The 144,179-nt window shown below is 32.7% G+C and overlaps 2 protein-coding genes across 4 annotated transcripts; one reads left to right on the forward strand and one right to left on the reverse strand.

Moving 5' to 3' along the window:
• Positions 1-4,379: 4,379 nt before the first annotated feature.
• On the reverse strand, positions 4,380-51,824 carry LOC129222377 (RCC1 and BTB domain-containing protein 1-like). Its single transcript, XM_054856880.1, has 15 exons — positions 51,734-51,824; positions 51,414-51,641; positions 37,723-37,964; positions 37,111-37,201; positions 28,225-28,292; positions 26,709-26,816; positions 22,233-22,375; positions 21,953-22,143; positions 20,103-20,158; positions 19,916-19,986; positions 18,327-18,380; positions 12,509-12,606; positions 11,512-11,642; positions 6,464-6,638; positions 4,380-4,683 (listed from the first exon to the last, which is right to left on the reverse strand). Exons 2-14 carry the CDS (start codon positions 51,613-51,615, stop codon positions 6,498-6,500), a joined length of 1,596 nt encoding a protein of 531 aa, XP_054712855.1. The 5' UTR covers positions 51,616-51,641; positions 51,734-51,824; the 3' UTR covers positions 4,380-4,683; positions 6,464-6,497.
• A 223-nt stretch (positions 51,825-52,047) lies between these two features.
• LOC129222386 (aprataxin-like) lies at positions 52,048-87,934 on the forward strand. 3 transcript variants are annotated; one of them, XM_054856892.1, is made up of 8 exons: positions 52,048-52,115; positions 55,686-55,782; positions 68,155-68,286; positions 70,708-70,826; positions 75,473-75,526; positions 75,603-75,706; positions 87,607-87,691; positions 87,797-87,934. In XM_054856892.1, the coding sequence occupies exons 2-8, from the start codon at positions 55,750-55,752 to the stop codon at positions 87,882-87,884; spliced, it is 615 nt and encodes a 204-aa protein (XP_054712867.1). In that variant the 5' UTR covers positions 52,048-52,115; positions 55,686-55,749; the 3' UTR covers positions 87,885-87,934. The 3 variants fall into 3 exon arrangements, with proteins under 3 accessions (XP_054712867.1, XP_054712882.1, XP_054712874.1); XM_054856907.1 differs by having other exon boundaries at positions 52,057-52,115; positions 55,686-55,762; XM_054856899.1 differs by having other exon boundaries at positions 52,089-52,115; positions 55,686-55,795.
• Positions 87,935-144,179: the final 56,245 nt, after the last annotated feature.

A 144,179-nucleotide genomic window follows, 5' to 3' on the forward strand; every position in this document is an offset into this window, starting at 1 on the left:
TGTTACGATACACAAAATCAATGATCAATAGGAGAGAGTGACATTAAAAAAAAAAACAGTACGGTACAGTATGTAGTAATAATAAAGCACTGCATTGTAAGAGTAGCTACTATACAATCGATACAATAAGTTACATTTATAACTTAAAAAATGAAGATGATGATTTATCCTGCACCCTGATCGTTATTCAAATATATTTTTAAATACAGTAGCTTTGCACTTACTTTTATAACATAAACATCTATGGTAACACCCCTCTGGGACCCCCGGGACTTATACAGATTGTCTTCTCTTGACTTTTAACTATGAAAGATTCACCCATACCTTATTGTCGTTCTTCCTTTGACACACTTTCTAGATGTTCAAGCATATCAAAAATCTTTATCTTTTCTTAAACTGTCGCAAACTTTCGCTTTTTGTTTCCATCTTCAAACTTTAGATGAAACAGCGTGCGTAGGTGCCCCAATATTTCATCATCTTTCATATTTAGAATAAATAAATGAAAAATGGGGAGTGGTGATACATACACACTAACAATGCTATGTTTATAGTGCGGTATTGAGAACTTGCGCTGATGCTGAAAGGATGGAAGTACATTCACGAATTAATGTTTAGTAGTCAATAACAAAGCCAAAATTTAGCATCACGATTCCATTAAAAATATTTTCGTATTGAGAGCGAGAAATTCGCTTTAGCTCTGAAATTCGTTGCTCCTAAAAAACTCGCATTATAGCCATTTCATGTAAGTCGGATAGTGTTGTAGAGGGAATCGACTGTACAACAATTTTTTTTCAAGGACCTGTAGCATGAGAATCGTGAGTCGATTTCATGTGGAATGTGACTACAACAATTTCAGAAAATGCAAAAAATAACTACCAGTTTTTTCAAATGACTTTTATAAAAACTTATCCTTGCTATGGTTACTGGAATGTAAGCAAGTAAAATATTGCACACAGTATAGACATGCATTCTCTTTGTGGCAGTATTGATGAAGGGGGGGGGGGCGCTATCACTACTTTTGACTGGCCCTAAACCCTTACAGACCATTTCATATCAAGTGAGCTTTAAATCTTACGTAGTTCAGCAAATTCTCTCCAAAAAAATTGTTTAGTATTAATTTTGAATAATTACATTTGAACATATTGAAAAAAAGCTTTAAAAGCTGTGAATGACCATGTAAAAGCAGATTTAATTCCAAATATACATTTCTGAAAATTTGAGGAACTAAGATGACTGGAAAAAAAAATCACAGAATTTGAAACATTACACAATTTTGGTAGCACCTGTCACCGCACAACATATTTTGAGCTGCAACCAGTTTTGAATAAAGAAAATATTTTCTTTCATTTCATGTGCATTTTCTCATTTTAAACCATTGAAAAAACGATTGATGTATAAAGTATTGATATGGAAAGCAATACTTACGAAAAAAGTAAACGTGTCAAATAATATAAAAATTGACTGAACTGCAATAAAGGAGGTATGAACCTACCCCTTTCTTCTGAACACAAATGGCTAAAAACAATATCAAAAAGGCAGCAAAATTGCAATATTTTGAACATTAGTGACATTTTTTCTATCTAATGGAGGTTTCACAAAATTTATTTCTAACTATTTGCAACACATGAATACATAAAGTATTAGGTCTATACCGAAAATTTCTGTATGTTTTTAAGAGAGAGATACCAGTTTTTAAAATATTTAACAATATATCCTGAATGATTTAACTGACACCCTTTTTTGTGACATTTTGCTAGCCTGATGTGCCAGCAAATAAACACCAAGGGGGGAAAAAATAAATGCCTTGTATTTGAAAATGGCTTGCTAGCGTTTTCAAAACACGCCTTGCTTCTGAAGGGAACGAAGGTTGTTTTGACAACTTCTTTGGCATTCTTCCTGCCAAACATTTTTGCAAATAATAAAGAAAAATTAGACAGTGCAAGGTCTGAGAAGTGAGTTGGATGGGGAAGAATTTTCCAGTCTAACAATAAGATGTTTTGAAGTTTCCAAACTGCATATGAAAAATTAAAAAGAGCATTGCTTAAGTTCTCAGCTTCCAAAAGACAAGGCCTTCTTAAAAAATGGAATTTAAAATTTGCCATCAGGTTAGGAAGAAGTCACAAGCATTACACTATAAAGAAATTACATTATACAGAAAATATTGTAACATATTTTAAAAACTTATTTTCTTCCACTTCATATATATATATATATATATATATATATATATATATATATATATATATATATATGCTGAGAACTTTCTGGTAGAACAAATACAAAGACTCCAATTCCTTACCTCAAACAAAAGAAAAAGAATAATGCTACATTGTTTGCTTATGCAAAGAAAATCAACAAATGAAACAGCTACTTTACAAAGTGTTTAGATACACGAGGGGGGGGGGGGAGGGCATGAAATGAAGGTCTGTCATTGTATGGAGTGAGAAGGGTATAACTGTTTGTTTAGATAGTTCCTTTTTGGGACTTTTATTACTTATTTCTTTATTTTTCCTATAATACTATATGTTGAGTAGACAACTTTTGTCCCCCTCTTTCCCTAGAAACTTTGAAGTGATGAGTGAGCCTGATGCAATGGGAAACAAAAGACTCAAAGTAACCTGGATTGCATCAGGAAAAATATTCTTGAAAATTTTTTCAAGATTTTTAACTTTCAAGAGTCCTGATTTCACCAATTACATTTCATATGCATTTTAAAGAGTTATTAGTACAGTCGACGCTCATTATAACGACCACACATTATAAAGACCATTCCATTATAACGACCAGTGGTAAAAGCCCGAACTGTGTCCCTATGAACTTAATGTTAATTTGCTTTCGGTATAACGACCGTTCTGTATCTTCTAATCCAATACAACGACCGAATACAGCGGACACTATTTCCGGTGTTTTTTCCAATAAAGCAAATTTGTAACTTGAAATGACCTTGATTATTGCTTATAGACGCTGCATGTAGTCTTCAGTGTTCAATCCAACTTTGAGAGGGGGTGGGAGTGGAGGGGGATCATTACTCAAAACAGCACAGAAAAAATAAAGGGGGGGAATAAAGTGAAATTTCCGGATTCCGAAGTAAAAAGAGTTGACACATTTTATGTTAGTTTTGTGTTTGATCACGTGGTTTTTAAGATCTTTATAGTTTTGCATCTCTCTGCAGCAGCATGGAATGAAGCTTCAGAAAAGACCATCAAGAATTGCTTTCATCATGTTGATTTTGAAAGGCAAAAGGAAATGGAATCTACTGCTGAAGTGCAAAAGCAACTTGCTGAAGTCAGTCCAAGATGAAAATTTCGATGAAGAAGATGAAATGCTGTAAAATGTTTTTTTGAAAATAAAACTGGATGAAGCGTTAAACTTAAGCAATTATGCTAACATCGATTCTGATTTAGAATGTATCGAGCATCTGTCAGAAGATGAACTATTTCTCAATACTGTGCACAAAAATAAATTGATGCATCATGATCAAATGAAGAAATTGAGACCAAAGTTTTTAGTGTGAAAAGTTTCGAAAATTCAAGGAACTTTTAAATGTTCTTTCAAAGGCAAAAAAAAAAAAAAAAAAAAACACTTCTTATTATCTATAACTGAAGTGGAATATTGTGTTTTGCAAAAATCACGTGCGCTATAAAGCGAAACAAGTGTTTCTGATTTTATCTTTTGAAAATAAATGATTTTTAAGTATGTAATCAGTTTTTTCCCATATTTTCTACTTTAAAATCATATTTTTCACCCATTATTTTTTTTTCAATCTCATGATAAAAAATACTTAAGGCATTTAACTGGAATCTTTGAATAAGTACCAACTTTATGATGCATTTATATATGTTTTTTAACTTGTACCTCTTATAACGACCACTCATTATAAAGACCTTTTCCTCTGGGACGGAGATGGTCGTTATATCGAGCGTCGACTGTATTATTAAATGCAAAATATGGATCTCTAAATTTGCTTAAAAAGATATCCTTTCATATTTAAAGGAAAATATGCCTTATTACTCTAATATTTCAAGTAAACTAAACAAATATTCAGAGAACTAATATATAATATTACATTTTGAACTTACAGTTGGTTCTCTGTTTAACAAAGCTCGATTCAACGACTTTCTCCATTTAAGGATGGGTTTTCTCGGTCCCTGATGCCCCACTGTAGTTTTAGAAACATTCAATTTAAGGACGCATTCTACTTAAGGACGATTTTTTGTGGTCCCTTGAAAGTTTTTAAATAGAGAGCCAACTGTATATTATTTCTTCTGTAATAATAAAGTAAAATCTAACACTATTTCAACAATATTTCACGAACTTTTCAAGCTGTGTAGGGAAACAGCAGAATAATTACACTGCATGACTACAAGTGTCCATTTTTTTTCACTATTACTTATATGATCAACATATTTTCCTCTGGAACCAGGCTCTTAAAAGAACATTTTTTATTACACACGACAAATAGACTTATAAAAGATGAATTTCCTTCAAAATGAAGTCAGCAATAAGCTTTAAGTACCACACCATAATGTTTACTAAGTTTGTACTTTTGTCATTTATAGAGATGCAACTAATAGTTTCAAGGCTTGATTGAATGTATGTACCAGCATATCACAAGAAACTTAAAAACTTCATTCAAAAAGCATAAAATAAATCTTCTTTTCAACTTGTTTAAGGTTCTTTTTCCTATGAAAAAATGAATTACTATTAGTACTAAAATCATGAAGAGAACTTCATTATGAAATAAAGGAACTTAATACAGAGTAAATAAGATGAGAAAATAAAGATTTATTAAAATGACTCGATCAAGTTAAAGGGGAAAAAATTTCCTGCCTAAAAATTGAAAGTCAAGACCATTTTTGTGCCCATATATTTGAATTTCAAAGCAGTGTACAAGAAATTAACTTATGGACAAAACTATTCCCAAAATTGATTTTTAAAAAAAAAAAAAGAAAAGAAAAACTCTGTATGCATGATTTCACTAGTTACACTAAAAAAGAGAGACTAAATTTACAAAGCTAGAAACTTACTCTAGATGAAACTAAAAAGATTTTTTTCCTCGTAATTTTTGAAGGCATAGATAAGATTCAAACATGTGTAAAAAAACCTGAAGTTTAAACAAAACTGATTTTATTAATTAATTGACTTATAGGTTTTATTTCTTTTTGTCAAATTATATGCTTAGGGCTCATAACAGGTTATCGCTTGTCCCTAGAGAAAAAGTGGACCTCAAAAAAATTAAAAAAGATAAAGAAAAGGGTTTTCATCTGAAATTATTTAGATTAAAAATCTTACCAGATCGCAGGGTTGTTTGGTTTAAGGGGGTCCGGGACACATTTTGAAATTTTTTTTATTATGTACTTTAGAGTTTTGAAATTTTTTGAACTGATTCATCATTTATTTAATAAGCAAAATCATAACATAAATATGAAAAAAAATTATTTTTTTATTTAAATTTAATTAGTTTTTTCCAAAAAAATGGGGTTGCTTTAAATTGCTATAACTCAAAATATTGTTGGTCAATTTTCAATTTTTTTTCAAAAAAGTATGCACAAATATCTAGGCTTTAATTTTTATTCGGCGATTTTAAAAATATTGATTCAATAAAAAATAAAAAATATTTGAAGAAAAATTTCGAAAATTTCGAAGATACTTTTTTTTAAAAAAATCATAATTTTTGCAGTAAACATTTTTTTCAAATTCGCCGAATAAAAATTAAAGTAAATTGCTTGAAAAAGATATGCTCCAAGTTTCATTACTTTATCTCTATCGGTTCCTGACTTATAAGAGTTTGAATGCAAGAAATCGGGAAAAATTGCATCATAGAGAAAAACGCGTTTAAAGTTTTAAAGTTATGTACACAGTCGTTAGATGCATGCAACAAAAATAACTATAACTTTCGTTCTATTTAAGGTAGAAACAAGATTCAAACGTCCTCTTAAGCAGAAAAAAACGGAGCAATTTTTCAAATTATAAAAAAAAAATTGCAAAATTTGAGGATTTTTGTGTCCCGGACCCCCTTAAGCGGAGTGTTTTTTTTTTTTTTTGTTTCTTTTTACAATGTAGTTCTTTTTCTTTTTTTTTTTTTTGAAAAACTTGTTGTGTGTGTCTGTGTATGTTGTGAATCTTTTTCCCCCAATGGTTTTCATAAATTTAATATATCATAGGAAAATGCAAAACTCAATTAAAGCAAATTAACCAGCAAAGCTTTAGAGATAAATTACCAATTAATAAATTTTTAAACTTTTTTTAACCAAACCAAACTAACTAACCGATCAAAGAAAATCAATGATAAATGCAAATTAACTTTAAAAACATAATAGTAGAAGAATTAACAATGCATAACTTTTAGAGTCAAACTATTCATACCTTCATCATTTACTACATTGAATTCAAAAATTATCAAATAGCAAATAAGGAAAAAAATAGTTCTTTAAAATAATATAAAACTCTTATATTCACTCACAAATGTATTTTAAAAGCCTAGTTCCAACTCTTTGTCAGTACTTAAATGCTCCATGACGAGCAGCTTTAGATATGAAATTTTTCAAAGTAGGCTCATCAAGTTTATTAAATGCCTCAGTTTGTGCAACAGCAGTAAGATGATTTAAGGCAAATCCAAAACAAAAATCTTCCAATTCCTGAAACATGAAGAAATAATTAGAAGTTTTACAAGTTTGTGTCTAATTCACACTGAATAGTTTACTAATCAGACAAAATAGTGAATGAACAATCAGATTAATTCTTGAGTAGTAATTAATTGTTTACATTTTACATTTAAGTCTGTGATTTAGAACTTAATGTTACAGCTGTTTTCGATTGAAAAATTAAACACCAAGGATAGAAAACACAAGAGCCAAAACATACATAAGCGAGAAAATGTTACTTAATCCATAGTGTCATAGATGCAAGCATCAAAATGAGTTTTTGTAGTTATAGAAACCAAGCATTGAATCGATCACTTAATATTTTATTTGAAACTTACACACTTAATAACCTATAGTCAGTTATCAAAGCAATCTTAATGTAAATGACATGACTTAAATCAGTGGCGGATCCAGCCGATTGTTTTGGGAGGGGCCATCCAAAATTTTTGAACTAACTCGGAATTTCCCAGAAATTTTATTAAAATGAAGTTTTAAAAACTCAATTTTCGGTGTATCGAGACATTAGATGAGGTTATGGATTTAGGAATCTCCCTTGAAAATGCTTCAAAATTTAAATTGCCGAGTAAGTTTTGAAAATTAGGAAACTAAAAACCCATTTTGTCTATTTTTGATGATGTACCGAGAAAGGTCAGGTTTCAGATGCTGGCCCCAAAATAGTTTTTGAAAATAAAGCTTAGAAACCAAAATATTCTGTCATTATGAATGCTCTTATAGCTCTTCAGCTGTCCATCCCAAGAATGCACCTTTAGGTAATGTTTGCTTACATTTAAGGAAGAGTGAAGGTGCTTAGAATCCTTCCTTCCTGTAAATATTTTGCATTTGAGTCTCTAAAAATTCGATTTTTAACTATATTTATACATATTTTAGAAAGGGATGGAAAATTCGTGAGCTCCTCCAAAAACCTCCTTTTAAAGCTATCATCACGGTATAAACTAGGGAGGGAGGGGGTCCTATCAAAGATCGTTTGTAATTGAAGCTAAAAAAATTTCATTTAAGTTGCTTTTAAGCAAGTTAACTGATAAGGTCTGGATAAGCTAGTTTCCGTTCACATTTTTTCCAAATAAAAGACTTAAAATTCAATTTTTTGCTACACATCAAGGCATTTGTGAAAGGGCATGGGAAAAGCTGGTTCTCCCCCTAATTTCGAAATTAAAGCCATAAAAACGAAAATTTAGGCTCTCTTTCGTCTTATGAACAATAGGTATACTCTGAGAACAGCAGCATTTAGAGATCGTCCAAGTGTCTGTAGTTGGAATCAAGAAATAATGTAAAAGATGGCGAAAATTTTTGGAAATAAACGTTTTGTTTTGAGGGTAGGGATAAAATTTATCTCCCAATTAAGGCCTATGCTTCTTTTTCAGTAAAACACGTGTGTTAAATTTTGTTATCTTCTCGTAATTTCTTTTTCTTTTTTTTTCTTAAAAAAATTCCTACAATCACAAGGCTTTGGGAGGGGCCATGGCCCCCATGGCCCCCCTCTAGATCCGCCTCTGACTTAAATGCAGATTGATCATACATAGTTGCTAGTATCCCAATCACAAGAAATGGCAGTTTTCCAATTAGTATGTAGTTGCATTATGTTTCGCACAAATGCTCAAAAAAGACAAGAGACACAATCTACAGGTCCCTTCTCTTAGTTTACACTTTTGACTTATGAAGTAGTTGCTCTAGTTTCAACAATTAGCAGTATACATGCTGAAACACTTAAGCATTTTTGCTACAAGCAGCGTTGTATTATTTATCACTTACCTATAAAATATGGAAGAGATCAACTTGTCATTGAAATAAAATAAGGAGTACTACAAGATATACAGAAGGCTGAAAGGAAGGCATCTTAGGAAACTGAAGTGTTTCTTTGAGCATGAAGATATCAGCCCAGTTTCAAAGTTTTCTAATGAGATTGTCAAGGCCATGGAAGAATTGCATAATAGTTTGGGAATTATAGAAACCAGAAGACTAACTTGAATTCTATTGCTTATAATGTGTGTCATCTTTTGGGTTCGTGCTTTTTGCAGGGTATCTGCTACATTTAGTTTTGAAATCAATGACTTTAAATGATTTTTTATGACTTCTGCTTGTAATTTTCCATGACTCATAGAATGCAATTTCTCCAAAAAAAAAAAAAAACATTAATTTTTCTCACGAATCTCAAAATTAGTGTTTTGTGAAGATTAAATTGCAACCATCTGATCAGTGCTTTGTATATATATTTCTAAAAATTCAAATTAAAGTGAAATGTAACACTACTATTCTAACTAAAAAACAATTTATGCTACAACGACTAGCCAAAACATGAAAAAAATTCTAAAGTTTTCACTTTATAGTTTTTTGCTGCCAAGGACATACATTTATAAATCAAAAATTTTTGAAAATATTTTTTGGATTCCAGCAGATCGTACAAAATTTTTGAATAGGTAAGAATTTACATGTTTACAAAGTTATTGATTTTTCTCCAATCTATCTGACATGAAACTATTTTTTCAATCACTAAAAAACCTGAAAAAAAAATGTTTTAATTGCAGAATGATTTTTCAAAGTAAAAGAAGCTTTAAATAATTTGTAACAATGATGTAACACTACTGAAGAACAGCAAACAGTTCAGATTATTTTTACTTATTTTTTGCCTTTTTTTTTTTGAATTCTTTTAAAAATAAATATTTTATCTTATACATATAAAATCTGAGTATCTATCTATCTATCTATCTATCTATGTCCAAGCTTCTTCTCCCGAACGACAGTGAACTGACCATCGAACCAGGTATCGATGGATTTGTCATCTTCCCATCTTCATGTTTGGCTATTTAACATAATCCTCCGATAATAATTAGCGGAGATATCAATTAAAAACTATTAATTATGACCCTTAGATTTCAAAATAAAATCCCTATTTTTCGAAGGCTTTCCTCCATTCAAATTATTATTCAGTGGTTCATCTCAACTTTCCGTAATAATGCTTCTATTAAAATTTGTAGATGTATGTGAAGAAATTCGTTAAATGAAAGATTAGTTGCCATTTTTTTTCTCGAATATAAACAAAAAAAATTTTTGGTTTTTGTTTTGAGGCTTTTCCTGCAATCGGGGGTTTTAAAATGTTTACTTTTTGGTTATTTTCCCGCAATCTGCCGCAAAATTTTACTGATTTTTTTGGTTCAAGCCTGATTGTTGAACACGCGTCACTAGACATAACTATTATTTTCGAGGTGCACCGTGCAAAGCCGGGCAACGCAGCTAGGGGCCTTAATCAGGCAGCCTTAAATCAGGTTGTTTAAGTTGTTTACTTTTCGATTATTTTGCCGAAATCTGCAGCAAAATTTTGCTGTTTTTTTTTTTTTTTGTTCAAGCCTGATTGTTAAATACGCGTCACATGACATAACTTTCATTTTCGAGGAGGACCGTGCACGTCGTAAAGTAAATGAGTGATTTACAAGTTATTTGAGTTCTTTGAGGGTTTGTACCTGGAAAACGGATTGATGTAATTCTTGTACGACCATGTGGATAGAATCCATCCAAATATTTATCTGAGTGGTATGTTGCATTAATAAACACCCGGGCAACGCCGGGTAGTAGACTATTTTATGTAAAAAGCGGATTGTTATTGTGCATAAATATTTCCGATATAGTCTATCAGATGTAATTCAGTTTAACGTGAGTAAAGATTATAGTTGATAATGCATATATTTTCCCCTTTTGTGCTGACTGAAAATGTACTCATAACTTGTATCATTGATAACGATTATTAACGTTGATGAGGTGTTTTGGCAAAAATATGTTTTACTGGTGTTTTGCAAACCTTGCTTTACGCGCATTTATTTATTCCTTAACGCGTTAGAAACTAGTGTCAGTGTACTACAAAAGCATCAACTGGACTGCTCTTACATTTTTTAGGTAGCCCGTGCAACGCCGGGCACGCAGCTAGTTTTATATATAAATAAAGAATCAAAATTTAATTCTGTCAAAAGCTAGTAGTTTTCTAAAAAAAAAAAAATGTGACTAGCAGTAATTTAGTAAATACTAAAATAAGTTTACAAATGATAATATAAATAAATAATCATAAAAAAAATAAAAATATTAAATTACTTAATAATTAACTTACTGGACATTATCAGATATATTACTGCCAAAATCTTAGAATAGGTTATTTTATAGACTAATTTTATTTTCTAAAATCTTCATTCACTTGAGACACTGCTGGAAATTAATGACAATTTTTATAAGTCTCTTGAATTCGATGAAAATGGCTAAAAATTTTGAAATCTAATTTGTGCAACAAAATTAGAAGTTTACAAGTCCTCAACTAAACATTTCAACATATAAGAAGGGTTGAAAATAATGCTAAGTACAAAATTACACATGCCCAAACAGTAGAATCACATAATAAAGAAAAAGGAGCAAGAAAAGTGGATGCAATCAGATTTTGAAATGTGAAAAATCTGGACTGAAACATAATAGCGTAAGAAATGGCTAAGATGACTAAATTTTACACCTAACCTGTAGAATTCGATAAATATGTACGTTCTTGAAACCACAATCATTGGCTAATTCTCAGTTTAAATGATTTTTGAGCATTTGTTACTGCAAATCACGACTTTTAGCAAAATTCATGAGTTCAGTGTATAATTGTGATAAATCAACATCCAGCAATTAATCATATCTTGTTTTTGGATATGATACAGATTCTTGTGACTTTTTTATTTTTATTCTTTATTGAGGTTATAAAAGTTGTCTTTTGTTCTGTCAGACAACTTTTAAAACTTGAGACTTTCGACTTTTTTTTCTTTTTTTATGAAATCAACAAACACATTACAAAATAATATTCTTAATATTTTTCACAATGTTTTTGATTTACCTTTGCAGTATATTTTATTGCAGCAGCATAAAGCATTGCAACATTCTCTACAGTGATACCATGCTTGATAATGCATTCACAATGTCGTTTTAATTGCACCTCACAATATGAATTGGCAAGATCCAAAAGACCTAAACAAAAATTCAATGCGTTAAAATTTGTAAATTAAGTTCTAAAGCATAATAACAAAGGGAAAAACCAACACAAATATTTTAAATAAGGGAAGGCTGCCGTCAATGAACCACATAACTTCTTAATTTAAATTTGAATAAATAAAATTGCTTTTTTCTATACATCGACAGGAAATTTTACGCTATTTTTTTTTCTTTTATTGAAGCCTTATTGTTGAGACTACGCCACTTGACAAAACTTTTATTTTCGAGGTAGATTGTGCATTGGTTGGCAATGCAGCTAGTAAATACTTAAAGTGAAAGGATATATTCACAAAATAAAGAATGAAGATGAAATTAATTTTTGTTTGTATATGAATTAAATAGTAAGTATCAAGCTTATAAACTATCATGAACTGCTAACATTTACATATGTGGTTTAAATTACCATTGGGAATTTTTAGAATCATTTGTAGAATCTGTTTACTTGATTTTTCAAAAACCGGAAATTATCAAAAAAATATTAATGCAACCCAAAGGCTAATCGAACATCGTACTTTTGATTTTAATGTGTGCATATTATGAATACTTAGTTTAAATTGCTCTGTTTGTTTAAAATAAACAATTCATACTTTGTTCTATTTATTTATTTATTATTTTTTTACTATTATTTATTTTTTTAACACTCATTGAGTCTTGGTTTCAGTGCCAGCACACAATGTTTTTAGTTGAATTATGTAAAAAAAGTACTTTTTCCCCTTACATTCAAATATGAAGACCCAACTCGTAATAAAAACAATTCAGAAGCGTTATGTGTGTGGTGCTCCAACTCTTTCAAACACTTATTAATAACATAACTTTTATTTTAAAAAAATCATAATAATTACCAATAGCATCTTCAGGAGGTAAATCAACTTCATCAGTATATAAGTACTTCAAAAATGCCCGATACACAGGATATGAAAACTGAGTGATGTCAATAGTGCTGTGGAAAAAAGAAAGATCAGTAAAATCTCATGGCCCTCTAAATGAACAAAAAACAGTACATGTTCTTAAACAGTGCATGTATTCTAGGTTTCAACCAGTGGTTGGAAGTAGCGCGCTACAAGTAACAATGGTACTGTAGTAGATATTTTTTTGCATTTTTTAGTGTAGCATACTACTTTTTAAAAAAAGTAGCGTAGTGTGTAGTTAGATACAAAAAAATAGTAGTTTGTAGCAATTTCTTGAAACTGCTTTTAAATTTTAAAAAAAAAAAAAGAATTTTTTAAAAAATGTTAAGCATTTTTCATAATGCACTCAAAAGGACAAAAGAACTTTTCTGGGTAAATATTACAGTAATAACGATTTACTATAATATAATTACCTTTTATTATAATTATACTATAATTACTACAGTATTTGTAAAGTGGGTTGAATAAACAGTTCTTATGAGTTCAACTCAGGGTTCGAAAATATCATGATATTTTCTAAAGTATCGAAAATATCCGACATTTTGATGTATACCCGATATTTTTAATCAGCACAAACTTAAGTCTTCAAAATAGTAAGTGCATCCTCAAATCACACTCTATATTCTTATAATGTTATTACAATATGTAGACTTAAAATTATTTTTTTTTTATTATTTGCATCTAGTATTTCATTTAACATTTTTTTTCAATTTCAATGGTGTTAATTTAACATTAGCTGTTTTACTCATTTTTCTTGTTACCTAGTTTTACACAGTTATATGATTCAGAAATAAGATATGCATTAGTTAGTGCACAGTCATAAGACAGTTCCTTTTTCTGACCAATGTTTATTATTTAACTAGGCACTTTTAATATGGATTAAAACTGTTACATTACTAATAATTTTATGAATATAAAATAAAAAAGGAATATTATATTACTTTATTATACTAATGATGTAATAATACATCATTAAAATATAGTTCATAACTTTTTGATTATTTTTAATAATAAATGAACAATATTACTATAATTGATAATTTTTATATTAAAAATACCATAGTTGGAAAAATTAACATAAAAAAATAACAAAATATCATGATATTTTCAAAATAAATATCGGATATATATCGTGATATATATCAGTGAACCCTGGTTCAATTATGGCATAAACAGGGTTCATACACTAACAGGTTAAAAAAATCCATGAGTTTTCCAAGACTTCTTCATGACTTCATAAAAATTTTCATGCCCTTGTTATATAAAGAGAATAGTACTATTTAATATCAAATTTGCCAACTTTTTTTTAGAAAGGAGTAAAGCCACTCACTACCTCATTGACAAACTTAGTTGGGATTGAAAAAATATCAGTGTCCACCTAAAAAACTTGCCTATTCTTATTTGTCTACATAACATAAATTGAAGAAAAGTAAAAATGCAGTGAATGGAATATAATGATGCTTAAATGTCTAATAATTTGCTTTTAACTGGCAGAATGATAATGAATGGGACAAAGGTTAAAAGAGTCATTACTAAGTTCCAATAAATTTGCTTCAAAAGTTGCCTTTTAGTGTCAACAGTACATTTAATCATCCACATAACTTGACAGTATTTTGGTTCTTTAAAGTAAATTACTTCCTTTAGTAAATTCATGTTTTTAAACGAGATATTTATCTTTAAAAAAACATTCAGTAGTGAATAAATCTTCTGATTCAAATGTACTTTTTTTTATTTGCACATTTTCAAATGCATGTAAATTAATATATTCAGAAATTCCGGAACATAGTATTTGGGTCCTGACATTGAAACTAGAAGCAGGTAGCATGGATTAGTTTTGCAGGTTGTATGTCGAGCACTACTGTTTTCGAGTATTAGAATTCCCTATCTCTGTATTTTAATACCAAACAAAAGATCTTTATTTCCTAAAACCTTCAGGAAATTTAGACAAACTCCCATAAATTTAATAACATTCTTATGAGTGATGGAAATGAGCTCGGATGCAATTGAATTGAGGTTTTTGAGTGGGCATGGCAAAATTAAGAACGTGTTCGCTAATACAGAAAATAAAATATAAGAAGTGCTGAAAATAATGGTAAATTCAAATTGAGTGATGTCCAAGCAGTAAGTTTATATTGCAAAAAAAAAAAGACGAGCGGTTGCTGCTGAAGTGGATACCAATGAGATTTCAAAATTCAGATTTGTTTTTTAGGATCGTTCAATTTTCCCACTTTTAATGGGTTTTCATGTGCAATACGATTATATCACTCAAGATTTCTAATGCTGTTTTAGCTACTGTTGCTTTCCCTTTGCCCAGAACAATTTTTCATGACTTTAAATAAATTTCCATGACTTTGAATGAAATTTTCAATTTTCCATGACTTTTCCAGGTCTGAAGTTTGCTTATTTTTTTCCATGACTTTTCAGAATTTCCTTGACTCATACAAACCCTGCATAATGAAATAAATAAATAATGAATTAACACTTTGTTTTAATGTGTATTATATAAATTATTTTTTTTTATCTTAGATATAATCACTACTTAATAAACTTTAGTTTTGTTGAGCTCTTCAAACAGCCTCGCAAGGAACAGGGCTCCATACAAGGCCAATATTTTAAATCAGTCGTTCAACTTAAAACTACAGTTAGTTGTAGTAATCAAAATATCTACTTTTACTAAAACTAAAAAACAGCTCTTTCATTTCAGCAAAATATTAAGTGTTTAACATATTATAATCTACTTTTAAAAACTCAACAAATATTTCTTGAACAGCATTGTATAACTAATAACATATTAATGAAAATTATTTAAAAATTACTCTCATGAGTATTATATCGATAACAAATAAGTTTCCAATGCATATTAGAATGAAATTATTAATAAAAAAAATAATTCAAAATGACCTATTATGGGTCTGTTCTTTGAAAGGCCAAAATGTTCCTAAGAAGTCTAAACTAACAATTACCATCTATGACAAGCTTTTTTTTTTATATTTAAAAAATTACATTCACTACTTAATAAATGGTTTCTAACAGTGTCTTGGAATATTGAATTTTAACGCTGCAGCATTTGTATTAAGTTTTGTACTGATTTCATGGTACATCTTAAACTATCTTCAACCCATGTACTTCCACTTTTCCTAGGTTTTGATTCTGACATTCTTGAAATCTGAAATTATGAGTATAAAATTTAATCATCCATACTATTATCGACTTATTTTTAAAACCATTTCTACAGAAATAATCATTCCACAAAATAAATTTCAAGATATATTTGTAATGAAATATTTCAACAGAACTATCTATTCAGTCTAGGTTAAAAAGTTGAATAACCCTTATCTTAATAAGCAAATTTTTGATTGGCCTTACAAGGAAACACCGGCTTTCATAGGAACACTACCAATAATTAATTTTAAAAAATTTTTCTTTATTACGATAGCAAATCCTTATATGAGAATTTATAGTTAAAAAAAATAAGATAATAGGTTCGTTACATAAAAATTACCTTTTGCTGTGTGCGATTACAATTTTGATGTCAAGGACCAAAGTCAGCGAAACAAGGGCCCGCACTAACAAAAAATAGCGACATGAGCGACTCGCCGCCGCATCTGTGTTTTTCAGTTTGATGGAGCTAAGTGTGGGTGGAAGGAATTTGTCATTTACATGAAAATAACAATGACTTTTTTTTGTAGTTGACCTTCAAAGAAGCATCTTCCATGGTACACCGACGTTATATTAATAAGTCTCCCACATAGTACCCAAAGATATGGATTTTTTTCAAGGTTAAGTAAAATTTTAATTTTAAATACATTATATTTTTAATTAATTATTCATTTGCAAATGTTGATCTGAAAATGTGTTCGCTAATAGTTTTTGAACTTGATATTTTATTTAATTTTATAAGTAATGTTTTAAAAGATAAATAGAAAAAAAATCAATTTTTTGAAGAAAAATGTATGCTAAGTGTGTGTGTGGGATACCTAAATGTTTTTGAGTTTGAATAAATGCGTTTGTAGTACATGTGGGGTATAGGAACAATATTTTATCAACAGAAATTTCGAGTTTCTAAAAAAGGTTTTTTTTTTTTATTTGACTTTGCATACAAGTGCTGGTTTACACTTTTCAGACACCAGTCGGCATGGATTGTCATAGTTCAAATTCTATGAAACTTTTTTTTCACAGTTGTTCTGACATAAGAGGAAATACATAAAAAGGTATGCGACTTGAAAAATCGATTTTCATTTTTTGTGGGACATTCACTCTTCATTCACTTACTTCTTGAACAGTAGCGAAGTAGCAACTTCATTTCAAAAGTAGTTTGTAGTTGCTACATTTTCAAAAACAGTAGTTGTAGTTAACTACATTTGAACAAAATAGTTGTAGTTCCATACAAAAAAAAAATGTAGTTTTCCAACTACTTGTTTCAACTATAATAATGAATGATTGGATCGTGATTTCATTACAGGATTCACAGGCTATTAGGGTCAACTGTTGAAAATAAAATGAAATAAAAAACACAAAATAACATTCAAGACTGGTAACTGACAATAATCAAGACTGGTTCAACGTAACCATTGGTCCAATGAAACAACTCTCTACATAAAGTGTGATGTTTTGAACAAAAATGTACATGGTAGTTACAAACTAAGAACTTCAGTAAGAATAAATTTTGTTACTGGGCTCCATCAGTAAATATATGCAGCAACAGGGCTGGTCCTAGCGGTATACAACATAAACAGCCACTTGGGCTCTCAAGTAGAGTAGGGCTAAACTAGCCAATTAAAAAAAAAAAATAAATAAATAAATAAAAATAAATGAAAGCAAAAAAGGAATCATTTTCTTCACCTTCAAGTTTCAGTAACAATGTTCTGTTTTCAGAACGGAAGGGTTTAGCTTTTAATGAAGCATCGGATAGGAAGGGTCATTCAGTAACTGCTTTTAGTATTTTGCGTCTACGATACAAGGTTTCTTGTAATTTTTGATAAGTATTTTAATATAGTTAATTCACTCTTAATAATAAAACAACTGGTTTTTAAATGAATCACTTTATTGAGTTTTTGAATTTTATATTAAACAAAATGATATCTATTTTCATTTGAAATAAGTATGAAATTTTGGCAACTTTTAGTCAATCACTATCAGTAAGATGGCAATCTAGGATTGATGTTAAAAACAAAGAGAGTATAACTTGAAAAGTTCAGTAAGAATTAAGGAAAAGGGGAACTTCTTCCTTTTTGTTTTGTTCTAAACTATCTCGTAAATAAGAAAACCAATTTTTCAAATTCAGATTTTAGTTTTAAAAATATAAAACTGTACAGAATATTTTTCAGTCAGAATATGGAACTATTTTGTTGAATTATTTGCAAAACATGCTAATTAATGTAAAAAAAAAAATTCAATGCTTTTTCCTTTTTTTTTTGAATTTTTTTTTTTTTTTTTTTTTGAATGAACCTAAGCTTTCTACAGAAAGGCTTAGGTTTTCTGAGTTTCTTGGATTTCAATGGATGTTTTTTTCTACATGCTCATGAGTAGAAACAATTAGAGATCACATTCCAGACATTTTTTTTTACAACATAAATACAGATCCCACTAACTATGGGTTTCTAGGGGAGAAGGGACGCCAAATTATAATCCACTTGTGCAGAATTTTTTTTACGAGGAGGATCTATGCAGTTTGTTTATTTGAAACTACAACCTTCACATATGTCGTAAGTTCTGAAGTGTGCAACAATCAAAGATAGCAAAATAAACTTACTCTTTTTCATCTTCTCCCCAGTGCGACTGAAACATAGATCTAAAATGCTCACATCTAGGGGGAAAAGTAGAACCAAATTAAGCTGTAAAGACTTTTTTGGAAAAATTGTCAAAAATTAGATATAAAGTGTAAACAAATTGAAGGCATTCATATACATGTATTTCCAATATTATTTCTTTTAGGGATCTAAAATATTGCCCCCTTCCACAAAAACAAAAGGAATTGTTTAATACAATACATAAAGCGGAAAGAAAATTTAACTCAAAAAACGTATTTGTTTCTTTTATGAATTAAATTTTATGCTAAGAGAAAAATTTATCTTTCTTTCTGTAAAAGCTAAGGAAATAACTACAGACTTTTCAATGTTGACACTAAAAAATATTACTTATTTCGAAATTTCTAGATCAAACACAATAAAATACCTATGCACATGAGTATTTTCAAACTCAAAACACTGCTTATTAGACATTCAAACAAATATGTGGACTAATTTTTTTTAACTGAAAATCTCTCTTTAATTTCACTTCAAAGATTTAAGTGTAGTTTTGAGGCACTCTTTTCTAAGGGAAAGATTTATGGAACATTTGGATTATTCATTGCAATCAAATCAGAAGGTTCAAGGCTACAGACTAACTAATAAATGGAAAATTTCAATGTTCTATGACTAACCATTTTTGAGCTAAGCAAGATATACACAGACACAATTAGTTACAAAAGTCTGGTCGAATAGAAGAATGCAATCTTAGCGCACAGCTTGACAAAATGCAGGCCTTGAATAAAAATATTTCAACATTCTATGGCTACCTGCTTTGGAGTTGCACAATACATACGAGGCAGTGAGAAGCAAAGGGATTCAAGTGGCAAAATTTAAAATTTGGAGATAACCAGTACACAAGGTAAGTGAACCTTTCCTCTGTCTGGGGGCAAGAGATGGTACTAGTAGCCTTGGTTGTTGCTGCTATACAATATGATTTGGAAAAAAAAATCAATGAAAGCCTACCAAGTTTGTTATCTTTAAAAGCGTTTTACTCGAAATGTGAAAATGTCCACTTACATCCCTTTGCTTCTCACGGCCTCATATGTACAAACAGAGCTCGAGAGAAAACTTTGTTAAGAGGCTCAGGAACAGTCAAAATGGGTTTTTCAGATGTCCATAACTATATGTATGTAAAGACAACCCACATACAAAAAATCCAAGATTGATTTACAATGCCAATTTATGCTTAAAAGTTGAAATCTGAACAAGAAGTTCTTTTTGGGATTATTATACTAACACTACTATTATACTAATACACTAAAATCTCATTACAGAAAACACTAATGCAACAAAATATTTTTTTCAGCAGAATAAATTTTCAGTCCTGTTTCAGTTGCCATTACATGGTTTAAATTCAATTACAAAAAACTTTTTATTACGATGAGCAAAATTTGGGGCTATGTGAAGTTCATTGTAAGCCGATTTAACTGTACACTTCCTTTACTTCATGCAAAGAGGCAAAAACAAAATAAAATTTTTACATTAGTAAATGCAAGTTCATAAAAAATTTTAATAAACAAAAAATACAAATGAGGGAAAACTTACAACTCACCTAATTTTTAAGATAGATTTATGGACAAATATTAGTTTTCCATCAACGTTAAATTTCAAATCACTTGTTTCCTAAATATCCAGAAAACAGACAGATTAACAACTTGAGCTTATTTATTAGAGCTTATTATTACACATTGAGCTTATTATTACACATAAGAAATTTTATAAACAAGAAAAAGTCTTACTTCTTCATCAAAAGCTTGTCTTAAACTATCAGCCACTCTATTAGTTAAGACAACATCTGCAAAATACAAATTTTAAATAAATAAGCAAGAAACTTCAGCAAAACATTAATCTCAAACTATTTTACACATTAAATCTTTCATACATAAGAAAAAGAAACCATATTTTAAAAAACATTTCCTCCAGGCAGTTCATCTTTTAAAATAATACATTTTAGCTAGTTAATACTTATTTCTTTGGGCAGAATCAAATATGATATGAACTCAGCATTTTATTTAATAATCTACAGTTGGCTCTCTGTTTAATGACTTTCAAGGAACCACAAAAATTCATCCTTAAGTAGAATGCGTCCGTAAATTGAATGCTTCTAAAACTACAGTAGAACATTTGGGACCGTTAAAAGTCGTCTTTAAATAAAGAAAGTCGTTAAATAGAGCGTCATTAAACAGAGAGCCAATTGTACTTAATTTTAACCTCTTGAAGACCAATGTAAGTCCAACTTCATACTAAATGAGCAGCTCAATATAATTATACCACATTTTTAAGTTGTGTAAACAATGTACTACTAATGAAAAACTCTTTGATGTAGTCTCATTAGACCTGAACATCATTTTTGAAACATTATACTGCTACAAAAGGCCTACTTTTCATCACCAGTGATGATGATGAATGCTCCCCTTCATTGCGCTTGAGATGCTTTTAGCAAACATTTATTTGCTGTGTTGAAGGAATGTCTTTTGAACCAAGCAGATCTAGAAATTTCAACCTTCTTAAAAGTCTTAAAAGGTCAAGACATTATAAATTATTTTCAGTTTTTGTGTGTGATATCTGTCTTTTACAAATGCAGAAATTTTGAAAACACTTTGCTACTTCAGACAACATTTTTAAATCAAAAGATTATTTTTGATTTTTTTCAAACACTCAATTCTAAAGATACTTGCTATTAATCATCATCATCATCTTTTTTTTTCCGGCACTACAGCCTAGGGCAGGCCAAGACCATCTCAATCAGTTTCCTCCATCCCGCCCTATCAGAAACAGATTTCTTCCATCCACTGAGGCCAACAGTTTTTAAGTCTTTTTCGGCACAGTCGAGCCATCTGGTTGGTAGGCGGCACCTCTTGCGCGCACCATCTGGAATTGTGAAGGTGACTTTATGGGTTGGGTCCCTACTACCTAGTCTAAAGAGATGCCCCAGCCATCTGATGTGATTGGCTTTAATAAAGTGGATAATATCTGGCTGTTTATAGAATTTTTTATGTATCTCAAAATTATAGAGAGTGCACCATCTGTTGTTTTCCTGGACAGCACCAAAAATTCTTAAAATTTTCCTTTCAAAAACCATCAATTTCTCTTCTGCTTTAGTTAAAGCCCAACACTCACTTCCATAAGTTAGGACTGGTCTTAAAAGGGTCTTGTATATGTTTATTTTTGTACTTTGACGAAGAAGTTTACTTTTTAATTGGCTCGCTTAACTCCTCAACGGATTCAAATGAGTAGCCATTAACAAAGAATGGGGTAGAATCAAATGATTTATGGTTTATTTCCATTATTTGGTTTTGTCAGCATTAATGCTAAGGCCCATTTCTTTAGAAGCAGCCTCAATAGCAATGAAAGCATCCGCGTGACAGCTCTTTTGGACCTTCCAATTATGTCGATATCATCGGCATATGCAAGAATCTGTACTGTTCGTTGAAGAATAGTGCCTCGAGTATTGATACCAGAAGATGCTATTAATCATAGTCAGAACAATTTTATTTTCATTTGACATTAAAAAAAAATCTATTATAAAATCATCATGACTAATAAACAAGTTTTTTTTAAATCAAAAATAACAGTCAAACTCTCATACCTAAATCCATAGGTCTCCAAGTCACAGCAGGAGATGCAAAACATGTGAAGACATCATGTAAGGAATGAAAAGGTGTTTCAGCTGGTGATGTTACAGCTTGTCCACGACATTGGCCCCACATATAAACTTTTGATGTCTGTGTTAAAGCAGCAGATATGTGGTTGTAGTGTGAAGCAGCAATTTCAACAACTCTGGAAAACAATACCAGTCATTATTCTAGGTAAAAGTTTAGAAAAAATTCAGGAAATTATAAGTAATAAAAAAATGTAATAAAAATTACCTTCCTATCTCAAAAGCAATTTTAACAGGCAATACTTGATTTGCTTTGTTACCTGTGCCAAGTTGACCATAGGAATTAGCACCCCATGCATACAATATACCTTCATCGGACAAAGCCATTGTATGAGCATAGCCACAAACTATCTGTAAATAAAAGGAAAGGAAATTTTGAAATTTTTTTAATCTTCATTTTTTACTGCATATTTTACACTATTTCCTGACAGCAAATCACATGTAGTAGAAACATATTCAGGAGTTGAAAATCAAATACCAATTTTCGGAGTACCCTAGTAGCATAAAAAAATTTCAGGTCTGAGTCAGTATTAAACTTTGTAGTTGAATAAATCATATTTTTAAATCAACTTGCCATTTTTATAGCTAGAGATATTACAATTTTGCAATTATATTTACATTTTTGTAGCAAAAAATATTGCTATTTGTCAGGGCCGTGTCCAAAGGGGAAGGGTTTTAGAAGTTAAACCCCTCCCATTGGGAAAAAATAATATAAAACCAAATAAAAATAAAAAGTGCACATTTGACTTAAAACTAACTTGAATGTAGAAGTTTGTGCACAGCATTTTTTTAAAAAACACATCCCCTTTAAAGTCTCCCGGCAATTTAGAAATGTCCTTTCTTTTTGACTAAAATCATCTTTTGGAAAAAAAAGTGATGGAGGATCCATTGAATAGGCAATCAATCTAAAGCATTCACTGCATTTAAAATTGCATTGCATAAAGTGGCATTTCACCAAAAGAGACAAGTGTTGTCTCTATGAAGATGCATAGTGATTGTGTTTGGTATTGTAATTTGCATTTGCAACAAACCCCTTCCTATTTAGTTTGCCAAGCATTATCTCAGAAGATAAAACCAGAAAACAGTACTTGTTGCAATAAACTGCACAGTAAACACAATTAAGTTTGAATCTAAAATGAATAAATACTGAGGTTACTAGCGTAGCCAGAATTTACTTTCTGAGAAATGGGGTTCATAATGGTCCTTACATGTACAGCACTACCTCGTTTATCAAGCCTAGCTTGGACCAAAAAAAATCCGAATTAACGAAAATCTGGGAAAAAGCAAAAACACATGAGCAGACTTATCTTTTATTCAAGCAAAAAACAATGCTTTCTAACAAAAGTAGAAGTTACTTCAAGTTGTAACTCAGGGAACTCGAGAGGAGGCGATTTTGGATCTAGTTTTTTGTGACATAGGTAGTTTTGTTCAGGGGTTGACTGTAGGGAAGCATATTGGAGATAGTGATCATAACAGCATTAGGTTCCGGGTTAAATTTGAAGTGTGCAAAGATGATAATTTTAGGTTTGTGCCCAATTTCAGAAACACTGATTTTGTTGCACTTAGGCAGAGCTTGAAAGAGGTTTTTTTGTCAGGGTTGGAAAATAGCGACGTAGATCAGCAGTGGACGGAATTTAAGGATAAACTTGCTAAAACCGTTGGGGACTATGTTCCATTTAGGAGAAAAGGTGTTAGTACCAAAATTTGGCCCATGTGGTTCTCCAGGGAGACTAAAGAAGCTCTTAATTATAAGCAAGCCACTTTTCGTAAGTTTAAAGAAACTGGTCAGAGTGCGGAGAGGCTCCAGTATGGTAAGGCAAGGCGAAATTTTAAGTATTTGGTACGGATTCAGAAAAGGGAATTGGAGCAAAGGCTGGCAGATGACATTGATGGGAACCCTAAGAGGTTTTTTGCTTACGCTAATTCTGGGAAAGCTCGAAACAGTCAAATTGGGCCTTTGGTTGATGAGTATGGAAATTTAATCCAAAACGATAGGGATATTGCAAATGTTCTAAATAACTTTTTTTCCAGTGTGTTTAACGATAACTGTATCTCAACAGTTGACACTAACAAGACACAAGCTATATACAGCTTGAGGATTTGGTATTTTCCAGGGAGGAGGTTTTATTTCATTTGAAAAAGATTAAAGCAACTAAAGCTCCGGGACCAGATAATATTTATCCAAAAATTTTAGTTGAATGTGCAGAGGAATTAGTGGATGTTATTTTGAATATTTTCAATGCTTCTTATAACTCGGGGATGGTGCCAAAGGACTGGAAGCTGGCTAACATAACGCCACTCTTCAAGAAGGGGTCTAAAGGTGTTGCTGGGAATTATAGACCTGTAAGTTTGACTTCGGTGATTTGTAAGATTTTCGAAACTTTGATCAAAATTAAGATCATGATGTTCTTAGAGAATAATAGTCTGTTGACTAGTTTGCAGTATGGTTTCAGGAAAGGTAAATCCTGTACTACTAATTTATTGCATTTCTACGACAAGGTTACCTCAGCTTTAGATAACAAAAAATGTGTGGATGTTGTTTATATTGATTTTCAAAAAGCTTTTGACAAGGTACCGCATGTTGCTCTTCTCAGCAAGTTAGCTGACATTGGAATAGGAGGAAAAACTTTACTTTGGGTTAGAAATTGGCTTACTGGTAGGAAGCAAAGAGTAGTTGTGAGAGGAAATCATTCTAATTGGAGTGATGTTTTAAGTGGGGTTCCTCATGGATCAGTTTTAGGGCCTCTTTTGTTTATTATATTTATGAATGACATCAATGAAAATATTTCTGGAAGCATGAATTGTTTTGCTGACGATGTAAAAGTTATGGGGATTGTCGAAAATGAAGAACAAGTAAAACAGCTGCAAGAGGATTTAGATCATATTACTAAGTGGGCAGATAAATGGGGTATGGCAGTTAATGTAGGGAAATGTCAAGTGCTACACTTAGGTCATGGAAATAAGCGTATGAGATATCGTTTACAGGGTTCAGTCATAAATCAGGCAGAAAATGTTATGGATCTGGGTGTCTTTATAAATCAGGACTTCAAGTTTAGTCAACAGTGCAGTATTGCTAGTAACAAAGCCAACAAAATGCTTGGGTTCATCAATAGATCTATTTCAAACAAATCTAAGAAAGTTCTTCTGCCTTTATATAGGAGTTTAGTAAGACCTCATTTGGAGTATGCTGTTCAGTTTTGGTCGCCTTATCTGAAGAAAGATATTTTTGTATTGGAAAGGGTTCAAAGAAGGGTAACTAAATTAGTAAGGGGACTCTCAGATTTAGATTATGATACCAGACTTAATAGGCTTAACATGTACAGCCTGGAGCAAAGGAGAGTCAGAGGGGACATGATTCAGTTATTTAAATTTATCAAAATGAAAGATGTAAATGGATTAAATTTTTGCGGGAAAAGCAGAACAAGGGGTCATTGTTTTAAGCTATTTAAATCTCAGGCTAACTTGGAAATCAGGAAAAACTACTACTTTAGCAGGGTTGTGGGCACTTGGAATAGCTTACCGGAAGAGGCGGTAATGAGCAAGGGAGTGGATAGCTTTAAGAGGGCCATTGATCTTCATTGGGGACTAATTAATTGACTAGGACCAGCCTAGCTGGGCCCAGAGTCTGTTGCTGGTCGTCACATTTGTATTGATTTGTATTTGTAAAACTGCATAGTTCCATTTCTCGCAAATACTTATGCCATTTATTGTTCAGCTGCAGAGATGTGTGGACTTGACACTCCAAAATATGCCATATTGTTTGTGAAATTACATTAAAAAAAAGTACTTAAAGCCAAATCTTCAAGAAATTTGAACCCCCCCCCCCCCCAAACACATCTCTCATTGTTATCATCAAACAAAGATGAATAATGTGACACATTTTTGTTTCCTGGCAATGTAGATAAGAATGAACAAAAATTGAAACCAAAACCCCCTTTTTTAAAGAAATCCTGGACACGGGCCTGCTATTTGTAATTTATGAATTTACAATAGAGGAAATTGCTTCAAGTTTTAAATTATTTAATTAATTTCATACGTAGCTCATAGCATATATTATTTATAATTCAAATTCCAATTTAATCATCTATAATGCTTTTCATGAAAAACATAAATTTTCAAAGACTTTATTACATTTTCATAAAAATATTTTCAATTTTAATCTGGTTTCAGTTAACACTAAAACTAAATTTCTTATTTAGCAAGAATATGAATTTTGCACTTTTTGGTACACATTTTCTTGTGCAATGGATTTCAATGATTCATATGAAACATGGATTTATTTATATTAAGATAAATAAATACCTTTGTGCTGAACAGTAAAGTAAGAAAAACAACGGAGCTTTTGTCGGATGTCTTTTCATCCATAAGCTCATTACTTTTTGCATTGAAAAAGGCGTTCCCTGTAACGCCAAAACACGTGTCTGCTGTAACTGGCAAATTTGTGCTTTTTTTAACGTTGTTTTTCTTACTTTACTATGAATTTATATTCTTCGCATTTAATAATTTCACATCTACTCATTTTTATTGCTGATTTGAGTTAAATTGCAACTTGAAAGTAAATTATCTCAGATTACCATTTTAAGAAATTCAATTTGCACTATCACTCAAAAAGCATTTCACATCAGCATTTTTTAGTTCATCATCTTAACTTAAAAATAAATTTCAACTAAAAAGAAGTACTCACTTTTTGAATAACAGTTCCTTGAAGATTGGACACACGATATGGATTTGCTTGATTTGCATTATTTCCTATTCCAAGCTGTCCATTTCCATTATAACCCCAACCATACACCTAAAGCAATATTTTAACAAACTTGAAAACAGGTTTTGAATTCATAGAGGAAAGAGCAAACTGTTTGAACTTCAAAAATTTCTAAATAAAAACTGCAGAAAATTATTTTGATCAAATTAAATTTAAAATTTTAAAATAACTAAATTATTTTACTTGCTTAAAGAAACTCGTGTTTAAATGGGTTAAGCTAAATAAATTTTAAAGTAGCACAAATTTCAGACAGCAAAAAAAGAAAAATCTATTTGTTTTATATATTTACAAAAACAGTTACAATTTTTTTTTTTTTTTTTGCTCTGAAGATTCATTACAGCTAAAGCCACCTAATACACCAGTACCTCCTAGTATGGGGCACCTGTGTTTCTTTATACATGCACCTAACATCTACAGAGAATGTCTGAACCAGCTGTCTAACAGTAGATGCTTTATGATGTAACTAGAAACAATGGTCTGAACTAGATTTGTGAAAGTTAAAGTGTTAGCTTGTTCATATTTTAAAAGTGCTTCAGTAATCAGGTATATTGTTCTAATACCTTGAAAAACTAAAACTTTAGACATTATAATTCCTCTTGTCTCAACATTAAGTAAATGCTTTTTCAGAATTGATTCATTTTTAAGCATAATTATAGCATGAGATTAAGAATAAAAATCAGGTTATGAGGAAGCACACAATACCAAGCAAAATATGCAAAACTGGGTTGATTTAGGCTTTTTAACTCAAATGATCTAAATCCAAGAATGCTTAATTTCATTTTATGTTCAATATAATTTTATTCCTAAAATAATTATAATTTTTACTCCATCTTTGTCATCTTCAGTATTTACAGGTGAACTCAATAAATGGTATTCAATCTGTTCAACAACTGTGCATGTGTTGGACAATATTACATGAATTATAAATGCTCCTTTTTAACTAATCTAAGTCATTTCCAATTTTTTTTTCTATAATCATTTTTGCTGTAAGCCATAACACCCGACTCTGGGTTTAAAAAATTCTCCTTTAATGCACTTTCTTTGAAAGTGATTGTGGACTAACTGTGGTTAATCTGAGCTTAGTTAATCTTATTTTGGTACTTTTGTTCTGATACAACAAAGCAACCGACAAATCTTGTACACTATTTGACTAAATAAGTCAAACACACATGAAGTCTTTCAGTTAAAGTAAGCAAGCCCATTTATCAAGACACTTATTTCTAAAAGTAGATGATCATAAACTTCTGTTTTAAAGCCAATTATTATCTCCCTTACAAGTACTACTCTCTAAAACAATGACATATTTGATTTTTCATCTTTTTTTTTTTTTTTTTTTTTTTTTTTTTTTGTATACATTTAGTATTGTGTTTTAAAATACTCAGAGCAGAATCCTAAACAATGATTAATAAGCAACATTAAATAAATATATTTTTTTTACTTCTCCATTATCCAAAACTGCCATGGAAGAAGTTTGTCCACAAGCAATAGAAATGCACCTTCTAGATCCTAAAAAAAGGATTTAAAATGAAAAACAAAAACATAACCTGTAACTCAGACACAAACATTTCAAGCTATTCATCCTAATGTTTTCCCTCTTTATTCCAACAAAACACAGTTCGACTTAATATAGGGGAGACTGGGGATACTTGATCTCCACTTTAGTTTTCATTTTTTTTTTCACTGGTGCAAATTATCAGTTTAAAAAAAAAAATGCGTGAACAATCGTAATTGTTTTTTCCATCTGAAAGTATTTTTTTCAGTTAAAACTAAGCAGGTAGTTTTGGTAAAATATTTTTTTGCAATATTTTTATGAAGGGATCATGTATCCCCACATCAAGAGATACTTGATCCTTCATGTGGGATACTTGATCCCACTGAAAAAACATGCAGATTTTTCATTAGATCAGCAGTTTACCTACGGATTTTAGTTTTCTAGATAACGTTTCTAAAAAAAACAGTAATTTCTAATTTTCTTTCTTAGATGATAATGATGTGAACACAGAAATAACATTGTTTAAATTCAACTAGGAAATTTGTAGAAAAATGTACACCACTTTAATGAACTTGGATGTTTTTGATCAGTTACTTATTCTCCAATACAGTTGTGAACAATATATTTTAGAAATAAAACTAATAATAATTATTTTAAAAGTACCATAATGAAGCTAAAGTAACAATAACTAATTAAAAAATTATGGTGATGCAGAGGTTTGTTTGGGAACGCTTGCTTGGGGCTTTTGAAACTGCCCGCTCTCTAAGGGGTGTTGAATTACAGAGTTGGAAAAAAAAAATCACATTTTTTTTAAAGCAGATTTTTTAAAATTTAAATCGGCTTTTTTTAATATTTAAATCAATTTTTTCAATGAAATCAGGGTAAAATCAAATTTTAAATGCATCAATAATCAACTTTAAATTAATAAAATTATAACTGCCAATTCTAAGTAATAATTATTGTCATGAAGCTGTTCATTATGCTTCATTTACTTTATTTAATTAATGACTTTAAATTAATTTATAAACTCATTTTTATTTCCTAACATTATTCATAAGAATGTCAAACTTTAACAATAACAGACCTTTCTAAAATTTTAGATACTGCAAAATCTAACGTAATAATAATAATAATATACTGTTGTACAGTTAGTTATTTCTATTTAAAATTGATTTGAAATATGAAACAGGCAATTATATATGCAGTTAGAATGTAAATATAAAATTGTTTGTTTGTTCAACCAACCAATTTGTAAAAATTGGTAGTTACCGTTAGCAAATCTCATCTTTCACTTTTAAAAACATATTCTTACATTATAATAAAACAATATTTTCCCAACAGATTAAGAACTATTTTTTGTAATTTAAAGCAGTTTTTGAAATGAATTATCTTAGCATATTTGTTTCAAAAATAACTTAAAAGAATTTGAAAACATATTAAAAGATTTAAATGAAAAAAAAAGTTTTGAAGCCTTATCAACAATTTGCAATTTAAAATAAAATTAACTAAATAATAATAATAATAAAACAATCTGTTATAGTCCAACAGATGCAGCAATTACACTTTCTGGGATAACATCTATGTCTATGTTTACTAAACGTCAATGTGTCTGTTAAAACATCGATGTTAGAGAGTCTCAATGTGTTTTGCTTTCAACCATTCACATCTATCACGTTGGAAGGAGTTTCTTCTTTGTTTTCTACAGAATAGACTTATATTTTGTGTTATTAACTTAATAAGATACAACAGTAAATTATCACATGAAAGAATCTGGTGCAGTTAGATCTTTGTATTTTTTTGGCCATTTCCAGTTTTTAAAACTTTGTCCATGTTCATCTCTGTGTCCCATTACTAAATAAGTAAATAAATAAGGATTTCATTTTATTATAAGAAGAAATAACGTGGCTGCTCCTATGGCCTTATGAAGGAGAAAGAAAACACGATTTTTACTTATATTTTTGATGTGGCAAAAAGTGCCGCCCCTCCATCATGTCACTCTGGGCTATAGCCCAGTGAACCCATACTTAAATACGGCACTGCGATGATGACTATAAAAATCAACCTTTTCCCTTCTTGTCTTGCAATAATAAAATTAAGAGTTTTTCAGTTGAATTAATTTTTTTTAAAAAAATAAGAAAAACGTAAGTACAGGGTTCATACTCTATTTGAATGACAAAATTCCATGACTTTTCCAAGACTTTTTCATGACTCCAATGAAAATTTTCATGACCCTGTTACATGAAGAAAATAGCACTATTTAATCTCAAACTTACTAGTTTTTGGAAATGAGCATTAACAAAACGTCTATATGAATACCACAGCCTCATTGAAGCACTTGCTCGTAATGGAAAAAATACAAGTGTACACTAAAAAAACTAAACTATTCTTATTTGTAAGACAAATAAATACTTTTGTGCTGAACAGTAAAGTAAGAAAAAACAATGTCAAAAAAGCACAAATTGCCAATAACAGCAGACAAGTGTTTCGCCGTTACAGGGAATGCCTTTTTCAATGCAAAAAATAATGAGTTTATGGATGAAAAGACATCCGACAAAAGATGCTGTTACTTGCAATTTGTGCTTTTTTGACGTTATTTTTTTTCTTACTTTACTATTCTTATTTGTGTTCATTATATAAATTTAAGTAACGTGAAAATGCAGTGAAAAAAATATGATGCTTAAATATGTAACTTTTTTTTTAATGAACAGGCAGAATGATATTGAATGGGACAAAGGTTGAATGAGTGAGTCATCAATAAATTTTTTCAGAAGTTTCAATAAATTTGCTTCAAAAGTTACCTTTTAGTGTCAACAGAGCATTTAATCATCCACGTAACTTGACAGTATTTTGGTTCTTTCAAGTAAAGCCACATTGTTTAGTTCTTTTAAGTTTCTAAACCAGATCTTTTTTGATTCATTACTGAATGGTTTTTTCAATCTTCTGATTTAAAAGTATACTTGTTTTGTTTACTTATCTGCACATTTTCTAGTGTATATAAATTAATAGATTCAGAAATTCCAGAACATGTTAGATTCCTGACATTGAGCGTAGCAGTGGGTCGCATGGATTAGTTTTGCGGGCCGTATGTTGGGCACTACTCTTTTAGAGTATTAGAATTCCTCTTTTTCTGTATTCTATCGTCTGACTAAAGATCTTTATTTTCTAAAATCTTCAATAAATTAAGATAAACTCTGATAAATTTAATAATAAAGTTCTTACGAGTGATGGAATTGAACTTGGATGCAATTGAATTGCCTTTATTGAGTGGGCGTGGCAAAACCAAGAACATGCAAGTTCGCTACTACAGAATATGAAACATAAGAAGTGTTGAAAATAACAGTTTATTCAAAATCAGTGATGTCCAAGCAGAAAAATCACATCGCAAAAAAAGGCAAGCGACTGCGACAGAAGTGGATGCAATGAGATTTCAAAATTCAGATATGATTTTGTGATCGTTCAATTTTTCACTTTTAATAGCTTTTATGCACTATATATAGTGTTAAATCATTCAAGATTTCTTTAATGCTTTTTAAATTACCGTTACTTTCTCTTTGTCCAAGACATTTTTCCATGACTTGAAATAAATTTCCATGACTTTCAAAAAAAATTTCAATTTTCCATGACTTTTCCAGGTCTGAAATTCGCTTAATTTTTTTCCATGACTTTCCAGGACTTCCATGACTCGTACGAACCCTGTAAGTATCTGTACACTTATGAGAAAGAAAAGAATGCCTAGCATATACTTTCAAAACCTGAAAAATCAAATGCAAACATTATAGTTGTTGTAGTTTTTGAAGTTCTGCTCAACCTAACTGGATGTGGCATCTAAGCACATTCATTATCATCTACTACACTTTTGTCAATTTTTCAGAAAAAATGGATTAATTAAGCATATTACTTTTTTGTTTTATAAAAAACTTATTTACAACTCTGGAAATCCAACTTTGCATTCTATTTAATTTACGTAATAGGCAACTCTCTTTTTTGTTGTAAATCTAACTATAGCAAAATCTTTTTTTTTTTAAATTCAAACAAAAATAATCAATTTCAACTTGTTCAACTTCATTTGTCTGATCAGAACAGTGGCGCAGCCACGGGAGGGGTTTTGGGGTTAAAACCCCTCCCAGAACACAAGCACATTCATTTCCTCCATTAAGATCAAGGGAAAAAGCAGAGCATTTGTGCTTTTCCAAGCGGAATAGGTTTCAACAAAATATTTTACTGCTTTTAATAATCGGGAAGCAGTCAGAAATTACTTTTCAATTCTTAAATATAAAAGTTGTATATTATGATGAGCACCCCACGTCCCCACTGGTATAAAATAGCTATAATGGTGTCAATAAAGCTCTACATGGTATCATGGTACCTCAGCACTTTCATCTCTGCACAAATAAATGCTTTTTAGGGACATCCACAGAGAGGAAGCCTATCGCACCTGATTTTCTGAGGCTCTTAACCAATTCTCATCGAAACCGTTATTAGCTAGCATTTGACATTCAAAAATACATGAATGTATTTGAGGAGGAACTTTTAAATGATCTCGTGAAAAACAAAAAAATGAATATAAGATTAAAGTAAAACTAATAATTAATATTCTGTGCTTTTTTCCAATTTCTTCGTTTCATAGTGACATCAATACAAATTATTAATTGTTTTTAAGAAGTTACTTAGAATGAATAATTACTAATCTGTAAAAATTCTTTGATATTGAATAATTACGCATTGTAAATGAATGGAAAAGAAAGCAACAATTTTCTGTTTTGAAAACTCCTCCCAGAAAAATTTTCTGGCTGCGCCACTGGATCAGAACATTATTCATCAGTAGAGTTACAGGATTTGTACTCAATTTCAGAAATGAAGGAGTTTTGGAGGAGTTTTGAAGAAGTAAAATGAGATTTTGAAGGAGTACTAATGGGCTGTCCTTAAATGATGCCGCATTTTTTTCATCATATCTGACCCTCTTTGTCACAAAATGTCACCTAACACTCTTCACTTCACTTTACAACTCCTATGTCATATGGATGTGGATGACCCTTTTTATAATATCGTAACTGCGATTTACTAAACAATTTTTTTTTAGTGCAATCGCTTAATGCAGTACTTATGTATTTTTAAATAGTTAAAGTTAAATAATAATTAGACAAACTGACTTTTGCTGCTGAGAGTGTGGTGGAGGGAAAGCAATAATAATAAAACTTGAACAAATTGCCAACCACCATGTAAGCATGTTTTACTTCATTTATGCACTGCTGGTGAAAATATTATTAGATGTCTTAGAGGTCTAGTCTCTGCCCATACGTAAATAGCATACGTTAATCGTGACGTCATCGCACGAGCACATCGTAACAGACACTAGCAACTTATGCACTCACCGTACGTACGGTAACTACGGTAGTCTCTGCCAAAAATACCGGAAGTTCATTAATACTCACTGGGATAACGAACGTATGGTAAGCATTAAACCACGCCTTTCTTCCTGTCCCTGTAAGCCAATGGGAAATTAGAATCGTTGACATGAGAACGCTCGGGAGATGAGGCTAGCCTCAGTTGTTTTGTTTTGCTTCTCCTTCCGACGTCTGCTCTCAATCACAGAAAGATGGGGAAAAAAATTTCTTGTTGTTACTTACACCACTCGGGTACCCAAATCAGAAAAAAGGGGCACAAAAGAAGAACCTTTTGACCTAAGAATCATAATGATAATAAAAAAGAGCATTTTTGTTGGAGTTTTTACCATTTTTTTGGAGCATTCAGTAACAAGTTCCTAAAAATTAAAATATCAACTAGCAAAGAAAACAAAGCAATGGAAGGTTCTAATTAAATTCATTTTTAATATATCTTCATTATCTGTCAATATGATAATGAAATCACAAAATATTCCTAATGTAGCGAAATATCATCCTTTGAAACATTATTCTGAATTGTTTTGTAAATTATCAAAATAGCTTTAACACTATAATATTTTTTAAGAATTTGGCTCAAAATACTTTTGTGCCAACTCTCAAATAAAAAAACAGGCACTTCTGGCACAATGGACTTATCCACCGGAGGGGGGGGGGGGGGGGGGGGGGGGAAGGGGGAGGGCATTTGTCAATGAGTTTGAAAGTGTATACATCTTCTTCCAAGTCCATTAAAAAAGAAAAATTATTGGTGTTGAGTTAATACTGCTATCATTTTAGAATTACATTGCTTCCAAATGATGAAGGGAGGGGGGGGGGGGGGCTAAAAGACCAGTCCCCAAATTGTCCAAATTATGGCCCTGCCCAGGAGGACACTGAACTTAAATCTTTGGGAGGAAAAAAAGTCTTCAATTATTTGCCGAATGGAATGCCACAAATATTGTCGCTGAATGAGGATAACTTTGCCTAATAGAACTCCTAATTTTGCTGAATCCGCCAAAAAAATTTGTCGAATAAGGAAAATTTTGGGAGGTCACAACGACTTTGCATTGGGACTCTCCTGGGCCAGTCCTCCCCTTCCATGTTGAGATGGTGACACCTTTGTCTGGCCCTGATCAAGGATTGGGCCAACCAGGCTCTGATCTATACATTTTGGGCCCCCCTGGCAAAAAATTAGCAGAGCCCCTAACTGCCTACTGGAGTTCTACGCCACTGAAAGTCGGGAGCCCCTTTAGTATAATGAGCCACCCCGTGCTGCAGGTAAATAGATCTGGAGCTGGGGCTAACTGAGCCCAGGTCCAAGGAGTTTAGAAACCCATTTCTCTTTAAATATCCAATGAATGAAATTTAATTTGTATTTATTAGGCTTTACATATGCAATTACGAAAAGAAAAATAATTGCTAAAATGTTTTCGTGAATTTCTTTCTATTTGTAGTATGAAAATTAAAACATCATTCAGAACAATTTGCATAACAGATTATTTAACAGTCGATAATATTAATTTCTATGACTGCCTGTCCCTAACCGCATCTCCTCTGAACTGGAAATGTCTGCCAAGAAAATACTGGTACTGTTGAATACATCACACTCTAGGATTCCCCGTACCTACCATTTTTGTTCTAAACTGTTGGATGGGGACCTGAAGACAGCTGTTTTCTGATCCAGGTCAGAAGATGAGTAATTTCTGGTGTAGCACTTCCAGAGGTATTAGTTCTTTGAAGGACTTTGATTGCGACATATTTAACTTGCCCCAGTCACCATTAACAAACATGGAAGAGCTTTGAGCGGCTGGCATTGGACCGGGGACCCTTTGGGTAAGCAGGGGTCCTCCCCCATGAACAAAAGCACCCGCTCCCCAAAAAAAATATCTCTCAATTTTCTCCCCCCCCCCCCTCCCTTAGAAATTCTATTGGCGCAGTCTGTACCATGACCCCTTTCATGTGGGCACCCCTGAGTTAAGAGTCTGACACTATACCAATCCGGTCAACACACCCCACCTTTGGATACGGGTTGTATGTCTTAATTATTAATGACTGTATATACTTTAAAATCACACTTCACTATTTTTATTAACTTGCATATAACAAATAATGTAAACTTCAGAATGCTTTCCATAAGAAAAATTTCCCTTGACACATTCAGACAATCATTTCTTGAGTTAAAACAAAATGGCTGAAAAAAACAAAGTGTTGCCAGTTTTATGTACAAGTACAAATTTAACATTGTTGTCAGGGTTCAAAGCTCTACTTAATGATTTGGTACTTTTTTGGCAGAGGGATCATGTGAGTATATATATATATATATATATATATATATATATATATATATATGTATGTGTATATATATATATATATATATATGTATGTATGTGTATATATATATATATATATATATATATATATATATATATATATATATATATATATATATATATATATCCCCAGGGATCAAGTATCCCTAGTCTTCCCTATATGGTTCAAGAGAGGTAATTTGTTTTTAGAAAAAAACAATTTTTTGCATATATATTTCTACTACAATTTTAAAAAAGTGTGAAAGAATGCTTAATAGAGACATAGAAAATATTCTGATGGCAAAAGTGGAGTGTGGAGAAGAGGAAGTGGGATGTTGCAGTTACTGCTTGGAAGAGGAATCACCTTCTATAAAAGTATCAGACAAAAGTCCTGCAGGTGTTATTTTTTTTCTTTTTCTTTTTGCCCTAGAAGAATCTTTGGTTCTTTCTTTAAAAAACCCACACAATATTGTTCTCTTTTCAATATGCAATTCAATATTGCATGATTTGCATAAAATTAACAATTTGCGTTAATTATGAAGCAATCTTTTAGCATCTCTTATCGACATTTCTAACTTTTTCTCAACAGTACACAAAGCAAAGCATATTGAGTAAAAATACAAATACATTTTATAAAAAATTGGCACATTGTAAAACCTTTAAAGATTTCCTTAGACATTTTTTTCTCATAATTTCACAGATAGTTCCTTACAGTAGCTTATGTGAGTAGTAAAATAAAACTATAAAGTATCTGCACACATAGCTCAAAACTATCAGCAGGAATGAAAATCAACATGCAATGAGTAGATAAAATTCTTAGTAAGAAAATGCCTTTTGCTTTCAATCATGTATTCGTGAAAGTAATAATGAAAATTTTTCATTAATTTATCTTCAAATTTTGAAGATAATCAGTGCTTAATATGGATATTATTAACAATGTTCAGCCAACGCACATATCTACAGAAAATGTATATGCAGAGCATCAAATGTACCCGTGCATGGCACGCACGCCTGTGTCTATATTATCTAGCTATGCTTATGTGATGAAAAACATTGCTTGAGGCAAAAATATCATGATGTGGGTTACACAGTAAAAATCAAAGGCTAAAAAATATGGCAATAAAAATAAATGCAAAACGTATTACCAATTCCAGCAGTGACTTTTCGAGGAGTAGGCTGATTTGTTGTAGTCCCAAGACCAACTTGACCACAGTTATTTTGACCCCAAGAATATACCTAATAAAAAGTTTCATTTATAACAGGTATTTACTTAGGCAAATGTTTATGCACATGAATATCAGAAAATATTTAGGAACATAAATCAACATTCTAACATTTTAAAAATAAAAACAAAATTAATCTATATATTTTTTAAATGTTAAAAAACTTCAGGGGCAAGTTTATGTGAATTAACAGTAGCAAAAAGTACTCCCAAGACATTTTGCTGCTTAATTGCATCTCCCGAATTTTCAGCAGGAAGATAATAAATTAAATCCCCTATGCAAACTAAAACATAGCTATTGAAAAACACATTTCAACTTGACAATACAATATCTTGGTTGAGCTTGCAAAAACTATATACTAGTAAAATTTCATATTTCATCAGTTAAAATATGAAATAAAAAAGCACACAAAAGGCTTTTTCTTAGATTGCTCAGTTAAGAAAACAATTGAAATACCTCCAAAATATATAAAAATACAGCTCCGATAAATCTTTTTAAAAATCATAATTAATAAAACGAACCCGAAATACATACTTCACCCTCAGAAGTCAAAGCCATTGAATGATGGCTCCCACAAGCAACTTCAATGACTTTTCTCCCAATCAGATTTGTATTGATAAGGCAAGGACTAAGACCTTGATTCGTTCCACCATTCCCAAGTTGACAATATCCATTGTGACCCCAACTATAAAGTTCTCCACCTTCAGCAATCGCCAACACATGAGGACCACTGCCATAAGCAAAACTCTGAATGCTTTTCTTGCACAAGCTTTCCACTAAATGACAAAAAGTTAAGTATTTCATTAGCACCAAAATGTAAAATTTTTGAAACTCGAGAAACAACAGTTTAATACATGCTATAGAATTCCACTTTATGAATTTTGCATTGCATATTATACATATTCGACTAGTAGTTTCCAATTTGAGGGGCATGTCTTCCTAGGAAGGCATAAAACACTTGTAAAGGGTCCATGAAGCTGTTATAGGCCATTCATTAATTATGTAAGGGTCCAGAGGAGGAAGGGAGTTGGAAAAATCTCTTCTTTGGGGGTGGGGGTGGGGTTAAACCCAGTATTACGTAAAAAAAATTCCTAGTCGATATTTTATATTAGAAATTGCACGGCCCAGTTGTATGGCAGATATCATATTTCATTTGTGTCTCGAAGGCAGAAAACGTATTAGGATGAGCTGTTTTTTACTTGTTTTACGAAGAATGAATAGCCTAAAATATAATAAAAGAATCACACTATGTATGGCATGTTCTATTTTTACTAATACGACATCATATACAAAAAAAAAAAATTTCGAAAAACATTCAGTCTAGATTTCAACTTTTTAGTCACAAAGAGGTTTTTAAAAATAATTTGATAAGTGAATTCAATAATGATTCCAGTTATGTAAGATTTGCACACATTAGACAAAGGACTATATTGAGATGTTTGTTTATGTTAAATGCAGAATATTAAATTATACTGCACATAACAGTACTTAACCCGTAACAGGGGAGGTGAAAAAGTAGGACATAACAGGGGACGTGAGGTCGCAGAGACCACTCTATTTTCTTTTTTTTTTTTTAAATCATGTAATTTAGATATAAATTCCTGTAATTTCCTTTAGATGTTGTTTGAACTTTTATTAGTACAGGAAAAAATGTTTTTGAATTTTTAACTGAAATATACCTACTAGAGCCTTAAGATTTTTGGAGAAAAATCATACGCAGCAAGTAAATAATTTACTACATAATAAAAATAAATAGATTTTATTAATAATTATACTTTAGTTATTTAATGTATATACAGAACATTTTAATACCAGAAAATTGATTGTACCAAATAATAGGAAAATTTTGAGAGCACCTTAACTATTAGTATATTAGCATCGTCTTTGCAGAAATATTTCGACCCTCATTCCTTTAATGACCTTAAAACATTCATTGTGCAACTTTTGCAAACATATCAAACGACTCTCGACTTCATCCAGAATATTTTAAATCTCCTTTGCATAGTAGGGGTAAGAAAAATGATTCCATCTCTGCTGTCCTAATGTTATAAGAGCTGTGCTGAAAATTGTAACACTGAACGGAAGGTGAAGTCTCAAAGACCACTCCTAAAGAATGAAATGATATTTAAACAAGATACATTTGCCAAAAGATACTGATAAGCAAGGGAGGTGTTCAAAGTCTTAAAACAATAAGCTATAGGGAAAATCCCTACAATCAGACTAAAAATGAAATAGAGGCGTCGGGATAAACTTTTGAGTGGCCTATGAGACTGGTACGTGCCCTGTTAACCACAAAGATGCCGCTAGAGGGCGCTACAGTTGCTGGGGAGTGTTTTTGCTGCTCCTGAGATAAGTGATTTTTTACTGTAATTGTTTATTTTACTACTTTAGTTTCAGTATTTTTATTGTATTTTATCATATAATTAAGTATTCTTGTGCTTTTAAGTCTTATTTTTGATTTACTTGCTTTCTTAAAGTGTTTTTCTATTCTGTGTAGCTAAGCCTAAATTGTGCTGATTTCTTGTTAAGCCTGACTGCTCTGTTTAGGGTGTAACTTGTTTATTTTAATTTACTGCTTGTCTTAGGATTTAGTAATATTTGTATCTTTTACTTCCAATGCTTTCTAATTCTAATAATTAGCATTATTTCTCCAATTTTGTATTTTTGTATTGACTTTTTAAGTGTACCATTTTGAGCTAGAATGGGAGTTATATGCATAATGAAAGAGGTTAAAAGTGGTAAAGGGGACAAGTGGATTTCTTGTGACCTATGTCAGATGTTCTGCTTGTTTAAGGGGAAGGATGAGTCTAAGAAGGATTTCATTTGCACAAATTGTGTTGAACTCTCAGAAATCAGAGTTAGGATGCTTACTTTGGAGGGTGAGTTAGCATTAGGCTGTAGGCGTGTAGATGGGGTAAACACTCCAGAGGGAAAGGGGGAAGTTAGCAAAAAGGAGGTTGGCATTAGCTATGTGTTAGGTAGTGGGAATATTCCAGAATTAAAGGAGGAAGTTAGTAAAAAGGATGTGGGAATTAGCTGTGTGTTAGATAGTGGGAAAATACCAGGGGTAAAGAGGAAAGTTATTGCTGAGGCGACTGACTGGGAAACAAAGGGTATAATTTTGGGAGATTCAATGGTGCGTGAGGTGGGAAACTCAATAGGCAGAGTTAGACGTAAGGTGGCTAGATGTTGTTTGCCAGGGGCTCGGGTGAGAGATGTAAATAGGGTTGCTGAAAAGAAGGGGGTATTTAATAAAGAGGATGTACTTACTTTGTGGGTGGGAACTAACGATGTAGGCCATAGTAACAATGATGAGTTTACAAAGGAATGGGATTCCCTGTTGGACAAAGCAACCAACTGTTCGGCAAATATCCGAGTGGTTGGTTTGCTTCCCAGGTATGGAGTGCATAGGAGTTGGTTAAACCAACGGGCTAGGTGTATGAACCTGGTACTCAAGGAAATTTGCATTAAGCATAGTATCAGGTTTATTAATGTGTGGAGTAGATGTAAACGAGATTGGATTGCTAGGGATGGCCTACATCTGAGCTCTACAGGGGTCAAAATGGTTAGTGGTTTGGTTTTAGAGGCTTCAGAATCAAAAAACTAAGTTGGAATGGGGGGCATGGTTTAAGGAGCAGATTTCGAAAGGGTACTAACTATCGGGATTTTAGTAGAAACGGAAATAGGGTGGCTAATAAGAGAAAAGATTTTAACACTTGGGATTCAAACAATCGTGCAGCATTAAATAAAAGTAAGATGGGCTTACTTAAGGTTTTTTATACAAATGCTCGTAGTATTAGGAACAAGATGGAAGAATTGAAAAGCATAATTATAGACGAGAGGTTGGATATTATTGGAGTTACCGAGACATGGGCTACCGAAAGTGATGATGATTTATTATCTATTGCTGGGTATAATTTGTTTAGACAAGATAGAGTAGGTAAAAGAGGTGGTGGGGTTTTATTTTATGTCAGAGACACGTTAATTTGCAATGAATTGGTAATTAATGATAAACCTAATGAGATTGATATGATTTGGATGGAGTTGATTAGTAATAAGGGCAAAAAACTACGTTTGGGGAATATTTATAGGCCACCCAACTTAAGCCAGGGTCAAGACGAACAGATGTTTAGTATTATTAGTGACATTTCTAGCAAGGGGTCAGTCATCATAATGGGAGATTTTAATTTTCCAGGAATTGATTGGAATAATTTTTACCATAGTAATAGCAGAGAAGAGGATTTTTTGAAAGTAATTGGTGACTGTTTCTTAGATCAAATTGTAACTCAGGGTACTCGACAGGACGCGATTTTAGATCTAGTTTTCTGCGACATGGAAGGCTCTGTTCAGGGGTTATGTGTAGGGGAACACATTGGAGATAGTGACCACAACAGTATTAGGTTTGGGATTAAATTTGATATGCACAAAGTAGAGAATTTTAGGTTTGTGCCCAATTTCAGAAATACTGACTTTGTGGCACTTCGGCAGAGTTTGAAAGCAGTTTTTTCTTCTGGATTGGACAATAGCGATGTGAATCTTCAGTGGGCAGAGTTTAAGGAAAATCTAGCGAATACGGTTAGGGATCATGTTCCTTTTAGGAGAAAGGGTGTCAACACTAAAATTTGGCCAATGTGGTTCTCCAGGGAAACTAAAGACGCTCTAAATTACAAGCAAGCTGCTTTTCATAGGTTTAGAGAAACAGGTCACAGTGCAGATAGGCTCCAATATTGTAAGGCAAGGCGTAAATTTAAGCATTTGGTACGGATTCAGAAAAGAGAGTTGGAGCAAAGACTGGCAGATAACATAAACAGGAATCCCAAGAGGTTTTTCGCATACGCTACAGGGTTTCCGCTACGGTCGCATTTTTCGCATAACGCAAAAACACTATCTGAATTGCGAAAATAAAGCAATGCATTTTCGCTTTTTTGCTCAAATAAAAAATAAATTAGTTTTTTAAATAAAGAAGAAATGTATGATCCTAGAGAGGAAGCGTGCATGGCGATAATCAACTTAATCTTTTTAAAATCTTAGCTGAGATGTTTAAACTACAATTAAGTTCAATAACTATTAGTCTTATCCAGCATTGTGTCCCCCCCCCCCCCCCCCCAAAAAAACTGCTTTATTAGGAGGAGGGAACTGCAACGTTCTAAACACCAATCATGTTTTCTTTTTTTATTTTATGTTTTAAAAGAACTGCTGTTGTACTTATTTCTTCAAGAATGTTACAAATGAAATATGAATTTTATTTTCAACTGGAGATGAAACACACTGAGGCATATATAAATATATGAGAATGTGTAACATTTTAGCATTTTGCTAACATTTTTCCATCAATTTTAGCTTTTATGCTAAAGAACTTTTGAACCCAGCTTAAACCCTGATACGCTAATTCGGGGAAAGTTCGAAATAGTCATATTGGGCCACTGGTTGATGAGCACGGAATTTTAATTCAGGACGATAGTGATATTGCTAATGTTCTTAATAACTTTTTTTCGAGTGTTTTTAACGATAACTGTATCTCAACAGTTGACACCAACAAGACACAAGCTATAGTACAGCTTGAGGACTTTGTATTTTCCAGGGATGACGTTTTACTTCATTTGAAAAAAATTAAAGAGACTAAGGCTCCGGGGCCAGATAATATTTATCCGAAAATTTTAGTTGAATGTGCAGAGGAATTAGCAGATATAATCGCGAACATTTTCAATGCTTCTTATAATTCGGGGACAGTGCCAGAGGACTGGAAGCTGGCTAACATTACACCGCTCTTCAAGAAAGGGTCTAAAGGGAGCAGTGGCGGATCCAGCCGATTGTTTTGGGAGGGGCCATCCGAAGTTTTTGAACAAACTCCGAACTTCCCAGAAATTTTACTAAAATGAAGTTTTAAAAACTCAATTTTCGGGGTATCGGAACATTAGGTGAGGGAGTGGATTTAGGAATCTCCCTTGAAAATGTTTCAAAATTTAAATTGGCGAGTAATTTTTGAAAATTAGGAAACTAAAAACGCATTTTGTCTATTTTTGATGATGTACCGAGAAAGGTCAGGTTCAGGTGCTGGCACCAAACTACTTTTTGAAAATAAAGCTTGGAAACCAAAATATTCTGTTAATACATTGAGAAGTTAGAAGAGGAGGGATGCTCTTCTAGCTCTTCAGCTGTCCATCCTAAAAATGCACCTTTAGGTAATGTTTGCTTACATTTAAGGAAGAGTGAAGGTGCTTAGAATCCTTCCTTCCTGGAAATATTTTGCATTTGAGGCTCTAAAAATTCGATTTTTAACTATTTTTATACATATTTTAGAAAGGGATGGAAAATTCGTGAGCTCCTCCAAAAACCACCTTTTAAAGTTATCATCACGATATAAACTAGGGAGGGGGGGGGGGTCCTATCAAAGATCGTTTGTAATTGAAGTCCCAAAAAATTTCATTTAAGTTGCTTTTAAGCAAGTTAACTGATAAGGGCTGGATAAGCTAATTTCCGTTGACATTTTTGCCAAATAAAAGACTTAAAATGCAATTTTTTGCTACATATCAAGGCATTTGTGAAAGGGCATGGGAAAAGGGGGTTCTTCCCCTAGTTTCGAAATTAAAGCCATAAAAACGAAAATTTAGGCTCTCTTTGGTCTTGTGAACAATTAGGTATACTCTGAGAACAGCAGCATTTAGAGATCGTCCAAGTGTCTGTAGTTGAATGATGTAAAAGATGGAGAAAAATTTTGGAAATAAAAGTTTTGTTTTGAGGGTAGGGATATAATTTGTCTCCCAATTAAGGCCTATGCTTCTTTTTCAGTATAACACATGTGTTAAATTTTGTTATCTTCTCATAATATTTTTTTTTTCTTTTTTTTTTTCTTAAAAAAAAATCCTACAATCACAAGGCTTTGGGAGGGGCCATGGCCCCCATGGCCCCCTTCCAGATCCGCCCCTGAAAGGGAGTGCAGGAAATTATAGACCTGTGAGTCTAACTTCGGTGGTTTGCAAAATTTTTGAAACATTGATGAAAATTAAGATAGTAAATTTTCTAGAGACTAATAATCTATTGACTAGTTTTCAGTACGGTTTTAGGAAAGGTAAATCTTGTGCAACTAATTTATTACATTTCTATGACACAGTTACCATGGCTTTGGACAATAAGAAGTCTGTAGATGTTGTTTACATTGATTTTCAAAAAGCTTTCGATAAGGTACCGCATGTTGCTCTACTTAGCAAATTAGCTGATATAGGAATAGGAGGGAAAACTTTCATTTGGGTAAAAAATTGGCTGACCGGAAGGAAACAAAGAGTAGTTGTAAGGGGAAATTATTCTAATTGGAGTGAGGTCTTAAGCGGGGTTCCTCAAGGATCAGTGTTAGGGCCTGTTTTGTTCATTGTCTTTATGAACGATATTCACAAAAATATTTCTGGGAACATGAATTGTTTTGCTGATGATGTCAAAGTTATGGGGACTGTAGAAAATGAAGAACAAGCAAATCAGCTGCAAGAGGATCTAGATCATATTACGGAGTGGGCTGATAAATGGGGTATGGCTGTTAATGTTGGGAAATGTCAAGTGCTACATTTAGGGCATGGACATAAGTGTACAAGTTATTATTTGCAAGGTTCAGTCATTAGTCAGGCAGACAAAGTTACTGATCTGGGGGTCCTAATAAGTCAGGATTTAAAGTTTAGCCAACAGTGCAGCATTGCTAGCAACAAAGCCAATAAGATGCTTGGGTTTATCAATAGATCTATTTCAAATAAATCTAAAGAAGTTCTTCTGCCCTTATATAGAAGTTTGGTAAGACCCCATTTGGAGTATGCTGTTCAGTTTTGGTCTCCTTATCTTAAGAAAGACATTAATGTATTGGAAAGGGTTCAAAGGCAGGCTACAAGGCTAATAAGTGGACTTTCCCACTTAGATTATGATTCCATGCTTAGAAGGCTAAAAATGTACAGTCTTGAGCAAAGAAGAGACCGAGGGGACATGATTCAGCTGTTTAAATTTATTAAAACGAAAGATGTTACGGGGCTAAAGTTTAGCACTGAAAACAGGACAAGGGGTCATTGTTTTAAGCTATTTAAATCTCAGGCTAACATGGATATTAGGAAAAATTATTATTTTAGCAGGGTAGTGGAACCTTGGAACAGCTTACCGGAAGAGGTGGTAATGAGCAAAGGAGTAGACAGTTTTAAGAGGACCATTGATCTTCACTGGGGATTGTAAATTGACTAGGACCAGTCTAGCTGGGCCCAGAGCCTGTTGCTGGTCGTCCCTTTTGTATTTGTATTTGTATTAATTAAAAGTAAAATTTTGTATTTTCATTTCCTCATACTTAGAGATTTCTATAGGAGAATATTATTTGAAAATCTTTAACTATAAAAAAACAATATGCAAATGGGTCTTGGTATAAATAATCAAAGAAATAATTTACTATGATAGTTCAGACATTATTAATTACAAATCCCCAAGAATAAATACTTGCAAATTCATTTGCTTATAATCATAACTATCTACTACAGTGAAACCTCCAAATAGCGGACAGTCAAGGGACTAGAAGTTTTGTCCGTTATTGGGAGATGTCCGCTATTAGGAGGAACTACTTAATTTACCTTTTTCAAAATGGGCTGTTGTTCCCTTTGTAGACCACAATCGAAACAATTGCGAAAGGTTTACTACATTTTACTTCAAGTGTAATAAATCTGTGTTTTCTTAATAAAGGTATACTAACAGCACACACTTGTCTTAAAAAGCATTTAATCAATTAAAGTAATCAGTTAAAACATTACAAAATCCAAAACATTAATTTTTTCTTTCAATGTCAGTCTCTTTCTATTAGTTGCCATTTTAAAACTCAAATAATATTGTCACACAAAAAAAATCAACTAAATCAACACGCCTTTAGGAAAGTTTGCAACTGCGTAGCTACGATTGCTGCATGAAAAGCAGGTTCGCTTGCCTCTCAATTCATCTCAGGGTATGAATATCCCATTACCAACAGCGGCGATTCGACGGAGCAACCCCCCTCCCCCCCCCACACGCTTTTTATGGTTAATTTATTTATTTTATCTCGAGTATCACTATTGCATGATTGACAATTGGCAATATGACTTTGAATATGGGCAAATATTTCTCATGTCTAAAAATTAAACAACCCAACGAAACCACAGCCCCATAAAGCCGACTACTACCGGCGCCGGTCTGCTCAATTGCATCTCCTGAGAGCCCCAGTTAGAAAAAACGCCCCGTTTCCTCTATTTTATTTTAACTTTTGAATAGTTATTGTGTACAAAATTCATTAAAATCTTAAGAAAAACGTACGTTAATTGTTAGACTGACATCAGTTTTCACCTATCTGCTTTAATACTCTCAAAACTAGCCGCAACAAAATTATGATTTTTTTTCTTTTTCATTTTTTGCTGCCTGCAAAAAGTACCATGCCTTTTAGTTCTTTTTTTTTTCTGCCTCCTACTTTTAAGCCCCAATCCCTGCCTCTGCCCATAACCACCCTTTTAATTCCAAGAAACAGTGATAAGGAAATGACGGGGGGGGGGGGGAGATATTAGTTGTGGAGGATGAAAAGCTTTGTAAGGCAAGCAGTTACTAAGATATTCTGTGAAAAGAAAAAAAAAACTGGAAGTGCTACGTTCGCAAGGGAAATTTTTTGTGAAATAACTGTCCGTTATTCGGAGTGTCCGTCATTCAGAGTGAATTACATGGAATGGCCTATATTAAGGGACTGGGACTTGCAAAAATGTGCGTTAATTAGAGGTGTCCGTTATTCGGGAGTGTTCGTTAAGGGAGGTTTCACTGTATAAATAAAAAAATAAAAGTAAAATTAAAATCATGCATTCTTAAACATGGAAAGTATTTTGCAGTATCTACAAATGATCATAAGTCTGATGTACATTACACAAATTTGAAAATAAAAAGATCAACGCATATTTTGTTCAAAGATTTTTTAAAAAGTTACAAATCATGTAATTTATTTGCCTACTGTATCACTATCAGTGACAACAATTACAGACCCAGTAGCAGAAACTTTCTAGCCAGTTTGCAACACTATTTTGGGCAGTTGAAAATAATCTGCAGCGTTATTATTAGTTTTATTTTCAGTTTTCATAAAATATGCAAGTTCCTGGTAAAGGTCTAGTTTCAAAAATTTTACAATTGGCCAGTGGCCACTAGACCCGAAAAACTTAGTAGCCACCACTGTCACTGAGTTTCAAAGTATAAAAAAAGGGGGTGGGGGGAGAGCAATTTTTACTACTTTCACAAAAGTAAATAGAACTCTGCACACCATGAAAAACAATTATTCAATACATATTTATTTAAATATGGAAAATTTAAAATAGGTTTTTAAATTTTTTTTAAATGAATAAATAAATTAGTAAATGAGAAGTTGGCAGGAAACTGCATTTTAGAGGAATGTTTTAATTTATAGCAAAGCTTCGAAAGCAATGAGGATCAAATACAAAAGGGAAGTTTTTGATTTTTCAATTTTATTTTTATATGATAGAGTAACATGTATGAACATAATAGGTGAAAAAAATTTTGTGATACGATAAGTAGTTTTCTTTTAATTAATTTTTAAAGTTCAAGCGCTTGTGACGTCAAATGGCATAGGAAGTGACGTCACGCGCTCTTCCGATACGGGAGAAGCCGAAGGTCACGCATTCGACTTCGAAGACGAAACGTAAAAGGCTTATCTCCTCGCGTTTCTGGAACATTAAACCTCTCATCCTCTCGGAAATATTTGAATATCATCATTGATGTTACATGAGGAACATTATTTAGATTGTGCTTTAACGAACCCAGTCTCCATAGTGTGTTCAAAAGGATTATTGAATTTCTAAAAAAATAAAAATATCAGCGTGCTCAAAATGTCTCTAGCGAAAACAAGGGATCTTCGGCGGAAGGCTGCCCATTCGCGCCCTGTGACGTAGGCTCATGACGTTTCAGAAGAACGCACTTTTTCGCGTGGATTTTTAAAAATTCATTAAAAATCAACCACGGTGTTTTAAAATTCGGCGATGGTGAATTTTTTAGTTTTGAGGGTCAATTAACAATATCCAATAGCAAAAATATGAACATTTAATAGGTTGCAACTTCCCTATTGTTCAGATAACAATCACGTGTTTCATGAAACAAATTTAAAAAAAACATGATTTATTGTACATTTTATATCATCTTCAATAGTTTGTATTGAGGTGAAGACCTAATTCTGTTTTTGGAAACTTAAGCAAGTAATAGGCTCGTTGATTTCCATTTTGCATATGAGCAAACATGGCGTCTACGCGAAAAATTCATGCTTACAGATTTTTGAATTTGTTACATCAAAATCCTTAAAAATCTACAATTTAGATGAAATACTCAGTTTTTAGCATGTTAGCCTCTAAAGCAATGAAGTTAAGATAATATTCTAAAGATAAAATTTTGCATTTTCAAGACAATAACTAAGAATTATCGGAAAAAAAATGGCACATTTTGCATAATTTTCAATAGTTTGCATTGCAATAAACATCCAATTCCGTTTATGAAAACATAGGCAATTAAATTGTCTTTCGTACCAACACCTTCGGAATGACCAAATATGGCGACTGCACCAAAAATTAAGTCACAAATTTCTGAATTTGTTGCAAAAAAAATAATTAAAAATAAAAATCCTCATGAGACTACACTTCAGTTGAAAAGTTTTCAGTGCTTTTGGGCCCGAAGCAATGAGGATAAGGTGAAACTTTAAACATAAAATTTTTCATTTCTCAAGAAAATTATTTTAAAAAATTAAACAGAAAACAATTTGCTGCACATTTTTAGTTCTTTTCATTAGTTTTTAGCAAATAAAACATGCAATTCTGCTTTGTTTTTCAAAACTTAGGCACTTAAGCATCTTATCTGCTTCCATCTTGTGAATGACCAAATATGGCAACCTATGTTTCTATCTTAAATGCTGAAGCATCCATCGCCTTTCTGGTCAAAAGATGATCTCCAAGTAATCTTTGCCAAATTGTTTTTCTTTTTTTTCTTTCATTTATTTCTTTTTTCTTTTTGTTCTTAGGTAAATTATCTGCAAACCGCTGTAAAATCTGCGATGCCCGTCTCGAGTCTCGCAGTTTCTGCAACCGGGATTACAGAAATAGAACAAGTTTTAAGAAAATCATTGTGTTTTCCATTGCAGACATTATTTCTCCTGGTTTTATGCATTAAGGAATGCAATTCTTTTTTATCTTCAAAGAAAAAAAAATCATTTTAATTAAAAGCCTCAGTACAAACTTTAAATGACAATACTCTTTTAACATATTTTAATAATGAAGACTCTTAAAAATTAATGTTTTCTTCCACTATTCATACATGAGACTTCTTTTAATTGTATTGGCATCAAAAAAGTTCTTTGAAAGGAGAAAATTTGGCATGAATTTTTTTTTTTTTTTATAAGAGCGCAGAGTTACTTGGATGTAATGTTTTCATAATTTTATACATTTTCTTTTCTTGCTCTGACTACAACGTCTACGGGGGATGCAAAAACTGTCAATTTTATGCCTACTATATGTGTTCTTGGACTTCTTTAGTTATTTTTTTTCTCTTGTCATTTAACTATTCTAGTGTTAGGATATTTTTACACTATTCATCGCTTCAATGGTACATCATCTATCTCAATAAATATTAAGTGATCAAGCAAATCAGGTAGTATGTTAATTTTTGGTTGAAATATGCTTTTTGGACTATGCAAAAGACTGGAAAGAATGATGATTAAAAAGTTATAAAAGAGCAACTTGGATTTTTTTTCTTTGTAATTTTAGAAAAGCTTAGTTGGTCTGCATTGTATATTTATGTACCTAATAGGAAAGCTGCAGAGATTTAAAAAAATAAATAAATATATATATATATATAGAAATAAAAAACTATTTAGCAAACTTGCATTTTATTAAATCTGTAATCGGACCGGATCTGTCAGGACCGGAAGGAAACAAAGGGTAGTTGTAAAGGGAAATTATTCTAATTGGAGTGAGGTTTTAAGCGGAGTTCCTCAAGGATCAGTATTAGGGCCTGTTTCGTTTATTGTTTTTATGAACGATATTCACAAAAATATTTCTGGGAACATGAATTGTTTTGCTGATGATGTCAAAGTTATGGAGACTGTAGAAAATAAAGAACAAGCAAAACAGCTGCAAGAGGATCTAGATTATATTACAGAGAGTGGGCTGATAAATGGGGTATGGTTTTTAATGTTGGGAAATGTCAAGTGCTACATTTAGGGCATGGAAATAAGTGTACAAGTTATTATTTGCAAGGTTCAGTCATTAGTCAAGCAGACAAAGTTACTGATCTGGGGATCTTAATAAGTCAGGATTTAAAGTTTAGCCAACAGTGCAGCATTGCTAGTAACAAGGCCAATAAGATGCTTGGGTTTATCAACAGATCTATTTCAAACAAATCTAAAGAAGTTCTTCTGCCCTTATATAGAAGTTTGATAAGACCTCATTTGGAGTATGCTGTTCAGTTTTGGTCTCCTTATCTTAAGAAAGACATTAATGTATTGGAAAGGGTTCAAAGGCAAGCTACAAGGCTAATAAATGGACTTTCTCACTTAGACTATGATTCCAGGCTTAGAAGGCTAAAAATGTAGTCTTGAGCAAAGAAGAGACCGAGGAGACATGATTCAGTTGTTTAAATTTATTAAAATGAAAGATGTTATAGGGCTGAAGTTTAGCACTGAAAACAGGACAAGGGGTCATTGTTTTCAACTATTTAAATCTCAGGCTAACATGGATGTTAGGAAAAATTATTATTTTAGCAGTGGAACCTTGGAACAGTTTACCGGAAGAGGTGGTAATGAGCAATGGAGTATAGTTTTAAGAGGGTCATTGATCTTCACTGGGGATTGTAAATTGACTAGGACCAGTCTAGCTGGGCCCAGAGCCTGTTGCTGGTCGTCACTTTTGTATTTGTAATTTAAGTATAAAGCTTTGCTAGTTACTTTGCATTGATTAGATTTTAAGCTTTGTTATAATCTGTAAAAAGTATGAAAATATTTGGGAGAAAGCAATGAAATTTTTAAAAATAAAAAAAAAACATTTTTGAAAAAAAAAACATGGTTTTTAAAAATAAAACCGCTTGGTTTAAACAATGTAACGTTGTTTAAACCAAACAACCCTACAAGAGAAAACACGAAATTTGTGCTGAGCAAAACAAGAGTAATTAAAAAATATCTTAACATAAACAACAACATATGAATAGAACAAAACTACCTTTTCTGGGTTCTAAACTTCCATGAGAATCACCTAAACCTAAACAACCACTGCAGTTAGAGCCTAAAGCATAAACGTCATCATCTTTATTTATAATAAGAGCTTCATTTCCAGAACTTCCAAACACGCAAGCAAGTTTTATGCTTGAAATAAATTCTGGTTCTAAAATACTGAAGATTAACCATTTATCAATCCCAGACATTTCTTGCAAAGGATGGAAAAGAATACCTAAACGAAATAAAAACACAACGAAGGAATTAATTAATTACAAACATTGGAACAAAAATTATTTTTAAATAAAACTAGAAATTGATACTTACCATAACATTTAAAATTACTGCTTCCAAAAGAACGTAGCAAGAACAAGTTTGTCTTTGTAAAGCAACATTTAAAGACAAAGCGAAGTGCAAAATTTTTGATAACAGACAAATCGGGAAAACCAAAACAACTGTCACAGTTAAGAAAAATAAACCTAAAAAAACTGTATAACAAAAAAACTCGCATAGTTTTAGAAATATTATATATAAATGAAACTCGCAACAACAATTTGATTAAATTTACAATTATTGGAAAAGAACCAATGCGTATTTCAGGAAAAAAAAAATTATTGTAATATTTATATTCCCTGGAATGGCGCTCATTTACTTTGTTTACGAATTGGTTGGCGAAAAGTGCGCAAAATTTTGTTTTCTTGCTTTAAAAGTAATTATATTTCTGACAGTAATTGGAATCTTTGATTTTATTATTGGTTATTTTCAAGTATGTTTATCATTTGATTGATATTTGTTTTTGAGCAATCACATTGCTTATTGTTTTCATTTGACTGTTTTGATATCGTATGATTTTATTTTCCCCCGCCTGCCTCTGCTGCACCACCGTCGACCGCCTCTTCCCGATGCTACTGCTCTGGCGAGCAGCGTCTCCTCCCGGGTGCGTCCATTCCATATCCTAAAAAACATATTATAATTAGGCGTTATTTTCTGGGGTTTTTTGGGGGGGAGGGGGTTAAATTTTTACATTGCTTGAACTGATTTAAATGTTCCTTTCATTTTCTCACAGTAGGAAAATGTTTATTTCCTTTGAATTTGTTTGGAGATTGACGATTGAATATTTTAGCTGGAGGCCGAACCCCCTTAAAGCTCTGGCCTTGGCTGAACCTGTCTCATCTCTACACACACTCATGCCTGCACACTGACACACACACACACATACCCACACACTCATGCCTGGACACAAATACACACTCCTACATTCACACACACACACCCGTGATTGCGAAAAACTTTGAATTCAAGACGTCAAAATTCAATTTTTTTTTTTTAAAGAACTAGAGGGCTCTGCCCCCTGCTCGCTAACGCTCACCAACCCCCGAAAATTGCTTTGCAATCTTATTTGATTCACGAAGATTTAAATCGTAAATTAGAAAGAAACTGGTGAAAAACGCATTATGATCTAGCTCCCTTTGGATCGAAAGCACCTCTTCCCCGGGTTTCAAAAGAAATTGTACCTACTTGCAAAGCCCTAAGGGCTAAGGAATTCCTGAGCATTGCATAACTGCAGTTTATCTCAGTGCTTGAATTGAGTTGAGACAAAGATTTTCCGTTAAAATCGAAACCCTTAAAGGTTGTGAATAAGAAAGAAGAAACATGCGAATGAATCGAAAAGATAGGAGAAAACATGAGCAGTCTTGCATAATATAGACGAACGCACAAATGGCGTCCACAGAAAATTTTTGCTCTGCAGAAATTTTTTTTTTAACTGCAATGTTAATTTAACAAACAAAAAAATCTTTTTTTAAGGGAAATTTTAAAAAATCTCAGTATATTTCTGTTGAAGCCTTTTAAAGCAAATGAGTGAAAAAAATAATGACTTTGGCAGTTTTCTTCAGTTGGGGAAAAATAAGCACAAACTGTATTTGTAACTACTGTTATTGTAAAAAATTTAAAAAAAATGGTTTAAAGCACTTTTTTTTTGTCTTTCATATTTGAATATAAATTTAAATTTTTTTCAAGGGTGAATTAAGCAAAACAGTTTTTTGGCAGAAAAATTTCCATTTAGGATTTGTGTTCGCAGAAAGCTTTTCATTTTATCTAAGTCTGGACGTGGGGTTCGGAGTTCAGAGACTTTTTCAAAGGGAAATTTTCAAAATACTCTTCTAGGCAAGGTTTGATATGGTCAGTTGAAGAAATAGAGTTCGGGACCTTTCTCCCTCGGCTTTTTTTTGGCAATGTCTCTTTTTTATTTAATTAAATCATTGATAAAAATGTTCGGAAAACTCTTCATCAGTTTTTCTTTTTCAAAATTTTTTACTGCTTTGGTTTTCCCATAATGAAATTTTCAATTTCCAGCCTTATATATTTTTATTTGTATGAAATAGAAGCGTTTGCGGCTCTCGTCAAAAAAAACTTTCAAGATTTAGAACTGATATGGTTCTTTTTCACAATTCCTTTTCACTTTCTTTTATTTTAAAAGTCATGCCTTTGAATATTGCTGTAAAATTCATGTTTTTTTTCTCACTTTTTATATTGAAACGCTTAGAATTACTGGTGTGACTAGTCATGACATTTTTAAAATCTCGCTAAATCTTTTTCAACTTTTTCTCTATTTGAAACATATTTTGGCAGCACACATATTTTTCTCCACTTAACTGCAATTTCCGCTATATTTTTATGAAAAAAGGCAAAAGAAAAAAAGATAAAATCTAATTACGTCAGTGGCTCCTATGAAGTTATGTTTAGTCACCTATTCATTTTTTATCTGACTGAAGCTTGGTTAAAAAAATGTTTGCAATAATCGTTTGAGCGACCCTCAGTTAGGTTAATCATAATGCAAAACCTTGGATGTTCCTAAATATTCAAAGATTACATTTGCTTTCAAAATTTTGGCGAAAAAAAACCACCCTTTTTGAAAACTAAATATTCTATTTGTTCACTTATTATTTCTATTCCATTTTCTAAGGATAACGAAAGTTTCCTTTGTGTTTTATCTCGAAATTGGTGACCCAATTTCTGAAAAACTGAGGGGGGGGGGGCAACATCTTTCTTGGCAAAAGCCCTGATGCCCCCCCCCCCCCCCAAATGTTTGGTCACGTTAAGTCCTCTCTATGATTTTTTGAATTAGTTAAATTTTAAAAACGTTCTTCTGTTATGTCTTTGCAGTGTGATTTTTTATTATTGAAATTACGTCCCAGTGTCCCGGCAGGCCCGGCCACCACTGGCCCTACTAATATTACAAAATATGGTCTTACATCGCGATTTTAAGACTGGAATTTTAGAAAATATTGTACCCATACCACACTTTTTCTAATATCATACACAATTAGGTGTAACCATACTTACAAAAAAATGAAGTGGAATTACTCCTGAATATATATTATTGCTTAAGTTTTTTGGACCAAAATTTTAAAAAAATTTTCAGAGTAGAGCACTATAACCTTTTTTCCGTAAAATCTTCAAAGGTAGTTTACAGTTGAATTTTTTAAACTTCAATTTTGAAAACTTGCTGGGCGGAGGAGGAATTGATTTCAATCGATTAAGAAGAAATCGATCGGGCAGTCCCTGAGTTCCATCACTTATACTAACCTCAATAAATATGGCCCATAACCGCTTTTTTAAAGCTTCAGTCTGTAGAAATTTCCACTGAGATCGCTGTTCTCCCCCCCTCCCTAATATCACCATAGAAAGTCTAATATTGTGTTTCTAAAACTACAAATTTAAAAAAAAATTCCGGAGGGAGTACCCCTTGGACCCTACCCTCCTGTCAGATAAAAAAGATTTTCAGATAAGATTTTTTTCAATGTGCCGCCCTCCACACACGCAACAAACTTATTTCTGATTGCTCCCCCCACTCTACCAGGTGTATCTGAAACACATCCTGCTGCCCGCAAAACGATTTTTAAAAAATTTTATTTGCTCTTTTTTTTTAGTAAAATGCTATTTGTTGATTTTAATAAATATTAGCTGATTATTGAAATCCATATTTGGTTATTTATTTTTAATAATTATTTGATTAGTTATTCAGTTTAAAATAAATTATGAAATATTTTTAAATTTTGTGTTTCTGAATATTAATTAAATATTTAATTAATAATGAATGTAAGGGTTTATTTTTTTTAAACTGGAGAGGCGCCGGTCTTTTCTGGATGCCTGAACTAAATTTTTTCCCCAGTCCAATCCTGCTAACAGGTGATTGGTTGCAAGAGCTTCATATTTCGGGAAAGTTTATTTTAGACCACCCTGCATTTATGTATAATTATCTTGTTTCCCTTTTTAGGTGAATTTGAAAAGCAAAATATAACTTCATCAAATAAATGAAGTAAAGTTTGAATCTTGTAAAGATGAACAGAAAAGGTGATGACAATGGTGGCAAGGTGACTTTTTATAGTATGGCTCATACAAAATTGCTATCTTTATTGCTGTTGACGACTATCCATGATTTGCAAAATAAATTTCAAGTTTAGATTTTCTTCCCAGTTTTTAATGATTTGAAAATTACTGAATTTTAAGTTTTATGTGTCCAAAATGTGGGTTCAGTTTCTTAAAGCAAACTCATTCCTTAAATTTTAATTGATTTTCTTTTAATTTACAAAAGTAATATTTTCTAACCATTTGTTTGCTCTTTACCCCATTGCTTGATGTAATTCTTCATATTTGCATGTGAAAGAATAACATTCCTTAAAAATTCTCCTTAGAGATAAGTTACCAGTTAATTGAAATTTCAACTGGAATATAGCCTAAAAAGTAAAGCAAATTTATCAATCAATCATCTGCTGCAGAAAATAAGTAGGATTGAACACTCTCAGACCTACCACCTCTATTAAATGATCAAGGTTTGATAAAAGGGATTTTTTTTCTCATTAATAAACAGAATAATTCTCCCATTTAATGCACACTTGTCCTCCATTAAGTAACTGGGCCAGATACCTCACCTCGCAAAATGACCCACTTTCTTTCTACCCGAAAAATCTTTATTTTCATCATTTGACTGTTAAATGAATACCAATAAAAAATTAAAAAAAAAAAACTTGTGGTGCTTTATATATTATTATATTAGTTGTTTGCTAAGAGATTTCCTTAAGGAGGCTTACGAAAACATGAGGTTCAGACTGGTCTCATATCCCCTGAGCAAAAAAACCACACTATCCCATTGATGAGAAAGAAATAAAGTAATATTTTATTTTTGAGAGAGTTGTTCAACATCTCTCTTCTGATGGGGGCATGGTTCAAGCATCAGGTATCGAGAGGATGAAAATTTTTTGGGGTATTACAAGAAATGGAAATAAAGTGTCGAACAAGAGTGGTAATTTTAACAATTGTGATTTAGGAAAGTTCAGTGTGTTAAATAAAAACAATTTAGGCATGCTTAAAGTTTTCTATACTAGTGCTCGCAGTATTAGGAACAAGATGGATGAATTGAAAAGCATAGTTATAGATGAAAAGTTGGATGTTATTGGAATTACAGAGACATGGGCTACCGAATTTGATGCAGAGTTATTACATATTGCTGAGTATAATTTGTTCCGACAAAATAGAGTCGGCAAAAGAGGTGGTGGGGTCTTATTTTATGCTAGGGACGATTTCATTTGCAATGAATTGTTCATAAATGATAAACCTTCTGATGTTGATATGGTTTGGCTGGAGTTGATGAGCAATAAGGGCTAAAAACTACACTTTGGAAACATTTATAAGCCACCTAATTCAAACCAGGGACAAGATGAATAGATGTATCCTATTATTAATGACATGTCCAGTAAGGGATCAGTTATTAAAATGGGGGATTTCAATTTTCCGGTTATGGATTGGAATAATTTTTATCCTGGTAATGGCAAAAAAGAGGAATTTTTAAAAGTAATTGGTTACTGTTTCTTAGATCAAGTTGTAACTCAGGGAGCTCAAGAGGAGGCGATTTTGGATCTAGTTTTTTGTGACATAGGAAGTTTTGTTCAGGGATTGCACGTAGGGGATCATATTGGAGATAGTGATCACAACAGCATTAGGTTCTGGATTAAATTTGAAGTGTACAAAGATGATAATTTTAGGTTTGTGCACAATTTCAGAAGCATTGATTTTGTTGCACTTAGGCAAAGCTTGAAAGAGGTTTTTTCATCAGGATTGGAAAATAGTGAGATAGATCAGCAGTGGACGGAATTTAAGGAAAAACTTGCTAACACGGTTGGGGATCATGTTCCATTTAGGAAAGAAGGTGTTAGTACCAAAATTTGGCCAATGTGGTTCTCCAGGGAGACTAAAGAAGCTTTATAAGCAAGCCGCTTTTCGTCAGTTTAAAGAAACTGGTCAGAGTGCGGAGAGACTCCAGTATGGTAAGGCATTGCGAAATTTTAAATATTTGGTATGGATTTCAGAAAAGGGAATTGGAGCAAAGGCTAGCAGATGACATTGATGGGAACTCTAAATGTTTTCTGCTTATGCTAATTCAGAGAAAGCTTGAAACAGTCGAATAGGGCCATTGGTTGATGAGCATGGAAATTTAAACCAAAACGATATGGATATTACAAATGTTCTAAACAACTTTTTTTCCAGTGTGTTTAACGATAACTGTATCTCAATAGTTGACACTAACGAGACACAAGCTTTTATACAGCTTGAGGATTTTGTATTTTCCAGGGAGAAAGTTCTATTTCATTTGAAAAAGATTAAAGCAACTAAAGCTACGGGACCAGATAATATTTTATCCAAAAATTTTAGTTGAATGTGCAGAGGAATTAGTGAATGTTATTTTAAATATTTTCAATGCTTCTTATAACTCGGGGACAGTGTCAGAGGACTGGAAGCTGGCTAACATAACACCTTTCTTTAAGAAGGGGTCTAAAGGTAATGCTGTTAATTATAGACCTGTAAGTCTGACTTCAGTGATTTGTAAGATTTTTGGAGCTTTGATCAAAATTAAGATCATGAATTTCTTACCGACTAATAGTCTGTTGACTAGTTTGCAGAATGGTTTCAGGAAAGGTAAATCCTGTGCTACTAATTTATTGCATTTCTACGACAGGTTACATCAGCTTAAGATAACAAAAAATGTGTGGATGTTGTTTATATTGATTTTCAAAAAGCTTTTGACAAGGTACTGCATGTTGCTCTTCTCAGCAAACTAGCTGACATTGGAATAGGCGGAAAAACTTTACTTTGGGTTAGAAGGCTCACTCGAAGGAAACAAAGACTAGTTGTGAGAGGAAATCATTCTAAATGGAGTGATGTTTTAAGCAGGGTTCCTCAGGGATCAGTTTCAGTGCCTCTTGTTTATTATCTTTATGGATGACATAAATGATAATATTTCGGGAAGCATGAATTGTTTTGCTGATGATGTAAAAGTGATGGGAATTGTTGAAAATGAAGAACAGGTAAAACTCTTCAAGAAGATTTAGATCATATTACTAAGTGGGCGGATAAATGGGGTATGGCAGTTAATGTAGAGAAATGTCAAGTGCTACACTTAGGTCATGAAAATAAGCGTACAAGTTATCATTTACAGGATTCAGTCATTCTTCAGGCAGAAAATGTTATGGATCTGTGTATCTTAATAAATCAGGACTCCAAGTTTAGTGAACAGTGCAGCACTGCAAGTAACAAAGCCAACAAAATGCTTGGTTTTATCAGTAGATCTATTTCAAACAAATCTAAGAAGGTTCTTCTGCCTTTATATAGAAATTTAGTAAGACCCCATTTGGAGTATGCTGTGCAGTTTTGGTCATTTTATCTGAAGAAAGATATTTCTGTATTGGAAGAGGAGACATGATTCAGTTGTTTAAATTTATCAAAATGAAAGATGTTAATGGATTAAATTTTTGCATCGAAAGCAGGACAAGGAGTCAATGTTTTAAGCTATTTAAATCTCAGGCTAACTTGGAAATCAGGAAAAAGTACTACTTCAGTAGAGTCGTGGGCATTTGGAACAGCTTATCAGAAGAGGCGGTAATGAGCGAGGGGGTGGATAGCTTTAAGAAGGTCATTGATCTTCATGAAGGACCAGACGTGGCTCCAAGGGAGGGGCAGGGGGGGCAATTGCCCCCCTGTCGGAAACGTCTTGGGCCCCCCCCCCCCCCCCCCCCCCCCCCCGTCGGGGAAAATTTTGTATTTCGTCGGGGAATCTGTTTGCTTTGGAGTTTATCGTAAATGAAAAATTTTTTTCTCGGATATGAACTCGAAATACATTAGTAGAAAAAAGTAGAAGTATCTTAAATATTAAAAAAAAGGAAACAAAAAATCAATTCCCTTCGGGGCCACCCACCTTGACACCCGCAGTTTAGCCCGGGACCGTAAGTCCCCTCAAGGGATAGCTATTGCTACGGGGGGAATGGTGTGTTTTTCATTCTTGAAATTTCTATTTATCGATGAGCTGGTTTCGACACCTCAGGGTGTCGACGACTAATAAAAGAGTACAATCTCCCCTTTACTATCCACGTCCCTGCCGAATGTAGTGGTGATTTCCGGTCAGACCTAAGGCGTCGTCATCTGGTTATCGGGTTACGAGACAAATACGTACCGAATGACAATAGCCAGGACGAGATGGGGAGGGGGGGGGGGGGTCATCGGAGAAAAAACATGCTTCGGAGATTTTTCCTTTTGTGTGCAGACACACTATTGATGCGTTTTAAAATACTTCTCTGGGTAAATAACTGCAATATTATCTTTCATTTTCACTCTGAAGTTACAAGTAACTTATTACTATAGTTATTTACAATTTATCTGATTAATTGTTGGATTATTCTACAACAAAACATATCGATGAGTAAACGATCCTTTTACCTCATACTAGGAAGTGTACTAAAGTAGATTTAATTTTTTAGTGTAATGATGTCTTGTCGGTAATTGCTAAAGGCAAGAAAAAAATTCTTTTGACTAATGTAATAAAAGCAAATACATGTTTAACATTTTAAATACATGTTTCGCAAAAACTTATATTGATCTTGTTTGTAGGCTGCATACTGGGGAATCAGGGGATCATACTAGGGGGCTGCATACTAGGGGCATAATAGTTTTGCTGGGAATGAAGAAGAAATGAGAATGATTTACTAAACATCGGGTTTGGCACAACTAAACAATCATTGGATTATTAAGCGTCGGGTTGGTATTGCATCGGGTTTGGGTTCTTTTTGAGAAAAATGTCTGGAGGAGGGGTGAACCTTTTGGAAAAGGCCAAATTAAATAAATAAATAAATCATATGATAAAGGCAATTGAAAATATACATTTTGCTTCCTAATTTCATTTTTTCAGATGTTATCATGTAGTCGAAACTCATGTTTCTAACTTAAAGTAAAGCCTGCAATAAGCTGCGCTTAGTCCATACAGCTGTAATTATTTGATTGGACCAGGTCTAATTCAAGAGTCAACATGGCTCCTTCGAGATCGATCAAATCAACTTACAAACTGGTACCAGGCTCAGTCTTGTTTAAGGTTTTTTTTTTTTTTGCATGTTTTTTTTTTTAATATGCTTTTTTTCAAGTGCTAAAATAGTGTAAAAAAAACAGTGCTGCGTAGTCGGAGTCGGACTGATTTTGGAGAGAAGGAGTCTGAATCAGAATTTGTTGGTTAATAATAACAAGAGTCGGAGTCATTTTCCCTCAATGCCTGTAACACTGCCAGTGATTGCTGGGTCGGAGTGAGAGTTGGAATCGAACTGACGTTAGGGTAAAGGAGTCGGAGTTGGAGTCATTTTCCCTCAATGCCCGTAACACTGCCAGTGATTGCTGGGTCGGAGTGAGAGTTGGAATCGAACTGACGTTAGGGTAAAGGAGTCGGAGTTGAATGCTCTAAAATTTTTGAAGTTGGGGTCGACCATTTTCCCTTCGACTCCGTAGATCTGCAAAAAAGCTCCATGTATGGAAATTTTGGGGTAAGGCTTAGAATTTACACTTTTCCCTCTTGGTCTGGAAAGTGAGTGCAAACTTAAAATTTGAAAGTATGACAGATTTCAACTGACATGATCAATAAAAAGTTTGAAACTAATGGTTATGCATTTTCGAATTATGAAAAGTGCTTCAAAAAATTTTAAAAATAAAAAAAGGTAGGTATATAGTAAATTTAAAAAAGAAAAAAACCTTACACAAGATAAAATTGGTGCAATTCATGTTAATCACTTTGATACTTAATAAATTTGTTTATTGCGTAATATCGTCGGCACCATGCTGAACTAACGAATCTGAAAATTGGCTCTTTTCAGGAGAGAAAAAAAAATTTTGTCCATTAGACGCGTTTAGTTATTTTCAATGTATTAATTTTTATAGATAACTTTAAGTGTAAAATTTATTGTTCGAAGTAGTAATAGCCTTTTTTCAATACTGCGGCAAACCATTGAATTTAAAAAACGAGATTCGCGATTTTTCACCTTCGTTTGTTTATTAAGTTTAGCTTGGTGCTGACCATACTATTAAGTTTCGTTTCTTTTTTTTTTTTTTTTGATTGCACAACACACACACATTACTTTCGTTTTGTGCATTCAAAACTTAGAACCAAGTCTGAGAAGTTGGAGTCGGACTGATTTTGAGGTAAAGAAGTCGGAGTCAGGAGTCGAAAGTTTAAAACTTCAAGAGTCGGGGTCGATCATTTTCAATTAAAATCTGCAAACCTGCCATTTCTTGTGGAATCGGAGTCGAAGGCTTTAAAATTCCCGAAGTTCTGAGTTGGTCATTTTTCTTCCGACTCCTCAGTCCTGCTTAGAACTACTGGTGTGACTATTCATTTGTATAATTTGAATCTCGCTCACTAACATTTTAACTTTTATTTTCTATTTCAAACATGCTTCGGCGGCCCACACATTTTCTTCCAAATAACAGGGCTCCCAAATGGTCCGCTTTTCCCGCCAAAGTCCGTTTTTTAGGGTAAAGTCCGCTTTAGACCGCTTTTTAACATTTTGGTCCGTTTAGTCCGCTTTTGTATTGTTTTTACTAAAAAATCAGATTTAAAAAATTACATTAAAAGATACTGTGTGCGGACTTATGTTAAGCTCGAACACGTTGCCACGGCGCCGTTTTTCTATTGAACTTGACTTTCTGGTATTATTTCGCTTCAGATTTACGTCATTATTCCTCCTCCCACCGCTGTTACATGTAAATCTAGCAAATGGAGAAGTTTGGGGGAAGAGTTATGACGTGAAATCAAAGCATTTTGCTACCGATATTTTTCACGGGTTCGTACGCACTTGAAAAAAATCAAGAATGTTTCATCAGTGCAATTTTCTGAACTTGTGTTCGATATGTAGCATCGCGAAAAATTACTTCCTGTGTTTGTGAGTTCAATCTTTTTGCATCTTGTTAATATTTTGATGTTTTTGACAATCAGAAGTTTCTCTAACATTCATTAACTTAGATTAGCTTATTTTATGTTTAATTACAATAGATAATAAACTTTTTTTTGGAACCATGATAACATCAAACTTTCTTGGACTTCGCCGAAAATTGCTTGCTGGGTTTTGAGATTTCAATCTCTTTGCATCTTGTAAATATTTTAATATTTTTGGCAATCAGAAGTTATTTTGACACACTCCACCATAGATTAGCTATTTTTTTGTTTAATTTTAATAGATAAGAGACTACTTTTTTTTTCGAAACCATGGCAACATTGAACAACTTACTCGCACCTCGCGATCTTTTTGCATCTTGTTAATGTTATGATATTTTTGGCAATCGGAAGTTATTTTGACATAACACCTCCTTAGATTAGCTTATTTTTTGGTTAATTTTAATAGACAATTAATTTTTATATTTTTGGTACCATAGCAACATTGAACTTTCTCGCACTTCGCGGAAAGTGCTTGTCGTGTTTGAGATTTCAATCTTTTTGCATCTTGTAAATAATTTGATATTTTTGTCAATCAGAAGTTATTTTGACACACTCCACCATAGATTAGCTTATTTTTTGCTTAATTTTAATAGATAAGAGATTACTTTTTTTCAAAACCATGGCAACATTGAACTTACTCGCACTTAGCGGAAAATTGCTTGTCGTGTTTGAGATTTCAATCTTTTTGCATCTTGTTAATATTTTGATATTTTTGGCAATCGGAAGTTATTTTGGCATACTCCACTATAGATTAGCTTATTTTTTGTTTAATTTTAATAGGTAATAAATTTTTTTTTCGAAACCATGGCAACATTGAACTTACTCGCACTTCGCGATCTTTTTGCATCTTGTTAATGTTATGATATTTTTGGCAATCGGAAGTTATTTTGACATACGCCATCATAGAATAGCTTATTTTTTGTTTAATTTTAACAGATAATAAACTTTCTTATTTTTGGAACCATAGCAGCATTGCACTTACTCGAACTTCGCGAGGAATTGCTTCTTGTCTTTGAGATTTCAATCTTTTTGCATCTTGTACTTTGCGCAATTGAATGTTATTTTCGCACATGCTATCCTAGACTAGCATATTTTATGTTCAATTTTAGTCATGTTTAGTTTTAGAGAATATTTTTTTTTTTTTTTGGAAATTATGCCAACAGTGAATATACTTCGCGAAAATTTGATTAGTCAGTCAGTAGCGTAGCCAGGAATTACCTCCTGCTTTGGTGTGTTTGGTCATAAACTCTCATATGTATATAAACTTACTATATTTAGGCTGGAAATATGTGTAAAAACCAAGGGCTGTGGAGGGGGAGGGCAACCTCCTGGCCTCCAAACTATATCTTCTTGTCTTGCCGTACCTTATATCAAAATGAATTCTCTTTAAACTGGTTATCTGAATATTTTTGTAAACTACTATGTGCTAAGGTGTTTACTGCAAAAACTGTATCTAAAAGGTCTTTATTAGGTATGCATTGATTGATCAGTCACTTGGGTGATTATTTTTAACTAGCCAGTTTTTACCTGTTAAGTAGTAGAAAATTTATTTTACAATTAAAGTTACTCTGTAAGATGGTCAGTCACATGCTTGCTTGTCACTCCCCCCCCCCCCCATCCAAATGTTTGTGTGAATAATATAATTCAATGGATAAGAAATTCAGATGTACAGAAGGTGATAAGGATTTATCATTAAAAATCATTATTTTGGTTAATTAACGAATTATCTTCATGTATTCATTGCCAGGCAGCTAATTTGCCTTTTGGTGCTACCCTGGGTTTAACTATGAATGGTACTCCCAAGGTCCTCTTTTTAATCCTAACTGGTCCTCTTTGGTCCCCTTTTTGATTCAAAATGGTCCTCTTTTACCCTTTTCTATGGCTAAAATGTGTTGGGAGCCCTGAAATAATCTGTGATTTGCAGGATGATATTTTTAAAAATCTAGGAATGAAATATGTTGGTGGCCCCTTTGAAACTATCATGATTATTTATATGATAAAAAGAAAGAAATCAAGGAAATATCATGGATTTATTTTTATATTATTTAATTGCAAAATCCAATGCAGCCCGCCGCTTCCATCCACCACCAGCTAGGCCTAATCGATGTAGACCTTTTATTACCATAGAAAATAATTAAAATCCGTAAAAATTTGCACCTTTTCTAATTTTTTTAGGGCAAAATTTTTATCCGTTTCCAGTTTCTATTTGTTATAAAATAAAATACTTTAATTGGTTTTAGCAAACAAGGCTATTCAAAAGATATTCATTTTTTTTCCCTCTTGATTCCGCTTTTGCAATAGCAAAACTTAGTAGTTGTGATTGTATTCCCTTTTTCGTGCTTTCCCAAGTTATCTCGGAAAAATAAAATAATGAAAGAAAATATAAATTTAATTTTATACATGTTCTGACTCGCGAGGTTCATCCTAATATAAAGCTAGGCATCGGGCTCAAGTTTCTTTTGAATTTTTTAACTTAATATTAGTTACTGTTCTGCTGCTTACTTAAGATGTGGATTTCTCCGTTCCTCAATAAATATGTTGATGAGCTAGTGGATGAGCACGCTATACTCTTGAGCCCTAGAGTTTCCACCCCGTAAATTTGTGTGTTTATAAGGTTTGATTATGGAAGGAGGGGGGGAGGAACACTGAATATCTTAATTGGTCATTAACCCCATCACCCTAACGTTACAAAACATGACCTACAATTTTGTTTCTTTAATTTTAGAACTTTTTCTATTGTGCACCTCGACTCTCACTCCCTACAAAATACCATTACAGATCGACTAAAATCTCGTTCATTGGACTTCAATTTCTTAAAATTATTTGGAGGTGAGCATCCAACCCTTGTCTGCATGAAACACTGAAGATCATCTAAAATTGCGTTTTCAGAGCTACAATTTCAAAAATTTTCCGGGGGAGGACCCCCCGGACCCCCCTCATTTCTGTAAGAGCAACGTTACATTCACAACTACATTAATGTTGTTAAGTTTCTTTCTCTGCATAAACTCAGTAGAGCACACATTTTTAATGATTTTACATCATATTCAGATTTTTCGTCAAATTCTACTTCTTACACTGTTCTAGTTTATTGATCTCGCGATATGAACCTGCTCACAAAAGCTTAGTTTCATGTTTTTAATTTTAAATGTAATTTTATTTTTCTAATTATTTTATTTTATCTTTATTAAAATTTTTATTGTTTGCTTTTAATTTTTATGGGGAATTCATGTTGTTAGACGCCAAGAATGATTAGTTTCTTTATCACCTAAATTGGAGGGGGGGGGGTAATCTTGAAAACTAAAATTTGGCTATGCCCCCCTGTCGGAAAAGCTTGCCCCTCCGTCGGGGATTTCCTAGCGCCACCACTGTGGAGGACTAATTAATCGACTAGGACCAGCCTAGCTGGACACAGAGTCTGTTGCTGATCATCACATTTGTATTTATCCCTCCCTTAACTTCCTTAAGGCATTTAGTATTTTTCTGTACTTTTGAAAGCAACAACCAATCTACGTGTCAATGTAGCAGTAATTTCTAATTCATTTAAAAAAAAAAAATTTAGTTTAGAAAATCTGAAAACACAGAATAAATGTTCAACCTTTTTTTTTTTAACTACAAAGGAAAACATTTTTGTCCGTGATTTGCTTACATATATCAAATCATTATTTTTATGACATTTAATGTGCACGCTTAACAATATTATTGACTGTTTTAAAGTACCTCCCATTAGGTGATTATCTCCCTTAGCTTCCTTAATGTCACTTTCAAGAGATTTCGCTTTTCTTTTTTTCTTTTTGTCCCTCTCTCTCAAAAGAAAAAGAATTAGAACTGAGATAAAGTTGTAATAAGTTATGAAATGATTGTGAACTAAAAACTGGATTGCTTACAAGCATATTGTGTCCAAGCAGGAGCAGTAGCATATCCACGGGAGGATTTTATACCCCCCCCCCCCCCTCAAATACAGAAATTTAGATTTTTGACTGTAAAAAATGGCTAAAACTTTCTATATCCCCTCACTCTAAAATTCATACATATACCCTTCCTATTTTTTTTTTTCTTTTTTTTTCTGGCTATGAGACTGGACAGAAGAACATAATTTTCCTGTTGAGAAATTGCATTTTGTTCACAGATGGTTATGGTTAAGTGAAATTGAATTTCAGTTTTATTGTATTGAAACAATGGTTCTTTAAACTATTGTAAACATAACAGTGAGGTACAATTATTAACGAAAGACATTTTACAGGATTTAGTTAAATGCATTTATTATTCTGTCAAACTTGTTTGTTTTGTTATTTAAATGTTAATGAAATCATTGAAAGTTTTTTGTGAAATTATTTTTATATATTCTTCATTATGTTTTACTGTATGAATGCAAGAGTGATTTTGTATTTAAAATGAACATCCAATACAAAAGTTACAACCATTTGCAGGCTCTAGTTCTAGCTAGGCTGGTTCTTATCAATGTTATCCATCCCCAATAAAGATAAAGAACCTTCTTGAAACTATTCCCTCTGCAAGTAACAGCCGCTTTCAGTGAACATCACTCAGATCATGCTCTGGTTTGTTATATAGCTCAGTGCTAAGAAATGAATACCCTGCTTTTTTTAAAAATAATTAATAAATGTATAATAAAGCAAATAAATATTTATTTTTTTATGAGAAAAAAGTTTATAACATTATTTATTACTAGAGAGGTAAAATATGTTTTCTCATTTATTTGATTTTCGGGAATTCAATGCATCACAATATTGTAGGTCAAGTAAAACCTTCTAATAATTAATGCCAGAAAAGGGTTCATTTTTATGGTTTTAACTTAAAACTCCTATAATTTGAGTCCTATGCAAAATGGTTCCCGAAAAAGATTCTAAATCTTTTGATTCCTATCTAAGCTCTGGCCTTTAATATTGTGGAGGAAAAGCTGAGAGGATTCTTGTGGATATCAGTATAAGTTAATGAAATCAAACAAGGGGATTTGGGGACACTTGAATTAAAATATAAAAAGTAAGGGAATGCTGTTCCCCTGTGTTCTCATTCAACTTCACCACTGCTCCACTACATTTGTGAGAAGATAGCATAACAAACATACATAGGTATGTACATATAGTATAACCTCAATTTAACGATTGTCAAGGGACTGGAAAAAGTTATCGTTAAATCAAGGATATGTTAAATCAAGGATCATAGACACTTAATACAATCAAATCCGGACCAGTGAAATGTATCATTAAAATGAGGAAATCGTTAAATCAAAGTTATACTGTATGTTAGTTTACTCTCAGACTGTAACAGTTTTCAATAATTAAAATTATTTCGATTTATCCCTGGAAATTTTCTTTATCATCACTTGATCAATTACAGTAGTTCATAATAGCATTTTACTCTAAAAGTTTTGTTAATATTTTGGCTTTTGTTATTTTTTCATTATTATTAGCTCTCTTTATTTTTTTAGGATTGTTCTGAAAAGAAAAAGATGAAAGTAGGTGGTCATTGGAGCCAAGGTTTAAAGGCATCAATGCATGATCCCTCTTTGATTGTGAAGCAAGATGAGTTGATTGTGATAATTAAGGATAAATATCCAAAAGTACTCCTTAACTTTTATTTTATTTTTATTTTTTAAAGACTTGAATTTTTTGAGAGTAAAACTGGTTATCTTTTTTACTTGCTCTAAATAAAACAGGTTCTGAACAAAAAAAAAAAAGAATAATAATAATAATAAAATAAACTATTAATTTCTATTGCAATGAAATGATCCTTTAAATATTTTTGATTAAAGTGCTATGTTTATTTCCATTAGAGAAACTTCCTTTTCAATTAATCTTTATGAATTATAAATACTCAGGACTATTGAACATTCTTTACCTATTTTCTATACTTTTTAAATGGATTAAATAAGCAAGAATTGTTAACCCCATAATTACAAATCTTAAAATCTAAATATTTATAAACATTCATCTTTATTTAACATTTTACTGATAATATTATTCCATTTCTAAATTTTATGTTCTTTAACTTTGTTTAATTACCTGAAAGGATTGATATTTTAAATTATATATGTGCATTAAAGTTTGGGGTGCAAAACCTTTGGTCTCAAGGCGGATTTTTGTCTTGAGAAACATTTATGAGACGGAGGTCAGGATGGAAAATTATGCAATGACTTTCTTTCCGTTTTTACTTTGAAAAAAAAAAGAAAAATTGGATGTTTGAAAAACATGCTTTAATCATTATCCCATTTCATAACTATGCATTTACATCCACATTTTCATTCACTCAATTTTCTGTCATGGTCTTGTTTTGTTTGCAATGTACTTTCACAGGCGTGCTGTTTGTCTTTTTAATGCTCTTTCACTTTTTTAAAATCATTTGCATTTTTGAGGGAGGAGAGTTGCAAACTTTACACACAAAAATTGAATTTTATGTACACTCTGAATGTTTATGTGAACATAATGCCTATATGCTTCTGGAGAAGAGGGCAACCACGGACCGGGAAAAACAGGAACTATTAGTAATTTTGAAGATATGATAAAAATTGGAATTCTGGAAAGAATTTGGGAAAATCAAAGGCCGTTTGAAAGAAGGATAGGCAACTGTTCCTGCATTTTTGTTATGTTACTGTTAAATGTTGACCAAACTGTCCTTTACAGTTTTTAGATCGCACAAAAGCCATAAATTTTTGTGAAATTTACCTAAAATCAGCTTTTTTAGCTCTATGGACATTACAGTATTTCTTCTTTTATAGTCCAGTATTTTTTTTTTTTTTTGCAATAAATGTGCATTATGCAGCTCTTTGTTGGAATTGCAAACATATTTTTTGGCATTACAACTGAGAACCCATCACAAGGAGGTGGCTGCTTTTCGTGTTCCAAAAAGAGTGTGATAAAGAAGCATTTTAGAATGCTTTTAGAACAAAAATTTTAAGTATTTGTATTCTTACTTTTTGAAAAAAAACCCTGAATGGTGTATAAATTATGTTTTCCCTGTAGCTAAAACTGCTGTTTCAAAACCCTTTTTTATATTTATCAACTCAAAGTCAGAAAATACATAAGAAAATAGACATTCTGAGTCGAAAATTAAACATGCATTTTTATGACAGATCCTAATGTGCTTGTGTATGAAATTGTGAAAGATTTTGTTTACACAAAAATATGGAAAGGAATATTTTTATGCTACTAAGAACAGTCATTTGAAATTTAGAAAACAATGGGAGATATTTTCTAAACATTAAAATTGTTTATTTAAAAAAAATCGTATTGCATCCCTGTGAAGAATTATATTGTTCTTCTGGTTTTAAAAATTAAAAGGATGTTTGTTTTCCACTTGCATGCGTTGACTTTATGTAAAAAGTAATTTCTAAAACATTGGTCTAAAATTCTAAATATTGATTTTTTGACTGTAAAATTTTGGTTAAGAATTTTAAAAAATCTTTCCCTTAAATTTGTTTTATTAAGGTTTAAATTTCTTCAAAGTATGGGCTGAATGTTTAAGTGCATACAATATTTTAAAAAGCAATTAACAAAAATATACATTGAAAAATATTGTGTTAAATATGTGCTTTAAGTGTTTCCTAAAGAAAGTGTATCCCCACCTCTTTTTGGCTAGCTAAGAAAATGATTTTATTTTTTACTTATTTTGTACTTCAAATTAAATGAGATGTACTATTTTATACTAAATTTCAAATGAAATTAAAATTGTTGTTATTTATTTCTTTCAAGTGTGTTTTGTTCAGCTCGTAAAAGTCAAAAAAATTTATTCTCTGAAAGTAGTTTAAACTCTGAAAGTTATTGAATATGAAATCAGGGGTAATCAATTCTTTTAAAGGGCATTTTGTTTTCATCATCCATCTGATCACAAACTTTAAAGAATTCAAAAAATCATTTTTCCCTTGAGCTAGTATTTTTATTTATCTACTTCACTGTGATTTCTTCTACATGCTAAGTAATTTCTAAAAAGATATATTTGCTTTAAAAAAACAACTGGATGATTTATTTCAAAGTATATTTTTCAGGCTAAGCATCATTATCTTATTTTACCAAAAGCTGATGTTCGAAATTTAAAAGCTCTCAACATAGATCATCTGTCACTTCTCAAGCATATGCAAGATGAAGCAAAAAAACTTATAAATGGGTATATGCTTTTTCTTTTCTATAATTAAAAATTCTTAATGTCTGCTTTTTTTTAATGAATTATTTGAATATGTTTCATTTGCCATTTAGTTATAATGCAATTTAAACTTTATTTGGGGACGCCACGTATTTTACCTATTAATTTATATAATTAAATAAAATTTTACCAACCATTTAACTTTTACATTTTGTTTGCAAAATTCAGTTTTTGGGTATTTACCCAGACCTCCGGTAAATACCTGAGTAAATACCCGAGAAATATTTACCTACACACTATTTACCCAATCCACATTGCTATTCAGAATAAGATCCTGGCTATGAATTCACTTCTACTACTATACCTCCTATGGTTGCAGGTGGTGAGCTTCTCCGATTTTGAGAGAATTGATGTAGCTCCCGGAAAAACAAATTCCCTTCTTTTAATAAAGCCGAAGATTTTCTCTCCCTGTTCAGTTACCTTAAAAACTTTACTCTAAACAATCAAACATTTAATCCATGGTGAAAGAGTGCCATGATTTAACTGTCAATGAGAAAATTAACATTTTAAAATGCCTTGACAATTTACCCATGCTGAGTCACAGAAATGCTGAAGCGCAACCAAAAATATCTCAGCCTTTGTAAATTCCTAAAGAAACGAGACAAGATGGAAAACAAAGTAAAGCTAAATGAAAATTTAAACAACAAGCAAAACCAATTGAATCTACTTTGAAACTGTGGGTTACAAATGTCAGGAAAAATGTGTTTCAAAATTGCATATTTTTGTTTTCCCTTTTATGATTAAGATATCTCAATTCTGCTAATTTAGTTATTTATAATTTAAAATTATTTAGCTGAGTCATTGTAATTTTAATTTGCTGTTGCAAAAGTAAATGCTTCTTAATTGAGAAAAACAACATTATTTTGTGTCTCCTGGATTCTTTTCTGTTATTGTTATCAAATTGTATTTGCCCCTAAGTGGTCACATTAAGCAGTGCCTACTGTAATAACAATGCCCTTTGGTTTACCCAGAACCAGATTAAAGCAAGGTCAAGGCTCCAGGGTTCAAAAACTTAGGGGCACGAAATCTGTTGCTGAAGTTTTAAAAATTGGAGTGATTCAATGTGCAAGATGTAAATTTTAAATCTTTTTTTGCAAATTCCACAGTCACTCCAAATTTAACTCTATCTTTAGTTATAATATTTAAAAGTTGTATCATTAGTAATTTGTTGTTTACAGTTTATTGCAGCCAAGCAAGAATTATTAAGACATCTTACTTTACTGTATGTATTTATTATATGTGTTGTTTCATATTGAATGCATGTGTATTGTAATGCAAGATATTTTTAAATCTATCCTGGTTGTGTTAAACGTAAGTATCATAATATTTTATCAATTACTTTACTTTTAAATTAAGGGGTGGGGAGGGGGGTACCTAAGGAAAGTTTGTGCCCAATGTCCTCAAAACTTATAGTCAGGCTCTAGGTTCACCCCATGTTAAGAAACACTACCTTAAACATACTTTTATCATAACATTGCAGAAAAATTAATGAGTTTCATCAAAATCTGGCTATCTCTAGTATTTAATTAATTTTCGAGAGAATGATTTGAATTGAAAAAACGTTGTTGTTGCCTTAGGTACCGCAATATTTTTCATTGTGATGTGTTGCAGTTTTGAAAAATGTATCATCACTGCTATAATGTCAACCTCCAACAAGTCATTCTTCAAATCAATGAAACAATTACACTGCTCGACATTGAAAATGCAACACCAAGAAGGAGTGGTCAGAAATTTTATACGAAATTTTTAAAAAAGACAGAGACAGCAAGGAATAAGAAATGATCTTAATTTTGAAATGATAGGCAGAATACAGAGCGAGAATGGCGTCGGCCCAGTAGGATGTAGGACCACTGCGGACAGCGATACACGAAGAAACACGTCTAGGCATAGAGTCAATAAGGGTGCGGATGGTGTCCAAAGGGATGGCTCTCCATTCCCTTTCAACCATTTTCCACAGTTCGTCTTCTGAAGAAGGCAGGGACAGAGTCTGCAAATGGCGTTCAATCACATCCCACACATGTTCGATTGGTGACAGGTCAGGAGAGTATGGTGGCCAGGGAGGCATCTGTGTGCCTTGGAGAGCATGTTGGCAGATGTGAGCACTGTGTGGTTGGACTTTATCCTGCTGAAAAATTGCATTAGGTAGCCCTTGAAGGTAAGGGATTGCCACTGACCGCAGCACATTATCCAAGAATCGTTGGGCCGTCATAGTGCCCTGAATACAAACTAGAGGTGATACGGAATTGTACACAATTGCGCCCCAAACCATTATGCCACGTTGTTGTGCGGTTGGACGTTCCACAGTTACTGCCGGATTAGATCTGTCTCCAGGTCGACGCTACACACGCATGCAGCGACTATCACTGGATAAACAGAAGCGGGATTCATCTGAGAACACGACATTTCGCAATTCTGTCATTCACATCGCTCTAGTTCGGCGCCATACCAAGCATTGCTTTCTATGTTGTGGGGTCAATGGCAGTCTTCTTAGCAGACGCCGTGATTGCAGACAACGTGCGACCAAACGACGGGAAATTGTTCTGTTTGACACGGGAACATTCAGGGTATCTTGCACCTGCTGCAGAATCGAGAAACAAGTGACTTGTTGGTCTGCTACAGCTTGTCGGTAGATGCGTCGTTCCACGCGTTCTGACGTCACTCTGGCTGCCCCTGCACCCCTCAATCTTGCCACATTTCGTTGTTCCAACCATCTTTGGCACAGCCGATGCACCATGATCACATCCACGTGGGTGTCAGTTGCGATTTGACGTTTGAACCAACCTCCCCTTCTCAGTCCAATCACAATACCCCTTGTAAAATCATCTATCTGCTGGATGTACCTTCGTTGACGGTGGCCTGGCATTCTCTCGTGTTGCACGCATCCTCCAATATAAAAACAAAATTTCTTAGATAATTCTCCAGTCAGAAATAACGACACGAACATTGCCCATTCTGCAAGTTCTTTCCCTTATATCTTACTTCATGTGCGTCGGAGAGGTGCACATTTCACATCATTTACATAACTCAGTGATGTACGTCTACTCTAAAATTTGCATAAATTTTTGAACACTCCTTCTTGGTGTTGCATTTTCAATGTCACGCAGTGCACAATTAGTAACATGTTACTGATGTTTTTATTTGTTAACTCATTTGTCTTAATATCAGTTGAATTAAGATCCTCTTGTTTCAATTAGAGCCTGGTTTAGTGCCTTGGTGTCCTGCAGAAAATCATTTTCTATTCTTGATAAAATAATTACATAAGGGTCAGTGGACCAAAAGAAGTCATCTAGTACAACATTTTTTTACAATAATTAAGGTGTAAAATTTGCAGTCAAGGGAAACAATAATCATTGGAAATTAAGAACCCCTAAGCAGCACATGCTGCTAGCACTCTCTGTACATATTTGCCTTCAATGACTGGTTGCCAGTTCCTGTGTCCCAAAACTGCTTGTGTTGGGGAAGAGAAGTGCAGTTACAAATATCTAAATGTAAATAAATTTATTTTTAAAAACACCAATAAAAATACTACTGTTAATTATATTTATTTTAAACTTCATATGTATTGGGTTGTTCGGAAAGTCATTTCGTTTTTTTTGGGGAACATGAAAGACAGTTTTCGTATAATGAATAAATATTTTATTAAATTATATATTGGTCATTCTGGTCCAACACCTTTTGCCATCTTTCTGGCAGTAACATAATTCCCCTCTCATAAAAGTTTTGGTCCTTGCTGGCAAAAAACTGGTTCAGGTGGTTTTTGACATCTTCATTTGAGGTAAAGGTTTTGCCATCCAAAAAATTTTGCAGGGACCGGAACAAATAGTAGTCGGAAGACGCCAGATCTGGAGAATATGGTGGATGTTGCAGTACGTCCCATTCAAGCTGTAAAAGTTTTTGGCGAGTGACCAAACTTGTGTGAGGCTCCGTAAGGACATGGGGCACCCACACATCGAGCTTCGAGGTTAAGCCCATGCCTTTCAAATGGCCATAAACAGTCGAATTCGACAAATTTAATCTCTCACCGATCTCTCGTGTGGTTATTCGCCGATTTGCATCAACTAATGCCTTTATCGCATCTTTGTCAGCTTCGACCGGCCTTCCAGACCGTGGTGCATCTTCGACATCAAAATTGCCGGATCGAAATTTTGCAAACCAGTTCTGGCACTGGCGTACTGTTAACACGCCTTCTCCATACACATCCGTCAATTTTTTTCTCGCTTGGACAGCATTTTTACCTTTTCTGAAGTAAAAAAGTAAAATATGACGAAAATGCTGCTTATTGCTCTCCATATTTAAAAAGGCACCAACCAAAAACTACTGCGTAGAATTAATAGAACTTTTTCACACACAAGCCTTGCAATATCAGCTCTCAAGACATATAATGGTTATGCGGCTTAAGTGTGAAGTTGGTTTTGAAATAACGTAATTAAGTCCTCTGACGGGAAAAAACGAAATTACTTTCCGAACAACCCAATATTTTAATTTTTCTGTGAAACCTACCGCAATATTTAAATTATGGTTCTTTGATCTGTAAGAAATATTCTCATTCTCTTTTGTTTTTAATATTTTGCGTTATTAAAATTTATTTAAAAACGTCCTTTATTTTAAAGAATAGAATCTCCTTCTGGTTTTAAAATTGGATATCATGCAGTTCCAAGTATGAGGTATGCATAAAGTTCATGTTTACCAAACAATTTTGTTTCAAAACATGTCTAGATTCTAGTTAGTTAATTTTTGCAGTCAGCTACATCTGCACGCAATAAGCCAAGATTTTGACAGTCCTTGTTTGAAAACCAAGACTCACTGGAATGCATTCACTACGGAATATTTCATAGATTCAGAAGGTATGTAATGCATATTCTCTTATTCAAAAAATAATGTGCACAAAATGATTTTCCCAATTTTACCTCTTGTCAGTACCTAATTTTTAGTAGCTATTTTCTGTGTATATATCTTGTCAGCAGTGCTATAATTCTAAAAAAGGGAGCAGCATAGTCTCCCAAAATAGTAGGATCTCAAAAACTCCAACCTAATTGGGGCCATAAAGTAATTCTGATTTTCTAAAATAATCAAGAAAATACCTTTTCGGAAAATAGTATGCCATTTAATCAAATAGAATAGCTGGTATACATAACATGCAGTACAGTACATAATGCTAAAATATCTAGTTACATTTTTTAGCAAAAAAAAACACCTCTTAATTTAGCAGTAGTAATTAAACAGTTATTTTTTCGCTCAACATAAAGGGGGGGGGGAATTACAGTACTGCATGTTTTCTGTGAAGAACTGAAAGAAAACTGAATGAAATGTAGAAAAATACACTTACTTCTCACAGAGAAAGTTCATTTCCTTTCTGTAAGGAGAAACTCAAACTCATTTTAAAAAAAAAAACACGGATTTTCAACTGGGAGGGCTTTAAAATTCTTTTCGTTTCCCACCTGCCAAGTTCTTATACAATGTTCCACCTCTATTCAATTCAATTCATTTTATTTCAATCAGGGTAGTATGTTTTACAAAAAAAAAAAGCATTTCACAGATAAAATAACACAAAAGAAATTACAAACAGATGTATAATTCACCCTGTCTATTTGAAAATCCCTGATTGAGTAGGTGGGAGTAAAGACTATAACAATAGCCTGACTAGCTCCCACCACTCAGAAAAGAGCTTAATTTAGGGCCAGTTTGTAAGGTAAGAAAGTAATAACAAAAATAAATGCATAATCATACAAAGAACACATAAACACAACACAAGTGATGCAAAAAAAGTGTGTCGAAATTTATAACAAAATCAATCTATTACAACTATGCTACTTTATCCTAAATTCACTGCAGTAGAGTTGAGTATAAAATTTTTAAGCCTTTTCTTAAACAAATTTCTACTATTTATGGTTTTTAAACAGTTGGGTAAGATGTTCCATAATCTTGGTCCATATGAGTTAATGCCATTACACAATAGATTTGTTTCTGCACTAATAGGTAAATTATTTTCACGATTTCTAGTGGGATAATTGTGAACCACATCATGGATTGTGACTATTTCCAAATTCAAATCATTTATTACTAAACATAAAAATACCAACATTATGTTTATAAATTTGTTCAACTGCCTTTAAAAAGCTTCTATTACTGTTACCAACTATATTATCTCTATTAATTATTCAGTGAAAAAATTTTAATATATTATTTATTCTATATAAATTATTTTTGGTTGTTTGGCCCCAAGCAAATACAAATACAAATGTGACGACCAGCAACAGGCTCTGGGCCCAGCTAGGCTGGTCCTAGTCAATTAATTAGTCCCCAATGAAGATCAATGGCCCTCTTAAAGCTATCCACTCCCTTGCTCATTACCGCCTCTTCCGGTAAGCTATTCCAAGTGCCCACGACCCTGTTAAAGTAGTAGTTTTTCCTGATTTCCAAGTTAGCCTGAGGTTTAAATAACTTAAAACAATGACCCCTCGTCCTGCTTTTCCAGCAAAACTTTAATCCATTTACATCTTTCATTTTGATAAATTTAAATAACTGAATCATGTCCCCTCTGACTCTCCTTTGCTCCAGGCTATACATGTTAAGCCTATTAAGTCTGGTATCATAATCTAAATCTGAGAGTCCCCTTACTAATTTAGTTAGCCTTCTTTGAACCCTTTCCAATACAAAAATATCTTTCTTCAGATAAGGCGACCAAAACTGAACAGCATACTCCAAATGAGGTCTTACTAAACTCCTATATAAAGGCAGAAGAACTTTCTTAGATTTGTTTGAAATAGATCTATTGATGAACCCAAGCATTTTGTTGGCTTTGTTACTAGCAATACTGCACTGTTGACTAAACTTGAAGTCCTGATTTATAAAGACACCCAGATCCATAACATTTTCTGCCTGATTTATGACTGAACCCTGTAAACGATATCTCATACGCTTATTTCCATGACCTAAGTGTAGCACTTGACATTTCCCTACATTAACTGCCATACCCCATTTATCTGCCCACTTAGTAATATGATCTAAATCCTCTTGCAGCTGTTTTACTTGTTCTTCATTTTCAACAATCCCCATAACTTTTACATCGTCAGCAAAACAATTCATACTTCCAGAAATATTTTCATTGATGTCATTCATAAATATAATAAACAAAAGAGGCCCTAAAACTGATCCCTGAGGAACCCCACTTAAAACATCGCTCCAATTAGAATGATTTCCTCTCACAACTACTCTTTGCTTCCTACCAGTAAGCCAATTTCTAACCCAAAGTGAAGTTTTTCCTCCTATTCCAATGTCAGCTAACTTGCTGAGAAGAGCAACATGCGGTACCTTGTCAAAAGCTTTTTGAAAATCAATATAAACAACATCCACACATTTTTTGTTATCTAAAGCTGAGGTAACCTTGTCGTAGAAATGCAATAAATTAGTAGTACAGGATTTACCTTTCCTGAAACCATACTGCAAACTAGTCAACAGACTATTAGTCTCTAAGAACATCATGATCTTAATTTTGATCAAAGTTTCGAAAATCTTACAAATCACCGAAGTCAAACTTACAGGTCTATAATTCCCAGCAATACCTTTAGACCCCTTCTTGAAGAGTGGCATTATGTTAGCCAGCTTCCAGTCCTCTGGCACCGTCCCCGAGTTATAAGAAGCATTGAAAATATTCAAAATAACATCCACTAATTCCTCTGCACATTCAACTAAAATTTTTGGATAAATATTATCTGGTCCCGGAGCTTTAGTTGCATTAATCTTTTTCAAATGAAATAAAACCTCCTCCCTGGAAAATACAAAATCCTCAAGCTGTATAATAGCTTGTGTCTTGTTAGTGTCAACTGTTGAGATACAGTTATCGTTAAACACACTGGAAAAAAAGGTATTCAGAACATTTGCAATATCCTTATCGTTTTGGATTAAATTTCCATACTCATCAACCAAAGGCCCAATTTGACTGTTTCGAGCTTTCCCAGAATTAGCGTAAGCAAAAAACCTCTTAGGGTTCCCATCAATGTCATCTGCCAGCCTTTGCTCCAATTCCCTTTTCTGAATCCGTACCAAATACTTAAAATTTCGCCTTGCCTTACCATACTGGAGCCTCTCCGCACTCTGACCAGTTTCTTTAAACTTACGAAAAGTGGCTTGCTTATAATTAAGAGCTTCTTTAGTCTCCCTGGAGAACCACATGGGCCAAATTTTGGTATTAACACCATTTCTCCTAAATGGAACATAGTCCCCAACGGTTTTAGCAAGTTTATCCTTAAATTCCGTCCACTGCTGATCTACGTCGCTATTTTCCAACCCTGACGAAAAAACCTCTTTCAAGCTCTGCCTAAGTGCAACAAAATCAGTGTTTCTGAAATTGGGCACAAACCTAAAATAATCATCTTTGCACACTTCAAATTTAACCCGGAACCTAATGCTGTTATGATCACTATCTCCAATATGCTCCCCTACACTCAACCCCTGAACAAAACTACCTATGTCACAAAAAACTAGATCCAAAATTGCCTCCTCTCGAGTTCCCTGAGTTACAACTTGATCTAAGAAACAGTCACCAATTACTTTTAAAAATTCCTCTTCTTTGCCATTACCAGGATAAAAATTATTCCAATCAATACCCGGAAAATTGAAATCCCCCATTATGATAACGGATCCCTTACTGGACATGTCACTAATAATACGATACATCTGTTCATCTTGTCCCTGGTTTGAATTAGGTGGCCTATAAATGTTTCCAAAGCGTAGCTTTTTGCCCTTACTGCTCATCAACTCCAGCCAAACCATATCAATATCAGTAGGCTTATCATTTATGACCAATTCATTGCAAATAAAATTGTCTCTAACATAAAATAAAACCCCACCACCTCTTTTACCTACTCTATCCTGTCTGAACAAATTATACCCAGCAATATGTAATAACTCTGCATCAGATTCGGTAGCCCATGTCTCTGTAATTCCAATAACATCCAACTTCTCATCCATAACTATGCTTTTCAATTCATCCATCTTGTTCCTAATACTGCGAGCATTGCTATAGAAAACTTTAAGCATGCCTAAGTTGCTTTTATTTAACACCCTGAAATTTCCTAAATTACAATTGTTAACAATACTACTCTTGTTCGTCACTTTATTTCCATTTCTAGCAATACCCAAAAAAGATTCATTCTCTCGATACCTGATGCTTGAACCATGCCCCCCATTCCAACTTAGTTTTTTGACTCCGAAGCCCTTAAAATTAATCCACTAACCATTTTGACCCCTGTAGAGCTCAGATGCAGGCCATCCCTAGCAATCCAATCCCGTTTACAATGACTCCATACATCAATGAACCTGATACTGCGCTTTTCGCAAATTGACTTCAGTAGCAAGTTCATACACCTCGCACGTTGATTTAGCCAGCTCCTATGCACTCCATACCTGGGAAGCAAACCAACCACTTGGACATTCGTCGAAAAGCTGGTTGCTTTATCCAACAGGGATTCCCATTCCCTAGAAAACTCCTCATTTTTACTGTGGCCTACATCATTTGTTCCCACCCACAAAGTAACCATGTCCTCCTTATTCAATACTCCCTTCTTTTCAGCAACCATATTAACGTCTTTTACCCGAGCCCCTGGTAAACAACACCTAGCCACCTTACGCTTTACTCTCCCAACTGTGTTACCCACCTCCCTTACCATAGAGTCCCCCAAAATTACACCCTTAGTTTCCCAATCTAACTCCTCATTTGAAACTTCCCCCTGAATCTCTGGAACATTTATACCCTCTACAACTGGCCTACACCCTAATGCTAACTGGGCTTCCAAAACTAGCATCTTAAGTCTGAGAGTTCAGCACATTTAGTGCAAATATAATCCTCCTCAAAAACAGACTCATTTTCCCCCTTATACAGGCAGAACATATGACATAAATCACAAGAGATCCACCTGTCCCCCTTCCCACTCTTTACCTCTTTCATAATGCATATAACACCCATTTCTACTCAGTGAATATGTTCCAAAAGGCAAAACAGAAAGATAAAAATGCAAAAAAACACAGAATAAATACTAAAAACAGCAGTAAATAAACAGAGTTGCTACACCCAATAAAGCACACAAGATCAAAAACCAGGAGATCACCACATGTTAGGCTTAGCTCCAAAAAATGCAAAAACACTTCAAGAATACAATAACAGCTAAAATGAGCCCCCAAAACACAATAAAACTAAATTACATGATAAAGTGAAGTAAAAAAAACCTAAAACTAGTCAGTAATAATGAAAAATTATAGTAAGAAAACACTTATCAAATTAGCAGCAATAACACTCCCTGCATCACAGGCGCCCTCTAGTGGCTACTTCCAAGAACACCATAATTAAGAACTGAATATGTCAAAGAAAAATATAAAATAAACAAAAAATCAGCAGGAAGGAAATTAGACACAAAATTAATTAAACTTAAATTGCGAGAAATCTTTTTTTAAAAAAATTCAATGTGATTGTCCCAACGTAAGTTATTTTGAAGATTTACCCCCAAAAAATAGATATTCTCAACATGTTGATAAGTTTTTCCAATTAATTTTAGTTCAAAATTATCAATTTTTTTATTTCTCCAATGCAAAACAGTGAAATTAGTTTTTTTTGTGATTAACTAACAATTAATTAGTGATAAACCATGTTATGACTTGCACTAAATTAGCTGACATTGTATTATGTAAGGAAACTAAATCTTTATCCCCAACAAAAACCGATGTGTCATCAGCATAAGACAGTATTAATGAGTTATTTGCAATAGAGGAAATGTCGTTTAGAAAAATGATAAATAACAATGGGCCCAAAATTGATCAATTATCAAATGACATGAAATAATTCATATGCAAATCATATTGCGTATAAATTAATTATTTCGCGCCCCTTTTTTTTTTTTTTTGCAAAATTGAGGTAACTGATTTTATACCATATTTTTATGTTGAGAAATTGTCTCTAGTCGGTGCAAAGCAGATTGTGAAAACTATGCAAATCCTAATCACAACATTGCAATGCCGCCTGTTTAGGTTTGCCTGAACTATAGCATAAAAGGGAAGTAAATCCTTAGACAACAAAGCACATTATTTAAAAGCATCATTTTTGTTTGATGCAGGAAAGACATAAGTTGTTTTCAGGGATGTGGCGAGAGGGGGGCGCGTGGGGTGTGACATGCCCCCCCCCCCCACCCTGATTTTTTCGATAGTCGGCGCTTTCAACAGATCAGTCAGCAAAGGTATATGAATGGTATATTTTATTCTGTAATCAACTTTTAGAACAAAAAAAAAATGCAGAGTTATAAAATGAACGTAAGATATACCAGGGCTGCGGAGCTTTCGACTCCAACTCCTTTATTCCAAAATCAGCCTGACTCTGTTGCCCTGAAATACATCACTTGGCGTAAAGTACGATTTTGCTCCAGTCGGCATTTGTGAGAAGTAGGCAGAGCAACACAAAATTTAAAGAGACAGTACACATGAGGTAGCACTGGACCAACTACTGTCTTATCTACTCTTACTGAGGAACGAAAAAGTGCTTTTGGAGGGGGGGGGGGGGAATCATTCAATCATTGTCTAAAATGAACGAGATCTCCAACCTACAGCCCACGGGACCCACATCCAGTCCAAGAACAGATTTGGCAATTTGGCATCAGTGACTGAATAATAAACAGCAGATAAGACAGATGTCACCAAAACGATGTAGCCGCCAACATCTACCCGCCCTAATTAAAAGACCTTTTATTTCAAAATTTCCAACAAATGGGAAGGGGGTTGCCAAAATATGCTATATTCAGCTCTTTGCTGCATCCAGCAAAAATGTAAAAATCGTAGTTCTCATTTTTCTGTCTCATATTGATTGAGATAAATTTTTATGGCTCACATGTATCCATTTCTTGCTATTGATTTGATCTTGAATTCAATGTTAAGGAAATTCTTCTGTTGCTTGCTTTTATCTTACATCTGATGCATGCTGTTGATCTGTTTGACAGGAATAAAAAAATCTACTTTTGCTCTATTCTTTTTTGTTTGCTGCCCTACTTGTACATGAAAAAAATATATAAAAAAATTGTAAAGAGAAATCTATGCTACACATTTAACTATAAATATAAATGTTTCTTACAAAGTTCAAACAATTCGTAAAACTGTATAATCAAGTATTAAAATGTCAGAGACTGGAAAGTGCAAATGAAGTGTTTTGAATAATTTTAATTGTTCTCGACTCCTTGAAAATAATTAAATGAGTCTTTGAAATTTCTTGAAAAGTGCTTCAATTTTCTTTCTTATCAAGTGCATAAAATATGAATTGTCCGAATTGGCAAGATTCTACTTTATAAATACATATTTTCTAAATGTGTACACCATTCCTTTTAAAGCATATTTTACTATTAATCATTTATATTTAATTCAGTACTGTGTTTGTTGGTAGTTTGGAGAGATGGGGGGGGGATTAAAAACTTAACCATACCGAAAGCAGATGTGAGCGAGTGACAATGGGTGACCTTTTCTTTTCACTCAGTATTCCTCTCCGTCAGTTAATGTCAACGATTTGTCGAATCAAAAATAATTTTTTTTTTTAACCATCTTAAGTTGTTAAATAGTGTATAACTTTGGGAAAAAAATTCTCCCTTTTCTTCCCTGATATTTTTGTAGTTCCAAATACCCCTTGTATGTCCTCAAAATATAGAATTATACATATATATTTTCAAAATTTTCTCCGGGGGAGAAACCCACGGACCCCCAAAATTACGGATATTCTGCACCCCCTTAAAGAAGATCCCTGCATCAGTTTCCTATTGCCCTTCCTCTTTCAAGATCAATCGAAAAAAATGATAGCAAGAGAATTAAAAAGAAGGAAAATAATAAAATAAAACCACATGGCTTGATGTATCACAGGGAAGAGACACACATAGTGAGAGATAAAACTTAAAAAATGGCCTGTTTTGCAACTGACATAAGTTGTCTGGACTACAAAAAAGGGGCCGCCCATGCCTAAAATAGCTTAGGGGCCTGCTGTATAAATCCGCCACTGTATTTATGTGTATATATATATATATATATATATATATATATATATATATATATATATATATATATATATATATATATCTTACTACTATTATATATGCGAAAGTTTGTCTGTATGGATGTATGGATGTTTGTTACTCTTTCATGCAAAAACTACTGAGTGGATTTTGATGAAACTTTACAATAATATAGCTTATGCATCAGAATAACACATAGGGTAGTTTTCGTCCCGTTATGGGGGGGGCGGAACCCCCTTAGGGGGGCAATAAAACACAATTGTCGTATAAATTCTCTAATATGGGGATGAAAAAATGCTTGCTCATATTAACATTATATGTCCATCGAAAGCTCTGATTTTTCTGCTTAAGATGGCACCTGTTCGAAATTTCTAAGTAGAATGAAAAACGAGTTATGAGCTTTTTAGTTCCATGTTCGAAGGCTTTCCTCAACTCAATACAATATTTAATGTATCATCTCAACTCCCTGTCGATAGCGACTATTGTTGTATTGCTGACTATCTTTGCTTTTCGTGACTGTTCAAGGCTTTTCTCAAAACAAATCTTGAAGTAAGATTTTTGCACAAGATTGGCAAATAATACATGAATTTACCTGATTATTTTCCATTTTAATGCAACTTTGAGGCAATTTATGTTTTTTTTATACATATTTGTGTTGACTGGGTATTTAATCGATCAGCAGGAATCTAGCCAAACTTTTTTGTGGAATCATTTCAATAGCTAAGGCATTTGCCATTTTTTTCAACTGTTGCTGTTTTTGAAGCTAAAGACTACGCAATACTGTTTCTCGATTTTCAGCATGTAACCAAATATCGCCATTTCATTAATATTTCTTTCTTTAAATTTGTTAACATGTAAAATAATTTGCCAACTAAATTAAGCGAATCCATAAACAGCACAAAACCTTCCATTAATTTGTATTTGCACACTATTTTAAATAATTGCCAAATTTTTACTGTTTATTGGAAACATTTCTGGTAGCATCACTTTATAATCACCAAAAGTATCTCTGTATTTGGCGACTCTATCTCTTCGATGAAACTTAGTAACACACAATTTTACAAAGTAGGGAGGAGGAGCCTCATTTAAGGTATCGCAAAACGATTAACGCAAATTTAATAATATTTTAAATCGCAGTAAGGGATTACAGGCGGCTACGTTTTTTAAAAATTTGTACTTCAATAGCAATATACAGAAAGTTTTAGACTATGTTCGAAAAAAAAAAGTTCTTAATCTTTTTAAACAAATGAAGTTTAATTTCATATTTTGGAAATTCCTCAAATTTATATATGTTTAAGTATCGTTTTTTTTCGTTTCTAAAATAATACTATTTTGTTCTTCATACTTATTGCCATTTTACTTTTATGGGTTAGAAAGCAGCTCTATTTTTAATCACGTCAAAGCGGTGTGTTTTGAGTTATTTCAGTTACAGCAGAGAACGAATAAAAGTAGCGATTGTTTCTCATAATTATTACAGACCCAGGCAACGCCGGGCATTTTTGCTACGTACAATTATTTGGTAACTAAATAAAGTTATGAAATAGAATCGGCCCCTCTACCCCCAGTTACCGTCGAATAAAGATTTATTTTTCGCCAGGAACGGCCAAATACATGCAAACATTTTCTTTATAGCGTCTTCTGTTAATTAAAAATCATATCTTATGAATATAGATTAACCAAACATTTTTGCAGTTTCATAAACTTGGCAAGTCTCTGGCGAATGTATAGTACTGTGGTCCTTTGGCGATTAATAATGGATTTTGGATTTATTTTTTTTTTACATTTTAACGCTGCTTTTAATTGCAAAAATATAAAATGAAACTAAACAAAATGACATTTTAAAAACTTATTTGATAGGAAGAGTTATGATAACGTGTTCGGGACGAGTGTTCAAAAATTTAGGCGCTACAGCTATTACAAAAGTTTTATTAAAATGTAAAAATTCCGCTAAATTAATTTTTGTAAAAAGATCATTAAGTAATATGAGATATTGAAGTTAAAATTTATCCGCCAAATTAGTGAAGCAACACTCTTAAATAACATTAAAACTACTATTAAAATGTAAATTAATCCACCAAATTCATTTTTTATTTCCAATCTTACCAGGCAACTATGTTAGTGCATTGGCAAATTATTTAAAATTTTTATGACACTTTTCATTTTCTTTTTTCTTTTTTGTGTGTGTATTTTTAAGGGTTAATGATGCTAATTAGGATTTTGTGGAATTAATGGCCCTATTTTAATGGCAACAATGGAGAATATTATTCTTTCTTTCTTTCTTTTATTTTGTTTTTATTTTTTTATTTGTTTTTTTATCCTATCGGACCTGTACTGATGAAGATTTTTGGAAATAATTATAACTGAGATCATCCGAGAGAAATGTTATTTGAAAACGCTGATACTATCATTCCAATAGAGACTTTTGGGGATTTTTCTCTTTGCGAAATGAGAAGTTTTTTGTACTATTTCCTCATTTAAATGGGAACTTAAAAAAAACTGTTGTCCTTACTCTGATTTTAATGGTATTTTCACTCTGAACTTTTTGGTATTGTAATTAGGATCGTTTATGTTATTTAGAAACAGTTGATTTCCTTCTAATGGTGATTTTAAAGGTTTGATATTCTCACTCTAAAGAGACATTATTAGAATCAGGATTTGTAGTGATTTTTGACCATATTTTGTGACGATATCTCCGGTAAGAAGCTATACATTACAGATTACACAATAATTTAGATAGCCGATGTAGCGCTGGATATTATTTGACGAAGATCGGGATTATAAGGACACTGTTTCACTTAATTTAAGAATAATTGACCTCACTCGAATAGGATTTTTTGAGAAGAACCCAAACTAACTTCTTTAGAACTCCTGAACGTTTTCATGATTTATTTTGTGTGATTTTTTGGGTGTCTTTCCAGTTTCACCGACATTTCATTTACTCCCCTTCCCCCTGATTTTCAGTTTTAATCATGCCTTTCGATACATTTAAAGGGGCAGGCCATTTTAAATGTTGGCGAAACTGGGGAGAAACCATTTTTTGGTAACTATTTGACCTCTGCCTGTGTTGACTGTTAACTTGAATCGATTGAAAAAAAAACTACATCAACGTGAGCGAAGTCGCGGGTAAAAGCTAGTATATATATATATATTAATTTAATTATATGTGCAAGTGTGTGAGTTCGGCATGTTTTATCATTAGAGTGGGCAATTTGAGAATTCTGCACCCCCCCCCCCCCCCCAAGGGTAAGAGGCTCAACTTGTCCCTAGTCATCGTCACATTTGTTTACCCTTTGTGACTGAGATTTTGAGATAGTAAAACCAATTTGGAATAGATATGATAGATGATTATCATGTGAATATCCATATCTTATGAGGAAAATTCTGAAATTTAATCAAGATTTGCCATCATATTTGTTGAAACCAATGAAATCTGGGGAGGGGGAGTCCGACACTTATGCCCTTTCTGCACTAAACAATAATTCTGTCCCCTAAATAAAGTGTTTTGTTGTACAAGGATTTACTTCATTTCTACACTAGTCAATTTCTCTGCATAAAAATATGCTTGCTAAAACCACAGCTAACTTGATTTTGAAAAAAGAAAAGGCCACCTATGTCCTTTCTGAAATAATAGATTCACTTAATTTATTCATTATTGCTTTCTTATCTATTTATTTTATAATTTCAATCTATGAATCCATTTGTGGTTTTAACAGATGTTATAAGAGATGTGGAAAAATATGGAAAAGTATGTTGCATAGATGAACGTTCTGCAAAAGAAATTTTAAAGAAGGATTTAAGGTTTGTATGGTGCAATTTAATCAGCATTCCTTATAATTCATAATCTGGATATTTATTTTAAAAACTGATTATGTACTTTTTTTTTTTTTTTTTTTGTCCAAACAGGTGTCATATATGCAATGAATCTTTGAAAAATATGCCAAAGTTGAAGGAACATATTCTTGTTCATATGGGGAAAAAGAACAACTCCTGATGAAGTTATAAATCTGTAAAGTTTAAATAAATTATTTTATTTTCATGTTATTCCTTTTGTTTTGTTTTTTTTTTTTTCTTTTTGAATGCATTTGTGGGACTGTTTCCATAATTATGATGGAACGTTTTGAGGACTTTTGTACTTATTCTAACAAGGATTTGTAGGTTCTGTTTTTATTCTAATGGTGAGTAAAGCTCTTTTTTGGGGGGGGGGGGGATTCCTGATCTCCTGGATTTGGATCTTGGAAGCTGAAAATTTGCATAGGTTATCTTTATAGGCATGTCTACCCCTCTAAAAATCTCCATCCAAAGCGGAGCTGGTCAGGAGAGGATCACTATAGTACTTGACGCGGAAATGACTCGGAAATCAATTTGTAGAAAAAGATGAAAAGTACATCAAATTTATCTGAAGAATGAGTTTGTTTTACTAGTACAATTTTGATACATTGGGTTTAATTTTTAATAGCTGGCATCAAATATGAGGCTCAGCTTCTAATAAAAGCTACCAATTACAAAAATAATAGATTAGATTGTGAAGTGAGATAAATGTCGGACGTTGGGTGCACTAAGCAATCTTTAAGATTCAAAAAAAAAAAAAAATCAAAACCAGGACAAATTTTATTTTGCTCAGTTCACCCCCCCCCCCCCATATTCATTGGTTAAAGATGTGTTTGTATCATATAAACAATATGAACTATATTTTCATGGCATTCACATTAGAGTTTCCAATCCCACAGTGAATTCAATCCCACAAGATTGACTTTATTCTTATGTTATAAAAATTTAAATTTTAGTGTCAATTAGAAAAAAGTGTGCTTTTTAGGAAAAAATGCTTTTGTTACTTAAATTAGTAGTTTTCCCCTCGAATTCCGTACACCCATTGTAAAGTACTGCAAAGTCGCACGACAATTAGCAACTATCGTTTGGTACACAAGAGTGTGCTCTAAAAAGGTCGAATGTGTCTAAAAACAGAGCATCGCTAATACGGGGAGAGAAAGGATTTTTGAGCAAAAAATAATGTGTTTAAAATGCGTGCTGCAGCTGCACTACAGTTAGTTTTACTGTGATTCAATAATTAAACATTGAGCAAAGGATCCACATTAACTTTATCACCTTCTAATATAGATTTTTCTTTTCTTATGGGGATCATGCTTGCTTTTTGAGCAGGAACGGCAAATTTCGGACAAAAACAATGCCCATTCGATTTGTGTATTGCTGTATCCAATTTAACTTGCATTGAAAATACCCTTGTTGCTTCATTAACGTTGGTCATTATATCAGTGCATTTGATTCATTACAACAGGGAGTGAACGCCAGGGTTGGACTGGCTATGCAGGCATTTGGGCAAATGCCCGGTGCAGTGCTCCAAAAGGTGCCTGTCGACCGTCGTCTTTTTTCTTATGGAAAATTTTATTGTATTAATTTTTGTCAGTTGAAAGATGAAGGAATTTTTCATTTGCAATAGAAAATATTGGAAAGGAAAAAAAGGTATTTTTAAACTTCCCATAATTCATTTCCTGCTCGCATCCCAAAGGGTGTCTTTGCCATCCTAATGACCATCGTAAAAAAAGACAGTACGGAGTAGCACTAGAAAAGAGATGGCCCTGGGGCAGATAATCTTACTTCCCTTCACACCACTCACATTCAGTCGCATTACAACGTTGATCTTACAAGCAATTGAGCACATCTGCTTTTGGTTTATTAGCAGAAGCAGGACTGAAAATTGCCCCGCTTTAGCTGATAACGATTTTAATCAACTGTCAACTCACATGGAACATCTCACCATTTTTGTTTCCAAAAGTGCTTCGAGGCCCTGCCCTGATGTTGGAAGATTTCCAAGAGAGTTTTATTGAAGTTATTGCTTAGGGCCCTTCCGCAGGACGACGTATTTCGAGATTTCCAGTGTTCGCGTTTGCACAATAGTTTCTCATTTTAGCTCTTGACACAAATGACGAAGACTATGTGCTTGTATTTGCTTTCTTATTTTTTTTCTGAATGTGTTTTTAAGAAGTGTATTTAAATTTTTTTTCTACAACAATTGCTTGGAAGTACTTTGAAATGTAAGTAAAAAGAATGATAAGATGAATAAATATATTAATTGAGTTATTTATTTTGTACTATCTTGTCAGCAGAATGCTTTGTTAAGTTTTGTTAGCGATCGATTTCTGTTGTTGGTGTTGTAAAAACATTCCTTTCACTAACGCTTCGCCAAAAAAATAGTTATTTCCGTTTAAAATTATTACACAGTAGGGTGCAGTGGCGTTACTCAGGGTAGTTTGACAGAGCTGCTACCCCTAAAATTAATTTTTGGGTACGCCACTGGAACATGCAACATGCTATTTATTTAATTTCTTTTCTTTGGCTGGTATTTATTTACAATGTTATGGTACATTGGATGGCTCCAAATGATGAGAACATTCTTTACTCATTTCATAACTCTAGGTAAAATAAAATTATAGGTTAAGAAACTAAAAAGCACGCTTTTGTAGAATATGAACTAAAAAGTAAAAAATCGTTTTTGGATGTAAAGTATGATGAAATAATTGACCAAATAATTAACTTTAATGTAAAAAAACCGTGGGGTGCTGTCGATTTACATTTTTGCAAGGACAACAAATAGAAAGAAATTTTAGATAACTGGTATGAAGACCCACACGCTCTTCTTACATTAAAGGTAATTGTTTGGTCAATTATTTTGTCATACTTAACATCCAAAAATTATTTTTTACTTTTTAGTTCATACTCCAACAAAAGCATGCTTTTTTAGTTTCTTAAATTATAATTTTATTTTTTTTTAGTTTTACTCATTTTACGAAAAAATATTTATTTTAAAATAATTCAAGATTTTCTATATTTATGAAATCCCCCCCCCCCAAACGATTAAAGGGCTCGGGCAACATTCGAAACGAGAATCTCCAAAAAGAATAATGATAATGCTTAAGGGGTAACACTCTAGCTCTAAAAATGTTCAACTGCTCCGATAAATTGCCTGTCGAAAAATTATCTAATCCAGCTAATCCATACCAGTTACCAATGTATGTGTGTGGAAAAAAATTGAGATACATTTTAATAAAATCATTATTCAACGATGACTGATTAACAGTGAATTTTCATCGAAGGCTTACCTGCATTTTGCATAAAATTAGTTAAAGACACTTATAATTCACCTTCTAATTACCTTGGAACATTGGAGCAAATTTTATCGGAAGCAGAAAAATTAGGGGCTTCTACAGATATTTGATTTTAAATTTGTGCGAGCATTTTTCGTGCTCATATTAGTGGATTTATTCAAAAATATTGATTAAAATTGGAATAAACTAATAATTAATAGCTAACTAATTAATTTGATTATAGAATGTTGCGTTGTCATCGGGTCTAAAGTTGCATGCCAAATTAAAAAAAAAAAATCCGTTCACAGGAAGTGAGCGAAATTTGAGTTGCAAGATTTCGTTACAAGATACATTACAGGTGAAGCTAATAAAAGCGTGTTAAAAAAGGAGCGAAATGGCAAAACTGAATCTTTATGAATAAACTTAATAACTAGTTAATACTATCTGTTTTTTAAACTTTTTACGTTTTAATATGACTCCGCTAACAGAAACGAAAAAATTAAAAAATGTTCCTGAGCTGATTAATATTTCATGAGCAGGGAGATGTGGCTTTTAAAATTAAAAAAAAAAAATCCGTTGAAGTATGAGTTATTCAGCAAAGTTACTTTAGTGTAAAACTAGTTGTCTCATACGATCGAGCTCGAATCCCATTATGTGAAGAATTAGAGTATATCTTCCAACAAGCTACACAGTAACTCAGCCCAAAAGGTATAGAATTGAGATGCAGGGAGCTAGGGCCGTCGCGAAGTCAAAAAAAAAAAAAAAGTATAATATTGGCGACCCCTTAGTTTTTTTTTTTAATATAAGTGTCTGTATATAATATACAGAGTGAGAGAGAAAAGGAGGAGGATTCAGCTTATGGTTTAAGAATGAATCATTAGTCATTACTAAATTTAAGTATTCACTTAGAAATAGGAAGTTCGGGGGGTTCTCCATCTGAGAATTTCGAATTTTGCAGCCTCAAAAATGCATTTTAGACGAACTTTTGGTAATGTTAGGTGAAGAACAGGTTGGAATGTACTCCCCGTTCATTTTTCAAAATTGTAACTTTACGAAAGTAGTTGTTATCTGATTATATTTGAGAAAGAGGGGATTTTTTAAGGCTCTTTCCCGGAAATGTTCGAAATTGCAGCTCTAAAAACGTAATTTTAGAAGATTTTTGGTGATGTTAGAAGAGGAAATATTCGTGACCTGCTTATGGATTTTTTTTTAATTTGTAGTCTTAAAACGGCCAACGACATAGGTTATCTTTGGTAAAATTAGGGGAAATGATTGGAAAACCTGATGATGGGAAACCTGAACTTTGATGAAATTTTATGTAACTTAGCAAGGAAAAATGGGGGTAACGGCATCAGTAGAAGACAGTCGTAAGTTTGGATTTAAATAATAAGAATTTTAGGCGGGTAAAACTGATGTTGCTGCGACCAATGAATACGGAGCAATCATCTAGTGTTATCAGAGTAAAGTTTATGAGCCAGTTGGTATTTACAAGGCAGTGGTGAAAGGTTATTAGCAGTCACCACGAGGTCTGCCGATGTTTTCATGTTCATTTAAATTTAATAAGGTTTTAGATCTGAAAATAAAGAACTTTTGCACATTTGGAGATAAAAAGGGAATTCTGTCATTACTCATCCTATCTGTTACTGGGTATCATCAGAATTGTCGGTGTATATTACTGGGGGGGGGGGGGGTTCTTTTTTGGAAATTGAGCATATAAAAATAGAATCAACTAATTCATGGATCCAGAAGCAGTCAAACGTTAGATGAGATGTAGTCACTTGAGAGAAAAATAGTTTAAAAAGTCTAAATGCACTAAAAGGCTCAGAAAGTTGAGTTAACCTGAGAGCGCTGTCTTAAGCATGTCTGTTACTGGTGCCGAAACCCTACACTGTTGAAATCTCTCCTTGTTGTTTAATGTGCTGACCCTTTTGTCCCCATTTACTTCCTAAAAATCATTAATATTGTAAGTAAATGTAGAATGTAGCAATTTTTCACTTATTAAGTTGCTTTTTACCTTTTCTTTTATACGAGCGAATTTTTCATTGATCGTTTTACTATATTATTATTCATTATATTTTTACTTTGAAATAGCAATAAACCGTTATGAAATTAGTAACACGGAGTTTTTCTCATTATTTACTCCACACCAGGGCTTCCCAAACTTTATAACCAGTGGACCCTTTTCATCATAGACCAATATTTAGGGCGGACCCCTGCCATTACGATGTATAGATATTTGTAGTTAAGTTAATAGGGTGTCAAACATCATACATAACACAAAGAGAAGAAACAAAACCATTCCAGATAATTTTATTAACAATTTCTCACCAACATGAGACTAATGGAACATCTGAAGTTTCGTTTCCAAATCTTCAATTTTGCAAAATTTCCAGATGAAGCCCCCAAATACTCAGCGACATCGAAAATTGCTTGAAATTGCGTTATTGGAGCTGTAATCTTCGAAAATTACTGGTTTTACTAATATTACAAAATATGGTCATTGATTGAGATTTTGAGACTTGGATTTCAGAAAATATTGGGGCAAGAGTACCTATATATAGCCTTTCTCATCACACACAATAAGGTTTCTTAAATAATACTTTCAAAAAAAAAAAAAAAAAAAAAAGTGGAGTAGCACCTGAATATAAGTCATTGCTTAAGCTTTTAGGAACAAAATTTATAAAAATTTTCCAGGGCAGAGCACCAGAACCTTCTTCCCGTAAAATCTTCAAAGATTGTCTACAATTGAATTTTTTTAACTTCAATTTTGAAAACTTGCAGGAGGGAGGAGGAATTGATTTCGATCTACATATAAAAAAGAAATCGATCGGGACAGTCACTGAGTTCCATCACTTACCCTAACATCAATAAATATGGCCTGTATTCGCGTTGTTAAGGCTTCAATCTCTAGAAATTTCCGCTGAGATCGCTGTACCTTTTCCCCACCCTAATATCAGCAAAGAAAGTCTAAAATTGCGTTTTTAAGATTACAAGTTTTAAATTTTTTCCGGGGGAGAACCCCCGAACCTAACTTTCCTGTCAGATCACATTGCTTTCAATGTGCCCTCCCCCCTCCCCAAAAAACCCTTATTTCTGGTTGCACCACTGTACCAGGTGTATATCGAACACATCCTGCTGACTAACGATTTAAATAAATTATTATTTGCTCTTATCCTTATATAAATAATAGCCGCCGATTGAGTAACCCGCGTGTTGCAACAATGAAACTCGCGCCAGGCGCCACTGCATGATAGTTTGATAATATGTTTTGATCATGTATAACATGCTAGGAAATGCTTCATTGTGACAAGGCTGAACTCGCTCCGGTCACTTAACTGTTTTACTGGTAAGATTGTGTTATTTCAGGGCAATGAAGAAACAAAAAAAAAAGGTCAACAATGAACGCTACCTACAGTGGCGGATACACCCGGCGGGCAACCGGGCATTTGCCCGGTGGGCCGGTCATGTTTCGGGCCGATCCGTTGCCCTATCAACAAACAGTAAAATGTAAATACCGCTACGTAAATTCTCTAGCTTCAATCCCTCTTCATGCATGGGCTCAAGCCCGCGGATGGAGGGTGCAAGGTCGTCGCTAAGGGTGCCGTGGGGGTGCTACACCAGCCCAGTTTTTCAGAAATGGGGCCGCCAATTTCATTTTAGTAATGCAATAAAAAACAGAAAAACAAGGGCAAGTATTTAAAAGTTAAAATACTTTTGTCCATTTCTCAAATTCATCTATGAATTGTATTTCTATTTCTATTCAGAGTCACAACTGACTACAACTGTATTTATGTCGAGGACTGCATACTAAGTGCCTTGCCTCCATTAATCTATGAATTGCAATTCTCATTTACTTTACTTATGAATGGCAATTCACAATTGTTATGAATTGTAGTTCATAACAATTGCGATAAAAGTGAAGAAAAGTATTTTTTCAACAAAGCTGTAACAGAAAATGCAATCTTAAAACACAATTTGGAGCATCCAAAATTCTGTATTATAAAGATTATTTAAGTAAAGACCTCCTAAATGTGCGTTTCTAACATTGTTTTTGCGAAAAATAAAATGTTCAATTCAGTTTCTCTCACTCAATATCCCTCGAAGGGTTTAAACCCGCGGTTAAAGACCCTTGAATTTAAAAAATGATTATATAAAAAACTATGACTCTCAAGGGCCGAAGTTACATCGGTATTTTCTACCATTTACCTCTCTTATTTTTGTAAAATGAAAAATATCATCCTGAAAATCAGAGTTATGTATATAGAAAAATACACAGGCCCCAGAAATATGGTTTAACTCGAAGAAAAATTAAAATGTAGCGAGAGAGATAAAATATTGAAATTAATAGTCACACCAGTAGTTCTAAGTGTTTGAACGTAAAAATCGTGTATGAATTAAAAATTGAAACAAAACTTTTTATCAAGGGGTGAAGAAGGAATGATATTTAAAATGAAATAGAGTGAAAAAAAAGACCAAAGATCGTTAAGGTTATTTAAGGTCACCAAAGCACCAGATCAGTTCAAGAAAAGTTTTTTTTTTTTTTTTACCTGGGGCCGCAGATAGCTTGCATTTCAAGCAAATAAAAATACTAGGCTGGAAATTGAAAATTTTATTGTGTAAAATCTAAATGTAAATGATTTTGAAAGAGAACACTGTTGGAGGATGTTTCATATTTTTATCAATAAAATAAATAAAAGAAGATTGGGACGCAGCCAAAAGGGGGGAAGAGAGGGATCAAAAAGCAGTGTCGAAAAAATTTCGGTGGTCCCTTAAGCATCTCCTTCCCATAATCGTTTAAAATTACTTTTTTTGGGCTTCAATCTCAAAAAAGAAAAAAAAAAGATGAAAACCCCCAAATCCCCACTTTTCCCATAACATCATGACAAAAGATTTTTTGACCGAACCTGCCTATCTCGAAAACCTCTCTATGTCGAAGTTTTTTATTTTCCCTGCACATCAAGTATTAATTCAATGTTTTCCCCCATGTTTGTCTCAAATGAAATAATTTTCTGAAAACCTGTCTATCTGAAATTTCGACTAAAGTGTCTTTCTTTAATTCGATCCCCAATGATCTTTATTAACTGGAATTTGGAGACAAAAAGCATTTTTCTCAATATTAGTAGTCACGTAATCCTCCAGAATTAAAACTTTATGTGCAAGAAGCAAGTTTTCCAGCAATTATATCCATTCGGAAACTGAGATGAAGGGGACATTGTTGATTAGTAAAATTGCTTCCAAAGTTTTACTTGAGTCATTGCTCCAATTACTTATTTTTAGAACTTTTTTTCAAAACCTCTGTATCTCGAAACCTCCATATCTCGAATTTTTCTTCTCTCCCACACACCAAGCAATTTTTGGCCATAGTCCTTTCCCTATCGATCTACTTCGTTTCTCACTTTCAGATTCTGTATCATGTAAAAGTCCATGTCATGGTGTCATGGACCAGACCTTTATATCTTCCACTGTTATTTTTTCATTAAAAGAGCTAGAAGAGTGATTTGAAATCTGAAGTAAATTGGCAAAATTTCAATCTTTGTTAATATCTCAGATTCAAAAAAAGATCCGAATAAATTTTACTTTGCTCTTTCCTAATAGAGATTTGTTCATAGAATGCGGAAATATTTATTTTTGAAGTGTACGTTTATAACTTATGGAGTTATTGAGTCACAAACTGGCAGCAATGAATTCTGAAAATTTAGGCTTAGCGTAAGCATCAACTTCTAATTTCAATAACAAAGCAACAAAGAGTTTTTAAACTTCCATACTTTACATTCCCTCATAGATATGCATGGTTTACCTAAATAAAAATTTTCATTGAAATCTGTGACATGTCAACCACAGCTCATTTCGCATGGAATGACCCATATATATACATATATATATAGACTTGACGAGGGCGCTGATCGCAGTTACGTTTTCCCCTATTGTGGCCCAAACCATTTTTTCCCGTAAGTCTTTTTTACTGATGCAGCTCTCATGTTTTTGCCTCGTTTTTTAATACTCCTGCTGCTTTTTATTTATTTATTTATTTATTTATTTATTTATTTTTTTTTTTTTTTTTGTTCATCTTGTAGGGGAAGGATAACAGGAGCGTGGCCCTTTAAGTGAAATGTAGAATATCCATTATTTCAGGGGATCCGGGGGATTTTGGAAACAACACATAATAGTTTTTGAAAAATACATTAAAAAATCTGTACTTTGGGGCTTTATATGGGGGTAGTTAAGACTACAGAAGTAAAAAGAAAAATAGGGAAACAAAATCTTTCAAAAGTTATGCATTCTTTAACAAGTCAAGATTAATCAAAATACAAATTGCTTGTTCTACAAATCGTTGACATTAATCGACAGCGAGGAAAAGCGAGGGAGGAGAAAAGGCAATCACATCGTCACTTGCTCATATCGACTTTTAGTGTAATTCGTTTTTGTTCCTTTCCTTAACATCCCCCCCCCCTTATTTCATCAAATGCCCTATAGTAAAAATTGTTCAAAATGCTTTAAAAGAAATGGTGTAGAGATTCAGAAAATAAGTAATATTATATTTTCTTGATAAGGGGCAAAATTGAAGTACTTTCCAAGGAATTTCAAAAACTTAAATAATTTTTAGACTCTAGAACAGTTGAAATTATTTAAAGCTCTTTATTTGCACTTTTCAGAAGTCCATTGTACAGTCTTACAAAATAATTATAGCTTTGTAATACACACCTGTTTTAAGTTAAAAATAAATGTGACGAAACATTTCTCAAAACAAAAAATTTTTTCTTCAATCAAAAGTAGTGCAGAAAATGAAATAGAGTAGAGAGTAGAGTAAGAGTTATATTTTTTTCTCATGCTTAAGACATAACCAGTTTGCAGTGGAAGTAAGATAAAGACGAGCAATAACAAAAGAACTTCAAAAATACTGAATTCAGTATTAAATAAATGGCAAAACATAAAACATATGAAACATATGTGTCACAAAAATTTATCTTGGGAAATGTGCCACAAAAACGCGAGAATGATGATTTTTATATTTTTTACGTAGGATGTATTAAGGAGCTGAATTTGGCACATCTTGGTAACCAGATACTAGCCTAATCGGAAACTAGGGCCCGTCCTTTCGGGAGTCCTTGGCTTGAAATCGGCGTAGTGCAAGTTTTAAGTAAGTTTTTTTTTTTTGGGGGGGGGGGGGAGGGAGGGCGGGTGGGTAAGTCTATTAAACTGACAAGGGGGCCTGCCTTGGCCCTGGATCGCCCTGAATTGAATTTTGAAAGAGAACAGGAAGTCCTAATAAGTGTCTAAATTACAAGTATTCTTTGCAGCTAATGAGAACTAGATTTGCTTTTTCTGTATTTCTTCAAATTTTCACTCGTTTAATAGTTACAAAATTAAGAGTAAAAAAACTTTATTATTTTCCTTTTCTGATATTAGTAAGTAAAAAAAAAAACCTTCTTCTGCTATACGTTACAAAACATTTCGGGTTTCAAGGGTAGGGGCCCGTCATGCCACCCTCCTCCCTTTGATTACGGCCTTGATAATATGCAGTACTTAAAAGTTTTAAGGTGTGAATTAAAAATGTATTTTAAAAGTATACTGTTTTTATTAAAATAGTTATAAAAAAACATATCAAGAGAATTTCATTGAGAAAAAAAAAGGGACAGAAAATTATAGGAATCAGGCCTTGCTTTTTTAGTGCCCATTTTACTTCAAAGTTAAAAGTTGCACATTAAGAATTTCTCAGTATTTCTTTTTCTGCGTTTAAAAATAACCAAATGAATAAAACTTGATAAGAATCTTGAAAGAAGGATGAATAGGGCGACAGTATGAAGTCTTTGCCCCTACTCGGAAAAATTGAAGATCTGGCACTGTTGCTTCTCCCTCCAAAAAATTTAAACTACGGTAAAAAAAAGTGGCGGAGGGTGTGAAGCTTGATCATATTGGCACCCTTCAAAATAACAACATGTATACGCCACTGCTGAGCCTCAATAGTGATTGATCGTAGATTGAAAACCAAATGAAGTCCTGGTTGCCTGAAAAGAATAATTAAAAACGTTGAAGCGTGACACAGAAAAATTTTCTAAGCTTTTTCTTTTTTTACATAATTCTTGTAATAAGTTTAAGTCTATACATTCCTGGCCTTCCAGTACAATATATTTAAAACATCAAGTTCTATCTCCAAATAAATTGAAGTTTCCCCTGCATACTTATACCCCCGTGCAATACCTATGATATTCCTCTGCACTTCGGCAACAATGGAGCTAATAAATACTAAACAAAGATACGTATCTTTGAAGAATCACTCGAGTCGATGGGAGGTCTAAGGGGGTAAGCATCCTTTTGAACGAAGTTTGTGTGACAGCAGTCAGAAAATTATCAGATGAGATGTAAGAGATAGACTAGTTTGTTTTCTCTTTGTTGTTATTGGAACATTCAAAACAGTGTAACTATCGACTGGAATGCTTTTGTATTTGTGTGTAAACGTATTCCGCTGTTTTGTTGTTACTATTTTTATTTAAATTTCTATCTTCCCTTTTCCTCAAAGCATGACTCTTTTTAGGTTTTTAAACGCTGTAAATTATTTGACGGAGAACAATATATAAAGTTGAATTTTTATTTATTTGTTTGTTTATATTAACAGGTAAAAAATTTTTCGAACGTTATTCGACGAATGCTTGACGTCACACTTCTTGTAACCCCCTCCGTCACCCTTGTTTCGCGAACCTCCCGCTCTCCCACCCTCAATGCGTGGCATCATTTGTAGACGACCCCTTACGAGATCTGTTGCCCTCTAAAATCTGCTGAACTGGGATATACAGTAGAACCTCTCAATAAAGGACACTAAGGGGACCAGATATTTTGTCCCTTAAATAGAGGTGTCCCTTATTCGGAGGTAGATGAATTGATGCATGCCGTGTACTTAGTAGTAAAACATCACAATAAACATTGACTTATGATTAAATACTGAAAATGTTTCATATATGCTAAAACAAAATTCACAATTATTCAAATTTCTAAGTTTATATTATTTTATTAATTAAAATTTAATAACAAATTTTGTAATGACATAGTTTTGTGGCATACAGAAATAATTTTGAAATGTAATTCATTACATATATTGCTTCATGTTATGTAATTCACTATGTAATACTATATGAATTACAATTAATGTTCAAATTTAACGTTTTATCTTTACTAATAATAAAGCTGAAAGTCTCTCTGTCTGGATGTCCGGAGGATGTCTGGATCTCTGTGACGCGCATAGCATCTAGACCGTTCGGCCGATTTTCATGAAATTTGGCACTAAGTTAGTTTGTAGCATGAGGGTGTGCACCTCGAAGCGATTTTTCGAAAATTCGATGTTGTTCTTTTTCTATTCCAATTTTAAGAACAAAATAATCATAAGATGGACGAGTAAATTACGAAATTATCATAACGTGAAACCGTAACATGGGTACAAGTCAATTGGCGAGAAAATTCACCATACATTATTTGTAAATATACAGGCGAACCAAAAGACCTTTTAATTTCTCTATTACGGGCAAAGCCGTGCCGGTACCACTAGTTGTTTATAAAACTAATTAGTTGTTTTGCACTCTCCGTCGGCCCTGAATAAGTTGTTGAGAAGGTAAATCATGCATGTTAATTTCAGCAAGTTTTTTTTAAACAATATATTACATGTTTCCTTCACAATATGTTTATGTCAAACTTACCTCAATTAGTTTTTAGAGGAAAAGTGAAACTTGAATTCCAGAAAAATTCACTATTTCTAATGCACTTATACATTATTTTGGCTTTGCAACTGTCCCCTTAAACAGAGTGTCCCTTAATTAGAGGTAAATACATGAAAGTCCCTATTCAAAGGGACTGGGACCAGAAAAAATGTCCCTTAAATAGAGGTGTCCCTTATTCGGAGGTGTCCCTTAATGGAGGTTCTACTGTAGTGACTTTGATTTTGGATCGCTTACTCCAGCCCTGTCTTCAAAAGCTCTTTTGCGGACCTAAAATAAAAGATTAAAAAGCATGAAAAACTGCACAGAGATATTTCATCACAGATTTATGCATTCTAAACATAATATTTTTCCAGCAAAAAAAAAAAAAAAATCCGTCCTAACTGGTATTTCTCCAAAAGGTGAATAAATAAAATCACTTAATTAATAATTGAGGCAGTGGTGTGCAACCTTGGTGTGCAAATTCCAAAATTTAAAATTTATAGATAACCAGTGCAAATGGTAGAAGAAACTCAATATATTTTAGGAGAAGAGATGGTACTAGTAGCAATGGTAACTGATAGATGCAGCTGTACAGAATGATTTAAAAACATGTTTCTTTGTCTACCATGGATTTGAACTTCGCATTCCTTTTACTCTAAATTGAAAAAAATCCATTAACATCTTGTTTATCACTGCCTCAACTGTTTTTGGAATTGCGATATCAAAATGTTTAAATATTACAATTTAAGCTATGTTCATGTTGTTAGAAAAAGTCAAAAGCTTAAAATTAAAACCAAACACAGATTCCAAAAATGGTATAGTCAAAATCTACAACATTCATACACAATTTTTTCCTTAAGCACGCATGCTTAGAGGGGGGGGGGGCTTAAAATATTTTCCGTCTTGAACACATCACCAAACTTGCACCCATGCTCAGATTTTTCCGTGACAATCAGGCCAAGTATAATAAAAAATAATGTTCGAAAAAAATTATAAAATATGCGTTCTTCTTTATTTATTATTTTGCTGAGTATGAAATATTTTTCCGGAAACTTTTTACAAATGACTGATTTCATAAAATAACTCGTCAAAGCATTTAAGCTGTCTATTAACTACATTTCAAAACATGGATACAAGCGTAGTCATTTATAGATTCTTTTCAACAAAAGAATATTGCCGAGAACGGGTACATCTAAACTCTTTAAAACGAAAAAATTAGCCTTTCCTCAATGGCAGCGGTAAACCATTGTGCAACTCGAAACAGTTCCATCAGAGGATATAATTGATCCAACCATGCGTTTGCAATTGCGCTGCTTCCATTTATAAACTGCAGTTCTGTTTGAAAAGGCTTTTATTATTCTACAATTCCTTTTCGTGTATTAAAAACCCTAAAAGGACGAATCAGGATACATTTCCAAAGCAAACAGAAGCCTAAAAAAGAATGGTAGACTTCTGAAGTTAACAGAGCGAGAATCCATTACCCGCCATCTTGTTTCGTAGAACGATAGGTGGATGACGTTCTAAATTTATCATCCAGTTTTACTTTAGTTATTCTACTCAATTACTCCGAAGGTTGAGTGATTTAACCCCAATGAAGTTTTCGTTCTCCTATCGAAATGCTTTCATAAAATGATGGAGTCGAACTTAGTGCATTTTTAAAGGAATAAATGTTCCGTTCTTCGGAATTATCAAAAAGAAGATTCCCCCCCCCCCCATCTCGTAACTTAAATTGATAAAAATGAAAAAGGGTTGGACAATTTGAAAAATTCATAATGCAACAAAAGGAAAATGAAATATTTTTGCTTACAATTGAAAATTTCAATCGTCTGTTCTAAAAATCTCTCAAACTTTTTTTCCCGTTCTAAATGTATAACCCTTGGTGCATTAATCATATTAGTATCAGCAAACAGGGGGTAATGGGGAGTCATTACATCAATAATTTTTTTTTTCTTTCTTTTTGAAATTCAGTCTGTAAGCTCTGCTTTACGTCGTTTTCTCGTGAGTTATGCTTTTGTTGCAGCTCATTTCCAACCACCGATAACAGGGCTTAATTTTTAACAAAAGGAAAAGAAAAAAAGTGCAAGAATCCCATGCTTTTTAAAACTTATCTTATTATTTACTTCTTAAAGAAATTCAAAAAGTTGTTGAAATGAAAAAACAAAAACATAACGATTTTTATGTATGAAGCAGAAATATGTGCGTAGTGAAGATAACGTATGCAACATTTCTCTTGCACGTAAAAGAAGTAGATTTGCGTTATTTCACAGCATTTCTAACATTGAGTAGCAATAGCAATATTTAAATATTTGCTGTTGGTTTTCTATGTTACTTATTATATATATTAGTAGTAAATTATCCTTTATCTAGCTGGAACAAAAAACTGTGGTGTCTCTTTTTTAAATGCTTTGAGTGTGAGCTTATTGGCAAATCTAATCTGAGTCGTCCATCTCGTGCTTGAATGGAAAATTATCATACTTAACGACTGCTGTTACGGAATCATTAAGAAAAGTACATAGTTGTTAGTAATTGTAATAGTAAGGTAAATTACACACTTCTATATTATTTATTCGGCATTTTTGGGATATCAATTTGGTGTTCACAAGTATGCCTAGGCCTAGGCCTAGGGCTTAGTTTGCAAGATAGCTCAGAGAAGCTCAGTCCCTACATTTCTTTTCAATTTGCTATGAATGTTTACATATTAATATTTTCAGGAGATTGTAGGGTTCCGCCACCTTTTACTCTTTCTTTTTGTTATAATTCAATCCGTGCTTAGTAGATAATATCTTTATCCAGCTCTCCCCCCCCCCCCCTCTATTTTGAAAGTAAAAATGCTTTTGCTATTAGTTGGTACTTTCAATAAATTATTTTTAATTAAAAAAAGAACCGACTTCAAAAAAACAAAGAGGAACTAAATAGTAAAAAATTATTGGTCATACTTACATACGATTTCCTACCCAAACCTATAAATCAAATTTATTTTACATTTCTAGTACAAAAATCAGCACATCTAAACACCCAATTTTAAAATAAACACTGATTTTTATTACTATACGATAAATTATTTTAGTACCTAACTAATTATATACGATCTCTCACTAGCGCAGCCAGAAATACCTTCTGAGAGGGTTTAGACAAAACTACAATGGGACCATCTGGAAAATATATCCTTTCAAACAAAAATAAAGACAAAAAAAAAAAAAAAAAATCAAATCGGTCCAAGAGTCTTGGAAAATATGGGAACATACATAAAAATCCTCAGACGAATACTTAACCTCCTTTGAAGTCTGTTAAAAAATTCAAATGCTAATAATTGAACTTAAAGATCGTTTTTAAGAAAGAAAGAAGCAATGTGTATTTTTATCTTTTCCAATCCTAAGTTATCCCCTTCACTTGAAATTCGTGGTCTCTAAAGGAAAGCGTAAAATCATTGAAGAGATACAAAATTTGTGCCCATATTTTTTGACTTCTACGTAATAATAGAACAAAGCTGGAACTAGCCGGCTCGAGAAGACATTTTTCGTAATTTAAGAATTCGAAAAGATTAATTCTTCAAAGAAAAACAGCAGTAGACAAGTGCAACAAATTGTAGTTGTCTTTCCAATTGCATAAATAAGTCAAGTTGAGGGGAAATTCATACATCAGCCTCTAAAAGAGAAAAAGGAACAAACCTAACTAAAACTTTTACTCACGGTCGAAGTTACAAAATGGCATCATTGAGCAGGATACCAGCAGGGTTAAGCCTAATTTAAACCGGAACACACGAAGGCAATTGACCTTAGACGCCTGTGTCAATAACTTTCGGGAATCTTCTCTTTTGATGAGCTAAGCCATACATATGGATGGTTTTATGCTTATTTACTACTCCGACGCGGTGTGCAATCAGCAATAAATACCGCCTCGTAATTGGCGCGTGCTTCTTCCTGAAATATTTCCCCAACTATAAAACACGAAGTAAAATTTTTCTTCAAAGTTTTCGAAAAATACTAGATAAAATCTGATATGGACACTACATGACTTCCTCGTACGCCTAGTAAATAATCTATATTTGCTTTAATTACTGAAAACAAATTGGATGGGTGTCCTCATTTACGAGCGTTGAAATTATTATTTATTAATGTATGTGTTTTTTTTTTAATTTTAATTTTGTTATGAATTTTTTTTTTATCTATTGCTAGTTTAAAGATATTTAAGCGCATAGTTCTTTCAAATCTTCATATATATATATATATATATATATATATATATATATATATATATATATATATATATATATATATATATATATATATATATATATATATATATATATATATATATATATATATATATATATATACTAGCGAATGATCGAGTAACGCTGATGTCATCAACAATAAAATTTGCTGCAGGGCATGATAATTCGATAATATTTTTTGGTAACGTTTGACGTTCAGGGAAATGCTTTATTTTGACAAGGCTGAACTGGATTCGATAACTTAATTGTTTCACTGGTAAGACTCGTTTAGGAGAATGAAGAAACAAAGAAGTGGTCAACATTCAACGCTACTGGAGTTAATCCACTGGAGGTTAAAATTTCAACCATCAATGTATCTCCAAACAGGCAATTGCTACATTCAAATGTAGAAGCGATTTTCACCTATCATATCTTGACGAGCGATTTTCTAGTTCAAGAATACTTAATATTTTTGCTAGCATCTGAAACTGCAATAACAAAAATTAAATGGAACGTGAAACAGAAACAGGCCGGTAATATCAAAATGACTTAGGCTATTAACTGCTTACATCTTGTGGGGTGAAACGAACCGATGCAGGAAAGACAGTTTTAGGCATTCATAATAAAAATAAAAAAAAAATCGACTAAATTTAACCACTTTTCAACTTTCTTTTCCTTATAGTATGACCCCCCCCCCCCCCCCCAAAAAAAAAAAAAAGTTTTTATAATCCATTCTGCACTTCTGTTGATTTTAAAAGTTCAAATCAACAGTCACAACTTTTTTAACTATTGCATTTATTAATTTATTATAAGTTTTGATGGTGCTGCCATCTATCGGTATATAAAATAATGGAGGCAAGGCATTTAGTATGCAGTCCTCGACATAAATACAGTTGTAGTCAGTTGTGACTCTGAATAGGAATAGGAATGATAAGTTTCAATTTCAGCGAAAAGTAAAGCATTTTTACTTAAAGCTGGCTTTTTTCTGAAGAAGGAACTGAACTGGGAAGCATGCTTTACGGGAAGATGACAGAAAAGAGCATGCGTTTTTTAAAAATAATGTTTCTGTTTCGTTATCTGCAGAGAAGTCTGGTAATAGACTTCCACACATATTAGAACCGCATAGAAAAATTTCAGATTCACTAACTGATCCAAAATCAGAATCCCCATACTCTGTCGAGGCTGGGAGCCACTCGCCGTCAAATGTTCTTTTTTTTTTGTTTTAGTCGAAAATAAAATTTTAAACAAACATTCTCATCGAAAATAACAGTGAATAAGTGCAAACAAATCTAATTCTCTTAAGTTTCATGCCTAAACAACATAGTAGGAAAATTCCTAAACGTTTCAAATTATTTCCTGCATTGTTCCGGATTTCACGGGTTTCCGCCAGTTTCCTGTGAAAAGTAAGATTTTTCACAGGAAACTGGCGGCACTTGACACCTGTGGATCTCAAAGAACAGACTGATGTGTTCTTGCAATAAGTTTGTTAAGTTCACTTTGGTAGCTAAAACAACTCAGCGGTTACCCATACTTTTATACATACATATGGATCGGCGCGGCGGTCGGGTACGGATGAGCCGTAAGTATTCAACTCGTTCTGCGCAATTAAAATGGAAATTTTGCCTGAAATCAGCATGAAACACTTTTCGGGAATGCAATAGTATTTCTTTTAATTCGTATAAGGAAGTAAGATGAATTTTTATCTCATCCAAAGTTTTAACCTCAGCAAGTTCAGTAAGAACAACAGCACTAATCTATATATATAAAGGTGACGGTGTTTGTTTCTTTTTTTCTTCGTTTGTACCAGATGGCCAGAAGACCCCATAGCGCCTACAGCCCTGAAACTGGGCACAAAAATTGGAACGTACCCCGGGCCCGTGCACCTCGAAGTCCGAATTCTAAATTTCGAATTAGTTTTTTTCTAATTAACTAATTAAACTAAATTTCGGCTAATTAGGGGTAAAATATCCCCCCCCCCACACTTCCAAACATTATATATCGTTGGAAAGGGTTTTCCTTCCCAAATAAGATGATGTTTGTTCCATTTTTCTCAATTAATTAGAACAGGAGATATAAGCGATTCTAATTGAGCCAATTTTCAAGGCTTCTCTTTCGAGAAATTGCTATAACACTAGGTCCACTTTCCAGACAATTTTCAACTATAACACTATGTCCACTTTCCAGACAATTTTCAACTATAACATTAGGTCCATTTTCCAGACAATTTTTCAATTACTTTCTTTTTAAACATTTTGGAGGAAGTTGCCTTTGTTGCTTATGAATATTTTACTGTTTTAAATTCGTTGTGCGTATGTTAATTGATTTTCTTTTTAATTAGAAAGTCGCTTGGCGAATGTGGCGATGAATTATGGAGTTTTGTACATTTGAAAGCTACTGCATATATAATTTTGATGGAATTTGTTTTCCTTTAATTCAACGGATTTTCTTTAAATTTTTAGCACAGGCATCACTGTGCTGGTACTGCTAGTTAATTATAAATTTAACTAAACGTATTCAATGAACTGCTTGTTTTGCAATATACTACAACAAAGCCGTTTCCGTGGGGTGGGATTTAAAGGTTTAACTCCTCCAATTGGGAAAAAAAGTAATTACAAGGTGAAGAAATTAAACATTTGACTTAAATTAACTTTTTAAAGTTTGTTCACAGCGCATCAAAAAAAAAAAAAAAGAAAGAAAGAAAGAAAGAAATAATGATCGAAGTTTTGCTACAATTAACAATCTTCTTTTTACCAACTGAAATCATGTTTTAAGAAAACTGGTGAAAAAATTGCTAAATAGTTCTGCGATACAAAGCATCAACTGTATTAATATTACTTCTTATAAGGAGGTTGTGATGAATTTAAAAGTTCATAAATAGAGAAGAATTCTGCTATGAAGATGCATATTTGTATTTGAAAATATTTACTTCTGCAGCGCTTTTAAGCCCCCTCCCCCTCTCCTGTTTGTTTGCTGTTTATGGCCAATAAACAGAATTGAATTATTTGACACACTGATGTGTTTCTCCCCAGGATGCGGGCAACGATGAAAAAACATTAAAACCCCTCCCTTTATAGAATGCTGGGCACAAGCACAGGAATGCACCACAAAAGTGGTAAATGTCTAAATAAATCTTTAGGGACGATTTCGTTGTTTACCCTTCACTATCCACCGTGACTCTGATGTCACTTCAAATTTCATCATTGTATTTCCCTATAAGAGCGTTATTCTCAATTACAGAATCACTAACCTACTTTGAAAATATAAAAATATTCAAAAACAAAAACCACCTCTTACTTGAAAAATACATTATTATTTAATATTCTTCGAGAATAGAAATTTTTTTGTTCAGGAAATAATAATTTCGAGAGTAGAGGGTTAAAATATTATCAGTGGTATTATAGTGCAATTTATTTTGTTAGTTCGCTTACCTGAAAAGAGTATAAAAGATGAAATAAGGGGAAAAAAGCTTTTGCACACTAAAATTCCAAAAGGAGGATCTTAAAAACATTGGTTTTAGGAAAATTTGAAATTTTGAACCACTATTTTTGTACAAATATTATCTTTGCAATTAAATTCATATTGCTAATTCTTTTTCTCCTCATTGTGACGAATTCTCCGGATTTCGGCAGCTAATGATCCCTATCTAAACTAAAAGCTCAACTTCCCCCCTCCCCTCTCTCTATGTATACATTGTGGGTGTGAGTTTGAAAAGAAAACAGTGGGGCCGAGACAAAATCGAAAAATTCAAAATCCCTCCACTATCCACCGTGATTCTGATGCCACTTCAAATTTCATCATTGTATTTCCCTATAAGAGCGTTATTCGCAATTACAGAATCATTAACCTACTTTGAAAATATAAAAATATTCAAAAACAAAAACCACCTCTTATTTGAAAAATACATTATTATTTAATATTCTTCGAGAATAGAATTTTTTTTTTGTTCAGGAAATAATAATTTCGAGAGTAGAGGGTTAAAATATGATCAGTGGTATTATTGTGCAATTTATTTTGTTAGTTTGCTTATCTGAAAAGAGTATAAAAGATGAAATAAGGGAAAAAAAAAACTTTTGCACACTAAAATTCTAACAGAAGGATCTTAAAAACATTGGTTTTAGGAAAATGTGAAACTTATCTTTTATAATAAGTCAAAAATTGCTTTGCAACGAGACGAAAAGAGAAATTTATTTCTTCTACTTTCGCCACTGTTGTGTGGGAGGAGAAAATGAGTATGTTTGTACTGTTGACTCATGTTCTGGCTCGGCTGTCGTAATGAATTTTGCTGCAGACTTTGAAGAATCTTCCAACTTTTTTTGACAGACAATATTGATGTTTCATAAGAAATTTTTATTTGTCTTTTTTCTCTCACAAAATATACTTAATCATCAGCTAAATTTCATTAATCGTTTGTAGTGTGTTGTAGAGATATTTAGTTATTCATTGTGCTATTGTGTAGATCAGTGATTCTCAACCTGTGTTCCACTAGCAATCTAACAATTTTTATATTACTCCTGGGGAGCTACTGGTGCAACAAGATGAAGGATACATGTAGATCTGTTGTCGCGTTTGTACTGGATAAAAACTTAATTTTAATTTGCTTAATAACAATTTTTGACTATGCAATATGATCTTTGTAAAAAAATTTAAATTGAGAAACCTTGAATTCATATTTGTTGACCAGCCTGAGGCAAAAGACAGTTGCAAAAATTTCCTAAATCTCGAGATAGATACAGTGTTTATTTATAAAAATTCATACATATTTACCACATCTATTAAGGATTAAAATTAATTTTAAATAGGATCTGTAGTCAGAACTAAACATACACATATTTCCTTTAAAAGAAATTTCTACAAAAATTAATAAAATAAAAATCAACTGCAGGTACCGTTGGGTGGTTAATCAAGCGTAAGTGATCAGGTTTATCATAGGCCCTCATTGATATCTCTTGGAGCAGAATAATTTCCAATGGGGGAATGAGGTTAAGCAACCGGCAAATCCCCACCACTCTTATCTCAGAATGATTTATTTAGAGGATAGAGGGGGAGCCGAATCATACGCAATTGGCTTTTTTTAAAGACCTCTTCTGTCGCTTTAAGAGATTTTGCGGATTTGTAGGTTCATTTTTAAAGATAGGTTATGGGTATTCATACCCTCACCCCAATACCAAAAGAGGCGGGGTTTGGATATCATGGTCACTGACGTCAGTTAATAAGTCATTTTATATGATTATTTAGGCTTGGTTGAGTCCCAGCAGCTGGCAAAACATATCAATCACGGGTCTATACCTCCCCGCCGTTTTGGAGGCATTTGCTTGCGTCACAAGCTGGATTATGTCCCTTGAGTTAAAGATATAATTCTAAATTTGCTTATTTGCAAGTTAGCACGTGATTCTTTTTTCAATGAATATAAATTACCGTTATAATGTAAATATTAATAGCTTGGGAAAGGATCGAAATAACCACAGTTACGTTTTAGGGTAATAGCTTAAGGATCATTCCCTCGAATTCTAACCCCCCCCCCTCTTTTTCATTCCCCCGACGTTCGAAAAAAAAAATCATTAAAATGGATCTAAAAAATAAGGGGAAAATACTATAAATTTATGTTTTATACTTCTTTTTGACTTTAATAAATGTATTGCATTATTATTTTTCTTTTTTTGGAATATATATATTATTTAGTATTACTATTGTACTTCACTGGTCCTTCTTTACTGCGCACATAATTATTTTTTGATGATTGCTTAAAACCTTATGGTATGACGTTTAACGTCTTCCAATTTGTTAATGTTCTTTACGTTACAATATTTAGTGTAAATAGAAGTCTGAGATGATACATGAAATTTATGCAGAACTTTTATGTCAAAAGCACGGAATCTCTTCACTTATAGACTATTGAAAATACAAATTTGCAAAAAGAAAACATAATGTTAAAAAATAACATTATAAAAGCTCAATATTTGCTTGCAAAAACTTTAATTTGTCAGAAACGAATTAAATTTGTTTTTCCATTATTGCTTTTGTTTTTCCTTTAGAAGAAGAATTTTATTATTATTATTATTATTATTATTTTAATCTTGCTCCTGATTATCGAGAATCGACATAGATTCCGAAAAAAAAAATGAGAACAGTTTCAGAATATATGGGCCAGCTATTGTGCAAGTAAATTTCAAATACGTTTTTGAGTATTTTATGCAATGCTCCAAATTGTTTTTAAATAATGTATTCGAAATAGTTTCCAAAATACTCGGAAACGTTTATGAAAATCAGAGGAGGAGATTTCTAATCCGATCGGAAACGTTTTGAAAATTACATAAAGAGGTTTCAGAAATACTGGAAAGCGCTTTTAGAAATTGCATGCACCGTAGCTATCCAATACATTCAGAAATTTAGAAACGTTTCCAAATCAGTTACTAAGAAAAACTTAATCTCGGTTTCTGCTCGATCGTTTAGCATTTCGTCATTTTTTTTATGTAGGTACACGGTAAAAAAAATAATAATAATGTGTAACCTTACTTCATAAACTCGGTAGCAGCATAGCTGCCTTCACTGCTCTGAAATAACTTAACTGATATAACTGCTGTAAAGTTACACATCGCTTGTGGAAGATTACACCATGGTAATGTAACCATAGCGTAAAATCTCACTAATTTCAGCGTAAGGTTACACCAGAATTTTCGGGTGCACCTTCAAGGGAAATTCGGTAGATTAATATAATGAATCAGAAACGTCTTCAGTTACTAAGAAGAATCCAACAGCTCAGCATCAACGCAACCATGGCCAAAGCTATGACAGAATTGCCTACAATTCTGCAGCTATCGAGAGGCTTATTTGCTCCTACCGGGAGCTTAGTCAACCTAGATGGGCCGTAATTGAACTATCCGATGTACCCTTTAAACATGCGCAGTCAATCTTTAAACCGGTAGGTGAAAATATTTTCCACGAAGTGAAAAGTCTGCAGTCGTACAACATGCAGTAATTCAGGATACTTTTTTTTGCAAAGATAATTAATTTTACGGGGAAATAGTTGAAAACCGTGAAATTCCGAAACGCTGCACGGAAATACGCAAAGCAAGAGTCATTTTCGCTTGGTTACAAAGGCCGGTTTTCTTTTCGCTAATCTGGGGGCACGGCAGTGCCCCCGCCAAGTCGAGCGCGAAGCAAACACTGCCGTACCATCCTTTACTGGAACCATTTCGCCGCATTTTCAGGCTCCTATTTGAGAACCTTCTGATTAGACCAGGACGCAGAAATTTTCGTCATTCAGTAAGCTATAATCACATACTTAAAATCCGAAATTTCAAGTCTGTAGGTCATTTAGTTCCGAAGTTAAGCGAAAGCAAAGTTTCGCATTTATGACACTCACTCACTCACTCATGATCATCAAAATAGAACTAGTACTTCCCATAAACTCAGTGAGGTGAAATTTGGTACATAGTTAGGGTTTAATGGCCACATAAAGGGAAAACTATAAAAACTAGGCTAATCGAAGATCTGAAGTGACCCTGATTTGAAAACACAAGAGCCCAACCAAACTATTAGAGATCGACATAACGCCTTTACAAAAATTATTCAACTTGGTGGGCCGCTTCATTTGATGTCAAAAATCGAAAGTCTGAAGTATCTAATGAAGAACCCTCAGCTGGTCTCAGCCTCAGCTATATTAGAGATATGGTAATGCCCCCTTCTACTATTGGTACATTAAAAAAATCGACTGTCATTGCAAAAGTCCAGCGTAGTAGAACCCATCTTCCAATTTAATCTAGCATAGCTTTAGTCTACTCGAACATTACACAAATTAAATGTTTCTACAAAAAGAAGTGAAATCCCACCAAAAACATTCTGTAAAAAACTAGCCAAGTCTCGATGGAGCTGCTTGTTTATCTCTAAAAAGTAATGAAATCTAGACAAAGTCATGACAAGTCTAAGGTTCCTTACTGCGATTTCTTTATTATTATAGTTAATGTTGTGTGACTTGGCCGTTAAAGGGTACACAAGGGTGCAAAACCAGGTGCTCCATGACACCATTGCACCAATCTGTCGCCAGAACCGCTACTTTTTGACGGTGGAAATTTGCCACTTGGAAAACGTATAAACAAAATTGACTTGTACCCACTAACTTATAAAGAATGTTTAACGGCCAAGTCACACAACAATAACTATAATAATAAAGAAATCGCAGTAAGGAACCTTAGACTTGTCATGACTTTGTCTAGATTTCATTACTTTTTAGAGATAAACAAGCAGCTCCATCGAGACTTGGCTAGTATTTTACAGAATGTTTTTGGTGGGATAAGAGTTTACCAGCTCTGCGCCGAAGCTGATCTCTACGCATGCACTTTGAATTCTACTGGCTGCAGGTGGGATCCATAGTGCTAGGTTCCTCCAACAATTTGAGTTTTTAAAACTATGATACTACAGAGTCGTCCAGAATTTGTGTAGCGTTACACCCATTAATACTGGTAACCTTACACACTATTTTTAGTGTAGCCATGACCAAACACGTTGTTCGATTTTCATCAAACTAGTCATGATTGTTCTTTGAAGATGTGAAAGTTAACGTAGATGTTACGTTTTTTTTTTTTTTTTAATTTTACAAATAATGATTTATACCGTGTAGTCGAATGACGCTATCAATGAATGTATAAATTATCTGTCTTGTAATTAAGCTCGCAAAAATTCACTATGACTTAAATCCTATTCCTTACAATAGTTTTATAAGATATGAAAATTAAGATTGCTTAATGCGTTAAAAAGCACTGGTTAGTTATTGCGAATGAAATATTTTGTACATAAATGTTTTTCTCTTGTATTGACCAGCTTGATTAACCTCGAAATATGCACGTTGTTTGTAGATTTGCGTATAGTTGTAGTTTCTAGAAATCCTAGAAATTGTGACATCATTTAATATTAAACAAATATAACTAATGGAAAGAAAAAATTACCACACGAAAATATGGTGAGCCAATTATTTCAAATAAAACTTGTGGTGATCAAATCAAAATTAATTGCATATTATGCTTTTCATTATTCATGTGTAATCATACTGTTTTTCGCGTTAGAAAGTATGTTAAGACGAAAGAAAATGTTGTTGAACAATGAATCATGAAGTAAAGTTTTGTGACTTCTAAAGGAACTCAATGTTAGAAAAAGAAAAGAGATCCTGTAAATGTAAAGAACATCGAAATAAACAATAATAATATTATTAACTTTTGTGAACTCTTTTTTAGAGACACATTAAAACTGCGTTAATCGAGAAAGATAAAAAGTAGACCATCATTAATTTTTGGCCAGATTAATCTTTGACTCGGTACAATTAGGGACTGCAATACCGAACCAAAAATTCAATACCGGTATTCGGTATTTTTAAAACGTGATACCGGAATTACCGGTATTAATACCTATATTTGAAATTTCAAAAAAAAAAAAAATGCTTGAAAACATATTGTTTTGTTGAAACATTTTATAATTTTGTACAAAACTTTTTTTATGTATGAAAACGTATTGTGAACAAATATAAAATGAAGGAACAAATGTCATAATAAAAAATCAATAATAGTAAAAAACATAATGCATCAACTGAATTGCCTCTAAGCCACTCATTTAGTGCTCAACTTTCCAGCGGTTGAAAACACTAATTTCTGGATTCACGCATGTCGGTCGGTGGTACTGTTAACAATGCGTGATACACCTCCTCTAACTGTCTAGAAGTGCTTCATCTTCAAATAAGTCGGTCTCTTGTGGTTTATTTTTGGAAAATTCTTTTTGTGTGTTTGTTTCTATTGTGTTGTGTGTATTATTATTATAATTGTCTTTTGATTTATAGCTATTTGAAATTTTTTTCCGAGAGACGATACTTTTCCAATATAAACATCATTTTCTCTTGAGCAGGAGAGGTTTATGTTTGCTTTTTATTATTAGCTCTTTGGTTTGAAATTTACGATAACCTTGACAAAACTTGATCTTGTTAGTTTCTCTTATTCGTTTTCGAATTCTTTTCAAAATTCTTTACAATTACAATTATGTAAATATCTGAAAATATGTTTCAAATGATTATGCTTAACCTCTATGCTAATTTTCAAGGCACTATATAATTTCTAAATATTATCTCGCCAAGGGTAAAGCGAGACAACAAACCAATACCGGTGGTAACAAATTACCGCATTTGTTTTACTAACAAGAAAAAGGTTTTTTTTTTTTTTTTCAAAATTCAGTACAGTTGAGACAAATATTTAAAGAAAATATCAGAAAATATTACTGCAATTGATGGTTGAAATAAGTTATTCACAAACCAAACACATTCGAAATTACACTCGAAATTAACTATAATATTATATAAACGCAAAAAGGGAAAGTGAGCGATCAGGGAAATGAAAAAAAAACAAAAACATGGTGCACAAAAATGCGATTTATCCCAGCATCTTGTATTGAAAATATCATTTTACAATTTTTCCGACACTTTTATTTAATGATATTCTCTTAGTTCATGCTTTTGAAGCCAACTTCTTACATCAACATACTAATTTTGGTTCTGTATCATGGAAAAGGAAATGTACATTTAAAATATATGTTTAATAAGTTAATTTGAAAATTCTTTAACTGAAACTATTATTTTCAGCTAATACCGAAACTACGGGTATTTTGCCTCAGCAGATACCGGTATTTCGAAATTGTAAAAATGGTCGAAATACCGGTATTCATAATACCGGTATTGCAATCACTAGGTACAGTGTGTATGCCTATATCCCACAGACCTACCTATATTTATAATCACTCATTGTTATCGCTTGTTTCAACATCCGATGTGCTGTTAATGCATATGAAATAAGGTTTATTTTTGGTACATATGACATGAGATCAGTTTTTAAGTATCGAGCATTGTACCCAATCTTCTACGGGTCTAGAAACTTTGTATTGCTCCAAGCAAATTAGACATAATTAATTCTTATCATCTTTGGAGCTATTCGAATCTTTTTTTATTTTTTAATTTTTTAATAACGTTGGTTTAATTTTTTGGACACTTTTTGGCATTTCCATATAGTTTAAATTTTGCTTTTTCTTCTTCAATTCGTTTCTTGCGTTCTTATGCTTTTTGTTTTTCTCGAATTTTCTCTTAAAGTGCGAATGCTAGAATAACAGGTTTTTTAAAACAGTTACGAGCGGAGCGCTTGCATTTTCGATATCCAGTTTTAGGTGGCCCGTCTTTTTTTCTATAAAACGTACCGTTGTTACAATGCTAATGTCAACTGACATAAACTCATCCAATTAAATGAGATTTCTCCGTTCCGAAGACTTCTCTGCATTCTTACTATTATTGACTTCTGAAGTACGGGATTTGAAAACAGCTTCATATATATTATTTTCATTGTCATTTTGGTCATCTACGCTCTCATCTCTGATAGATAACGGACCGGGGCAAGTAGGGACACTGTCACAACTTAATTCCTTGACTGTCACAACTAGCCCCTTGTTACGCCATTTTGAACTTTACTGAATAGTTTCCGAAATAGTATCATGATCAACAAATGAAATGCATAGAACAGCTCGAAAAATGGGTATTTAAATAATGTTAGGAAAGTTTTCACACCTCAGTGTCCTGAGTGGCAATGACAATTCCAACGCATGTCACAAAATTTATTTTTGCTGTAAAAAACACAATAAATCTTTAACAGTCCAACGCTATATACTTCCAAACTTATACAATACACTGAGACCATCAACCTGTTCACTCGCATAACGCGACAGGGATTAAAACCTGTCTCAGTCAGGAGGGTCGATGGCACAACTTGCCCCTGGAACAACTAACCCCGGTCTCCCCTAAATGTACTTAAATGAAAAAGTAATAGTAGTTTGATTCAATTTCCACCATGAAATAAAACCGTTTCGTTTTCAATTTTTGCCAGACCGAACGCCAAATGCCAAAATAATAACATGAAATTAAAAAAATATGTATACAGTGAAAATAAAATACTATAGTTGGTGTGCGGCAAATCAAACCTGGCAGAAGGCTAAGCTGATCCTAATCACAGAATTAACGAAGCTGCCAAGTTAGGTTTGCCCCAACTATAACCAGTTGTGCTAAAAAAAAATAATTAAAAAAAGTTTTCTTGCGTTCTTTTTTCCTCCCCATTAAAAGGAAATTCATACACTGTAAAATTGCTTCATTTAATTTACTAATGCTTTTCCGTAAATTTACTGTACAATTTCCCCTTATAAATAGAAAAGTTCCGTTTTGGATTGAAAACGGAACTTTTCATGGAATTACTGGAAATTTTCTTTTACTTTAGCGCACTAACAGAACATGTCCGTATGCGATCATTAGAGGGAGCCTTTATCCGTGAAAAAACGAAATATCTCCAACGTAGATTTTTTTTTAGTACAGAGAAATGGCAACAAATGAGTGATGGCAGTGAAGCACGTTGTTTATTTCGTGCATGGGAATGTATGTATACTGAAATCATGGAGTCTCCATGACTAAAATACTGAACATTTTTCGAACGTTTTCCTCTTCACCATCAACATCAAATTGTTTCGATCAAATACGGCATTAACTGAAATGCTTCGAGCGTTTGCTCGTAGGCTACGGTTTGTTTATCTTTCAGCAATAGCGGATGCCGTAGCAGTCAGAAATCGCTCTCGTCGAAGAGGAATTTTTTGGTATCTTCTCATCTGGGATTGATTGCTGGTGAGTGTTTACATTTTTACTATAAATAAATACTTTTTGAATTCTGTAACGCTGATTGCTGCTTAAAATTAAGTTTTATGTAGTTTGAACATTCAATTTCCCGCAGACCTTTGTTTAAACTTTAAAACATCGTGACAAGTTTTTAAAATTAAAAAACTTCTAATAATATTAAAAACTTTTGTTTGCTAAGAGGATATTTTAAAAAATTGTTTCGAATAACTAAGTAATTGTTAGATAGGACACCATTGAGTCTTGATTGTTTTATTGTTAATGAAGAATATTTTCTGCCTACAGGTAAGGTTAATGTAAAGATATTGCTTATTACTTAAAATACTACTGTTTTTTTATTAATTTATTTTAATTTCTATGAATAACAGCAGTGTATGTATAAACTTGATTTTTGCTATTGATTAGATTTCAATTAACTAGTTGAATCATCTAGTTTTAGTTAACTACTTGGGTTTTCAAGAAAACAATTTTAAATATTGATTCTCTCCCCCCTCCCCCTCTCTTTCAAACTTTTAAATGCTTGTTATCTATATTAATGAATACAGTACATATTTTTTTAAGGAAATGAATATATATAAAAAAATGTATCAATCATTAAAAAAAGCATTATTTTGAGAACTTTGAATCATATTATTCTAAAAGCACTTTATTTAACATTCCAGATGCTGTCCACTTTGCACCCTCTCAGCGCTGGAACCTTCTAAAGTGAGCTGGAGAATTATTGATGGAACGTGGATTCAAATGTGAAACTGTGTGAACAGAACTCCTTGAACAGAAAAGGGAAGTTTGCTGCAAATATGCAATTTGTAAGTATAAAACATGTTTTGTTACATATGCATTAGGGCTGGGCGTTGGATCGATACATCGTCAAAAACCAGTGTAAATCCAGCATTGTTAAATCGGTTTCAAATTTTTTTTTAAATATGCATTGGTTCCGCACCAACTACAAATCGAAGCGCCAAAGTATGGACACCGGTCAAAGATAATTGCCGTTGTAATATCTTTATTGTTTCAAAACGCCACTGGAAGCGGCACCCTGATGGGAGGTCACTGTGACCTACCAAAAATGTTCTAAGTCGACAATTTTTTCTGATGATTCTGTAAATTTGGACACTTCACTGCAAAACTTTGAAAATTTTAAATAGTGATGTTTAATATCTCTTCTCATTAGACGCACATTTGTGTTCATGCTCGTATTTTATCATTCGGTAAAATTCAGGGTATCATTCAGCAAATTAAAAAATCATCCCGTCCCAAACATTTAAAAGCGGGGTTGTCTGTAAAGAAGTATCAGAAACGAACAAACAACTTTCACTTTTCCCAGGTTTATAATATGCGAGTTGAAATTTGACTCAATTTACCAGTGCACCAATGAGAGGCCATGTCAACCTGATCAGTCAGAATCGGAATAATATATTTTTTACAGTTTTATATGTGGAGAGGTTAAGGCGACCAAACTAAGAAGGGCTAACCTTGGCTCTCGTTGACCTGAGTTCAACTATTACATATACATTGAAAAAGTTGTCTTCTCGTATTAGTTAAAATTATTTCCGCACCGGCTGCAATTTAATACGATTTTGTGGAATTGTGCGTTATTGCATCCTTCCACATAAATGCAAAAGGAGATTGAAAGCACAGTACAAGGACAAATTATAAACATAAAAAAATAATGAATTTTTTTTGTGGGGGGGGGGGAGAGAATGTAGTAGAAAAACATCCAGGTACAACTCCATTATATATTTATTGTGATTCACAAATTCATGATTCCTTTCATGACAGTTCTTTTGAAGTTATTGATTAATATGCTCGAAACAATTCTTATAACCTGCAAAAATATTATTTTTTCATGGATAAGTTTTGTTTTGTTTCTTGAGAGTCAAGTAATGAGGTTCAGTACAAAAATTGAGTTAGCAAATAAAATGTTACACTTACTATAGTTGGAGCAAACTTAACCCGGAAGCATTGTGAAAGCTAAGCACATCCGAAGCTCAGTATTACTTGGCTGCCAGGTTAGGTTCGCCCCAACTATAGCTAGCCGAGAATTAGAAGAGATCGAGAATTGTTTTTGAGCTATTGGCTGGCACGCTCAATTCTAACATATCTACTACTCCACACTGTCACTTGTAAAATTGAAAGTATTAATTAAAAAAAATATTGCAAAAATATATATATATTGCACGGGTTTTTATAAATTAACTGTTTCTAAAGTAAGATGCCTAATTTCACTCCAAATTTCGACACAGTGCTGTTGACTACTTTTTTAGCTTACCGTCAGCGTATTACCTCGTTGTCAAGAAAAATTGTAGTCAAATATCCTACCGTAGGTAATTGTGATGTTTTCATCTGCATGTTTATGACATGACACTTGGTAATTTACTCAATAAAAAGTTCACGTGTTAAATATTTTTGATATAATGCATTGATACTCTTATTCTTGTAATTTAGGTTTGTGACATTAATTGTGAAAAATTGGAATCGTCGAAAGATGGCCCAGTTGTACCTATGATTTGATCTCTATATATGAGTGCAGAAATAACAATGGTATTGATGATGACAGCAAAGCAAACTATTAATTTGACATTGGTGCAAGCAAATAATGTTAAAAATTGTGTAGCACAAGATCTGCAATAAATGATTTTGTACTTGTAATAAATGTTTTGTCTTATTGATAACAATGTTAACTATTCACAATTGATAAGTTTCAATAATTTTGATAAAGTTAAATTTTATGGCAGTTATTGTTAAATAAAACATCGCATAGTTAACTACAGGAACTGTTTTCTGTTCTTTTTTCCCCGGGGGGGGGGAGGAGAGGAGGGTATTTTTTGTGAAGACTGTTTTAAAAAAGAAAAAAAAAACAGTTGGTATGATTTGCGTTTATTTCATATGTTTTGCAATTGTTTGTTGATAAAAGATTTCAATATAATAAAATGCAAAGCAAATAAATTCCCAGATGGCTGTTATATCTTCCCTCCGTACCTTCAAAAGAGAAAGATAGTTTCTGCATAGTAAAAATGTGTTTTCTCACTTTTAGGATGTTTCAGAAATTTTTGGATGTTAATGAAGAAATTCATGTAAATGCTCTAATGAAACTGCTTTTCTTTCTTTCTTTCTTTCTTTTTTTTTTTGCTGTTTTCAGAAAAGAAAAAAATATATATATGGGCATTTAAAATCTGCAAATGTTAATTCATTATGCTTTAATTGCCCAGCTATATTTTCAAAATAATAGTTTTTTAAACTGAAAATATACGTGCATAAAACGGCAAATATTTATATTATAAACTGAAAACATCAGTTCTTGAAACGGAAAATATCTGTATTAAAAACTGAAAACATCAGTTCATAAAACGGAAAATATTTATATAATAAACTGAAAACATCAGTTCATGAAACGGAAAATATTCCGATTGAGAACGGAAAATGTTCGTGATAAAAACGGAAAGTGTCAGTATGAAAAAACGGAAAGCATCCGTGATAAAAACGGAAAACACCACTTCTGTAAAAAAACGGAAAATGGTCGGCAACTCTGCTGCCAGTACATTTTCCGTTTTTTGAGGGAATTTTAAAATACAGTGTAGTATATTGATTAACAATTAACTATCACCCTAGTGCTTCGCGTTGCGACTCGTTGTTTCAACTTGAGCCAAATATCTCTGTATCAAATATCTCGTATTAAGTTATTTCTAGCTTTTTTCTGTTAGCGGTGTCAAATTCAAAAGATCTAGTCTCGATAGACTTGTGATTTTTGCAACAGCGTTACCGAGAACTGTTACCGACATAAGTCATCAAAACATTGGAAAGGAGACGAATAAAGTAATCTTCATTAAATCTCATTAATAGCAGTAATTTTTATTTCAAACAAAAATGAAAGGAAATCAATTTTTTAAATGATATTACATACATAAAAAAAAAAAAAAAACACTGAGGTTAAAAGTATAAAAGGAAATAAATTTTTTAAATGATCTTACAAGAAATAAGAAATGAACTACTCAGGTTGAGGACCTTTTCCTAAATGGTCTTACATTCATACTAAAATGAAAAGAAAAAAACCGAAAAACTTTTTTTAATAAAATGAATTCAGTATTTTTGAATTGAGGATATGCATTAAAATATGGAATGTCATGAACCAGGGACTTCATTACAATAATGTGAAGTTTTGTTAGTTTACCTCATTGAAAAGGAAGTTGAGCGATTTAATTTGGAAGAGAATTTATTTTCTTGAATTATGGTTTCCAAACTAACTCTTACAAATGTACAAATGCTTTGCAATTCAAGTGCGCAATCATTACTTCATGAATTTAGATGAAGCGCTTCTTCCGAATAATCAGGCATAAGTATGCAAACGATCTCAAATGATGTAACATAAATTAGCTCCGAACGGATGGCAACACTAATGATGAAGAAACAAAAAGAAAAGTGGCGATGCGCAGGAAACGAACTCGATTAAAATTCCCACATCTTATTAAATCTGTACGGAAACTTCTCTAATAAACAGCGCTTAATGAAATGCAGCGGATCGACCGATTTTAAATAAAATTTATACCAGGCCCTAACCCTGCAGGGGGCGCGCCAGATGCAATAGAGGAAATGCACTATCAGTGGGAGGGCCCCACTAGAAACCAGCAAGGGCCCTCGTTTTTAGTGGTCAGCCAATGGGGGGTCCGTCCGTATGGTCACGTGGGAAAATGGAACTGGGGAAAAGAGTTCTCGCCCCTTCATTGATAGATTTAGAAGGGAAAAGATCTATCTGATGGAATATACACGAAGTAGTAGTTTCTCTGTGGTGTTACGCGCACCGGGGGTCACCCCGCTGAACACTAGCTCCATAGTTACCGATGCATTTATTAGCTGTATGCGTTTTCTTAAAGCTCTGCGTGCATCCGATTTGCGTTGAAATATATGTTCGGGTGTATCTATACGCATATATTCAACTGTATTTTTTTCGTTTTAATGTATATGGATATGTGAGTGCGGTTTTTTACTCCTAAACACCTGTTTCTAGTCGGGGGAAAGAACGGAGAGCTTTTCAGAGACATGTATTCTCTCTTTTTTTTTTTTTCTTCTTCATCTTCTTTGCCGATAAGTGAATGTAACATTTGTTGCTGTATTCATTCAAATGTTCTTGATGTCATGTCAAAACCGTAATGGTGACATTTGACGGAACAGAGGAAGTTTACGGAAGGTTTTAAGTATATGGAATTTTCAAAGTGAGAGAAGTCGGAGTCTGAAACGTTTTAGCGATGCAAAATTTGTTTTGAGTATTTTTTCATTGTTATTATTAAAAACGTTGTCAAGCTACTACTTAATAAAAGTCGTCGCTATTTTTTTTGAAATTTTAGTTTTGATGTATTTATTGCTGCTTTGATGTTCATTGAACTGTGGTGAAATCTGAGTTCGTCAGAATGTATTAATTAGGGATTTTTATCTTAAAAATTATGTGAAATCGCTGCTGCTGTGGCCGGTGAGAATGCGATTGGTTCCTATCATTAGCGCAACCGGAAATACCTTCCGGGGGTGGGGGGTGATCAAAAATGCCTTCTGGAGAGGATTTTTTTTTTTGATCAAAACAGTTTTTTTCATATGTATAAACTACTGAATTCGAATTAGCATTTATGTTAAAACCAATACCTCGGGGGCGCGGTGTCCCCTCCCCCTTCGCTGCGCCACTGGTTCCTACCTGATCCAGAAATTAGTGTGCTTATTTTAACACAAGCAACCTGGGCTCTACTCCCGGCTAGAATCCTACTATACTATTTTGTCCGCTGCTACATGCATGATAATCCAGAGGCTTTATGACAAAATGTAAGGAATTAGGAGAAAGGGAGATAAGCAATCTGAGCCTTGAGAAGAAGGGCATGATTGAACTATTTTATATTGACAAAATGTTTTAGATGAGAGGAAAATATTTCACCTAATTTTGACCAAATCTTTAGTACAGTTATAAATGAGAAAAAAAATATATGTATCTCAAACAAAATTATAACGCAAAACACCGAATATTCATTAGTATTTTTTTTCTCATAAAATAGCAATTGTTTTAAAGTTATTTTGAAATGATAACAGGTGCGATTCCGAATTTCAGAAAACGCATTTGTTAACAAGAAGGACTCGTAATTGGACCTGAAAGGGTGACTTTACAACTGTTATTTTTAAAAGAATTAATTGCTTTTTTTTTCATTGAGAAACAAAAGCTAAATAAGTTTTTTTTTTTTTTTTTTTGTTAACCTGCTTGTTTAAAAAAAAATTCAATAAAAACTTGTCTTTTTTCATTTTTCCACATTGCTGTATAGTTTTTTTTTTTTTTTTAAATGTTTCTACGAATAATTGATTTTAAACTTTATGTAAATATAACTCTTAAATTTTAAAATAAATCCGTGTACATTACATTTTTAGTCAATTTTCCCTTAAAAGCTTTTTAGATGAAATAATAGGAAAAAAGTCTCCATTAGGATGTAATCCTGCCAAAAATATCTATAATAACAAAGATGAGTAAAAAATAAGTTAAATTAATTGAATAAATGCTTTAAAACGTTAAAAAAGTTTGAATATGAGATGCGGGAAACATTTGTCTTAACGTGTTTCTCCTGATGAATTTGAAAAGAAAAGTTCGACTCAAAAGGATCTTTTGCAGAAACTATCATGATGCTGGAAGTAGCTCATTCCCATGCTTCCCGTTTTAATTGGAATAAGATTTCATTCATTTTTGAACAATTGAGGGAAACAAGATTAAACTCAAGGAGACGTTGTTTTATTTGTGTCAGTCCACATCTAATAGGTTAGGTAGATTTTTTTTTTTTTTCAAAATAAACTTTAAATGTAACGCTCCACTTTTTTAAAAAAAATTAATTTTTGAAATATACTTTTTAACAGATGCTTAGTGTTAATACTGTCTGTCCATCGATTATATGGAAAGGCTAATATCCTGTTTATAGGTGGAAATGGACGTATCTATTAGTTTATAGGAGTGTTAGTTGGTTTGTTACAGAGGTGCACTTTTGCCTCTCTATTATTTAGCCCCAGTTTTGTAAAAATAAAAATTTGCTACGGCAATATTTTTTTTAATCTAAAGTATATTCGATCTGTATTCTCACTACAGTAATTACTTGATTTATTTATTCACAACATAGTTTTGAGCATACCATTTTGCTTTTACATTCCCGAACGAAATGAAAACATTTTATTTTCTTTTTGTTGTTTCCATAGTAATTATTTTATTTACTCTCATTTTATTTTAGAGAATGCAATATATGAATAAAAGCACTAGTAACATTATAAAAGGCGTGTATAAATATCCCATCGCTATTTTCCCTTCTCCCCTGCTAGATTCATTCAGATGAAATCGCCTCGTACTTGGCTGATTGCCCAATTACATGCAATCCGTGGTCAAACTGTACATTAATACCTGCAGGTGAAGGTAAAATCTTTTCACTTATGAACCATTAACACTGGGGAAAAAAAAATATGTGTACCAAAAAATCAAAGCTATTATGATTATTCTGAATATGCCTTTTAGCTTTTGGCTCAATGAGTTAGAACGAAAAAAAAAAGCAAAATAAATTTTCTACATCTTACATTGACGGAAGTCGTTGATTAATTGAATGGTCTGATTAATTTAACAAATTCTGAAAATTTAAAATGCATCGTTTTTCAAGCAAAATGAAAAAGCGACAAACAAATTCGTTCTTGGTGGAACTAAAAAAAGAGTAATAGATCTTTCATCTAATTCAGCGGTTCCCAACCGGTGGTTCGCGAACTCTTGTGGGTCCGCGAGAGGTTTTCTGGGGGTTCGCGAATAGAAATATTGTAATGGCGGGGTTTTAACATGCCTGTTTCTGATGAAGTTCAATATTCAAGCTATTTCAAGCACATTTTGCTCCCTTTTTATTCATTTGTCTCTCGCACATTCGATACCCTAAGCATGAAAATATTTGCATACTCTCTGACATGTTTTACATTTAAATTATTTAGTCTTTTATTGCAAAGGGCCGGTTTTCGTGCTTCCATTGAGAATGATAGCCCTGATATAATGTCCTCAGACAAAAGAATTTGAAAGCGTTCATTTCCTCAGAAGCTTTTGATCGGAAAGATTAATTAAACTTGATGAACCAGATAGAGCATATGCGAGAGTCTAAAATATTTTGCAGTTTAGTTTCTTTAACGTTTGAGTCCAATGACGAGCTATTATTTCTCTCTTGCGTTGAGTCAAAATGCATAGAAGTGAGATCACGCTGTTTGTAGCTGTAATTTTCACACTACATAGAGTACAATTTACGAGCTTCATTGTCGAAAAGGGGGAAGAATGTCAAGCAATCCAAAAATACCACAGGATATATGGAAAACTAATTACTATAGAAAATTTTCGTGGGTGAAAGTTTGGCAGTGTGAGGTTTACGCAGTAAAAAGAATCAACGGAATTTACCATGCAACTTAATTTACGCTATATGTAAATAAGTAATTTATGAAATTTGTGTAGATAATTTCACTTGTAGTAAGTAAGCTTAAAAGAATTTGTTTTGTTAAACATTACGTTTTTGTGTAAAAGTTAGAGTAAATGGGTCATTCTCCAGAAACTCTCCCTCAACTGTTTCTTCCCAGGTCCTGCGTAAATTTTGAACGGAAATATTTTTCAATTTCGAAACTTTTTTTTTTTTCATTCTTACTTGAAAGTTTACCAACTAGAAGTAACCATAAACAATGGCCCAGCTAAGTTCCAATTATTTTACCCATAAATTTAAAAAAATGCCTTGTTCACGAAAATAAAAAAAGAAAAAAAAGAAACACTTTTAATATTTAAAAATCCAAGCCAATTTAATATCAAAGTAATTTTGTTAGTTGTGCAAACAATCAGCTGTTTTACTGATTAGTGGGAATATAATATTAAGCTCTCTTAATTAAAGTACTGCTTAATTAGTAGTTTCAAATGTACGTTAAAATAGTATTTAGTAAATTTGAGGATGTACTGGCAATTTATAATTTTGGTAGAATGCCTATTATTGATTTATTTTCCCTCCATCAGTTATTTTCACCTCAGAAATAATGACATTGATAAGGTCTGTCACGGAGATGAGATTCACGAAGGTGAGGATCTTTCCATTAATTTGGGGCTAAGAGATACATTTTTTCATGGAATTTTTTTCTTCTTCGTTGCTACAATTTGCACATGTTAAGCTCATGAAAACATGTTCACTTCTTTTTTTAAATTAATTTACATCCCTCTAATTCAAGTTCACGGCGGTGAAAAGTTAAAATAACCACACTAAACTTTTAAAGCAAAATCTATCTTCTCGTTTTTCGACAAAAATTTCACAACTTCAACTATGACTGAAAATAAACAAGGGGGCTCCTTTGTGTCATGGAAAATAAAATTTGATGTCATTACTGCCACGTGTTAATGAGGAATGTAATTTTGTGTTTAGGTAACGGAGGTGAAAATTTATTGTGTGACATGATTCCTTGTCCTTCTAAAATGAACTAAAACACAATATTAAAAAATTAAATATACTTAAACACTTAGTATTTGAGACACTTGTGAAAGGAATAATAAATAAATAAGCATATACTTTTAATTAAACAAATTATTAAGCAACAAAAACAGTTACACAAGGTGTGGCATGCCACGGAGGTAAGAATTCACATGCTGTGAACTAAAAATATACTAAAACAAAAATTATTAAAAAAAATTATTGGCAAGTTTAAATAGATATATTTTTGATGAAATTAAAAATGATTGTTAAATGAATTGTTCCTAAAAGTTTTTACTGTAAATGGCGTGTGACAGAAAAATTACACTTTTGAAGACTGACCCAAATGCGTATATTGAAAATTTTTTCAATATACGCATTTTACTGCGCACTTATAGCATAGTTGCAAGAATATTCTTCAGCAGCCAAACTTTAGAGTTTCTTTGATCCACAAATATACCATTTTCAAAGTTTTTTCAAAATTGATTGAAGCCCAACACGGAATAATCACTCTTTTTATTATTTGGTGAATTTGTTTTGCATTCAATTTTTAGTGATCATTTTAGTTCGTAGCAATATTTGTAACTCTATATTTTGCAATTATGTTTCCGTTCTTGTTATAAAGTATTGAGCGCGCGCGTTTTTTTTTTTTTGCTTATTACTTATTACTTAGTACCCAAGGGGTTCGCCAACTTCTTTCGGAGTTTGGAAGGGGTTCGCAAGGGGGAAAATGTTGGGAACCGCTGATCTAATTCTTAATTTTAATACTCTTTTTTTTTCTTTTTCTTTGTTCTTTTTTTTTCTTTTTTCGGAAATTAAAGGGAGAAATATTTTATTTCTTATGTTAACAATTTCAGTTAAAATATAATCTTAAAATTTCCTTTGCATTCCACTGATTGTACAAACAATTTTTTCCTTTAACATATTTTTCAAGTTTAGTTTTTAAGTTTACATGCTAAGCGAATTTTCTATAACACAGCTCTACATTTTATTTCCCCAATTGCTCTATGTTTGAAATACGTGTTCTAACTTATATTTTCATACATTAAAATAAATTTTGAAATTGCTGAAGTATAGAGCCTATGGTTTTGAGAGAAGGGATTTGGCTTCATTTTCGTTACAGCTGGTCCTTTTCTTTTTGTTTAAAAGGGGTTAACTTTTTTAAAGATAATTATTTTAGTTGTTAGAAAAACACATTTAAACGGATTTGGAACCTAAGCCGAATAAGAGAGAGAGAGAGAGAGAGAGAGAGAGAGAGATCGCTAATGTTACAAAAGTCATGCTAGTGTACTGGAAAGTAAGCTCGTTTACTTCAGGATGAATTTAATTTTGTTTTAGCAATCATAAGTATTTTTTATTCTCAAATTGAATGTTTTGAAATCGCATTATGTATTACTTGCAGTCTTAAAACTTTCCGGTTCAACTCTTCTTTTGGAATTAGAATTATTATTTTTATTTCACAGTATTATATACGTATTATCTACATTATTTTCTAACATCAGTCAGCAAGTCGCTGAAATTCTCAATCGGTTCCGACTTTTAGACTGCAGTCTAACTGCAATCCATTTTCGTGTACTACATGTGATTGGTTTTGATATTTACAAAAACAACTGCCAATGTGGATTTCCAATACATGACCCCAAACACACCAACCCGTAAAACAAGCTCCAAAAAATGAATTAACAACACACCCAACATACAAAACATTTATATCGCACATCGGGGGGGGGGGGGGGGGGGGGGGCACGTTGAAGTTTGGTGCTTAGAACGGTGCCACAAGTCAAAAAAAGTTAAGAAACCCTGATCTAGACGACTTTTACTCTCTGCGCCGAAATTCGAAACTCATTACTTTATTTGAACTAAAGAGCGATAAATCTGAACGTACTGCTGGTGAGTTCCGCAAATGCGGGAAAGAAAAGCCATAGCCTCACAAGGAGATTAAACTTCAGAAACATTACACGGTAGCTGGCAGAACCAACTACCAACAGTCAATTGTTTGATCCATAACAGAAACCGAACAACCCCTGCTCCAGAACAACCAGAAAAATCGATTTTTTTAATGTTAACATATGAAGGACTAGATTTTATCGAAAAAAACTTTCGGAGCACATAATGAGAGTGGTCAAATAATTATACTCAAAGAAAATTTTCTGTATTTTTATTGTTTTTCATCGTTGCATAGTTTTATTATTTGAAGATATTTTAAAGTTTATATTTAAAATAAGAATTAAACATATTAAACATAAAGTATCTTCTAATCGATACTATGAATAAGCAAAAAAATAATTATTTAACATTTAGTAACTCCACCTTTTGCTGCTATCACGGCTTGGATGTGGCATGGCTTGCTTTCAAGGCATGATGGCTACTTGAGTTATCAAATCGTAAATATTTTCCAAAAATCAAACTCATAAGAAGAAGCTTATTGTTACTTAAAACTTTAACGGGCGCTGACACTGACGTCTGTCACATCTATACTAATAGTATAAAGCTGAAGAGTTTTTTTTTTTTTTTTTTTTTGAACGCGCTAATCTTAAGAACTACTGGTTCAAAATAAAAATTTCTTTTTGTGTTGAATAGTCCATTTATTGAGGAAGGCTATAGACTCTTATTTACATAGATATTTTAATTAGAAAAAAAAGTTATTCAATGTTTTAAGTGATTTTTACCGGTTTTTAATACTTTTTACCCCACAGACCGCGAACTAATTGCGCCAGAAAAAATATTTTTTTTTTGAAATAAAATGAAGTAAATTTAATTTCAAGCATAATAAAATAAAACGTTTTCGCAGATAGAGCGATTTTTGTATTTTTTTATGAATTAAAAAAAAAAAAAACTTTATTTCGCATTTTTTCCTGGATTTATTTTTTTCTAAACTCATCCCGCAAAGAGTATAAAGGCTTCTTTTCTAGGATTTGACTTTGTAATAGTAAAAACATTTTACGTCTTCAGGATAAAAACTTTTCGAAAATACGCAATAGTTTTTTTTTCTGAAATTTTTTTAATGCGGAGCAAAGCACGACTTCAAAGCATAGTCGAAGTTTTTGCTGTATTCAATTCACGTCATGGCAATGATGTTATGGCCAAGTGATCACACTCAACACTTGTTTTTTATTTATTTTTTTCCACTAAGGAATTTTATTAGTCCCCCCCCCCCCCCCCCAACGTTTCGTATTCTTTGCGGACATCGCCGTGCGGGAACTGCTATAGTTTAAATTTTTTTTTTTTTTTTTAAGTGAATGTTGCCAGAATAAACTTAAAACTTTAAAAAATTTTTGGAAAAAAATAGAACCGACTTCAAAATTGCTCTAAAAAGGGAAAAATAATTTTATTCTTTAAACACCATCGATAATACTTTTAAACATAATTTTTGAAGTTGGCGCAAAAGCAAAAAGTAAAATCCAGTGTAACCATGCTTCGTTCATATTTTTTTCAGAAAATCATCCAAAGTTAGAAACGAAACATTTATATCGTTACCCAAAGATGCTGTTATCAATGCATAATGTATGTGGTAGAAAAGGAACTAGGCCTGGTAAAATTTATAGTTGTAGTTGAATTATGGCGGTGAATGATCTGTTCTATCGTTTTTGCGCCAACTTCAAAAATTATGTTTAAAAGTATTATCGATGGTGTTTAAAGAATAAAATTATTTTTCCCTTTTTAGAGCAATTTTGAAGTCGGTTCTATTTTTTTCCAAAATTTTTTTTTTTCATCCTTTTTAGTGTAAATGTATATATTTCTGTAAAAGTAAGAAGTTACCATTATGAAACTTTACCCTTTTTTTTTCCTAAAAATGCTACATTAAAAAAAAAAAAAAAAAAAAAAAAAAAAAAAAAAAAAAAAACTATAAGCACATCTTAAACTTTAAGCGATTGACACTAAAAATGTATCTTTACCACTTGAGAAAATGCCGGAATTTTCCAGAATCGGAAAGATACAGAAATCAATAGAACATTCGAGAACATACGAGAAACAGTAGAAACGAAATCTTAGTAAAATTCACTTCGTCCAAGTCGGAATTTGAACCTGGGTTGCTCGCGTGGAAGGCGAGAATTCTACCACTGAGCCACCGTTATACACGGAAGGTAAGCGTGAACTTCGTTACAATATTTAATCATTTAATAGGGAAATTGCATGAAATGTATGGCTTTTTGCCCATAACTTTTTTTCTAAAGGACAAATATGGTCAAAGAAAGTAATGGGACCTAAGTTGAGCCATCCCCTATCCATTAAAGAAAGAATCATCAAAATCGGTTCACTAGTTGAGACGCTGTGAGTGGACAAACAAAAAAAAACATACATACGGTATGAACTGATAACCGCCTCCTTTTTGAAGTCGGTTAAAAATGTGTTTTGTTTAGCTAAAATAATTTGGTCACCCACTATAGTTTGCGAGACATTCTTCAAAATTTTGTTCTGATAACATCGAGAGAAATATGATATATGATGAAACACACAAAATGCACAATTAATTTTATGTTTCGCGATAGAAACATAAAAATAAGGGTTTTGAAAAATTAAACACACTAGAACGGGCACTCTCATTATTCAGGCACGCCAATGTGAGAGTAAACTATGACATGAATACAATGAAGTTAATTGGTGGCCTCGACTCTAAAAGGCAATTCCATCATATGTGACAGAATGACATTTTTTAATGAAAAGCAAAAGTTTAAAAGACTGCTTTGAAAGTATTTTCTTTAAAACTGAGATAATACTTTTTAATTACATTTCATCGTTACAATTGAAAAAAAAAAATCTGCTTCTTCTCTCTCTCTCTCTCTCTCTCTCTCTCTCTTTGTGGGCTAGTGTAGTGATCTGTCTGAAACAGTTCTCTTTTTAAGAGTTTGTAAAGTTTATTTAGATATAGTGTTAAATTATTTGGGGAGGTAATTGTGGCTTAAAATTCATGCCACACAGGGTTTAATTTCTAACAATAGAATTACTAGAGTATATTTTCGTACACAAGTAGTTTTAATTCCATCCAATGCGTAGAAATTTACAAGTAATTGAAAATAAGAGCAGACGCTGCGATCCTGTAAGCTTCCGCGCAAATAAAGCCATGAAACCGTCTAACACACAATATTTTTTTTAATTCATAAAAGATAACATTTGATAATGAATAAATTTTTCATGCGATAACTTTTATTCAACCTGAATCTCTAAATTTAGGTTTCGGGCTTTGTGAAAAGTAAAAAAAAAAATGCATTTAAATATGTAAACGAGTACATATTTTATGGCTTCCTAATGGTGACGGGTACGCAGATTGTTTTTTCAAGGGGAATAGGCCCATACGCTTTACAATAATGTCCACCTAAGTATGAAAGTTTCACTTCAAAAATTTAATGTTTGTCAAAAAGAATATTAAATATTTCTGTTTGGTATCACTTCAATCTTTCTTTTTATCCCAATATTATTAATTTCCATTGTTTGTTATTATTTAGAAAAAATATATTATGTTCGTATATTGTAATGTGCGTCTAGTGAATAAAAGAGAAGAAATATTAAAAGAAAAAAAAAAGAAAGAAAATTGCGATTCGTTTTTCTTGCCAGGAGGACAGAATGTTCATAAAGGGTGGGGGGGATGTCTCTTTTCCTTCGTGTACCCATGAGCATGCCATCACATGTTTCAAACTATACCTACTAAATTAAATTTCTTATTTAAATCCCGAGAAAGCGATAGAAGGAACTATGATTTAAGCTCATAGTGGGCGAAAAAGAGAATGCTTTCTGATCGTCAAAAAAATTGATCTTTTCATTTTATCTTGATACTTTTTCCTATTTTACGTCTATAAAATCTTTTTCTTCTCACTCACACTCTTGGCAAATGATTTTAGGTTTCGCCTTTTGTGAAACTAGGTATGGTGACGGATGATAAATTTTATGCGTGCTCCACGGTTTGCTGTGGAGTATTATGGGCTCTCAAAAATCTGGTTCAAATTATTCTCAAATTTAAGAACCAGCAAATTAATCTCAAAATGTTAAAAATTTTTACTTAGAGTTTTTAACAGTGTGCCTAACAAAAATCAATACATCTTGTTTTGCGCATTCGTATGTTAAAAAATGAAAATAGAACTAACACTTATCACTTTTTTACTGAAAAGCAATTCAATAAATTTCAAAAACTTTCCAACCGCAGATTGAGAGGAGGTAAATTTATTCTATGAGCGAAAGGGCGTAGAATAAATAAATAATATCCAGACAAATAAACCTCCTTCTGTACCTGTAGAGAGGAGAGCGCAGACCCCGCCTCGAATGCCGGGAATGCTGGGACTTCAGATCCGCCTCTCCGCATCCCACCTGTGACGCTGGATGATCGAGGAATCTTTGACTCGTCGCGCCATAATGGCAATACAGTACTCAGAATTTGATCAACAAAACATGTTTTTATTTTGTCGTGCCATACAGATGTCAATTTTGAAAATTCTATTGCAGTGCATTTCCTTTTGTATTTATTTAAGTTTTGCACACTTCTTGGATACTCTCAAAAACAGGGATGCACAATCTTTTTCAGATAGCGGGCCTCAAAGAATGGAATTGGTCATTTTAAGGGCCATCTTTTGATATGAATCACATACTTTTGTGTTAGATTCAGCAACGGGGTCTTGTGGAGTTTCGTTTTTTTAAACAAATTCAGTGAAACGTCCTGCATACAATGTAAAAACCATAGCTTTAAAATTAAAAACTAATAATCAAAGAACTTAACACCTTTCTCGGATTTTACTAAAGAATTCACAACGTGTTGACTCTCAAAATTGTAAAAATATTGCCCTCGAAGGTTTCTGACATAAATCTTTGTATTTCCACCGCCAGAGTGTAGCACAGAACGTTAGATTTCAAGCTCTCGGTCCAATTTAAGCAGTGATCCAATATAAGCAGTCTTCCCCTACTAATATCTGTACGTTGGAACAACATACAACCAATGTCAGATTTTTATCACATTCAGTTTAGGGAAGAAAAATGTCCTTAAAGTAGTAACTTTTCGCTGAAACAACAAAGAATGGAATGCAACAAGTATCCCCCAAGCAGCATTTACTAATGTCCTAAAGTTTTCTAAAGATGTCCCTGAGTATTTTTATTCAGAACTAAACCGACCAATGTAACTTGTAATTCAAGTATATTTAATATTAATTTAAGATTATCTGTACATTCGTAAAGTAGGTTGAGACAACAATCTCTTGAAATGTTCGCTGGGGTATAAAAAATATTAACAGAACATCAGTTAACAAAAGATGGAATTAAAATACAAAAGCATGTTGTATGATGCTATTTTAGTAATTTGTAATGGTTTTGCCTGGACTCACACTTGTGTTGCTGTGTCATAGTTATCTTCATCGCAGTGCCATTGTTTCGAGAGGCTGAATTTCTTCAGATAGAGCACGAAAATTATTAAGAAACTTTACAAGCACTTTTTGTAAACTGATATTTTTTATATTGGTGTTGTTGTTCCAAAGTACAGATATACTTTTCACTTTTGGATCCCAATGTTGCGTTCTCACATTCTATTAGAGTTTGAATACTATGAGAGAAATTAATTGACTCTTTAAGTATTAGTTTTTATCCCCCGGTGCCAGTGAGCTCCCGTTTTTTTTGATCCAACTTCATTATAACTACAACTTAAATCAAATACCTATAGAACGTTGCTCAATCACTGCATTTTGTTCTCACGTTATTATTTCTAAAATAGAGCGAATTTGAATGAAAAACAAAATTGTTTAATTTATTAATTAAATTTAGAATTTGGTAATCTCATGTTTTACTAAACACTGCGGATGATTTTTGTTCTGTTCATTGTTTTGTTTTGTATGTGCCAAGTTCTCTGTTATCAGCAACATATCACGGGATATTTATTTACAAAAAATTGGTTTGTTATGGAAAATGTTGATGAGTTTGAGCTTTTAGAATTGGAAAATCTCAAAGCTCTGTGAAAAATTCTAGTTTTTATACCTATAATCATACTGCATATGAGGAAAAAATCAGAAAAAGAAGAACAAAATGATATCAAGTTCCCATGCATTTTTCAAGTGGTTTAGTTTTGGCAAGAGACGACACTTTATTTTTTATGCAACAGGAATAGCTACTGGAACTTCTATTGTTGATACAGGTGATAATTTTAGATTTTTCTTTTCAATGCAAGAAAGAGGTGCATCTGCTTAGAAATAAGATTGATGAAAGTAATTAATTGGTAATGTGGTTAGTTTTGTTTCAGTAAATTTGAAACACTGGCTTTTTTTTACATTCTTGATCTTTTAATATTGATATTAATTTGCTTTTTAACGGCATAAACGATTGCAAAATTTACATATTCTGCTTTAAGTCAAGCAGAGTTAAGTTAAGATACCTTCTGTAGTTATAGTACAGAAACTTTTTTCTTTATTTATTAATTTATTTTGCTGATTAAGTTGTTAAGTTTTAAGTTGAAATTTTTGTTGCTATTAAATAACACATTTTTGAGAATGCTGGAAAACTGATTAATTTTAGAGAGAGAGGAGAGAAAACTAGGAGTGGCTAGGTATAAGGGAAAGTGGGTTTGTTTCCTTCTAGAAGAACTCGTTGTTTTCTTGGGAGATCGGATCAATGATTATTTGACTGAATGGGGTTGTTTCTTTCAGTCAAAAGTAGTACCTTTTGTCACTGAAATTGATAGAATAAGCAAAAAAAAAAAAAAAAAAAAACATGGACCCAGAAAATACTTTCAGTTTCCCAACAGATATTTGTAATTAATTTTTTTACCTGTCCGATTTTTGAAACAAGTCGTGATCTTGCTGACGTCACAAATGATGCTCTTTGGCGCATCTTTCTATCGCGTTTCCACGTTATGATAATCAAGAAGCGAATTAAAATTGCGCTCTACGCTTGCTATCAACCATATTGTTGCCAATACACGTGAGTAAAGATGCGAATTAAATATTTTGTTCTGCGAATGGCAACACTGAATGGCATTTCATCATTTGTGACGTCATCGGCAGAAGCATAAATAATGAAAGCGCACCGATTTAACTAATTTCTTAAAACTATTAAACTTAAATAAATTATTTAAAAAATGGTCAAATCCTATGTTGTCTAGCATGCTTTATCAGAGAAAAAATACTTTTAAAATTTTGGAAACGACCCCCTAAAACTTTCCTTAGTACAAAAAATAGATTTGAGTCCCCTGATCTATCACTGTGTGACTATTTTCTGTTCCCGAAACTGATTACTGCAATGAAAGGAACATTTTGACACCGATGTTCCTGCCACTCACCGGTGACAAGGGTGCAAATGAACTTTGCCTAAGCTGGAGTTTTTCAAGTCTCTAAAATTGGTTGATGGTTCAAAGCATTGAAATGAGTTAAATGGATCCCATTTTGAATAAATATTAGCTTTAAAACATATAATCACTTTTTTTTAATTCCATCACTAAAATGTTCGGTTATTTTTAGAACGGTTTTAATGGGGTTGTTTCCTTCAGTCAAAAGTAGTACTACTTTTAGTCACTAAAATTGATAGAATAAGAAAAAAAAAAAAAAACACAGAGCCAGAAAAAACTTTTATTTTCGCAACAGCTTTTTTTTATTTAATTTTTTTAAATGTCCGATTTTGGAAATAAGGCATGGTTTTTATGACGTCACAAGTGATGTATTTTGGCGCGCTACTCCATTGCCACGCTAAATTATTACACTTTACTGTCAACCGCGTTGCCAGATTATGATAATTTTCAATCTGCGCAAGGATTAAAATAATTGTTTGAAACTGTTAAATTTTGTCATATTATTTTAAAATATTGTTAAATCCTATGTTTTTATGCATGTTCCTTCCGAAAAAAATACTTTTAAAATTTCAGAAACGACCCCATAGTAGTATGTTAATGAACATGAAGAACGGTAATTAAAGACTTAATGAAAAATGCGCGCTTCAACGCTAAGAGATTTGAAGGAATAATTAATACTGTGAACGTTGCATTAGCTTGCGCCGCCTAAGTTTTATAATCAAGTGAGAAAAAACTTAAGAAAGACATAAAAGGCTTACCTTAGTGTTCATCAATGATTCGAAAAGAAATAATATAATAGTTCAGCGTCATTCATTTAACAGGTTATGTTTGGAGCTGAAGATGGAGAAGTAAGCCACAAGAAATGTAGAACACGAAACAGTTGCCAAGGTAACAAGAGATCTTCCCGCCAATTTCGCTCACAGGAGCTCGATTTCTGCGCTGATGAATTTGTCGATAGAAAGAGGCGGAGCGTTCCCATAGGGATGGAGACTTTTTGTCACATTTTTTTTTTTTTTTTTTGCATTCATTTTATGGCAGCTGATTTTAAGCACGATAAGAAAGGACGAGATTATTTTTAAATCAATGCAGAAACCACTTACGTGTTAATCACTTTCGTATCATTTTCAATCTTATTTTTGGGGGAAATTCGAATTTTCTTCTTTGTTTATTTTTACTAAAAGATAATGAACCAATAATGAAAAATATTGAAATCATGAAAATTATTAAAAGCATGAAAGTTTAGCTTACGTACATCCGGGATTAGTCCGGACAGTTCTGGGTTTTATAGCTCTCCTGGATAATGTTCGACGTGGTTTTGAAGCGTTTATAACCGGCAAGAGGCAAGAACTTTGTTGTTGGAATTTTGGACTTACTGTATATCTTGAACTACAACAGTCTGAACTGAATTAGAAGTGCAAGTTATTAATGAATTAATAGAATCTGCCGCACACATCGATAACGAATCGGATTAGTAATATTCAACCCATGAACCGCTGTGTAGATTTCAACAGCCCCCTAGTGATTGAAGTTTCAATATTTTTTTTTCCACATTTGTTGGCATTTCTTTAAAAACGTTGGTCTATTGAATTTTTATTCATTGTATGTTAAAAAAGATCAATTTCTACCAATCAAATCTCATGCTCTTTTCGCAATATTCCTTTTTTGCAGCGTTTACATCTGTGAGGAGGTATTCTCTTCTAATATGAAGTCATAACTGATAAATTGTGTTTCTAACATTCATCTCGAGAATTCTCTTCGAATTGCTTGACAACAAATAAAAACTAATGTTGACATGACAGATTAGTAAAAGGGAAAAAATATCAGATTATCCGGAATACCAAATACCGGTATTTCGAGCATGTTCACAATTTCGCAATACCGGTGTTTGATGAGGTAGAATACCGGTATTCTCGATATTAGCATGAAAACAATAATAAATAGTTTCAATTTGAAGAATTTTCAATTTATCTTATTAATTATCTACTTTTATTTTATGTGTACATTTCTTTTTCCATGATACAGAATAGTTGGGCTCAAAAGCATGAACTAATAAAACATCATTGAACAAAAGTAGTGAAACGATTGCAAAATGATATTGTCATTACTAGAGGTGAGATGAATCGCATTTTCGTGTGCTTTTGTGCACCCTGTTTTTATTTTCTCCATTTCCGTGATCGACTTTGCCTTTTGTTAAAGTTAATTTCGAGTGTGACTTTGAATGCATTTTTCTATGAGCAATGTATTCCAGCCATTAATTGCAGAAATACAGTATGATTTCTTTTTTAATTATTTGTCTCAACTGTACTAAATTTTGACATAAACTTTTTCTTGTTAGCACTACAAATGGTAATTTGTTGTCACCAGTATTGGTTTGTTGTCCTGTTTCGCTATTTGGCTTTGGCAAGATAATATTTAGAAATTATAGAGTGCCTTGAAAATTTGCATAGAGGTAAAGCATAATCAATGGAAACATATTTTCAGACATATACATAATTATAATTGTGAAGAATTTCGAAAAGAAAGCGAAAACGAATAAGAGAAACTAACAAGATACGATTTAGTCAAGTTTATCGTTAATTTCAACCAAAGGGAAAATAAATAGCAAAGCCAAACCTCTCCTGCTGAAAAGAAAATGATGTTAATATTGGAAAGGTATAATCTCTGAAAAAATAATTGCAACTGGCTATAATTTTCTTTAAAAATATTAAAAATTCACACAATACAAAAGAAACACACACGAAAGGATTAATCCAACAATAACACGCAAGAGACCGAATTATTTGAAAATTAAGAACTTCTAGACAATTAGAGGAGGTGTATCGTGCATTGTTAACAGTAAAACCGGCCTGCGTGAATTCAGAAATATTATTTTCAACTGTACGAAAGTAGAGCACTAAAATGAGTTCCAGGCTTAGAGACAATTCAATAGATGCATTATGATTTTTACCATTATTAATTTTTTATTATGACATTTGTTCCTTCATTTTATATTTGTTCACAATATGTTTTCATATATAATACAATTTTTGTATAAAATTATGAAATGTGGCAACGAAACAATATGTTTTCAAGCATTTTTTGAGAAATTTCTAATACCGGTATTAATACCGGTATTCCGGTATCACGTTTAAAATATACCGAAAACTGGTATTGAACTTTTGATCCGGTATTGCGATCCCTAATCTTTAGGTACAACTTAGCGCTGAAAAATTGAAATTCTAAAATGAAATTTTTGTTTCGGTTAGGATGGAAAACAGCAAATTTGAGGTAATTTCCACATTAAATGTTTAAATATAAAACCCATTGTTACAAGTTTTGTTGTCTTGCAACAGAAATGTTAATAGTAATCAAAAGGAAAATTTTTAATCGAGGCTTCTCTTGAGCAAGCATGAAATTTATTTACTATCATTGCACTCGTAGGATATTTGTCCTCATCTGTAACAGTAGTAGATAACGGAGATACGTAAAGATACATAGGATCTTTATCACAAGTAACTTGTATGTTTTGAAGCATAAATTAGTTTGGGAAACCTACAATATTTAAATGGTTTTAATAAAACTAGCACACAAATAAATCCTGGAGAGGAACAAGGATTCAATTTTAGTGCCAAGTGCTAGCTATTTACCCTAATTTGACAATGCGGTCCGTAATCTCTCCCTAAACATAAATTTGGCCCTATATTACTATGTCTCCCCAGTTTCGCTGATATTTCACCCCCCCCCCTTGTTTCTCAGTTTTAATCATACCTTTTGAAAAATGAAAGGGGGGAAGAAATTTGAAATGTCGACGCAACTGAGGTGGAGTGTCAGTTCATGGTGACTGACGTTACAATTTGATTCTATTTTTAGCTTATAAATTCAGCAGTCTTGTAATTAAATTTTGTTTCATCTGAAATTGATCTAAAATATCATGATATGGTACATCACAGCCCCCGCACTTGTTTTCAGACTTGAGGATTTTCTTTTTGTATGAAATTAAAAGGAATAAAAAAACCTGCCTGATGTGACGCAGAAGAGACATTGAGGAAAGTGACTTATTTTTTTATTTGAAATTCTCTTCAAACTAAGAACGTAAAATCTAAACAGATTTCTTTCCCATAAAATGCAGATTTTAAACTTGATGAAAACACTTTGCTTTATAGAGAGAAAACTTAAAAACTGAAAGTATAAAATTATTTAACACCCGTGACTGATGATATAAAGACTTCGTGACTGATGTTACATTTACAATAAATTGCTGTAATTATAAATTATTTCTCCTTAAAAATAAAATTAGCATATGTTTTGTTTAAAATTGTAAAATTGTATTTACAATTAATTGTATTTAAAATTGTATTACAAGAAAAGTACATTTATAAAGTTTTAAAAGTTATATTTTTGATGTATTTCATAAAATAAAAAGTCCTCTTGCATTTACTACATCTAGTGCGCTAAATATTTTATTCCTTTCTCATGTGAATAATAAATTTCATCCACATTGACAGGTTATTTCCAATGTTTTTCTGCTTGAATCTTGACCGTTACTAAATACTCCTAGTTTTCAATTTCAATGTATCTAACTAATACAATATTCGTTATATTCTTCAAGAACCCGTTCTCCAATTTGCAGTCGACAGTTTTGGAACATGTTCTGATGAAAGTGATTCCCTCCTTCACTATAAGAAAAAGTTTTGCTAAACACCTGCTGCAGCTTCTGAATTTAAAATAAAAGTATTATTCAAATAAAACTCTTTATAACATGACTATGTGTGTGCAAGTCGGATGATGATAGCTCTGAAATTTGCATGAGGCTGTGACATTTAGAAATATTTCTGTATCGATGATGTAGCACTTTTATTCAAATGCAATACATGAAGAACTAGGAGTATCTGTTTATCTAATTTCATGTTGGAAATTTTTTTTACAGCTGCAGTTTTCTTTTGTGAAGATATAACAAAGAGCGCTTTTAATGGCTAATGGATTTTACTAAGGCTTCATTATTTTAAAGAAGGGTAATGCAGATTCTAATTTCAACTTGGGACTTCATTACTTTAATTTTGTTCTAATCTTGTTCTACTTCTTCACTTAATATCTCTTTTTAGTTTTGTTCTGAACTAACTTTGGTAATTATGCTAGGTTTTTAAAATTATTTTATTTATTTTTTATCATCCGCTCTTTTTAGCTTCTACTTTGTTTTACTTTTTGTAATTTTCATGTTTTTCTTTATTTCTTAATTTATCTCTCCTCCTTTTTTGTCTTTCTGGAGCAGTTAATGGCATTTGTACAGTTTGTTTGAGGTTTATTAACGAAAAGAGAAATGTGACTGATGTTACTGTGACTGATGTTACATATTTTAGATAAGTTTTAAATAACTCAAATCAACTATTTCTAGATATTTAAGGAATTAATATTAAAGATATCATCATAACTGAAGAGAATATGACTTTTTAAAAACTTGAGTTCGTTTTTGTTTAAGCAATGCTTGTATACAATTTTATGACTGATGTTACATTAGTATGATGCCTAGTTTTAAAAAAATGTTACAAGACAATTATAGAATTTAAATTTTCTTTGTTATCCTAATCTCTTCCTATGTAAACTAAATTTCAATAAAAATAAGCTTGTAGACATAACAATTAATTTCTTAAGTTAAAAGAAAAAAAAAATTTTTTTAGAACCGCTGTTACAACTACACATGGACACTGAGTAGTGTTGTCGAAATTTGCCTATAAAACTTACAAAAAATGTGTTTATAACTTTTTTTCGCATAGTTTTATTAAAAAATAGTCTGTTTTACCTCATATGAATGAAAAAAATTAGTGATACAATGAACTTTTTTTTACTGTGATGTCTCTAGTTTCATGGACTTACCCTGAACCAGATAATTAAAAACTAAAAGCATGGTTCTGTTCAACTTCAGATAAAATATATATTGCAGTTACACAGATACGATTTAAAAGAAGTGGCACGCAATTTCAAACGTTTTTCGAAAACAGTTTGCTAACTCTGTTTATCTAAAATAATTGAGTTTACAATGCGTTTTTGCGGAAAATTCGCTTCAGTTGCGAGTCCCCCCCCCCCCCCCCCCCCCGATTATAAGAGAGCATTTGAATAGCAGAAAGAGGTAGACTCTTAGTTGGAAAAACTACTTTTTTTTTGTAGCGAACTACAACTACAACTACTTTGTTACAAATGTAGTTAATTACAACTACAGCTACTTTTTTTTAAATGTAGCAACTACTAACTACTTTTGAAATGTAGTCGCTTCTTCGCTACTTTTAAAAAAATAAATTAAAAAAAGCATACATACTAGGGTGTCCCACAAAAAATAAATAAATAAATAAATAAGTTAAAATCGATTTTTCAAGTCGCATACGCTTTTATATTTTTCCTTTTACGTCAAAACAATTATTAAAAAAAATTTCATATTACTTGAACAACAGCACGACTTGCGGCTGAAAGTGTAAACCAGCACTTGTATGCTAGGCCAAATCGAAAAAAATACTTTAAAAAAAAAATCGAAATTTTTGTAAATAAAACGTTTCCCCTATACCCCACACCCCACTTGTACCACAAAAACATTTATTCAAATTACAAAAACATTTAAAATCCCACACTTGGCTTAATAGTCGGTGGAGTTTGTGCAAAAACATTTCACTTCCGGATACCAGTATGAAATTTTGTATAGCACTTATGTTCATATAAGAGAGCAAAAAAACGCCGGGAGGCAATTGATTGGAGGTCAAGACCCCCTGTGGTGACGTCATCAAAATGGCCGCCATGTATTGGTTAGCACGTTCGTTTAACTGCTTAGAACTACATAATTGGTCATAATTTTGTAAAATTCAAATACATTATCTGAAAGCCGTTTAAAAAAGCTCTTCAACAGTGCTTAGTTATATTTTCTACTAACGGTACCCGCACGGCTTTGCTCGTAGTAGAAAAATTAAAGGTTCATTTGATTCGCCTGTATATTTACAAACAATGATGAATTTTTCCTCAATTTGCTATGTTAATTTGCTTGGCCATTTTAAGGTTCCTTCCTTCCTTCCACAGGTGCACGACAGCCCTGGGTGGGCCCTGGGCTTTTCAACAATTGTTTCATGTTACGGTTCCACGTTACGATAATTTTGTAATTTACTCGTCCACGTTATGATAATTTGCTCGGTAAAATGTTCTTAAAATTGAAATAGAAAAAGAACAAAATCGAATTTTCGAAAAATCGCTTCGAGGTGCACACTCCCATGTTACAATTTAATTCTGTGCCAAGTTTCGGGAAAATAGGCCGAACGGTTTAGGTGCTATGCTCGTCACGGAGAGACATCTGGACAGATATCCCGACAAACTTTGAGCTTTATTATTAGTAAAGAAGACGAATAGTTTAATTATTATTACAATATCAACGTGAAAATTGGTAGGAAAACAATGACTTTCCTGTATTCTGCGATATTGGAGTAAAATTTTTACTGTTATACCTTCATTATAAAAGAACCTTTCCAATTTCATTAAATTTAAATCTGTACTTCATGTTTTAACATTTTTTGTCAGTATATTACTTTTATATTGAATGAAAGAAAGGTTAAAATGCAGAAATAATCAAAGTCACCGCCCAAAATGGATCGAGAACTTAATTATTAATGCTATCGTATAATAAAACAATTTTGTTAAAATGCTTACATTTTAAACATATAAGACAAATAGACGAAAATTACATGTTTTAATACAATGAAAAAGTACCTGTTATAACAAAAACCGTAATAAGTTTTTTTAAAGAACGTTTTACGTATTACACTGACCCTCACAACTACAAAGAAGTGTGCAATTCAGATCTGATTTGACGCATCGACAGCGTGTAGACATCTCTTTGCACTTGCCTGATATAAGTTCCTGAGTTTTCTCCATTGTT

The sequence above is a fragment of the Uloborus diversus genome, chromosome 1 (assembly GCF_026930045.1).
Source record: "Uloborus diversus isolate 005 chromosome 1, Udiv.v.3.1, whole genome shotgun sequence".
NCBI classification, from domain to species: domain Eukaryota; kingdom Metazoa; phylum Arthropoda; class Arachnida; order Araneae; family Uloboridae; genus Uloborus; species Uloborus diversus.

Coding starts and splice junctions, on each gene's coding strand:
- LOC129222377 (XM_054856880.1), bottom strand. CDS start 51,615: ATGTCTGGGATTGATAAATGGTTAATCTTCAGTATTTTAGAACCAGAA. Junction 19,987..20,102: donor GACAAGCTTTTGATGAAGAA/GTAAGACTTTTT, acceptor CTGGATATTTAG/GAAACAAGTGATTTGAAATT. Junction 11,643..12,508: donor ACCTCCTGAAGATGCTATTG/GTAATTATTATG, acceptor ATTTTTGTTTAG/GTCTTTTGGATCTTGCCAAT.
- LOC129222386 (XM_054856892.1), top strand. CDS start 55,750: ATGAACAGAAAAGGTGATGACAATGGTGGCAAG. Junction 75,707..87,606: donor ATATTTCATAGATTCAGAAG/GTATGTAATGCA, acceptor TGGTTTTAACAG/ATGTTATAAGAGATGTGGAA. Junction 87,692..87,796: donor ATTTTAAAGAAGGATTTAAG/GTTTGTATGGTG, acceptor TTGTCCAAACAG/GTGTCATATATGCAATGAAT.